The sequence below is a fragment of the Beta vulgaris genome, chromosome 7, assembly GCF_026745355.1.
Source record: "Beta vulgaris subsp. vulgaris cultivar EL10 chromosome 7, EL10.2, whole genome shotgun sequence".
In the NCBI taxonomy this organism is placed as follows: Eukaryota; Viridiplantae; Streptophyta; class Magnoliopsida; order Caryophyllales; family Amaranthaceae; genus Beta; species Beta vulgaris.
Window position 1 is genome coordinate 53702021 of NC_079208.1, and position 141871 is coordinate 53843891.

A 141871-nucleotide genomic window follows, 5' to 3' on the forward strand; every position below is an offset into this window, starting at 1 on the left:
TTAAATATGATAAGTTTTTATTTTATAAAAGCTAATGTAATAATAACTATTTAAGTAATAAGACGGTACTTATAAAGTTTAGTAAATAAACGAAAATACATAGTCCAACTATTAATTTGGTTAACGAGTCAACCTTATAACTATAATAATAACAAATGAGGAATGTTACAATATTAATCGTCTCGTTATTAATTATTGGTTAGATTAAAGAAAAAGGGATATTACAAGCCTCCCCCGACTATCAAAGTTACTAAGCAGGATTTGAGGTAACGTCTACTGCTAACACCCGCATTCCCTTTCTAAATATTTGTTTTATGTTGATATTTATAATGTTTATGTTAAATGTATGCTTTTATGGATTGCGGGATATGAAATACTTTTATAAACATGATCTTTCATGACGTTACGTAAATTTATGCTGATTTGATGAAAATTAAAGAATATGATTTCCATGATGATTGTGAAGTATAATGTATAAATAAAAAGAAATGGAACATGATAAACAAAAGTGAAAGATGGTTCTTGGCAGTACGATGTTATGTTGGTCGTGCACGTACCGTTCTATTCTATGGCGGAAACGCCACCTTCTGGTTAGGGGCAATTGTCCCTGGTGGCACCGCACTATGCATGGCTTTATGCCACCTTCTGGTTAGGGACATTGTCCCTGGTGGCTATTGCCCCATGATTATGATGATGATGATGATGATGATGGGAGACGTCCCTATATGTTATACTCGCCAAGTTACCAATAAGATAATTATGATGATGATTATGATATGAAGATAATAATGAATTTATGTTTACATAAAATGTTTATGAAATGTTTTTACTCTATTCTCTCTCCTCCCTGTTTGCAACTAAAATGAATTGAAATGAATTGAAATGAATTCACGATGTTAGAGTAGTATGTTACTGGGCCTCGGCTCATGACGTTTTGCTTTTCTGTTTTAGGTAATGACGGGGATGACGGAATGGCGTAGCAGTGAGGAATAATTACTACTTAAATTATGCAGACTCTTATTAATATGTATTCTAAGCTTGAGAACATTAGTTTATGAACCTTAATTATGTTTCACCTAGTTATTTACGCATTTCTAAGTTAGTTATGAAGTTTAATATTTATAAAGTTACGTTCTTTAACGAACTTATGTTGCCTTGTATTTTCCAAAAGGAAAGTACGGCAGTAACGCACCAACTAAGTTAAGTCTTCCGCTGCTAAGTAAGAGCTAATTAATGAATTAACGATGCTTAGGAGTTGGGGCGTTACAATTATTACACGTATACTTTTCACGCATGCCAATGCAAAATGTTTAGGACATATATCTTTAGTTTTGTATTTTTAAAAATTATAAAAAGTACATACTAATAGAATATATGTTAATATGAAACTAACAAGATCTCACATGACTATATTTTTATTCGCATATAAACCACAAATGATGGTCAAAGTAAAATTTGTGAATATTGTAAAATGTCAAAGTGTAATAATTAAAAAGAAACGAAGTTAGTAGTTATTTTGATAGTTTGTTCAGCACTCTATTTGGAAGCCAATCTAGCACTAATACATTCCCTATATAGCTACTAGTCTTTTGTGCACGCGATGCGTGCGATGATATTTATAGACTTAATACTAAGTAGTAACCAAACTGAAAATGCAAGTTAGTATTTAAGTTCACCTCCATTTTGTGAATAAGATTCTTTCATGTTCTTTTTATGTTGTTATTCATTTTTGTGATTTTGAATAGTTTTTTGTTTTTCAAGTCTTATATGCGCATGTTCTTTTATAATTAATATGATGTCTTTACTAAATATCGTCATGTTCTTTTTTTTGGTTTTATTTTTTTGTAATTTATAGTAGTTTTTGATATGGATTTCAGTGATTTTCTATGATCCCAAAATTGTAACCGAAAAGTATAAGACAATTTCAAATTTTTTTCCTTGTCTAACCTAAATTCTGATTTTACAAATTAACATTTAAAAATTTTCATCATTTTATTTTTTCTCCTTTTCTAAATGTTCACACTTTGATTTTAATTATATTTGAAATGAAATTTTAAATTTTTCATACACAATTTGATTTTGCATGAAAGGGTCATTTTAATTTTTCTCCTTTTCTAAATTTTAATAACACTTTGTTTCAATTATATTTAAAATGAAATTTTAAGTTTTTCATACACAATTTGATATTGCATGAAATGGTCATTTTTTATTTTTCTCCTTTTCTAAATTTTAACACTTTGAGTTTCTATTATAGTGAAAAGAAATTTAAATTTTTTCATACACAATCTGATTTCGCAAATTAATGTAATTTTTTTTTTCTGAAAATGATTTTTGCAAAAGTTGTTCGCAAAAAGGTTTGATATTGTTTTGTTTTTTAAAATTTATTTCTGAACTTGGATATTTTGCAAAAGTTTCGAGCAAAAATTTACATTGGAATTTTTAAAAAAGAACTAAATTTTGTAACTTTTTCATTAGTGTCATAAATGAATCAAATTTATACACATCTTATTTTCAGATTTTATATGAAAATGAATTAAACTTTAAGTCTAATTATATAAAAGCCCTTTTCAACTAATTCCTATTATCTCCATTTTTTCAACTACATAACATTGACTAATGTGAAATAACTTTGAAGATTAAAAGATTATGTACCTGTTTGAAAGTTCGCAAATCGCCGATGGACGATGTGTTATATCACTGTAAAAATCTTATGTTTTTCTTAGATTGTGTTTATAGGTAGTTTTTGTGAATATGTAATTGTGAATGATTATTGAGAACAATGATTTGTAAGTGAATTTTGTGAATGTTTTTGTATGTATTGACGTCCTAATATATTAGTTTTAGTTTGTAAGTTAATTTTTTGTTTTTGTAAAGTTTCCTGATCATTTGAGTGATTTGCGTGATTTTTACAATGTGATTTTCTCAATTCTATGAGTGATTTGTAAAGTTTCCTCATATAAATGATTTTTGAGTGATTGTTGAAATTAATTTCCAGTGGCTTTATTCGACCTCCATTTTGGTATTGAGATTCCTTTTGTAATTGAGAAAGGGAAGGGGGGCAAAATAGTCAGTTCAAAAGAGGACACCGTTGCTCCCCCCTTCCCTTATGTAATAGAGATTTGTAAAGTTTCCTCATATAAATGATTTTTGAGTGATTGTTGAAATTAATTTCCAGTGGCTTTATTCGACCTCCATTTTGGTATTGAGATTCCTTTTGTAATTGAGAAAGGGAAGGGGGGCAAAATAGTCAGTTCAAAAGAGGACACCGTTGCTCCCCCCTTCCCTTATGTAATAGAGATATAACTAAATCAAGAGTAGTCACTCAATTTGATCATGTATATTTTGAAATTTGTCAGTATTATATGGAAAACATCATTTTGTACTTCAAAATATAAGTACACAAGATATACAAATGAGTGGGTCCGATGAAGAAGTTGGATGTTACAAGCATCTTGATAACATTATATACCATCTCACCATAAAATTATGAGAAGTCGAGTTTATGTTGTAATTGAACAATGAAGCTTTAATCAGTATGGATAGACAAGCTGATTTGAATATATATGAGATTTCGCATGTTTAGGGATGTAATTTTTTCTTAAAAAGATTCGTTAAAAAAATGTTTGGAATGCTTTGTTTTATATATAAAAATTGAGGCAAATATACATTATATTTCTCTTCGACAGTAGATACACAATTATATCATCAGCATCATTGGCATCAACATCTGTTTGTATTTACTTGACATCAACATCACACATCAAAGCTTCATTCGGAGTATAAACTAATTCCACATAAACTCACACTCTTTATTAAATTCTTACTAGTTGTTATATTCACTTAACGCCTCAAATTATTTTATAAGATTAAAAGATGTGTTGTTCAGAATTATATCGCCAAGTGAGTTAGCGGTTTTACATCTTTTTCTAAAACGATTTAGCGGTTTGTTTAGGAACACCTTTATTTTTTTTGAAAAAACATTTCAATAGTTATATGAACGAATATAATTTTATGAACAAAAATTGTAATATCAGGTAGCAGTTTTACTAAGATAAACCCCTATATTATTGAGTTAGCGGCTTTGTAAATTATGAATCGCTTAGTGGTTTAATTTACTAAAGCCGCTAAGTTTAGGGTCCGTTTGACATCGCAACCAGTTCCCTTTTTTTGGTTTTATGAATGTAAAATTCATGTGATATAAGGGGTATATAATAAACTTCAAAGTAGTCATGCTTATATCAAACATGTCAAACATTTTAAAGTTTCCAAATTTTGTTTTTGGTTATAAAAATATTTTGAAAACTGAAAACAAATTAAAAAAAGACAACGAACAAGCCCTAAAATAGAGGTTTTGATTGGTGTTGCATCACTAAATATATATAAATAAAATTGAGTTCAAATGAGAATGGTGTTTATATGAGAAATGAGAACAAATGCCCACCTTTACATAATAGTTTAGTTAATGGACCAGATTAAAAATAAAAGTTAAATGAAAGTACCCAAAACTTTCTTGTTTTTATTGCGCATTAGAGTTGCCCTAAACATTCTTTCTCCTCTCGTTTCTTAGTTTCTTTGAGTATTAGCACAATTTCAACTGGATTTAATTTGTTAAAATCATCACATCTTTGTGAAAGCCAGCTTTCGAATTATCATGATGTAAATTCAGGTACATCTCGTTTATTTAAGAGGTAAATCAGAGTTTTTTCAACAAAAATAGCGGGTTTTTGTCTAACGAAGTGTAAGTATAATTTGTTTCTCATTCTTCTATTTTCAATTGAACCTTTCGGTTTTAGTTTATCTATTTATAATTTGTTGTGTTCCAATTAAGTAGTGAATTGATCCCCACTGAGATCCGAAAGTGTGAAATCAATGAAGACTTTACCAAGAGAAGTAACAATTATTGTACCCAGTAGTATTCCAATTAACATCTTTCTCAAGTTCAAACTCAAGTCTCTCATTCACATGTTCATGTTATATAATTACTACAAAAAATTATCAAGTCCAACCATAAGCACAAAAAATTCGAACAAAATTATGAACAACCATACGAATTATCTACGTCACGGTAATTGATTCCATGAAATTCTTGGACAAGAAGTAGATGACAGTAGGTTGAGAACGTACAATCTACAAAAGGAGAAGAGAGGAGAGACACGACGTAGTGGGGAAGAAGGAGAAGAGAAGAGAGGGAAAAATAGGTGTTTGCACGGAATGAAGGAAAGAATTAGTTAAGATCTTGGCCGTTGAAAGGATCTAATCTAAAGGTTATGAATTATTCTCATTTCTAACCTAAGTATGCATATAGCCCCACTTTATCAACATTTTGCACATAAGAAGTCTCGAGCCCGTGACCTCTTAGGGCATGTTCTCTACGACATAAAACAATTGAACTGAACTGAACTGAACTTATTGGAGTGAACTAAACTGAACTCATTGGAGCTGAACTGAACTGAACTGAATTAAATTAGATTGAATTAAATTGAATGTAATAAATATATTAATAATATTTTAAACAATAATATTATGAATATTAAATAATAATCATAATGATAAGTAATAATAATGAATAATAATAATAGTATTTTGGATATTTTTAAATAATAGTTATAAATAAATAATATTAATAATCATAAATTAATAATAATAAAAATAATTAATGATAATAATGATAATTAATAATTATTTTATATTATTTTTATTAAAATATTAATACTTGATGATGATATATAATAACAATAATATCTAAGAAGTAAATTAATATTACATTTTAATAATTAGATTTAATAATATAAAAATATTTAGTAATAAAAATAATGATTGGGTTGGACCGCGAAAATTACATCATAAACCGTCTTTATGCGATTTGATTGGTTTATGGGCTAAAAAAGTGGGCTTATTTGTGCTTTGAACTAAACCATGTTCCTCCTAATAATAATAGTAATAATAATGAGTAAAGCTATAATAAACAAAATAATATATGTAAACAACAACAATGATAATAATAATACTTAATAGTAATAATAATAATAATGATAATAATAATAATAACAATAATAATTATATCATTACTATTAAGTATTATTATTATTGTTGTTGTTTCTATATATTATTTTGTATATTATAACTTTACTCATTATTATTACTATTATTATTAGGAGGAACATGGTTTAGGTCAAAGCACAAATAAACCCACTTTTTTTAGCTCATAAATCAATCAAATCGCGTCAACACGGTTTATGATGTAATTTTCGCGGTCCAACCCAATCATTATTTTTATTACTAAATATTTTTATATTATTAAATATAATTATTAAAATAATAATATTAATTTACTTCTTAGATATTATTGTTATTATATATCATCATCATGTATTAATATATTAATACAAATAACATAAAATAATTATCATTAATTATCATTAATTGTTATTATTATTAATTTATGATTATTAATATTATTTATTTATAACTATCATTTAAAAATATCCAAAATACTATTATTATTATTATTCATTATTATCACTTATCATTATAATTATTATTTAATATTCATATTATAATTGTTTAAAATATTATTTATATATTTATTACATTCAATTTAATTTAATTTAATTCAATTCAGTTCAGTTCCAACAAGTTCAGTTCAGCTCCAATAAGTTCAGTGCAAGCTATATTTTAACATTTTGTATGACATTAGTAGAGTGAGGGCCTATTCTCCCCAGCTTATTTTCAGTTCAGTTCAGTTCAGTTCAGCTCCATTATTTTATAACCATTTTGTTAAATATATATTATTATTATGTTGGTATAATTTATTTTACTAATTACTCTTATTATTATTATTATTATTTATTTAAATATATAATTACTATTAAGTATTATTATTATTATTATTATTGTTGTTTCTATATATTATTTTGTTTATTATAGCTTTACTCATTATTATCACTATTATTATTAAGAGGAACATGGTTTAGGTTAAAGCACAAATAAACCCACTTTTTTTAGCCCATAAACCAATCAAATCGCGTCAAGACGGTTTATGATTAATTTTCGCAGTCCAACCCAATCATTATTTTTATTACTAAATATTTTTATATTATTAAATATAATTATTAAAATAGTAATATTAATTTATTTATTAGATATTATTGTTATTATATATCATCATCAAGTATTAATATATTAATACAAATAACATAAAATAATTATTATTAATTATCATTAATTATTATTATTAATTAATTTATGATTATTAATATTATTTATTTATAACTATCATTTAAAAATATCCAAAATACTATTATTATTCATTATTATCACTTATCATTATAATTATCATTTAATATTCATATTATAATTGTTTAAAATATTATTTATATATTTATTACATTCAATTTAATTCAATTTAATTTATTTCAATTCAATTCAATTCAGTTCAGTTCCAACAAGTTCAGTTCAGCTCCAATAAGTTCAGTGCAAGCTAATTTTACTTTTGTTAATTGACATGACTTATGTATACATTGGACAATTCTAGTGGAGTGAGGGTCTGTTCTCCACAGCTTATTTTCAGTTCAGTTCAGCTCCAATCAGTCCAGTTCAGTTCAGCTCCATTTTTTGATAACCATTTTGTTAAATATATATTATTATTATGTTGGTATAATTTATTTTACTAATTACTCTTATTTTTATTATTATTATTACTCAAATATATATCATTACTATTAAGTACAGTATTATTATTATTATTATTATTATTATTATTATTATTATTGTTGTTTCTATATATTATTTTGTTTATTATAGCTTTACTCATTATTATTACTATTATTATTAGGAGGAAAATGGTTTAGGTCAAAGCACAAATAAACCCACTTTTTTTAGCCCATAAACCAATCAAATCTCGTCAAGACGATTTATGATGTAATTTTCGCAGTCCAACCCAATCATTATTTTTATTACTAAATATTTATATTATTAAATATATATTTTAAAATAGTAATATTAATTTACTTCTTAGATATTATTGTTATTATATATCATCATCAAGTATTAATATATTAATACAAATAACATAAAATAATTATTATTACTTATCATTAATTATTATTATTATTAATTTGATTATTAATATTATTTATTTATAACTATCATTTAAAAATATCCAAAATACTATTATTATTATTCATTATTATTACTTATCATTATAATTATTATTTAATAGCAAGTAAATGGTTGATTCCCTCTTTCTTTTTTCTCTCTAAAACCCTAGCCTCCCCTACTTCTTCTTCATCAGTTAGGGGCTGCCATGGATGATTTCATCCATGGTAAGCCCCCTTTTTCCTTTTATTTTCAATTTTTAGTTTATTTTCTTGTTTTGTTGAATAAATCAGTATCTCTTTATGAGATTTCTTCAAACCCTGTTATGGGTTTTTAGTCTTTGTTGTGGAGATCTCCTTCTCCTCTATGGGAGTTGTGATGTGGTTGTTTTGTTTTAGGTATGAGAAATTGTTCTTGTTGGTTGAATTCAAAACTCAACATGAAGGTATTGGAATCTCGGATGCGGTTAACATGGCTCGATCAAGAAGGCTCTTCCCAAACTATGTCAGAATGATAGACTTCCTCATCAATAGCTGTTTGATTCAGCAAATACAAGGGGCTGCGCTGTATTGCTCGATCTGGTTCATTATAGTTTCTCGAAGACGAATTTGATTTAACCTTGTTTAATTGTATCTTGTTTTTCTTTAATATCTATTGTAGATGCCGTTTGGCCTTCAATTAATGAAATTTCTCTTTCAAAAAAAAAAATAATTATTATTTAATATTCATATTATAATTGTTTAAAATATTATTTATATATTTATTACATTCAATTTAATTCAATTTAATTTAATTCAATTCAATTCAGTTCCAATAAGTTCAGTTCATCTCCAATAAGTTAAGTTCAGTTCAGTTGTTTTATGCCGAAGAGAACAGGCAGTTCAGCTCCAATAAGTTCAGTTCAGTTCAGTTCAGTTGTTTTATGCCGAAGAGAACAGACCCGGTTTTTGTTCATGTAATCCACGTACAATAAAAAAATTTAGAAATTGCATAGTATAAAGTTTGATACTACGACCTCAAATACATATACTAAAGTCTTAACCACTCGGCTAAGTTTTATTTAGTGTTATTACGTAAAGTATTATATTAATAATTTTTTTTTTCTTACTTCTTTTTTAAGGCTTTGTACTTTAATTTAGCTTGACGGATACTTAAGTATGGAACAAAGTACGTTAATTTTTCCAAATTACAACACATTTCACTTTTGCATATATCGCATGCATTCTTTTGGCAGTGTTGAAATCGAATTGAGTTGAGTTCTACAAAGATTGTTGATCATCTTCATTCTTCAATTCTCCCTTCCAACATCAAATTTGATTCGCCTTCAACGGCTAGGTAGTTTCATCTTATGCTCTCATCTTTAATTGGGTATTTCATAAACTAATCAATACACCCTAGCATTGTTGTGATTGGTAATATCATGAAATTCAGCATTTTTTTAATATAAATATCATGAAATTCAGCTAAATTAATACTATGAAGTCTTTGTGGATTTGTTAATTGCTATATTATAATGAATTAATCATATGAATGTTGCCTACCAGGTGTATGATAAAATTCATATGTGAATAATGCTGCTTTCTACTATAAACTACTATTGCTTTTCATATTGTTTGATAATTATAAGTCAAATACTCCGTTTATTGCGTTTGATCACCCTTTTTTTTTTCTTTTTTCGGGGGGGGGGGTGGATATTGTTGGACGGTGATGATGACATACTTGTAATATTATCTAATGAGCTTGTGTTGGTTATGGTGATGGGGTCTTAATTATAATATTATGTGGCGTTTTAAGGATTAGAAGATTAATTAATTTTGTTTTTCTCATTGTTTATACATATACTTCCTCCGTTTTTTTAATACTTGCAATGTTGAAATGTGCACAAGGATAAAGGAGAGGTGAGAGATAAAAAAGAACCCCATGTGCGAGGCGGGATCCTCTAGAGTTTTAAACAATGTAGAGTTGTGTCTGAATCATACATGTTAAAATCAAGGACTCATATTGGTGGGAAGAGGGAAATTAGAGGGTCGATTTTGATGAGAAAAAATAGGGGGGGGGGGTTGGGAAGATAATAAATGAGCCATTGATTTTTTATTCAATGGTTGATATTATTCAAACTCTATTTTATAGAGTTATTTTAGAACTTTAGAGGATCCAAACACCCCATGTGCTAGGAGAGAGAAAGAGAGAATATATCGCCAAAAATGTCAACGTTGCAAGTAATAGAGAACTTACTAAAATAAGAAATGTTGCAATTACTAAAAACAGTAGGGAGTATTATTTGATTGTGTGCGCATCTGTGTGCGTGTTCGTGTTAGTAGAATATAAATGCTATTTGATATCCCCTTTCTATGTAAAGAAGGTAGCATCTTCCTCAGCATTGGACTAATGTTGGACTGTTGACAGTAAAATTGTGAGAACTAAGAATGGATTATCCGTCCTGTTCCACTAATCCTTTACTTCCACATTATAGACCATCTGGAATTTCTTGATATGAAATGTTAATTATAGCTTTTTTATTGCATTTTTTCAATTATGCCGAAGTCTGCGTTTTCAGCAACTTATGTTTTGATCAGAAGTGATATCTAGCTGAAAGGCAGTTTATATTAGTTCTTTAACGTGTAAATCGAATCGTAGTAATTTTGAACTGGTAGAACCAAGTCAACCAACCATTGGACCCAAAGGAAAGAAAATGGACCCTAGCATTTCTAAAGCCCATAGTGAGATCTGTTGGAAGCCCAATTGGCAGTTGGTGGAGTGTGGACTAGCATATTAGGATTTGATTATGAAGTTACAAATACTTACAATGTAAAATAATTAACATGAAATGTAACATACATAACTAGACTAAGCGTGCTATTTCCCTGAATTTAACTTATATGAACGTATTAGCCTTGGACTTAGCTTATCTAAGATTAATGTACCTTAGTAGAACTTATTGAACCTTATTTTAACCCTATTAGCCTTTATATGCACCTGTTATCACTTTTCCGAACTTAGTAGCCCTATTAATCCTTATTATCCCTGAACTTAGTTCATTTGAACTTGTTATTCCGAAACGAGTGAAGATAAGGTGAGTAGAACAGAGCCTAATATTGGTAGGAAATGTAATGGTGAGTGGCTGAGTGCTGACAATATCAGCTTCAACCAGGGGCAGTTGTAGCTCAGTGCTGCCGTCTTGAAAATATGCCATATGCTAGTTTGAGAGTGAGTCATCTAAATTCTGGAATCATACAGTGACACTATATAACTATACACATGCTGCCATATATATGTCTTCTATAGAAAAAGAATTTGAACTTTGAAGTGTTCCTGGGTGGAATTAATTGACATCATGTTGTTAATATCCAGGTTTATCTGTCTGTAGATATTAGAGTTTGTTGTATAACATGTCACTGGTAAAAGAGATTTCTTTAGCTCTTCTCATGAGGCTTTTGACTCTTTTAGGAAAGTTTTGCATCGTATCAGTGCTCCGGTGCTCCGGGTCAGATTGATTAGGTTTTAAATGCAAGGAAAATGTAAAACCCTTTGTTAACTTAGAAGCTTGTTATAATTTCTGAAAAACAAGTATGGCTATTATCTTTTGGTGGTCAAGCTTTATTAAATTGCAGGCTGTATGAAAGATTGTTGATATTGTGAGTTGTGACAGCAGATTTTTTTATTCTGCTTTTGGTGCTAGTTTTGCAAAGTCTGGGGAGAAGTCTTGATGACCTTGCATAATGGAGCATTATGAAACAATTATAGATGATAAGATTTTTTGTTTTTCTTCCAGTTTCAGTGAGAAAATTAACTTGCATTTAAATTTTGGCTCCATTTTTGAGCAAATACATGTAATTTTCCCTCAAAATGCTATTATTGCTATGAAGTACAATGAGGAGGTCTAGTAATGGTACAAAATAGTGTTCATGCTCTGCTGAATATTACAGAAAGGCTGAGGTTGTTAAGTGAATTGTTGAATACTTTCTTATTGGCCTTTTGCCCTAGATTTATCAATTCTCCCTGGTTTTCCTAAAATATATTGTTGTTTTCCATCTTCTAGGTTTAATATAACTAACAGACTATGATTGAGTCTAAATCTACCTCAACTCTTTGGCTTCATGATTTTACCATTCATCGTCTCCCTACCTTGGTCTAGTTCGGGAGATTCTGGACCAAAATTCCTGTGAGGTAAAGCCTTTTGGTCTTGTACCCATCAAGTGACAGGAAGTCTGGAACTATTGCATTTGATCAAAGGTTCATTTACTCTTGGCTCAATCATCACAATGTTGAACTTGTACGTGTACGACCGTCTACGGTACATCATACATGAGGAAGGTGTCAGTTTATTTTGCTACTCTCTACTGCCTACAGGAGATGACTGTTTAAGGTTAGAAGCTGCTCATACATGAACTCTTCTTCCTTGCATTTTTACTAAAAGCATTTCTTCGTATGTTTTCTTCTATGGACAAGGTTTCCAAGTTGTCTGCTGTCTCTCAAAGGTAGATGCTTATGTAGTTCATGGGACTTAGCATATGCACTTCGGGTCTGGTAACTATTGGCTTATTTTGTTAGCGAGATTATTGCACTTGTAAATGGACATCAGGTCTCTGAAATTGATTATTATATAACAATATGATGCAGTTACTCTGAACCGGTTGAAACATTATATAATTACCACACACTTAGTGACTGGGTGGGTGGGGCCCAAATTCCCAACAGTCTTAGATTCCTTCCTAAGCTATTCATATCAAGTATGACCTAAATGCAGGGTGGAATTCCGGGTGGTGGAGAACATGTTACGCCTACTTAAAAGTGAAGTTTCGTTGTTTGTGTAAGAAAATATATTATGATCTGCAGAAATTGTGTCGTTGGAGGATGCGTGTGTTCATCGATTTACTTTAAAAGCTGAATTACAATGGGTCATCTAGACATAATATTATAGTGGCCTGCAACTTGGAACTTGCAAAACTTGATAATTGGTTCTCCATTAACATCGTTGCAGAGTTTCCACTCACTTCATTCTCAAGTGAAAGGTGACCACATTGGATTCAATTACTTAATTGCATGAACAGGAACATGTCTTTCTGTTATTTGCTCTAAATATATAAAGTGTTGGGCTTTTGGATATAAGAGAAGACCACTTCGGTATTGCATGAACAGGCTGATCAATTGCGGGGAATTGCTAGATTTGTATTGATATAAGCATCCAAGAGTCTGGTATGTTTGGAACTTCAAAGAAGACAGGAACTTCTGATTTTTTACTGAAAATATCTGTTGCTACTTGCAAAATTTGGATGTTCCTTATTTTCTTTTCTCATTTTTGTTGCTTTTGTGTGAGATCTTATTTTTCTGGAGGGGGATGGGGTTGGGTGTTGGGTCCTTTGCGAATACGTGGTGAACCTACAATTTTGATCATGAGAGTTTTTTCTTGACGCGGATGAGAAAATAAGGTTCTCGGATTGTCGGCTGCTAATAAAGGACTCTATTACATAATATGTGTAATTTACATGTATAGTGTCCATAGTAATGTATCTCCATTACCAATCATATCTTTCTTTCACTAATTTACATTAAATCTCATATATACTTCTTATACCCGTTGATAGTTTTTGGTGATAATGAACATAAGTGAAAAAAGATAGATGCTTGGAATCGGGATACCTCAAGGATAATTATGCAATCAGATTATCTTTCCTTAAATCATGACCATGCATTACACGAGCTTTGAAGGTTTTCTAAGGTACTAAATGAGGATGTAGATCTGAAGTCCAATGATGCAATACTGCCAGTTGGTTCCCCTAGCAGCCTTTCTGTATCTTGTTTTGTTAAATTTAACAAGGCCACTATATTCTTTATTTCTTTGTCTCTTTCAAATGATAGATTTCTCTAACTAGGATTCATCCAGCAATTATCATCATATGCAGCATTATGACAGACGATAAATTTCTGAAGTTGTTAACGTTGCAGTTTTCCCCTTTTTTCTGGGCATCGCTTATCCTAATGCAAACCTTTGCGGACCAGTTAGACTTGCCAAGGAATGTCCCTGTCCGACATGTAAACAAAGGATTCTGCTAATCTCTTGGTGGTATCCAATTGTTATGTCATGCTAAGTATGTGGGGAGTTAGAAATTGCCTTGAAAAAGTAAGAATGTTTGTTTGTTTAAGATGTGGAAGTACACTCTTTTGATTATTCAGTCCAAGAAGGCAGAGCGAAATTCAGGATTTACTGACTGGCTGCTCATTTTGCTTGGTCTGAGACTCTGAGCACTTGTACGTATAGTGGCTTCTAAATTCAGGATCTTTGTATGCGTTCTCATACTTATACAGCTATCTGTTGTTTTGGACTAGTGTAGTCTCTTGATCTATGTCTTCATTTAAAAAATTTGATGCAATTTTTGCTAGGTAATTTATCAGTTGGCAGATAAGTGGAGTGATTCTTCACAAAATAGGCAGAGTCTTCAAGTGCTGCAATTTTGAAGCAAATCATTGAGCATGTTGATATCTAAGCAAGTGACGTGAATATATCAAGAAAAAACCATCTGCTCAAAGGATGCCTATTTAGTAAAGGAAGACTCAAGGTACTACATTACATAGACTCCTAAAAAGAAATATTTTGGTGTTGGAAGTTTCATGCATGATGAATTGTTGTAGTAATATCCTTTTAGGTAAAATAAATGACTCACATGAACTTGGCCCCTCAAAGGTCAAGCACTTTTTGCAGGCCATTAGGGGGGGGGGGGGGGGGGGGAGAGGGGAGTAAGGATTAGGGGTTCCCACTCGCAAGCATTTGTTGTGACCTTAAAGTTCCAAAGTGGAATCCTTATCAGCTGCCCTAACTAAGCAAATTTGGTTGTTGGAACTTAGACAAATGAATTATGATAATGATTTTGTAATAAAAACTTTATTCATAAATAAGAGGTATTCTTGTAGCCAGTTGGCAATCTGGCATTACTTGGGGGTAGATATTATAGTTGATTCAATTATAAGCTTTATTTGTATTTTGTAGCTGCCATATGTCGTGGGATTTGAGTAATTAAAGGAATGCATGTCAAGGTTGGTTAGGTAATTTATCTTTTGACAATCGCCGGTCACTTATTAATTTAATTAATGACCAGATTATTGAATATAAGAATTGAAATCTCCATAGCCAGATAGATGTGGTGGGTAGATGATGAATTAGATTGAAGTACAAGTATATATGTATAAAGAATTTTTATTGCAAATTTGCCACATGCTATCTCTCACAATGAACTTATTCGTCTTTTGTTGGGGATGTATGCCATTAAAACAGAAAAGATACAAATAAAAATATCCTTATCTGATGCATAAACATAAAAAATAATGAAAATCCATATCCATTATTAGAGTAAAAGCAGATATTCTGGAAACAAAACAAAACTCATACCACTAGCTATGGGGGAAAATCAGGACAAAAAAAACCGTTCAATATCTATGTGTACATTCCACCTACAGGTATGCTGGGCATTATAGTATCGACAACATCTACACTTCTTGTATCACCCAATAAAAAAAAGAAACTCATTCTGAAGAATATATAAGGTATAATTTAAAGAAGAAAATAATAAAAAAATGAAAAAAGGCCTTTTTTTTTTTAATCTGGATACTCAGGATTTGGTTGAATCTGATCCCAGTGGTGAAGGACTAGTTCCCTGATTTCGCTTGATTGAATTCATCTTTTCAAGAGTTAGTTTGGCTCTGAATCTGGCAATAAAATCATCAGCTTTAGTATCTACATCTGGACTTGGACAAAACAAGGATGACGACTGCTTGCTAGTTTTCAGATTGCTTGGTGAATTGTCTTCATCTTCTGATGCTGAATAACCACTGCGCGGACTGTTATTGTTGCTCTCTATCTTTGCATAATCCCCTTGAATGACAAACTTCCATGGTGACATCTTAAATGATGGTGGAGGTGGTGGTGGCGGTATTGGGATCAGTGGCGACTCACTGCCATTACCAATGTTTTCATCTATGCTGCTAAAGCTGTCAGCTTTAGAAGGTGGGACCGCTCTTCTGGTAGCTCTTGGAGGGATGTTACTCTTAGGGGGTGGTGGTCTAGCAGGGGGTGGTGGAGGTGGAGGGGCTGAAGTGGAAAAGGAATGGATTTTCTTTTTACTCTTTCCTTTTTTGGAGAACATGTTATGGAACATGGAAGAAGGTGGTGGTGGCGGAGGAGGAGGTGGTGGTGGTGGTGGTGGAGGAGAGGATGGTGGAAATTCTGGTGTGGACTTTGAACGGTGAATTGATGTGTTTGGAGGTTGGATGATTTCTGTTAAGTTCTCATAGCTTCTCCTTGATTGCTTCCTTTTCCTTCTTGGAAGACGGCTAAGAGTTCTAATCATTATTCCTCTCTTTTTATCTGATCTTGTGTCTCCTGAATTGCGTCCCACTATTGGTTGTGAATGAGGCGGTGTCCGTGGAGGTGGCGGCGGCGGCGGCGGCGGTGGTGGAATTTGAAACGGAACCTTTGATCTAGTTTCCCTTTGTGCTGGGCTGTGTCTCATATTTTCATGCTTCTTTTTATTCGAGGTTGATGGATATGTTCGATGGGTTGGTGGAGGTGGGGGTGGCGGTGGGGGTGGTGATGGTGGTGGCCAGAAGTAATTGGTTGGTGACAATGGTGATGGTGGTGACACCGGTTGCGGCTGAATTTCAACATTTGATCTGTATTCCTTTGTTGTTGGGTGATCCCACTTATTTTCATGCTTCTTTCCAGCTGACATTGATTGATGGGCTCGCGGCGGTGGTGGAGGCGGCGGTGGTGGCGGTGGTGATGGTGGTGGCCAGAAATACGTGGTTGGTGATAATGGTGATGGTGGTGACAACGGTTGCTTCAAGTATGCTGGTTGTAATGGTGGATTTGGTTGATGGACATAGGATGGTGGTTTTGGTTCAGACTTGAAAACTTTTGGTTGTTTTCTGGCAGAAGTATCCATCTCAACTGTTTTGGTGACATACTGGTCCTCACGAACCACTTCTCTGGCTCTGACATGATCACCCTTTCGAACAGCTGCTGGTGGTGGCAATGGCGGTGGTGATGGTGTAGTTGATGGAGGTGTAACAACTTTTGCTCCATTTACAAAAGTATCAACCTCAATGTTTTTAACATCAAACTCATAATCTTCATTCACCATTCCGAAAGATCTAGTTCGACTAATACCACTCTCTGATCTCGAAACCTGACGATTATATCTATATACATGGGTATCATCATAAGACCGCCATCGATTTTCACTCATCACCCACTGCCCCTCTTGCCGGAGATCTGGGTATGAGCTGCTATTTCTTCTTAACCTCCTCATACTATCTTGATGATCATACCAATGTCGCGGACTTGACTCTGCAGATTTACCAGCAGCTTCTCTTCTCATAGGACTGCTTACTGGTGTTTGATCATCATCCTTCTTTCCTATGAACCCGCAAACAATTGCAAAAATGACAAGTACTAGATTAACTGAGTTCCAACTGCTCTTCACTAAGCTTGGATTGAAGACTGAACGAGCAAGAGACAGGACAGAAGGAATAACTATGGCTAGAAACACAACAGCTGCTACCAGCAATACTACTACCAATACTCCGGTATTGAGAAATAGGCTCGACGCCTGATGGCGTCTCCGTCGATGGCGGTCAGCCTGGCGGAGTGCGGTGTTGCTCTGTAGCCAAAAAGGAGGAGGGTCCTCTTCCCTCAGCTCCATGTATGTAGTATGGAAAAGAAAAGTGAGTTTGCTTTGCTTTGCTTTGCTTTTCAAGATCAAGCAAGTGGCGCCTTTTAGGTTGGTGCAACTTTTCTTTTTTGAGCTGCCTTTAGCTTTTGGTTTGTGCAACTTTTATGTTGGGTGAGATTTTAGTTTTCTGAAGAAAGACTTAAATAGATTGTGCTTGCTTGTGAACAATATAGAGTAACCTGGAAATGATGAAAAAGACTAATGTTGGCTTTATATAATAGTAGTAATAGTATGATGAATGATGATAAGTGGTAACGGCTGCTGTGTTGTGAAATGTGGGGTCTCATGTTACGTGCTTGTGCGCGAGATGAAAGAGAAACTTGTTATGGAATTGTTAGGGACCGCGTATTTCTTGCGAAAACAACGCGTTTAGTGGATAGATCATAGATAGATAGATAGATAGTAGTATTATAATTATCCAGGTTGTTTTAACTTTTATGATGTTCATTTTTGCTGTCATTCACTGCATTTTTTTGGGGGGCATATTGTACAGTTCTAGTACACAATTGTGCTCTAACTTCAACGGTTCTATGTATCAACTTTGAAGTGTGCTATGTAGGGATGATAACTCAATCCGGATTCGATCTTAATATGCTCTGATCTGTATGAAAAATTCCGAGCCGACTCCGTTTAAAAAGTCCGAGTCCAAGTCGGATGAGGTTGGAGTGGGATTTCATAAAATAATCCGACATTGAGTCAAACTTCGACTTTTGAGTCAATCAATTATTTTTTCTTATTTATGTTAATGTATTATTTATGTATAAAATGACTTCGCCATTTGAGCTTGTATTATATAGGATTATTTTTCCATGGAAGAACTGATTGTTAAAAATAATAGTAATATTTAGATTATTTGTACTATATAAGATTTCCATATGATTATTCGAATAAATTGTAATGATTAGATTACTGTATTATAGAAGACTATTCTATTATAAAAAATAGGCAGAAAAATAAGTCGGGTTGAGTTCGGAGTCGGGTGTTCGGATTTTGAGTTGGATGTTCGGATTTTAAGTCGGATTGGATTCAGAGTTGGATGTTCGAATTTTAAGCCGGGTTCGAATTCGGATTTCCGGAGTTGGATGTCGGACTCGGATTTAAAATCTGAATTGTTGTAGGATCGGAGTCGGATTAACCATAATCCGATCCAAGCCCGACCGGTTGTCATCCCTAGTGCAGGACCTGGATAGGTGTTGCAAGAAAGTCTTAGGGCATGTTCTCTTCGGCATAAAACAGCTGAACTGATCTGAACTGAATTGAACCGAACCGAACAGAAATGAATAGTGATATGTGAGAGTAAAAGTATTGTCAAGAGCTGAACTGAACTGAAAAAAAGTTGGGGAGAACAGACCCTTAACCGACCCGATAGATGGCTCGACATCCAAATGATATAGCAACTCTCGTTGTCATACGACTTACCTCAACATCTTGGGGGGACCAATTGATATCAAGATGATCAGCAATGTCGTTCATATAATCATATGTGACGTACACTTTCCCTATTATTTTTTAAATAAATTCCACTTTGACTTTTACATCTGTTAATGCACAACTTTGATCATTATTAACATTTCAAAACATGCATTCAAGCAATTTAATTACATTTTTACGTGTTTAAAATAATAACATTTGTATTGACATATTAGCAAGTTATGATCAAAATGAGATATTATAAACAGCGTAAAAGTCAAAGTGAAACGATTCGTATTATAAGCTGGTACATGGTTCATTTCAATTCTACAGTTAGGATATAGATCAGTTTTGCTTTACATTTGAACACATTGCTTTGTCTGAGAATAGTCCAAAATAGCAAGGGCCAAATCATTTTCAATTTACCTGGTGAATGGTGATGGTTGTGTTGTGGAAAATTATCGAGCTAGTAGAATTCTAATCCATGTGCATCGTCAGTCGAATATTATTTCATTATCAGTCTTGTAACTTGTGAGAGCTATCATGATCCAACCCACCCAAACAGTAGGAGAGAAAAGTCACAATTTCCTAGTATAAAAACTAGTTCTTTTTCTACTTTACATTACATAATTTGTCCAAGTACTATAAATATTAATTTTCAGACCATCTATCTTTTTATTAAACATTTCAATAAGAACTATAGATACAATGAACTAGGAATAATAAAAAAGAGTGGAAGGAGGAATTAATTGACAATAAACTCTTAAAATAATTACAATGAAAAGTATAAGAGTATTTTGTTTTTTTGATACGGAAAATAGACTTAGACTTGACCCCTAATTTGGTGGCAAGCCTAAAACATCCTTACGGATGAAAAGAGAGAAATCAATACGATAGGAAGGGAACCAATACAAAAGGGAAGGATAGTCGTGCGCCTTCCCGCTGCACGATTAGCTTCGCGAAAACAATAAATTAACCTGCACTCAAGAAAATGAGACACATCAGCACCAGCATCTGAAACAATGTTAGAAATTTCCCACAAAATTTGCCAAGACTTTTCATAGAAATAATGACTCCTAGATTATCTCCTTCAATGATGAGATGAGAGATATCCAGGGAGAGGGCAGCCTTAACCCCTTCCCTAAGGGCCCAAGCCTCGGCCTGATGAGATGAGAGTATAAGAGCATTGTTGATCCTATTACGTTAAAATCTATACAAATATATTAAAAGGCGTGCGAAAACAAGAAACTGTGCCACGTGGAGCTCTCCCTAGGAAGTTTTAGTTCATGTAATCCATGTACAATAAAAAAAATTAAGAAATTGCATAATATAGGATTTGATCCCAAGACCTCTGGTACATATACTAAAGTTTTAACCACTAGACTAAGTTGTATTTAGTGTTATTATCATAAAGTATTATATTAATAAATGAAATTGTTTCTTACCCGGGGCATAGTCCGGGCCTAATAACTAGTTTTAAGAGAAAAGGGATGTGTTTTTATTTTGTACTACCTCCGTCCTTTATTAGTTTACCCACTTTGACTTATAACACTATTCATCTTTATTACTTTGACCATCATTTGTACTTTATATGTAAGGAAAATATAATCATGTGTAATATTGTTTGATTCATCTCAATGTTTAATTTTGAAATATTAAATTTTTATAATTTTTACAAATACATAATTAGAGATATTATTACTCAAAGTTTTACATCGATAAATGTGAAAAATCAAAAGGGGTAAACTAATATAGTCTATGTCATTCTTGCTGAAATGTATGTCATTAGCATAATAAGTTATAGTAGAACAAGTTACACCTAAGACGCACTTCACTCTTTTATGAAGTTTTCTTTTTCTAACTTAATCATGTGAGATTTTGTCAGATATGTTTTAAAAGTGTATTTACCAAATTCAATTATTTTATAAAAACATGAATACGGATATTATTTCTTTAACACCGGAAAATAAAAATAAAATCAACAAACATAAAAAAAAGCAAGTTAAAAAGCAAATGTAGTTAGTGCAAAAGGAAGAACAAATGTAGTTAGTCCAAAAGCAATTGATTTTAAGAGGATTAAGAATATAGCAACGAAGTTATTGATCATTCGAAGTAGTGATTTGTAGGTTGTTACATTATAAATTATGTAAATTAATAAGTGCACACGTCAGTATGGTGAGGAAGGTGTGCACGACGAACATCAAGCACTAAATTTGAAAATAAAGACCAATACCAATGAACATATCCTAATAGAGATGCACATATGTTCATTTGGCTTGTTAGCCATGGTACATGTGTTCATTTGACTTGTTAACTATGTACATTTGACTTGTTAGCCATATACATATGCACCATCTACGAATTACATAAATTATGGTGTAACAGTTACACTTAAAAAATTGTAAAAGGAGTGAAATAACTACTGGAAAATGGTGGAAGCATTTTGTAACAAGTAGTGACAAATAAGTAGGACAAAGACCATAACATAAGCGAAAGATGGGGCGTAGATTTTGCAGCAAATGTTTGAAGTCATAGTCAAAGAATTTCATAACTTCTAGGCTCTAGCAATTAGCATACATAATTACATAATATGCCAAGGAAATATATTTGATAATATATAGAAAAACCTATGCTCAAGGCAACTTCTATTCATATTCAATACATTCCTTAAAAAATGGTTTTACATATTTTTCCACGGTTTTCTGTTGTACGCATCAATTACATCATGTATTTGCTTTCACCCTAAGGACTTACATAAAAGAATAATATGTGAGGCAATTGTCATTGACCATTTCCGGAATGATTGTAAGATCTACAGATTACAAGCATCATAAACTCATAATTTACAAGTCATGAAGTCTTCATTTCTAGTATATTATTATTATTATTATATGGTTTCATGTCATATGTGTGTTAGGTTGGAAAACAGGATTCATGTAATAGCCTCTTCTTTTTGCTCCATCTTATCAGCCAAAGATTAACACTATAACGTGGGAGGATGACAATCAAATATCTTTTGATCAATTTTATATATCATATCTTCTTGTATAATGATTAAAGGCTAATATATATACATGTTCCTTAACCTCCACATTTATATGTGATTCTCTAAAGCAATTTCTTTGAGAAAATTCATAGTAAACCTCTTGTTTGATATACTCCAAACGAGCAAAATTCTACACATTTTTAACCACTTCTGCTCATTCGCCCAATGAACATATTTCTCCTAATGGGCAAAAATTTCTACTCATTTGGGAAAATCGAGAAAACGAAGAAACACTTTCGCCCATTTTCTCAAATTAATACAAGTATTTGCTCATTTTTCGATTGTCATATTGATTTCAAATATGAAACTAAGTCCACCATTAATGAACTTTGAATCTTCAATTTTTGTTTTTGTCATTGATGAAATCAACCTTTCTCAAATCATGTTTTATAATCCATCAATTTAATTGACCACGATAAGAGAGAAATCATGAAGGAGAGAGAAATTTGGAGGTGAGAAAGAGTAGGGGTGTTCGCAGTTCGGGTTGGTGCGGTTTATGATACGGTTTGACATTTTTTCAAACCAAACCGCACCGCACTTTAACCATTTTTCCTGCACGACTAAAATTTTGTAATATAAGAGTAAAAATAATTGTTAATAAATATAAATAATACAAATAAATATGAAGTTGACTTCATAATTAAACATAAATAATAATTTATCAAAAGTGTCCAAGTTCTTTACCTCAAACTTCTTTTTTCAGTTGTATATTTGTATGCTACCTTGTCAGGTGTATTTTAAAAAAAATATATAAAATTGCGATTTACGGTGCAGTTTTGGTTTACAAAAATTAAAACCCAACCCAAACGCTAATCGCGATCTTTGAAATCAAAACCCAAACCACAATTTTAAAGCCGCAAAACAACCCAAATCGCGAAAAAAACGGTTTAGGTTTCGGTTTGATGCGGTCCAAAATGCACTCTGAACAACCCTAGAGGAGAGAGAAAATTTGGGGTAAGAGAAGTAATAGAGGTAAGAGAAACCTAAACTAGTGTTGATTCTCAAATAATATTTGCATTATCAATCACTAATTCCACCATTAAAGAATCTCGGTCACTCTAGTTTTAATTTTCAAATCCAAAATTAATTTTGCCATTAATGAAATTAGGAGCCCAAATATTTATTTTTGTCATTCATTGATTTCAATTAAGGTTGTATATTTGAAGGAGATAGATGATTAATGTAGGAGGAAATTTTGAAGGTGAGAAACGATTGAAGAGAGAGAAATTTGAAGGTGAGAATCAATGAAGGAGATAAAAATTTAGAGGTAAGAAAAACAATGGAGGAGAGAGAAAATGGACATAAGATAGACAATATAGAAGAAGAGTAAGGAAAGAAGAGAAATTAGTAATTAGAGCTTGTTTGGTTAACATTCAAATATATGGGAAATTAGAATTCCTAGGAAGTAGGTATATGTGTTGTTGTTTGGTTGACAAAAATATGGGAAGTAGAACTTCCTAGGAAGTTCTATTTCCTACAAAATGGAGGAAATAACTTACCTATGCCCCTCTAGGTAAGTGGAAATTCCATGGGAAATAGAATTTTCCATGTCCAACCAAACAAAAAAACGTACTTCATAGGAAATGAAATTTCATGGGCAATGCAAATTCAAAGGAAGCTATACTTCCCAACTTCAACCAAACGGCCCCTTAGAATGAGTAAAGTTCTACTCATTTGGACAAAATTTATTACAAAATTGCCCTTAAATATACCATGAGCATGATATACCCAGATATACCATGATTGGAGTTAATATCTTTTGTTCAAAAATGTCGTGGTTAGAACAATTGAATTCAGATTTATATTTCTCACCACGAGATTTTTAAAACATTATAAAAAATGAACTCAATATCTTATGTGATAAATTCGATGTTTAAAACAATTGGATAAGAAAAAAAAAATCAAGGTACAAAAAGTTTGTGAAAAATAATTTGCATGTAGAGTCCAACAATATTTGAAGCGGAGAAAAAAAAAAGTTAATAGAAAGTGAGGCATAGAAAAGAAAAAACAAGATTAAAAAACAAAGAAAAGGACAAAGAAAACACGAGCTAGCCTAAGGTGAGCATGGGTCGGACGAGCACGCGGGCCAACCCGGCACGGTTTGGACCCAACCCTGCACAATCCCGCTCGAGGCCCGACCCGACCCGTTGTCCCTACGTGGGCCTGTCACAGTAAAAAAAAAAATTATTTCAAGTCTGCACCGACACGAGCCCGCCTAGATGGTATGTGGGCCGAACGCCCCTTTCTTTTGTTTCTTAGCCTAAAACTGACAAAAAAACAACATAAAACACGAGCCAGGCCCGCAAGAGGCACGAGGCCGGCCCCCGAACAAAATTTGAAAATTTCAAGCCCGCCACTCATGAGCTCGGTCCTGGCCTTGCTCGTCATTTCCTCAAGCATGCGAGTCAAGCCTGTGAACAGGCCCGACTCGGCCCATACCCAGATTTGAGTTAGCCCACCATTGCTAAAACTTTTAGGGCACATCATTCTAATAATCAATTAGCTTACACATAGATTGGTTTATCAATCTATTATCTATGTATTGTAACCCTTTAGTCCTCAACAACCTTTTAGGCAAAATAGAGGGGTCGACAACATTTCAAGGACCAAACCAAATTAAGTTGACTATGACTATATAGAGTACGCATGCTGGATAACCTTTCTCATGCAAATTCATCACGTGTGTATATTAGTAGGTCTCAATTACAATTAATGATTATACATGTAATTTGGTGACTTGTGAAAGTGGAAAATGAAAAATGCACAATTATGATTGTATTTTATCCTTCTTATTGACAATTATCAAATCAAAGCACAGACCAAACCAAGATGAACAATCAGATTCTTAGATAGCAAAAATAGTAAAATAATAGCAAATTTATGAAAGAGACGTTATGAATTTCACACGTCACACTTCACATATAGAGAAAACCAAAAAAAAACTCCACCATATCAGTTGTCAAATACTCCCTCCATTTCAAAATAATTGCACCATTTGCTTTTTCACGTTTGTCAAAATACTTTTTTGACCGTTAATATCTCTAATTGCGTATAAATAAAAATTATAAAAAATTCATATTTGAAATCCTCGTATTAAGACAGATTTAACAAGACTACACTTGACTATGTTTTTTTTCTTATATAATGGTGAGAAAAAAACTTGTCAAAGTTGATTGTTGAGTAGTCACCAAATGCCAAATGGTGCAACTATTTTGAAACGGAAGAAGAATATATTTCCTTTGTTTTTTGTCCTGCTTTAACTTTCACATTTCGTAAAAGCAAACTTTAATATATTTTAAATCAAAAAATTGATATCTCCAAAATGTAATGTAAAAAAATATAATAACTTTTCGCATAATAGCATTTCTATATTAATAAGAAATAGGTAAAATGACATATGTGAAGTTGTGAACACTGCCAAAGTCAAAGTAAAATTACAAATAAGCCAGAGTTCAGACCATACATAATAATAAAAAAATATAACGAGATTTTACTAGAAAAACAAAGAGATTATATAATAGTTCAAAAATTGATATCTTCTCATATATTGGAAACTCTAATCATAAAACATTACTTCTTATAAAACTGACTTCAACTATACATTACTAGGGAATACATACGTATATCAATGCATTTTCCATGATTAACACATAATCTAAATTTCTAAAAGCAAGATAAAGCATGTTTATCCAAATTTACACCAGTAAAACAAAATATGACAAGAAAGACCAATTACTTTTTTGATACGTTTGATAAACCATGATGAAGCCATTGCTTTTCAGTTGATTACCATGATCTTAGGCATTATGAGTACATCATGTTCTGTCAAACAAGCTCATGCAAAAAAGCTTGAAGGAATCAAGGTTTTCATCAATAGCCAAGTAATAGGAGGAGCCGTCATATTTACCGCCCACCTGCTCTTCTACTCTTTCTCTTAGCCTTAGGGAAGCTGAGAGGAACAGATAGAGTAGCTAGAGTCACATTATTTGGTCTCTCAACCTTACAACCCAAATTCTCGAAATAAGGTTTCAAGCTGCTGGCATGCATCTTCAAATCCTTAGCAATATCTCTGAAATCAGTCTCGAATTCGTCAATGAATAGGGTGAGAACTAGCACATAGCTGATGAGGGAACCTATTTTCTCATCAGATAGCCTTTTCTTTTCTGAATCGGCAAATAAAGTTTTGAACTTCTGTTGAAGAATGGTCGGGATGAATTTCTGATTCTTAGATGAGCCGCCATCTATGGTATTTCGATCTTTATAGGTTACGAGATGACTGATGTACGAAAGGATGCCAGCAAGTCTTCCTTTCTCTGCTTCATCCTACAGAATCAAGAATATAAAGATAATATTTTAACAAATTGCCAAGAGAAAATCATTATTTAGGTAAAAGAGTGCTATTGAGATCAACAATAATAGTACCCCAGCTAAGAGTGATCGGCTAGGCATAAATCATGATCAAACCCCCCTCTTCGCCCTGGTCCAGTGTTCCATGAGTAGCCTCTAGGCCCTCCATAAGGCCCGATAATGACACGATAAGTGCCATTCAATTGTATAATAAGACACACCCAAAGATCCAGTAGCTTAGTTAGTTTGCTCTTTTTTCAGTTGGATCTCAAAAAGCAGTGAGAGTAAAATTATCTTAAAAGAGCAAAAAAAAAAAAACCTTTTTGATTCCAGTTCTAAATAAACAAGATACATAAAACCAATTGCAACTCAGTTTACATGCTCAATTTGTTCATGCCAAACTGTAACCGTTGGCTTGTCTATGGTTGCTGTAGTTTTACTGGTTGAAGCAGCAAGTGACGACTGATGAGCATTTTGCAAATGTATAATATCAGTATTCATACATCAGGTTCATACTTTCCTAGAGTTCAGGAAACTTCAAAAAGACTACCTAAAGCAAAAACAAATTTCCGTCTACTCCCAATCTTCAAACTCTCTCCCATCAGAGTTGCCATCATAAACATGGCAAATTCTTTGTTTAAAATGAAACAAGGTAAAATGTGTAATTGGATTGAATTTTTGAATGCGGTTAACTGTGTAACTGGACTGATTGGCGGTCTTTCTCTTCCTCGCTTCTTTTCACTATGGTTGCTTTGATGCTTGAGTGCCCACAAATTGTGAAATTGGGTAAATCACTAAAATTTGTCGATAAACAAGCATGGTTCAGTACTATCATTAGGATGTTGTGGGATGGAAGCCTCATTTATTTTCTTTTAGATGGTTTGTTTGCTTTTGAAGATATTCTCGATTGTTATTAGAGTGAGGGATGGGCAGGCAATGAGTTGTCATGTTAAATTCCAGCATATACTACTTCCTTTTTCAAATTAATATACACTTGCCTTTTATCATAACCAAGGAAAAAGTTAAAAGTTTAAGAGACAGAGAAAAGTATGAAGGAGAAGAAAAACCGAAACCATAGAATACATCATCTTATCGGGGTTCAATTGGACAAAAGGTGGGGTTCATCTCCAATAATGAAGAATGATAAAAACAACTATATGTGATTTTAAACGAATTTGTCTAGATTATAAGAAACCGGGGGGATAATACTTTTGTCGAGTTCCGATATTTTTTTTTTTGGGGGGGGGGGGGGGGGGTAGGAGAGGATTGACTCATCCTTTCATATTCAATCAAAGCTTATTTCATTTTAAACTCTCCCTTAAAAAATAAAATACATAATTCGTTTTGTGTTTTAGCCAATTTCTAGTAGGAACGCTATTAACTTCAACAGCTAACAGTTGTACCACAGCTAGCCGAACATGACCTATAAGAATAAAATTGTTTCTAATGACAATGCGATGTTTTCATGCCATCTTAGAAAAAAAGGAATACCAGATTTCCCTACTTAGCAAATAACAATCAATGTGCCAAGACTCAAGAAACAGCTTTTACCACACTAATTACGTCTTTAGAAACTCACCTTGTTTAATTCCACTCTGTATAATCGGTTGCACACAAAGCTTGGGTAAACATCAGATTTAATCTCCTTCCCAGCTTGCAACAGCTCCAGAATGTCCTTCACATATTCCCATTCTCCTTTGGAAATTATTTTATCAAGCAGATAAGCCTTTTCTGGTGTTGTAGCAGAAAGATCATATGGGGGAATACTGCGGGATGTGTCCAAAGTGAAGCTTATTAGTGCTGACTTGTCTACAGGAGTTTCCTCTAGGATCTGGTTCAACTCCTCCTGGGCACTAGGATCTTCCTTTTGACGCCGCTGCATTGCTTTCTTCTCCTGCAAGAGAGACAATCACTTTTTATGTATCAAACTTCTCAAAAATTTCTTCATTGCTTTTGTGTTATCTATCCCCTCTGTCCCTAAAAATTTGCTCCATTTTCTTGATATGAACATCCTACGAGATTGCCCCATGTGGCCATCTCTTTGATGGCCATATGGTCCTAACACTTTACTCCCGTCATTTATTAACTACATATGGTTCCACCAGTTTACTCCCTCATCAACTCCACCCAAGCAACCTTTAAAAAAGTAATACATGGCGGATGAGGCAATCTTTTAGGAACAAAGGGTACATATACTCAGTCCAATACAAATAAACTTTGATTTCCAAGATTTCTCACTCAGTTGAATTCAAATAGCTCGAAGTTATAGAATATCTACTTCATTTGTTTACATAAAAATTACTGGGTCAGTACAAATGTTAATCTTCATCTTATATGTAACAAAAAAGTCATTGATATTACATCACACGGTAGATTCAACATTATATTATCCAAATGGTACATCAAGATGCTTCGAAAATTCATTTGACAAGATAGCAAGTTTCATATGCATAGCAATTAGCAAATATAAACAAATGGCTATGGTCCTCGATGCATCAGATTCAAATAAGAAGAAACATAAAATTCCAGGGATAAATGATGCTTAAGATGAATGTCACTGCATTTTTTAAAAACAAGAGAAAGAATATAAACCTTCCCAATTGCGCCCTTGGTACCATATCGATCAGTAAGCAAACGCTGTTTCATTCTTCTCTCTTCTTCAGTATCGATCTTGGCAGGAGTGTCTGGCTCCTTGTCAGCTATTTGTGCTCCTTTAACCCATGGTTGTAGCCTGAATACCTGAATATTTTCAGCACGGAAGTTCATGTGAGCTCCCAAGCAGCAGCAATCCAGGCCAATATATGCAAAATGAATATTGAATATTTTTGAAAAGAATATACAATGAATTATTCACCAGCCAATGCATACATGTTCACTTTGAATCTCTACTCAAATAAAGTTAACAAACACATAAAAAACTCCTACATTTTCATTTCCCTCCTCAGCCAAATAAGTGAATAAGCTAGCAATTGATTATTTCAATCAATTTTATCAAAGCTTCATAAAACCCAACCTAAGCTCAGAAGTCTATGAATAAAATACACAAAACCCAACAAAAACACATTGCCATACACCCTTTTCATCATTAAATTACAAGGAGTTCATCTTCCCAATTCACTTAAATTGTATAGGAGGGAGGGATAATCTTGTATGAGCACACAATTAATAAAAAAATTATCACAGACAACACTATTCCAGTTACTCCACTACTAATACTAATGGATGTATTGAGCACGCATGCTCGATGCTACTAGATTACTGTTATTAGTGCTCTCTCATGACTCAATGATCAACGAATTTCATAACTAGAATACAGCATACCAGTGCGATACTGATAGACTGGCAAGGTGAAAGTGCTTAGATTACGGCTAATAAACTAATCACTACAGCTAAGCCATTCTTTTCTAGAATATTTAAGCACCGGTAGAACCAAATCAACATCAGAAAAATTGAAGAGAATCACCCCAAGAGGCGCCCCTGTAATCTGCATCTATCACTCCTGCTCCAAATTCTTCATCTCTACTTTAACCTCCAAATTCTTCCTTGCTTAATCACACAACCACAAAACGTTTCTAGGCTCTGTTCGTTTGAGAGGCGAATGTATGCTAAAAACAATTTTGCTCCTCCTGAGTTAGGTTACAATCATGGTGGAAAAAGCTAATTCGGGCTCAAAACATAATTCTAACCCAAATAGGATAATCGAAGAACGGGCGATTTCCTCCTTGTTCCCACACTTACAGGAGTCTTTTACTCACACCTTGCTCCAACTTCTCTTTACTGGTAGTCTGGTACACTCCTCTTCCCACACAACATTACAACTAAACAAAGTTCATTCCCTTACCAATAATCGCATAATCTAATCAAATAAGCATTCCACACAACACTACTTCCATCAGAAAATTTCTCAAAGTCTATCCAAAAAAATCCCAATTTTACTCCAATCAATCAGACAAGAAACACAAAAAATTTCATATTTTTCATCAAAATCAATTCACAACAAATAAGATTATAAGAACATAATTCAGAAATCACAATTAATCTCCAACATGTAAAAATACAAGAAACACAACAAAAAATAAAAAAAATAAATAACTGCAACCATGTATAAAAAAACACTACCTTGTTAGCAGTAATAGGAACAATTGTTAAAGACTGACGATTTTTTTGAACAACACAAAGAGCAAAACTGTTCATTCTACCAGAAGCTGCTTCACCAGAATAATTATTACCAACATTAATTAACACCAAACCCAGTTGGTTTAACAGCAAGTTCAACTCTTTTAATCTTTTTTCTGATTTCTTATAAAACTTATGTGTTTGATTCTTACGGTTTCAGGGGTTAGTGGGTCTAACCCAGATGGGTAGTATCCTAAATATGGTGCATTTTATTTCTGGTTCTTCCTTCAAACATCTTGATTTCAGCAAACAATGGTGGATGTTTTTCTCTTTTTCTTCTTTGATTTGTGGGATTGTGGGTCTGTTTCTGCTTCCATTGTTGATGATTTCATTGATTGAGGTTTGAGAAAACAGAGGAAAATAGAGGGGTTTTGGAGATAAAAATGGAGTCTTTTTTTTTTTTTTGTTTCGAAAAACCCTACGAGAGAAAGAGAGAGGAGGAGAAATATATTGGGCTGGCTGAGGAAGTATCGTTGCATAACCGGTATGGGGCATCAGTTGCCCATAATCGGGGTAAACTCGTTATTACAGCTTAAAGTAAGCGGGGTAAACTCGTTATTACAGCTTAAAGTAAGGGTAAAAATGTAATTTAAACAAAATATATACCTTTTTAATTTTTGCGAAGAGGGAGGGAAGGAAAGTCGACGGAGGTGCGAAGGGATGCTGCGACAGGCTGCAGGTTGTCGCTGTGGTTGTTTGCGGTTTTTGGGTGGTCGGTTGGTTTTCGAGTGGTGGTGAAGGCGGTTCTGGGTTGGTGTTAAAGGTGGTTTCCGGCGAGATAAGAAAAACAGAGAAATTTTGTATTGAAATTTTATTTTAATTTTCATCTTCATTCTTTTTCTTTTTCTTTTTCTCTTTTTTATTTGTTTTGTTTTAGCTTCTCTTTTTGGTAAAAGACACATGGACTTGGGCTAATATTTGGGTTTGGGTTACTAATGGATGGACAACATGGACAAAAGTATCCATAAACCAATTTATGAAATTTGATAAATTATAAATAATAAAATGAATAATAAAATGATTTAATTGAAACTTGTTAAATAAATCAAAATAAATGAAATCATTATTTTAATAAACATAATTATCAAATAAAATCGCATTATTATAAAATAAATTATAAGTGAAAATAATATTAAACTTTAATAAATAATAAAATAATCGTTTGAAAATTCGGGGTATTACACACAGTTAGGGTATTCTGCATGAAATGCACTACTAAACTACAAAGACTTGCTATGTTGTGGGCTTCTATGAAGAGAATAGATCCCGCTATTGTTACATTGTACCATGAACAGGCACGTGTTGACCTTGAATGTACCTTTGATAGTCAAGGTGTTTTTGATGGGGGCGTCAAGTACGTAGTTATTAAGTATTTGGAAGGTTAAGATAAGGTCCATTTACTAAATGTAAGGTGCAAGATTTTTATATGGATTATGGATTATGTTTTATTTCCGGAATCAGCATAATTGGTTATGTGAAGGTCCAATTAGTATATGTAACTCATAAGTAATGTAGTACCCTTTATTTGAAAGTATTAATGATTTTCTATATGCTTTTAAAAGTGTTAATGTATTTACAGTCCGTTATGTTCCCGTGCTTATCAATTTTATAGTGAATCATATAAGTTGTATACTGAATCATATCGAGTAGAACATAAGTCTGATTAAGGAGACTATAAATCATATCATGTCAATAACCATAATTATGATATCTAACATGATTTAGGAAATAAAAACAACCTTATAACTACTAACTTATACTTATGGACTGGAAATAATAGAAATATAGTCCTCCTTACGACTTACTTATACAAAGGTAGTCCTTCTTATGATTTACTTATACTTACCTTAAATTATGTACTCGTTACATAGCAGTCATAGTTCTAACAACTTTCTATTCGTAGTTTTCCTTATATTACACTTATGTACTCGTTATATAACATAACAGTCATAGTCCACTTGACGACTGAATTATAAAAAAAGTTCAAGTATTTGCCTTTCATTACATTATTTATGTTAATAGCGTATAAAGGGGAATAGGAATATACAAAGTTTTTTAAATCAAGATTCTAGTTTAAATCAGAAACCACCTTTAGAATCGAATCGTAGAATCGTAAGATTCTACAAACACGTATAATCAAGATATTGCACTCAATCTTCATTGAATATGCTAAAATTATAAGTTATAAGACCTAAAAATTGGAAAAAATAGTTGTTTACCCACTATATTGGCAATAACTAACAATATATATATTTATTATTTGCTTTAGCATGATTTAAATTTGTGAGGTTTTCGCTAGTCAATAGAAATGTATAGAATCATCTAGAATCGTGAATCGAATCGTCTACCATATTTTGAATCGTAAAATCGTAAGATTTGAAGATTTGAATCGCGATATTAATAACTTTGGGAATATATTTAAATTATATGATATAATTTGTCAATAACATATAGCATTTAATTAATATGATATAATTCATGCAAGATATTATTGTTTAAATATTATTTATATATTTATTACATTAAATTTAATTCAATTTAATTCAATTCAATTCAGTTCAGTTCAGCTGTTTTATGCCGAAGAGAACATGTCCTAAATTAAATTGAAATAAAATGAATGTAATGAATATATAAATAATATTTTAAACAATAATAATATGAATATTAAATAATAAATATAATGATAAGTAATAATAATGAATAATAATAATAATAGTATTTTGGATATTTTTAAATGATAGTTATAAATAAATAATATTAATAATCATAAATTAATAATAATAATAATTATTATTAATGATAATAATGATAATTGATAATAATTATTTTATATTATTTGTATTAATATATTAATACTTGATGATGATATATAATAACAATAATATCTAATAAGTAAATTAATATTACTATTTTACTAATTAAATTTAATAATATAAAAATATTTAGTAATAAAAATAATGATTGGGTTGGACCGCAAAAATTACATCATAAACCGTCTTGACGCGATTTGATTGGTTTATGGACTAAAAAAAGTGGGTTTATTTGTGCTTTGACTTAACCATGTTCTTCCTAATAATAATAGTAATAATAATGAGTAAAGCTATAATAAACAAAATAATATATAGAAACAATAATAATAATAATAATACTTAATAGTAATGATATATATTTAAATAATAATAATGAGAGTAATTAGTAAAATAAATTATACCAACATAATAATAATATTTAACAAAATGGTTATAAAAGAATGGAGCTGAACTGATCTGAACTGATCTGAACTGAACTGAAAATAAGCTGGGGAGAACAGGCCCTTAGTTATACTTGTGTACTGATATATAACAATAATAGTGTCATAGTTACATTATATCTTACTTACGACATACTTGTGTTATACTTACACTATAAAGTTATAGTTCTTTATACGACTTATATTGAATAACTTGTTTGTTATACCACAAATAACTTGTGTTACACAAATAACTTATATTCGGCATAAAACAAATGAATTTAACTGAAATGAACCTCTTGCAACTGAACTCAACTAAATTACACTTAAACCAATATTTATGATAGTAATGATAATATGATTAGTGTCATAGTTGCATTATATCTTAGTACAATATTTATGTCAATTATATCCCATGTGTAGGTAAGCACCACTACTACAAAAAAGGCCAAAGAGACCATTTATGAGAGACCGGTTGGAGTTACTAACCCATTTCCTAGACATATGAAACCATTGATTATCCAGAACTAGTCTCTTAAGTTTAACTATTGGACTTAATGATAAAGTTGTTGTGAAATAGGAGACTACTTACAAGTAAAACCGGTTTCCTTGAAATATATAAATTTTTAATTCAATTTATTTTCGAAAAATATATTTCCTTCTTGAAACAACAATACTGAACAATACTGAAACAACGAATCCACGATGCAATACTCTTCCCTAAAACCTCAAACCAGTAAACCACCCCTCCCATAATCCAAATTCTCCCAAATCCATTAACTGCATCTCCTTGCTCATCACAATTCCACTTAATTACCCTCATAATTCAATTGAAAAACATGCTTACAATCGTGTAAAACCAGACAAATTTCTTCTTCCAAAAGATCATACAAACAAATTGCACAAACGGACCCTTTGAATCTTGACTTTGGGAGGGTTTTGAGTAATTATGAGAACCCAGATGATGAATTTCCAAATCCTGGAATAAGTCGATGTTGGTTTCACCGATGCCGGAGAGCTCATCAATGGCGAGGTGTGGAGTGTCGATGATCAGTTATAAGCTCCTCGCTTCGTCGATGGCGGTTGTTCTTACTCTTTTCTTCTCACTCTCTGGTCTTTATGTTAATTACTCTGCCATTGCCGCATCTGTAAGCATTTCTGCTTATTTTATTTTATATTTAATTATTGATTTTCTCATGATCTAGATCTATTTGATATTTTTTCAGTGTTCATTTGGGACAGTCAAAGTGTTTGCAAGGCCAAAATTACCTAAATGCCCTGGTTATGGGCAACTGCTGGCCCATAACGGTTATGTGTATATCAGCTCTCGGCTGACTAGGTGTCTTTTTTTTGTTTGTGGGTTGAGTTTGTGAGTTAATTTCTTGGGATCGTTTTAATTGCCTAGACAGAAGTAGAGTTAATCCCTGTCTTTTCTTCGTGTCAAATTAGTTTTTAGACTCGTATTATGCCTCGGGCTATTATATTACTCCCTCCGTCCCATAATATAGGTCCTGATTCCGTTTTTACGCGGGTATTAAGGCAAATGGAATCTTCATTGGATAAATGTACCATGCTTCACTTGTATTGGGAAGCACATAATTTTTGTTTTTTTTATAAAAAAAAGAAGCTGATGTATTGGATTAGGCGTGCAGCTTTTAATCATATTGGAAACTCAAAGGTTTTTGCTTCTACTGCAGTATATAATGACAAATCCATCCATAACAACTTTGGCCAATGAAATCACTTTATTAATTTCTCTCACCCAATAAAATCACAAGAATTACCATTACACAGATTCAACATTTCTTAAGCCAAATCTAACGGCTGTAAGTAAATCTCATCAATTAACTTAAGGATGTTACCAAATTAAAGCTCTTGGCGCCATGGATACAGTATAAATATAGGGCATTTCAGTTTCTTTTTTCTCACTTCCTCATTACAAACACAGAGTACCATACTTAACCAAAAACCAAAAAAAAAAAACAAAATATTCAGCATCATCGACTGCTCCTTCATGGCTTCAGAGTGGAATTTGAATGATGCTTGGTCACCAAGTGACTATGATGACAGTGACAATGATATTGCGCCAGAGGGTGGGGACTTGGAACACTTGGGCTTCCAACTGGACATGAATGAGGCACAACCAGCATCAACAGGAGACAATGAAGAAGCTGCCACAGCTCATCATAAGTTGGGACACCTTATAAGGAAAGGGGACTTATATTATGGGACGGAGGGAGTATATATTTATTAATATTTTATCTTTAAATGATAATATCAAGTATTATTTGATAGTAGTATTTTAATAAGACTTTAGTATATATTGTTTGTGATCATTATCAAATCTTATATAATACTCCATCCGTTTCTTAAAGATCTTCCCACTTACTGTTCCTATAGATACCAAGGAAAATCAAGTTGTGTGGGGTATGGTATGAGTAAAGTAGGAGAGAAAAATGGGTTAAGGTAAATAAACAAATAAAAAGGGGTTAAAGTAGGAGAGAGAAAGAGAGTAAAATTGAATTAATAATGTAATGGTAGACCATATGATAGTGACATGAGAGGGTAAATAGGGAAATTTGTTTTGCCAAATAAGGAATGAAGCAAAAGAGGGAAGATCTTTTGGAAACACCCTTAAACGGAAAGAGGGGAGATCTTTAGGAAACCGAGGGAGTACATCATTTATTTTTTTATTGTATTTGAATTTTATGTAAATCACTTAATTTAGTAATTTAGTAAACCTTATTTGTTATCAACACATTTATTATCATTCTTATTATTATTCTTAATTTATTAGTATCATTATAATTATTTTATTATTATTATTTTAAATTCAAATTTAAATTTTAAAAATTTGTAAATATTTAATTAAGTTCTTAATACTATTATTATCTATCTTTTACTATTATCATTTTACATATTATACATATTATTATAATCATTGCTATTATTATTATTATTATTATTATTATTACTATGACTATTATAATTATCTTATAATATTATTATTGATGTTTATGCTTTATCGTTTTACTTAAGATACATATCATACTCATTATTATTACTATTATTTTACCAATTTAAGTTTGTTTGTGAATTTACTCGAAAAATTTGATTTTTTAAAAAAATAAAAAAGTAATCCAGATTCCCTTGCTATGGTGAAATATTTGTCCTCCGACCTCATTTATGTCACTCTACGCATCAGAAGCCATATAGTTCATTATACCTCATACACCTGATCAAGGTCGTGCTGAGTCTTGTACCTTGGCCATAGTTCGTGGCTTCGGAGTTCACTCATGGTACACTCAGGGGTATTTTTGTAATAAATTAGAATTTCAGGTGCTCATTTGACAGCAAATTTGCTCATATGGGCATTTTGATCATTTACTCATTTGCTCATTTCGTTCATTTTGTAATAAAAGTGTTTGCTCATTTTCTTAAAGAAGTAGAAATGTTTGCTCATATCTTCATTTTGCTCATTTTGCTCATTTGGAGAAAATAGTCTTGGGAGTACCATGAGCATGGTACACCCAGGTGTACTATAAATATTCTCGTGGCTTCGTGCTATTAAAGCCAATTTTACTTATTTTATTTGTTATTAGTTTTACTTGATTATACCTTATTAGAATTTATTAGACGTACTTATATCTTATTGAATCTAATCATAACTTATTGAAATTCATTGAACCTAATTTTGGAAGTTATTGGACCTTATCTTATTGAAATCAAAGTGCAGACAAATATTTGATATAGGTTATGTTCTTTGGGACTTATTTTTAGTTCAATTCAGATCAATTCCTCTTATGAGTTCAGTTTCTCTCATCAGTTCAATTGTCCACGATGAGAGAGAAATCATGAAGGAGAGAGAGATTTGGAGGTGAGAAACAATAGAGGAGCGTAGGGGCGTTCGGGGTGTAACACCCCGATAATTCTCTCTTTCTAGAAAATACTTTTATAATAAACCTTAGAGAATTACCCAGGCATTATCGCCCGTGTGATAACGTTTCGGCTTACTCAGAATTTTGCAGCGGAAAACAACTTTATAAAACGACTTTATTAAAACTTATGAAACCAATAACAATGTCAGAACTAAAAACACACCAACTTAAAACTATTGTCTGAAAACATAAGTTCCTACGAAAACAACTTAAATGATACTAGTAATAAAGAGTCTCTCCATTCCAGATTCCCAATGAGAGCATCTGTGAACCTGTAATGTCAATGCTGTCTTGACTCTGCTCGCCCGAAGGATCACCACAAGACCAATAGGCAAAGCCATGATCACACACACAACAAGCACGTAATCAGCAAAGCTGAGTACTACATATCAGACATAAATAATCCTAAACATGATACTACAAAATAACATGCAGGAACAAATAATAACATAAGTATATAATAATCTGCAGACAACTTTTATTGAACTAAACTTAAACCAACTTTTTATCACTTAAATGGAATAGTTATTGGGACGAGTTTTCTTGCCTACTAAGATGAAATGCGGGCACGACTCCGCATTTCAGAGTGACCTGCGGTATCGAGGAACCTTTGAAATAAAGAGGGATGGTGATCAATCCATTCCCATAAAAGCTATGGCACGCTCACCATAACCCCATGTAATCCCCCACATTTTCAAAGGATTTTCATAAATATATTAAGTTATTTATGTAATTATATTTAAATCCAAATGAGTTTGGAAAATGATTTGACTTTTAAAAAGGGTTGACTATTTTAAAAGTCAACTAAAAATATTTTTCTTAGCTTAATAAAATTTGTAATATTTTAATTAAGCGTGTTTTAAATAAGAGTTTAATTATTAAAAGCATATTTGAAAAAAAACTTAATGGAATCGAAAGCCCAAAAGTAATAAAAAGGGAAAGGATGATTTGATGACTAAAGTCCTAATAAGCCCATCTTGTTAGTCATCAAAGTTTTAATTATTGAAATTCCTTTTCCTAAGCCCAATAGGATTAGCCTATTTAAATATCCAAAAACCCAAATATTTTGCCCTACACTTTATTTTCTCTCTCCTCCCTTGCACGTGATTTCCGAATTCCTCTCTCTCACTCGACATTTTCTCTCTCCTCTTCCTCTTGAGCGTGAGTTTCATATTTTCTCTCAAAAATCGTTTCTTCTTCGCTAAGTAACGTTTCTTGTTGAACAAGAAACGTCAAATAATTTCTTGAAGCCAAAACTGCTGCCGCCACCTCCTTGCTGCTGTCACAGCCGTCCGGCCTGCTCTTCCTCCTTTTTTTGGTTGTTTTCTTTACTTCTCCTTTAAGATTCCATTAAAGTTCTAATTTTTATTGTTATTTTATTATATTTACATGATTACGATTTGAGTTATTATTTATTATGAAGAATTTTTTCGGTTCATATGTATAAAAGAAAAAAATTTCAGATTTATTATTTTTAGTTTTAATCATGAAAGATGTGATTTTTAGGGTTTTAAATCACTAGAAATCGATATTTAAAGTATGAATATGAATTTTGATTGGAATACGATTTTTATATGCATTTAAAATATTTTCAGAAGGTTTAGAAAATTTTATAGATGCTGGAAATTCAGAAAGTTATATTTTAAGGTTTTTAATGGTTTTTAATCACTAGAATAGTTGATCTATACTAGGGATTAAAAATAACGAGAGTTTAAATTATAAAAACGATTTTTAAAGAGTTTAAAAGGGTTTGGGACGTTTTTAAAGTTGCTGTATTTTTTTTAGTTCAAGTATTTACTTGATTATTTATTGTTCTAGGCGGAGAATTCATGTAGGGGACTTTTAGAGCATAAAAGTGGCCTACCGTTGCGTTTATACAAGGTACGTACATAGTCTACGTGCTATATGGTTTAGAAACATGCCTTAGGGATGTTTTATTTATTAGTATCATGTATAGGACCTTGTTGTCATGTATATGATTTACTATAATTGCTTTACATGTTACTTGCCTGTGTGCTACATGTAAATTGAGAATATGTATGGTATGACTTGTTTGTATGGAAGTTTGATGAACAAATAATTTCAGTTTTGGTATTAATTCGTAAGTGGATTAATTAAGTAAGTTGAATCATGTGTTACATAGATTTCTTGGAGGTTATTAATTTATCTTATAAGAACCGTGGATCTTATTTGGTAAGTATGGATTATACCTATATAAAGGTACGGATTTATGTTGGCTAGGTTCAACAAAGGATAAAAGAAATAAAAGGAGTCTTGATTGATAAGTTGTGAACACTTGTTAATTCAAAGATAAAAAGAATGTTGTTATGATTATGTGATTATTGAATTAGTGTTATTTGGTTGTTGTGGTGTCAACACAAGTAAATAATATATTTAACGTAAAGTGAAACGAGAATAAGTTATAGACTTTAGACTGGTGCACGTCTAGAGTTGGACACTAAGGGTTGGGTACATAGTCCGCCGTGATATGTATCTTCGAGGTTGGATTGATCACCATTCCTCTTTAGTTCAAAGGTTCCTCGATATCGTAGGTCATTCTGGTTTACGGAGTCATGACCGTATTTCCTATTTTTGTTGGTCAACTCGTCCAATAACTATTCCATTAAAGTAATAAAAGTTGGTCAAGTTAGTTCAGTAAAAGTTGTCTGTAGAGTATTATTTATTATGTTATTATTTATTCCTATGAGTTATGTTGTAGTATCATGCTTAGGATTATTTGTGTCTGATATGTAGTACTCAGCTTTGCTGATTACGTGCTTGTCTGTGTTTGTGATCATGGCTTTGCCTATTGATCCTGTGGTGATCCTTCGGGGGAGCAGAGTCAAGAAAGCATTGACATTACAGGTTCGAAGATGCATACCATTGGGAATCTGGAATGGAGAGGCTTTTGTGACATTAGTCGTATTTAAGTTGTTTCTAGGAATTTATATTTCAACATTAGCTTTAAGTTGGTGTGTTTCAGTTCAAACATTGTTTGACTCTTATTTCATAAGTTTAATAAAGTTGGTTTTGTTTTAGTAAGTTTTCCGCTGCAAAATTCTGAGTAAGCCGAAACGTTATCACACGGGCGATAATGCCTGGGTAATTATCTAGATTTGTTATAAAAGTATTTTCTAGAAAGAGAGAATTATCGGGGTGTTACACCCCAACCCTTATGTCCAACTCTAGACGTGCACCAGTCTAAAGTCTATAACCTATTCTCGTTTCACTTTACGTTAAATATATTTTATTACTTGTGTTGACACCACAACCAAGCAAATAACACATAATTAATAATCACACAATCATAACAAAATTCCTTTTTATCTTTGGATTAACAAGTGATCACAACTTATCAACCAAGACTCCTTTACTTCCTTTTTAACCTTTACCAACTTACTTGTTGAACCTAGCCAACAATAATCTTTACCTTTATATAGGTATAACTTGTCACTTACCAAATAAGATCCACAGTTCTTATAAGATAATAATAATACTCAAGAATCCATGTAAAACATGATTCAATCTAACTTACATTAATTCACTCACGAATTAATAAATAAACTTGACTTATCCTGCTTGCATCAAACTTCCATACAAACATTTATAATCATAAATACTTTTAGTTTACATGTAGCACACAGGCAAATAACATGTAAAACAATTCCAGTAATCATATATAAAAACAAATAGAGTCCTATACATGATACTAATAAATAAAATACTCTTAGAGCATGCTTCTAAATCATATAGCACGTAGACAATGTACGTACCTTGTATAAACAAATCGGTAGGCCACTTTTACTCGCTAAAAGTCTCCTACTACGAAATCTCCGACTAGAAAATAAAATCATGAAATAAATATCTCGAACTAAAAATTTACAGCAACTTTAAAACGATTAAAACCCCCCTTAAACGTGTTTTAAAATCGTTTTTACGTACCAAACTTTCGTTATTTTTAATCCCTAGTGTAGTACAACTATTATAGTGATTAAAAATCATTTAAAACCCTTAAAATACCTATTTTCTGAAATTACAACATTTTTAAAATTTAATAAATCTTCTAAAAATATATTCAATACATATAAAATTATATACTAACCAAATCTCATGATTTATACTTTATATATATAGTTTCTAGTAATTAAAAACCCTAAAAACTATAAATTTCATGATAAAAACTAAAAATAACTTAATATAATAAATCTGAAATTTATTATAATTATATATATGATAGCCGAAATTCATATTGCATATAAAACAATAATTTAAATTGTAAACATGCTAATTAATAATAAAATAATATAAAAACTAGTACTTTAATGGAATCTTGAAGAGGAAGAAAGAAAAACAACCACAACAATGGAGGAAGGAAGGGCGCCGGCAGCAATAGCAGCAGCAGGGGACTGGCGGCAGCAAGTTCTTGGCTTCAAACAAAGATTTGTGACGTTTCAACAACTTTTGAGGGAAAAACGAAGAACGACGCACAAAGGAGAATAGAGAGAAAGTGCCGAGTGAGAGAGAGGAAAAAGAAAGTGACGTGAGTTTGAGAGAAAAATAATGTGTAGGGTGAAATAATTTGGGTTTTTAGGATATTTATATAAAGGCTTTTACTTGTGGGCTTAGGAAAAGAGATTTTAATTAATGAAATTTGATGACTAATAAGATGGGCTATTTAAGACTTTAGTCATCAAATGACTCTTTCCTTTTTTATCACTTTTGGGCTTTCGATTCCATTAAACTTCCTTTTCAATATACTTTATTTTGAATATTTAAAACTTTTATTAAAACATGCTTAATTAAAATATTTCACATTTTATTAAGCTATGAGAAATAATTTCAGTTGACTTTTAAAATAGTTAACCCTTTTTACATTTTCCAAACTCATTTGGATTTAAATATAACTACATAAATACTTTAATATATTTATGAAAATTATTTAAAATTGTGGGGGATTACACGCGGTTTGGGATGTAACCCAAGCCAAACCACAAATATACGGTTTGACATTTTTTCAATCCAAACCGCACCACACTTAAACCATATTTTCCAGCGCGACATTCATTTTGTAATCTAAGAGTAAAAAAAAAATGTTAATAAATACAAAGAGTACAAATAAATATGAAGTTGACTTCATAATTAAACATAAATAATAATTTATCAAAAGTGTCTAAGTTCTTTACCTCAAACTTCTTTTTTCAGTTGTATACTTGTAGCCACCTTGTCAAGCGTATCTTAAAAAAAATTATATAAAATTGAGTCTTATGGTGCGTTTTCGATTTACAAAAATTAAAACCCAACCCAAACCGCTAACCGCGATTTGATTGAAATCATAACCCAAACCGCAAACCAACCCAAACCGGAAAAAAGGATTTGAGTTGCGGTTTGGTGCGATCCAAACCGCACTCTGAACAACTCTAGAGGAGAGAGAAAATTTGGGGTAAGAGAAACCTAAACTAGTGTTGATTCTCAAATCATATTTTTCATTATCAATCAATAATTCCACCATTGAAGAATCTCAGTCACTCTAGTTTTAATTTTCAAATCCAAAATTAATTCTGCCATTAATGAAAGATAATGTATTGGGTCAGACGTGTCCGACCATAATATTTGGTCGGACGACTTTTAGTTGGTTTCAATCTTTTTTCAGTTGGTTTCAAAAAAATTTCAGTCGGTTTCAACTTTTCTTCAGAAGACCAAATGAAAAAAAACAACACAAGCTGAAAGAATTTACACACCAACTGAAAGAACACAGAAAACCAAATGAAAGAAAAACAACACAAGGTGAAAGAATTTAAACACCAAATGAGAGAACACAGAAGACCAAATGAAAGAAAAACAACACAAGCTGAAAGAATTTACACACCAACTGAAAGAACACACAAGACCAAATGAAAGAAAATCAACACAAGCTGAAAGAATTTACACACCAACTGAAAGAACACAGAAGACCAAATGAAAGAAAAACAATACAAGGTGAAAGAATTTAAACACCAAATGAAAGAACACAGAAGACCAAATGAAAGAATTATCTACTTCTTTCTACATCGTTTATTATGACCATTATCATATAAAAAAATCTCCTCCAAACTTGCGTAAAATTAATTATTAACGTAATTGCTTGGCTATATGAAGTATTAAGGCCCAAATTTAGTGCTTCTAAGTTTTACTTATTACTTACCACTTCACTCTTTCTTGAAAATCTGGCAATGGAGGGTGAGCACAGTGGGAAATCTGGCTTTACACTGCCGCCGGCGCCTGCGTTTGAGGAGTTAGAGGCCAACAACAATCAGTTGCCCTTATAGAAGGAAACACTTCGCATCTTCTTCGTCTTCTTCCTTGCGCTTGCTCAGTCCGTCCGACGGAAAGTATTGGGGTCAGATGGTCTGACCCAATACTTTCACTTAATGAAATTAGGAGTCCAAATATTTATTTTGTCATTCATTGATTCAATTAAGGTTGTATATTTGAAGGAGAGAGATGATTAATGTAGGAGGAAATTTTGAAGGTGAGAAACGATTGAAGAGAAAAAAATTTGGAGGTGAGAATTAGTGAAGAAGATAGAAATTTTGAGGTAAGAAAAACAATGGAGGAAAGAGAAAATGAACGTAAGATAGACAATGTAGAAGAAAAGTAAAGAAGGGAGATAAATAAGTAATTAGAATGAGTAAGATTCTACTTATTTGAAGAATTTATTACAAAATTGCCCTTAAATGTACCATGAGCATGGTACACCCAGATGTACCATGAATGTACTCAATATCTTTTGTTCAAAAATATCGTGGTTAGAACAATTGGATTTAGATTTAGATCTCTAACCACGACATTTTTAAAACAATATTATGAATGGACTCAATATCTTAGGTGATAAATTCGATTTTAAAAAAAATTGTATAAGAAAAAAAAATCAAGGTACAAAAAGTTTATGAAAAATAATTTGTATTTAGAGTCCAACAATATTTGAAGAGGAGAAAAAAAGAAAAGAAAATGAGGCACATAAAAGAAAAAAAAGAAGATGAAAAACGACAGAGAAAACACGAGCTAGCCCACCATTGTTAATTCTCTTATGGTACATTTAAGTTCTAACAGGGCCGTCTCATAAAATTAGGGGCCCTGTGCTAAAATAAATTATAAAGATTAAATTTTTTGGTGAATAGAAAGACGGAAGAATTATAAATGGGGCTTTTTGGAGGATAGGAGAAGAAGAAAAACACCAAATAGAAATTAATCTTTTTATATTTGCAATTAGATTTGGATTTTTTTTTGGACGGACAACTAATAGAATTGGGCCTTTTATATTTCGGGGTCCTGTGCAGTTGCTCATCCTGCACATGGCTTTAGCCGCCTCTGAGTTCTAACATTACATTTTTGACTATATATCTTATGAGGTTTCTCATGAGCAGCACATCATTCTAATAATCATCAATTAGCTTACACATAGATTGACTTATCAATCTTTTATCTATGTATTGTCACTAACCCTTTAGTCTTCAACAACCTTTTAGGTAAAATATAGGGCTCGACAACATTTCAAGGACCAAACCAAATTAAGTTGACTTTGACTATATAGAGTAGGGCTGGCAAAAGTCGACCCAACCCGATAACCCGACCCGAAATAAATGGGTTTGGGAAAAAAATTTCGACCCATTTAAGTAATTGGGTCGACCTGAACCCGACCTGAAATTAATTGGGTTAGGTTCGGGTTGAAAATTCCAACCCGAAAATAACCCGCATAACCCGTTTAAAATCTGAGTTAATAATATATCAGATTTGGGCCAAGCCCAAGTAAAAACATAAAAGTTAAAATTCAGTCATTTATGCCTGCAGTATAAAAACAAAGGTAAAAACTAAAACCCTAACATTTCACAAAAGTGACAAAACCCTAACGGCACAATACAAAGTCACAAAGACACAAACCCTAACATTTCATTTTCTAACTCTCTCTCTCTCAATCTTTCAGAAAAGTTGAAATTCCTACTGAAAACCCAAACGACACAATTACACAAACCCTAACATTTTCAAGTCTCTCTCTCACTCTTTCACTCTTGCGTCGACACAATCCAAATCTTGGTGAGTTCATTTGGTTTTTTTCCTTCAAATTTGTCGTTTGTTTGTTAAGGTCTCCAAATTTCAGTTTTTGTTTAATTATTTTTTGTTTAGTTTAATTATTTTTTGTTCAGTGAGTTTGAAGCATATATTTCATTTTGTTTAGTTCAAATCTTGGTGAGTTTACTTTGTTTTTGTCACTTTATCTTCCATCTTTCGAATTTGTTTCAGTTTGTTTAGTTATTTTCGCCTCTGTTTTGTAATTTTTTTTCGCCACTATTTTTTATCTTCAGTTTGTTTAGTTCTTCAATTGTGCCATTGCAATTGTACAACTTAGTTAAGTTCTTTTTTTCTTATTTTTTGCTGCATATCTGTTAATGCAGATGGCTGACCTACCTCCTAATCATGTTGATTTGGAGGCTTCATCTGAGGGAGAAGAGAACTCCCATCCACCCCCCAAGGTTGATGCAAAAAAGAAAGGCAAACCAATACTCATGAAGCCAAACCCTCACTTCAAGCGACAAAGGAAGCTTACTTCAGGTGTTTGGGTAAATTTTAACTTTTTGGATGAACCTGATGAACAAGGTAATCTGGTTTGTCAATGTAAGAAGTGTGGCAAAAAATATAATGCTGATAGTAGTCAAGGCACTGGTAAGTGAGTTGGCTAAGTTTAAGGAAAAGTTGAATTCTTTATATTATGCGTATATGGCGGAGTCTTCTATACCATCACCAACTTCAAGAGGCCGTGATAACACTGATTCTACTGCTGGACAGCAAGATGATAAGCAGTTTGCCATGTCTTCTGATTCATTTATGACGGTAATCTACTCTAATATGCTCAATTATATCTTTGATCATTTATTTTTTTGCATTTCTTATATATATATTAATGTTTGATATGTTTTTTTTTTGCTTAGGATTTTGATAGCTTTACTTCTAAGAAGTCTACCATTGATGTGAAGACTGATTTGGAAGTGTACTTAGCGGAACCACTAATCCCTCGCACGACCAACATTGACATCTTATATCATTGGAAGACTAATGAGGTGAGGTACCCGGTTCTTTCTTTGATGGCAAAGGATATTCTCGCCATCCCTATTTCTACAGTAGCTTCCGAATCAGCATTTAGTACTGGGGGCCGGATTCTTGACTGTTATAGAAGCTCTTTGAAGCCTTCTACTGCTGAATCTGTCATCTGCCTCAAGGATTGGGCTTTTGGTAAAGGTGAGTTAGTAATTATCTTGTTTGTATAGAGTTATTTAGTTCAATATATCATATTATAAGTTTATAACTATCTTATTTTATATTTTATTATAGCACAAATGGACCCTCAGTTGGAGGAACTATGTGGGAAGATAATGTCCATCAAAGTGAATGAAGAAAATGAGACCCCTAGCCCACCGGATAGCACTCCTCAAAGTCCAGTGGCTCCCATGTCTAGCCAAGCTTGATGCTGATTTTGATAATGATGTTTGATGGATTTTGAATTTTAATTGGCAGACTTTTATATTTTAATTCTCAAGTCTGTTGAGTGTTGGTTTTTTTTTTTTTGAAATTTGAATGTTGGTACTTGAATAGTTGGATTTGGAATTTTGGATACAATTGGATGCTTGATGGATTTAAGTTACCTTTTAATTTTCTGAGTTGAAAGTTGGATGCTGATTTTTTTTTGTTTTAAATTTGAATGTTGGATAATTGCAAATTTGGAATATTTATGTGTGTTAGAAAAAAATCTGTAAAAAAATCAGGATTTATTTGAGCAAATTTTAAGCTATCCAGCAATCGGGTCAGACAGGTCGGGTTCGGGTCAACCCGATTAACTCTGGGTCGGGTTCAGGTTTGATTTTATGACCTGTTTACCTAAACAGGTCGGGTTCAGGTTCATAGGTCATGACCTGTTTACCTAAATAGGTCGACCTGAACCTGACCCGACCCGACCTGATTGCCAGCCCTAATATAGAGTATGCATGCTTTTTTTTTTTTTTTTTTTTATAAGAAAAAATAATATTGGGAGACCCTCCGCTCGAGGGGTGGTCCTAATATGTCGTTTACAAGTATAGTCTGCAAAGCTGAATTAGTACAAGAATCGATGACAAAAGGGGAATCAAGCAGGTGGCCCACATTTGCCATCCAATCTGCAGCTTGATTTGCCTCACTATAAATATGCTGGATAGTCCATGAGGAGAAGGAGCAGAGGAGAGTTCGAATCTCTACGCTGCACATTGAAGGCGATAATTTGCAAATTACAAGTATAGAGTATGCATGCTGGATAACCTTTCTCATGCAATTTCATCACGTGTGTACATTAGTAGGTCTCAACAATAATGAATGATTATACATGTAATTTGGTGACTTTTGAAAGTGAAAAGTGAAAAATGAAAAATTATGATTGTATTTTATCCTTTTTATTGATAATTAGTAAATCAAAGCACTCACCAAACTAGAGGTGATCATGGCCAGGTCGGGTTCGGACAGGACAATGTCTAAAAAAAATTGCTCCTTGGTCGGATCGGCCAAAATTTTGTGTTCAAACCCGCTAATTCGAGCAAAAAAAATAGACTAAAAAGTCATTTTTGGCTTGCCGCCTTGCCCAAAGCCTGATACAAAATTAACAAATTTGGGCCGAGCCCAACCGCGAGCCAATAATTCTGCCCGAAATTCGCTCAAAAATCGGGCAGGGCTGAGTTGATCAGCTCTACACCATACCAAGATGAACAATCAGATTCTTAGATAGCAAAAAGTGAAATGACAGCAAACTTATGAAAGAGACGTGATGAATTTCACAGTTCACGCTTCACACAGAGAAAAGCAAAAAAAACCTCCACATATCAGTTGTCAAATATGTTATTCCTTTGTTGTTTTTTTCCTGCTTTGACTTTCACGTTGTTGGCGTAAAAGCAAACTTCAATATATTTTAAATTAAAAAATTGATATCTCCAAAATGTAATGTAAAAAAAATTAATAAGTTCTCACAATAATAGCATCTCTATATTAATAAGAAATAGGTAAAATAACATATGTGAGCACTGCAAAAGTCAAAGTAAAATAACAAATAGGTTAGTTCAGACACTACATAATAATAAAAAAATATAACGAGATTTTACTAGAAAAACAAAAAGATTATATAATAGTTCAATAATTGCTATCTTCTCATATACTGGAAACTCTAATCATAAAACATCACGTTCTTAACAAACTGACTTCAACAATACATTACTTGGGAATACATACGTATATCAATATATTTTCCATGATTAACACATAACCTAAAAGCAAGATAAAGCATGTTTATCCAAATTTAAACCAGTAAAACAAAATACGACAAGAAAGACCAATTACTTTTTTTGATAAACCATGAGGGGGTGGGGCAGGCAGGGTGGGGCGGGCCGGGTGGGGATGGGGCGGGGATGTGGCGGGTATAACATAAAATCCACACCCGCTCCACCGCCCATTGCGGGTACAATTTTAATCCCCATCCCCGCCCCATCCCTGCCAAACCTAGACCCATCCTCGCCCCAATTGGGCGGGGATGGGGCAGGTCTCCTACTTGACCCGCCCCACTGCCATCCCTAGAGCCGTCACATTTACCGCCCACCTGCTCTTCTTCTCTTTGTCACAGGCGAAGGGAAACTGAGAGGAACAGATAGGAAAGCCACATTTTTTGATCTCTTAAACTTACAACCCAAATTCTTGAAATAAGTTCTCAAGCGGAGGGCAGACATCTTCAAATCCTTAGCAATATCTCTGAAATCAGTCTCGAATTCGTCAATGAATAGGGTGAGAACTAGCACATAGCTGATGAGGGAACCTATTTTCTCATCAGATAGCCTGTTCTTTTCTGGATCGGCAAATAAAGTTTTGAACTTCTGTTGAAGAATGGTCGGGATGGATTTCTGATTCTTAGATGAGCCGCCATCTATGGAATTTCGATCTTTATAGTTTACGAGATGGCTGATGTATGAAAGGATGCCAGCAAGTCTTCCTTTCTCTGATTCATCCTACAGAATCAAGAATATAAAGATAATATTTTAACAAATTGGCAAGAGAAAATCATTATTTAGGTCAAAGAGTGCTATTGAGATCAACAATAATAGTACCCCAGCTAAGAGTGAGCAGCTAGGCATAAATCATGATCAAACCCCCCTCTTCGCCCTGGTCCAGTGTTCCATGAGTAGCCTCTAGGCCCTCCATAAGGCCCGATAATGACACGATAAATGTGCAATTGTATAATAAGACACACCCAAAGATCCAGTAGCTTAGTTAGTTTGCTCTTTTTTCAGTTGGATCTCAAAAAGCAGTGAGAGTAAAATTATCTTAAAAGAGCAAAAAAAAAAAAAACCTTTTTGATTCCAGTTCTAAATAAACAAGATACATAAAACCAATTGCAACTCATTTTACATGCTCAATTTGTTCATGCCAAACTGTAACCGTTGGCTTGTCCATGGTTGCTGTAGATTTACTGGTTGAAGCAGCAAGTGACGACTGATGAGCATTTTGCAAATGTATAATATCAGTATTCATACATCAGGTTCATACTTTCCTAGAGACTAGAGTTCAGGAAACTTCAAAAAGACTACCTAAAGCAAAAACAAATTTCCGTCTACTCCCAATCTTCAAACTCTCTCCCATCAGAGTTGCCATCATAAACATGGCAAATTCTTTGTTTAAAATGAAACAAGGTAAGACGTGTAATTGGATTGAATTTTTGAATGCGGTTAACTGTGTAACTGGAATGATTGGCGGTCTTTCTCTTCATCGCTTCTTTTCACTATGGTTGCTTTGATGCTTGAGTGCCCACAAATTGTGAAATTGGGTAAATCACTAAAATTTGTCGATAAACAAGCATGGTTCAGTACTATCATTAGGATGTTGTGGGATGGAAGCCTCATTTATTTTCTTTTAGATGGTTTGTTTGCTTTTGAAGATATTCTCGATTGTTATTAGAGTGAGGGATGGGCAGGCAATGAGTTGTCATGTTAAATTCCAGCATATACTACTTCCTTTTTCAAATTAATATACACTTGCCTTTTATCATAACCAAGGAAAAAGTTAAAAGTTTAAGAGACAGAAAAGTATGAAGGAGAAGAAAAACCGAAACCATAGAATACATCATCTTATCGGGGTTCAATTGGACAAAAGGTGGGGTTCATCTCCAATAATGAAGAATGATAAAAACAACTATATGTGATTTTAAACGAATTTGTCTAGATTATAAGAAACCGGGGGGATAATACTTTTGTCGAGTTCCGATATTTTTTTTTTTTTTTTGGGGGGGGGGGGAGGAGAGGATTGACTCATCCTTTCATATTCAATCAAAGCTTATTTCATTTTAAACTCTCCCTTAAAAAATAAAATACATAATTCGTTTTGTGTTTTAGCCAATTTCTAGTAGGAACGCTATTAACTTCAACAGCTAACAGTTAGTACCACAGCTAGCCGAACATGACCTATAAGAATAAAATTGTTTCTAATGACAATGCGATGTTTTCATGCCATCTTAGAAAAAAAGGAATACCAGATTTCCCTACTTAGCAAATAACAATTGTGCCAAGACTCAAGAAACAGCTTTTACCAGACTAATTACGTCTTTAGAAACTCACCTTGTTTAATTCCACTCTGTATAATCGGTTGCACACAAAGCTTGGGTAAACATCAGATTTAATCTCCTTCCCAGCTTGCAACAGCTCCAGAATGTCCTTCACATATTCCCATTCTCCTTTGGAAATTATTTTATCAAGCAGATAAGCCTTTTCTGGTGTTGTAGCAGAAAGATCATATGGGGGAATACTGCGGGATGTGTCCAAAGTGGAGCTTATTAGTGCTGACTTGTCTACAGGAGTTTCCTCTAGGATCTGGTTCAACTCCTCCTGGGCACTAGGATCTTCCTTTTGACGCCGCTGCATTGCTTTCTTCTCCTGCAAGAGAGACAATCACTTTTTATGTATCAAACTTCTCAAAAACTTTCTTCATTGCTTTTGTGTTATCTATCCCCTCTGTCCCTAAAAATTTGCTCCATTTTCTTGATATGAACATCCTAAGAGATTGCCCCATGTGGCCATCTCTTTGATGGCCATATGGTCCTAACACTTTACTCCCGTCATTTATTAACTACATATGGTTCCACCAGTTTACTCCCTCATCAACTCCACCCAAGCAACCTTTAAAAAAGTAATACATGGCGGATGAGACAATCTTTTAGGAACAAAGGGTACATATACTCAGTCCAATACAAATAAACTTTGATTTCCAAGATTTCTCACTCAGTTGAATTCAAATATCTCAAAATTATAGAATATCTACTTCATTTGTTTACATAAAAATTACTGGGTCAGTACAAATGTTAATCTTCATCTTATATGTAACAAAAAAGTCATTGATATTACATCACACGGTAGATTCAACATTATATTATCCAAATGGTACATCAAGATGCTTCGAAAATTCATTTGACAAGATAGCAAGTTTCATATGCATAGCAATTAGCAAATATAAACAAATGGCTATGGTCCTCGATGCATCAGATTCAAATAAGAAGAAACATAAAATTCCAGGGATAAATGATGCTTAAGATGAATGTCACTGCATTTTTTAAAAAACAAGAGAAAGAATATAAACCTTCCCAATTGCGCCCTTGGTACCATATCGATCAGTAAGCAAACGCTGTTTCATTCTTCTCTCTTCTTCAGTATCGATCTTGGCAGGAGTGTCTGGCTCCTTGTCAGCTATTTGTGCTCCTTTAACCCATGGTTGTAGCCTGAATACCTGAATATTTTCAGCACGGAAGTTCATGTGAGCTCCCAAGCAGCAGCAATCCAGGCCAATATATGCAAAATGAATATTGAATATTTTTGAAAAGAATATACAATGAATTATTCACCAGCCAATGCATACATGTTCACTTTGAATCTCTACTCAAATAAAGTTAACAAACACATAAAAAAACTCCTACATTTTCATTTCCCTCCTCAGCCAAATAAGTGAATAAGCTAGCAATTGATTATTTCAATCAATTTTATCAAAGCTTCATAAAACCCAACCTAAGCTCAGAAGTCTATGAATAAAATACACAAAACCCAACAAAAACACATTGCCATACACCCTTTTCATCATTAAATTACAAGGAGTTCATCTTCCCAATTCACTTAAATTGTATAGGAGGGAGGGATAATCTTGTATGAGCACACAATTAATAAAAAAATTATCACAGACAACACTATTCCAGTTACTCCACTACTAATACTAATGGATGTATTGAGCACGCATGCTCGATGCTACTAGATTACTGTTATTAGTGCTCTCTCATGACTCAATGATCAACGAATTTCATAACTAGAATACTGCATACCAGTGCGATACTGATAGACTGGCAAGGAGAAAGTGCTTAGATTACGGCTAATAAACTAATCACTACAGCTAAGCCATTCTTTTCTAGAATATTTAAGCACTGGTAGAACCAAATCAACATCAGAAAAATTGAAGAGAATCACCCCAAGAGGCGCCCCTGTAATCTGCATCTATCACTCCTGCTCCAAATTCTTCATCTCTACTTTAACCTCCAAATTCTTCCTTGCTTAATCACACAACCACAAAACGTTTCTAGGCTCTGTTCGTTTGAGAGGCGAATGTATGCTAAAAACAATTTTGCTCCTCCTGAGTTAGGTTACAATCATGGTGGAAAAAGCTAATTCGGGCTCAAAACATAATTCTAACCCAAATAGGATAATCGAAGAACGGGCGATTTCCTCCTTGTTCCCACACCTTACAGGAGTCTTTTCCTCACACCTTGCTCCAACTTCTCTTTACTGGTAGTCTGGTACACTCCTCTTCCCACACAACATTACAACTAAACAAAGTTCATTCCCTTACACTTAATCGCATAATCTAATCAAATAAGCTTTCCACACAACACTACTTCCATCAGAAAATTTCTCAAAGTCTATCCAAAAAAATCCCAATTTTACTCCAATCAATCAGACAAGAAACACAAAAATTTCATATTTTTCATCAAAATCAATTCACAACAAATAAGATTATAAGAACATAACCCAGAAATCACAATTAATCTCCAACATGTAAAAAAACACAACAAAAAATAAAAAAAAAAAATAACTGCAACCATGTATAAAAAACACTACCTTGTTAGCAGTAATAGGAACAACTGTTAAAGACTGACGATTTTTTTGAACAACACAAAGAGCAAAACTGTTCATTCTACCAGAAGCTGCTTCACCAGAATAATTATTACCAACATAGTTAACACCAAACCCAGTTGGTTTAACAACAAGTTCAACTCTTTTAATCTTTTTCTGATTTCTATAAAACTTATGGTTGTTTGATTCTACGATTTCAGGGCTTAGTGGGTCTAACCCAGATGGGTAGTATCCCAAATATGGTGCATTTTTATCTGGTTCTTCCTTCAACATCTTGATTTCAGCAACAATGGTGGATGTTTTTCGCTTTTTCTTCTTTGATTTGTGGGATTGTGGGTCTGTTTCTGCTTCCATTGTTGATGATTTCATTGATTGAGGTTTGAGAAAACAGAGGAAAATAGAGGGGTTTTGGAGATAAAAATGGAGTCTTTTTTTTTGGTTTCAATAAACCCTACGAGAGAAAGAGAGAGGAGGAAAAATATATTGGGCTGGCTGTGCTTTTTTTTTGTTTGTGGATCGAGTTTGTGAGTTCTGCCGTGTTAAGTGTAGTTTAATTCAGTTAACTTTATTATTATTATCAAACTTTTATTATCATCCTTAATATTATTCTTAATTGTTTTTGAAGCGATATTATTATTCTTAATTTATTATTAATTATAATAATTATTTTAAAATTCAATTTTAATTTTTGTAAATATTTAATTGAGTCTTTAATATTATTATTTGTATCTTACTATTATCATTTAAATATTAGACATTATTATAATCATTATTTATTATTACAATATTATATCACTATTATAATTATTTTATAATATTATTATTGATAATTTTGTTTTATCGTTTTACTTAACATACATTTTCATACTCATTATTATTACTTACCAATTCAAATTTGTTTGTGAATTTGCTCGAAAAATATTAAAAAAAACTTTAAAAAAAATAAAGAATCATTAGATTTTCTTGCTATTATGGAATTGTTGTCCCTTTATCTCATTTATGTCACTTTGCGTACCAAAAATCATAGTTCATGATGCATCATACACTTGATCAAGGTCGTGCTGAGTCTCACACCTTCATCGTAGTTCATGGCTTTGTGCCGTTAAAGCCAAATTTGCTTAATTTATTTTTTTATTATTTTTTTGGAATTTATAAATTTGATTGTACATAATTAAATTTACTAAACCTAATTTTAGAAATTATGAACCTTATTTCATTAGAGTTAATTGTATATTATTAGAACTTAAACTTATTAAATCTTATCTTATTAAACGTAAAACTTAATTTGCTTAAAGTGTTGAAAAATACTCCCTCCGTTTCCTAAAGATCATCCCTCTTTTCGTTTAAGGGTGTTTCCAAAAGATCTTCTCTCTTTTGCTTTATTCCTTATTTGGCAAAACAAATTTCCCTATTTACCCTCTCATGTCACTGTCATATGGTCCACCATTACATTATTAATTCAATTTTACTCCCGTTCTCTCTCCTACTTTAACCCCTTTATATTTGTTTATTTATCTTAACCCCTTTCTCTCTCCTACTTTACTCACACCATGCCCCACACAACTTGATTTTCCTTGGTATCTATAGGAACAGTAAGTGGGAAGATCTTTAGGAAACGGACGGAATATTTAATAATTATTTTTTGTTCAAATATCCATATTATTTATATTGGGTCCTACTCCTACTTATATTTAATCAAGGGATTGTCGCCGTTTCAATGCAAGAACTTGTACCTTAACTTGACTGAGTAGTGAGACTGAGTACCAGTTACTTTTTTTTCTCTACCTTAAAAGTTAAAACACAACTCTCTCTCTCTCCCTCAAAACACTTACCTTGTTTTCCAATTCTTTGTTACTGATGATTCTACTCCCTTCTCAGGTAAATTTCACTTTCTGGGTAAATACTACAATTTGTTGGGTATGTTTTACCACTATTGATTTGCATTCAACTCTATTTTTCTATTTATGGGTTTCATTTCTTTCTCATTTAATAGATGGTTTTTGCTATTTGTTTTGTTTCCCCAATTTTATATTGATTAAAGCCCCCCTTTTTTAGAATTTCATGAAATGGAGATATTTTCTTTTTATCTTGTGTTTTGATGGGAAAATAGAAACTTTAATGTGTTTGAGATTGATTTTGGTAATTGATGGTGTTCTTCATCAGTTCATTGACCTTTTTCGTATTGCTTTCTTTTTCCTGGTTTTTGCATGTATGTTTTTTTATTTCTTTTTTGGGCTACATCATGATTGTTGTTGTTCTTATTATCTTTATTTTGTATTTTTAATTTTAGGGATGAATTTTGAATCTTTGATAGGTTGTTTGCCATATTTTCCCATAAAATGCTTATGCTGGCAATTTGTTATATTTGATGAAATTCAGCAAATTTATTTATCTATTACTTCATTTATTTTGTGTTTTAATTGTTTCAGATATATTAGAGGAAAAGAGCTGGGACTTGGTAAGCAGGAAATCAAGTTTGATGTTAATTTCCTGATTTATCAACAACCAAACATGGAACAAAGTAATATAATTTTCTGAATTTGAATATAAGATCCTCTTGTTGATTTTTAATTGGGATTGGTAACAAAATTAAAATAAAGCTGTTGCTCCTTGAGTCTTGCTTGAGTCTACACCGAGAACTATTGTGTTTCTCATGCTTGCCTTTTTCGAGTTACATCTGTGATAAATTTTTTGTTATGTGCTTCATCTGTATCATAGTCTAAGACAACACATCTTATAAAGTTACTAGGGTTTTTAGTCAAATATGCCATGATACATGTTCATTTGGCGACCATGATTCAGGTATTCTAAGAATGTGATAGTTGTTCTTAGTGCCAATAAACGCAATATTGATAAGTTGTCGATGGAGAATCCTAATTATGATTTCTTATGTGGTCAAAGCAAGAAGTGAATGAAACAAGTCAGCTCAACCATTATTGAGCAGGGTATGATAACAAGACTATGATAAAAAGAGGGTATTAACATCTTTGATGCAAGATTGAATTGGACCGAACACATTACAAAACAAAATGGAAGGGGTATTGAGGCAGCCTTGTAACAATTTTCTGAAATGTTCTGATGCATAAGCATAGTAAGCTAATAAAAACTGCTTGAAGTTTTGAGGGGGAGGTAGCATGCTAGAAGGCCAAGGAAGTTGGAATCACTCTTAAACATAGTAGAAAGATGAGGGTATGCATGCATCTGCTGCACCCAGACCTTTTACAAAATTGTTGATGTTGTATCTCTGTCTGGAAGTACATGCCGTGTTTATCTCAATTATTTTACGTTTATCCACAGAAGGCTGCCCAACAGACCCCAAAAAACGCGAGGAGGGCGACTATACACTCATTGGAGATGGAGAGGACGACTTGTTGGGGTTGTATGATAAACCTCTCCCATGCTTTGGCTGTGGTATAGGCTGGTTTTCGTATGTCTCTTCAACTTTTTCTATATGCTTCATTTGCCCGTTCCTTCACCTTGTCTCTAATCTCAATGTGTATGTTTCTCGCAGATTTCTGCTTGGTTTCGTATTCCCGTTGATGTGGTACTATGCTACAATCCTTTACTTCAGAAATTACTATCTTAATGATCCTAGGGAGAGAACTGGACTGGCCACTTGCGCAATAGCTGTAAGTATCTTCTTGTGGCATAGCTTGTCCTGGCTTGTTACTGAAACCATCGTTGTCTTGGCTTACTTGGCTCTTTTACTGAACTGAAAGGAACCTAGAAGGATAGATACTCTTTTCATTGAAACTAGATTATGTTAAGCTTCTTACAGCTAGTGGGTGTAAGTTAGACTTTTTCATGCATGCTGGTGAGAGAATGCAGATGGTTTATGCATATTGTGTACTGATAGTCTTAGTAAATAGCTGTACTGTAATGGAATTAATGGATCCATAGGCTTTGCATGTCTTATATGTTGGGAGTTATTTTGGAATTCACAGCCACTAACTAGTTTGGATCTCTCCCCTAGATGGTGTTTGGAGAGGTCAAGATTTATCTTCGATTACCCTAACCTAAATAGACTAGCAAAAAGAGTCTGTCTCAGAAAGATATGTAGTGAGAAATTTTAGCAAAGAAGTCTCTTGGACATTCCTTGAATCTTGATTGATGAATTCCCAATTAGAAGCTAAATTATTGAGTTTTTGAGCACCCATCGCTGCAAATGTTGGTGCAGTGGTGCTGCAGTAGTGCAGTGTTCTTGACACGTCTAATTTTTCTTGAAGTTCACAGGTTCCTTAATCCATATTGCTTGGCTTTGTGGGAATTTCTGCAGTCTGCTACTTTTACATATGAATATTGTGTTCCAATAAATGTGGCTTTTACAACTCCTTGCTATATTGACTTTATAGGAAGATCATTATGATTAAATCATTCTGTCATGTGTAGTCTATCTCTTCAAATTCCTTGCTAATTGCATTTGTACTAAGCAAATGTTTGTAGATTACCATACCCTCATGTACCAGTAACAATGATCTCTTTCTGTGTGCAGGCATTGGTATTTACAATTGTGGCACTGATTGTTGCGGCTGTGATTCTATTTTAGTGCTTGTGGAAACACTAAAGCTCTACCATATCAGTTCCTTGTGTATATATGCGTTTCTCCAATTTTATACACAAGCCAAACAGGCAAAAGGGGGATCTTTGGGGAAGAGCTTGATGAAGCATTTAGCAGGTGATTGTAAGTTTTACTGTGTGTGCAAAAATACCTACATGTACATGATATAACTGTATTGGAGTGTAGAAAACAATAGCCACATTATAAAATGATGTCTTAGAGAAGTGTCTTGATGTGTTTGACGTTCAGCCTGGATTTGCTGTTGTGTTATGCATATAGTTGTTGTATCTTAGTGTTGCATCATGTTTTATGGTATGGTATCATTACAGGAAACACGGGTATCATTAATTACTCGGTACTGCCACGACATGGACAAGTACCAAATTTTTCTTTGATGGAGGATTTTGGGTATTACTATATTCTTTTTCTAGGTTGTAATTAATTAGTATATGAGCTTCTTTAGATAATCGGTGTTCATGGAAGAGTGGATATCAGAACTCCTGGTCACAACATTGACTCAGTAGCCTGTACTCTGCACTATGCTGCTGTGTTAAAGTAGGCAACTAGGCAAGTGATGTAACCTATGTGGGTTATGATATCCACTCTTTGGTGATGGCCAACAGGATTTACTGGTTCCAGGACTTTTGCTTGGTTGGTGGTCTGCTGCAGATCGCGACTGATTGGACCTCTGTTAAGGCAGGGCATGATGGGGGTAAAAAGTACCTTATGGCCAGTGAGACGATGGGGGATAAGCTTCATTGTATTGATCCGGCTCATGACTGGTTCGACCAAGATGTTGGTTAGCAACGCTAGACCTATTCTGCCTCATAACTGAACCACATTTTGTTGCTCCACCCTTCCTTGATCCAGCCCAATATCCTTGACAAGCGGAGTTTGGTTGAACCATATCCTTGGTTCTTGACTGCATAGGCCAGGCCGAATTTGTTAACTCGCCTCTCCGACCACCTTTAGATCTTTTAATGCCTTGACTTGACGGCCTTATTTGACAATTAACGGATAGCTGTTTGTAATGATTGATGGCTGGTAATCGTTAACATTAGCTGATTTCACTAAAGACTTGGTTCTTTTAAAAAATAAATAATTGTGATTTTTTCATAAATACTATACTTCTTGTTTTTTGGAGCAGCTATTTTTTGTAATGTTTTTTCTTCGAGTTCGTATTTTCTCAACAGCTAACCTTATCAAAATACAGGGGGCTGTAACATTGGTAGCAACCTGTTAATATTATGCTTAGGATCCTAACCTATGGTTGTGTATGATCAAATCATTCATTGTAATTGATATGATTTATTTGTTTATTTTGAAAAAGCATTTATTGTAAGAAGATCAAATTAATATTGGGTTTCTTTTCCAGTTTTCCCTACTCAGTATCTGGTTCTATTTTTGTCAACCTGAAAATAGGTTGGATCACAAAGAAACTTACCAGATATATTCTGACACTAATTTCTACAATTTGGTGATTAAATAATTTCGCTTGTTAATTATCTCTTCACAAGATCCAACTACTAATAAAAATAGCCCAAAATTTAGGTACCCTTTCTCCCTTTTTTTCTCCTTACCACTCACTAAAAGAACAGAAAAAAGAAGCAAAACCCTTCTATACAACTTTGCATGTCATGCCATGCCATGGACGTTTTACCCAGAAAATCTTTACCTTGATCATGTTTTAGGGTCATCAATTTCCCCACAGTTGAAGAAAATCTAACCATTAAATTCAAAACCCTGAAAGAAAAAAGAAAGAAAAAGAAAATCTAACAACCAAATGGCTGTAAGCACTGCTCTCCTAGGATGCCTAAATGCCTTAACTTTGTGCATTTCATTACCTGTCTTGTTGGCTGGATATTTCTTACAATTGACAGCGAATTCGCCTTGTGATCCCATAATGTACAAGCCTCTCATTGCACTTGGTTGTTGCTTGCTCATCGTCTCCTTGATCGGACTTCTCGGCTCGTGCTGTCGAATAACTCCCTTTCTATGGTTGTATTTGATCACTTTGTTCATCGTAATTATTGGATTGTTAGCGTGTTTATCGGTTGGAGGCGCGGTTGTTAGGGGAGGTGGAGATGGGGAGGATGTTCTTGGAGGTGAAGCTAAGGAGTATGAGCTTCATTCATTCTCAGGCTGGTTGAAGAATAATTTGGTTGGTGGTGGTCATTGGGAGGATATCAAGAGATGTATGATTCGCCATGATGCTTGTGGCAAGATTGGTGCTTTTAGGTCCATTATGGATTTTGTCTCTTTGAGTCGCTCAAGGCTTACATCCATTGAGGTATAATCTTGTTTCTTATATAAATTTGATGTTTTTGTTGGTTTATAATGGATTATATTCAATTGCACTCTCCAACTTTGCATATTGTTAAACCATGGGAAACAATTAGCTTTTCTAGGATTTACGTAAATTTTACATATCGCAAATTATCAATCCGTTTAATTATAATATTTAGAAATGAAAAATGCTCGATGAGAAGTTGAAATGAGTATTAATATTTAAAAAAATGTTCATTTCGAAAAAATTAAGCTCTTCGAAGAATAAAAACAAGCCTGAAAAATTGTCTTTTCGGTATTGGATTGATTATTATGATATTAAGGATGTTAATTTGGAATCTAAATTAATATAAAAATATACTCCCTTTTTTCTCCAATTTTTTCTTACAATATGTTTCATCCTTTCCTTAAAATTATTCTTGTTTTAACTTTATATCTACTTTAATATATTTTTTTTAAATCCCACTTGTTGAACCATTTTTTTCCACAATCTTTCATAACCATGTCTTGGAAAACTAACAAAGACTCACTTTCACACTATTTAATCCAACTTACCTTGATATATGGAGTTACAATAACTTGACAAAACTTGAACGAACAAAGGGTTTGTAGATTGTAAATCATGCACCTCCCATACACTTTTATTTTAAGGTAAGAAGAAGGCGCTTTAACCGGATCGAAACCTTGTACAGGTCAACCTGGCCCGGGTTTGCAGGCAAGTCCCTTGGGAGTACGGCCGGGAGAATGTTAAGGGAAAATCCTCACCCCCAAAGTGCATTTAGTGAAGATTGATCCCACAACCTCAAGGTTGTGAGATACAAATCAAACAACTAGACCAATTACTATTTGGTATATGCACCCCCATATGCTTGGCTTACATGTAAATTGTAAATACGTGAAAAAGATACTTAATCTAGCAGTAGATTCCCACCTTGTGATTGAGAGGTCATTGAGCATACCCCATCATTAGATTTCTTGGGTATAGAATTTGCCTTTTCCTTCACTTGGGCTATAAAACTAAACTAAGTTTAGCTATTACATATTCTTCAAATTCTTAAGTGTTTCTTGAAACACAAAATTCGTAATTCCGAGCATACATAGAATTAGGTAATTTTTGATCAAATTTGAAATCTTTCGAATAAGCAATTTTTTTGTTGTTAAGGAACACATATCTTTAGGTGTTTCTAGGAGTTGGAGGAAAATAAAATTTGTTCAGTCCAATGAGTACTCCTTCCGTTTCCTAAAGATCTTCCCTAAGTGCGTTTCCAAAAGATCTTCCCTCTTTTACTTTATTCCTTATTTGGAATTTTTTTTCCCTTTTTTACCCTCTCATGTTCCTATCATATAGTCCACCATTACATTATTAATTCAATTTTACTCCCTTTCTCTCTCCTACTTTAACCCTTTTTTATTTGTTTATTTATCTTAACCCCTTTCTCTCTCCTACTTTACCCACCCTAGTCCCCACACTCCACACCCCACACCCCACACCCCACACAACTTGATTCTTATTGGTATCTGTAGTAACAGTAACAAGGAAGATCTTTAGAAAACGGAGGGAGTACACAAGAAAAATGTGCAAATTCAATTCCTTTCCCTATTGAGTACATACCTTTCCTTAGCTTGTTCAACTTTATATTAAGCCATCCTTTTTTATACAACATCTAATTAGTGGAATTTTATTTGATTTGAGACAGACAGGATGCTGCAAACCACCAGTACATTGTGGATATGAGTATGAAAGTGCAACAAATTGGAAAGTTCCAGCAAAAGGATTGAGTTCACAAGATCAAGATTGCAAAACTTGGAACAATGAGTTTGATAGATTGTGCTATAATTGTGGTTCATGCAAAGCTGGTTATTTAGCTTTATTCATGAAAGGATGGAGGAAAATTAGCATTGTTAATGCTGTCCTCCTTGTTGTCCTCTTTGTCGTCTTTCTTATTGCTTGTTTTGCTCTTAGAGAATAAATTTATTAGCTTATTTTCATTCTCTAATCTCTCTTTTTCTTTTTTTTATTTCCCTTTTCAAAATATAAATCTCTTTAAGGGTTTAAGATTTTTATTTTAATTTTCTTTACATGTGGGGTTAACTCTTTGAAATTTTATATTATTAACAAAAGGGAAAAATTTATATTCTTGACTTATTTGTGCAAAGTTTGAAGAATATTACAGTTAGACAATAGCTACTCTCAACATTTTATACAATATTAAGCATATATTCTTGAACAAATCCTAATTAATTCACTTGGTAAGACTTTAACTTGTTTTTTTTTTTTTTCACAAAGTCTTAAAAAAGACGGTCTCACGTTAGTCTTAACGTGAGACCTGACCAGCCCAAGAGATATATATTTTTAGAAAATGAATCGCGTCTCACAAATTCTCACAATAATATTTTGACGAATTAGTTAATATTTTTGGTGAATTAGTTAAGTATTTCAGCAAATAGTTTAGAGCTCGTAATCTTTATGTAGAATTCCATTATTTTTTAGTCAACTCAATACATTAGTTAGTGTTGTTCTATAATTAGTTAAGATTAATTGAGCATTATTTTGATTTCTAATATAAAAGAAGAAACAACTTTTTTACAAATCTAGAATGTCAAATACAAAAGAAAACCTGAAAAAATAACTTAAAACACCCTAGCATTTGGAGTAATTATTGTACCAATTTCAATTTGGTTCTTGGAATTTATTTTTTTAGTCTTCTCAAAGTGACTTTTCTTTTTTGCACTTCCTCTCTTTGTTTTTGAGCCATATGGGGATAAAATAACCGACGTAGTTGTACTTGATGAGCATCGTTCTTCTACGATTTGGTTTTGTAGTTAAGACTTTGTTTATAATTGCAGTAGTATTTTCGTAGACTTCTTGGAGCGCCTTTCTTGTATTTTCATTATCTTGACTTTTGAGAATGAGATTGTAGAACTAATTTTCTCGCGGTTTTATATCGCCATGGGGTTACATTTGTTTATCTATTAATTTCTCTTTTCCACACTTTTCTCTTTACATATCTAATCCAACTTTTGCATATATAATTATGTAGTAATTTTGTGAATGAACGCATGTGCATGATTATCAAGGCATGAAAATACAACAATCCTAGCAATATAACTATTACTTCATATTGTTTAACTATTACGAAAAAATTAATAAATTAATAACATTTAGGTATTAGTTATGCTTTTCAAATAAAAAGTTAAACTTTCAAATGCAAAAGTTACGTTTTCGGTACCAAAAAGTGATCTGATATGTTTCTTCAATTTTTTTGCAAGTGCAAGTTATCATCTAACAATGGGCAGTGTATATTACCCTTTGTGATGAATATGTGTCAAACTCTTCTTTCACTTCAAACATGATAAACATCTTATCAGGTGAAAAAACAAACTAAGTATTTGTGGACATTGTCATTGCAAACTCGTGCTCAAATATTTTACTTAATTACATCCAAATTAAACATCCAATGCAGGTTGTATGCAGAGATGGAGGAGGAAAACAATACAGGTTTTAGGGCGTCTCGATGGATTAGAGAAGAAAGAGAGAATGTTTATGTGTGATACTGAAGTTAGGGTCAATAAAATGCATTATAATCTGGAATATATGATATAACTAATATACTCCAGCGTTTAACTAAAATATTTCAATGCTTAACTAATTCACCTGGTACCCTCCATGTTTTCAAAATTCACCAGGTACCCCTAAATTTCAAACTAATAGACTCATACACCCTTAATAACTAACGATATTAATCGCCGTTAGTCTGAACCCAAATAACCTCTAAATAAATCCTAATTAACCTAATTAAACCATAAAACCTAACAACCCTAACCTAAATTCTAAACCTATCCCTAATCCCCTCCCACCACCCCTACAGCCCCCACCCCTGCTGCACCCATCGCGAGCCCGGAACCCCACCATCCCCCTACCCCTCGGCGCGACCCTAGAACCCCACCCTCCCCCTACCTCCCGTCGCGAGCAGCTTGTTCGGGTTACTCAGTGAGACCTTCTTCGTAAATTCACCAGGAGACCTCGAAAATGGAAGGGGGTGGTATGTGTTGTGGTGGGCGCAGGAGTGCGGAGAGGGGATTGTTCCAAAATCGAGGGGGGCGCGATAGTGGGGGAGGGGTGGGGGAACTAGGTTTCGGCTGCGGGGGTGGGGGAAGGGGGTTGCGAGGGGTGGGGGAGGGGGTGGGGTGGAGGAGGCTGTAAGGGTGGTAGGAGGGTGGGGGTCGGGATAGGTAGTTAGGGTTAGGGTTAGGTTTTAGGATTTATGGTTAGAATTAGGATTATGATTAAAGTTTAATTAGGGTTTAAAGTAGAAAATTAGGGTTAATGACTAACAACAATTTACATCGTTAGTCATTAAGGGTATTTGTGTGTATTTACATAAAACTGAGAGGTATCTGGTGAATTTTGAAAATATGAAGGGTGCCAGGTAAATTTTTTGAAAACTCGAGGGTACTTGGTGAAAAAACCCCGAAAAAAATCATCGTTTTCACAAGTTTGAATACGTGACCTCTATTCTAAAAAGTAAGAACTAATTCACCAATCTAATAATATATTATATCTCCCATTTTTACTACAAATTCTTAGGTGCTTTTGGCCTCCCGAGACTATGTATGACTAAAGGGTGCGTTCTCTTCAACTTATTGGCCCTGAACTTATTGGACCTTATCTGAACTGAACTTATTGAACCTGAACTGAACTTATTGGAACTTATTAAACCTGATTGGACATGATTCAACTTATTGGACCTGATTGAACCTTATTGGAACTTATTGACCTTATTGAAACTTATTAGACCTTATTGGCCCTGATTGAAACTTATTAGACCTTATTGGATTTGATTGAAACTTATTAGACCTTATTGGACCTGATTGAAACTTATTTGACCTTATTAGACAAAAAAATTGACCATTAATAACATAAATATTACCCCTAACGTAAATACTACCCCTCAAAATTTATTATGAAGTAATAATTATTAAAATTCGTCCTTTAAAAAATAATAATTATTAATTATCTCTTATGATAATTAATTTAAAAAAAAAATTTACTATTTATATATTTGCCTATACATAACTTTGACCACTAATATATCTAATACTCTTGTTTTGATTTTATAAAGCACTAGTGGAAAATCAAAAGTTGATTAACATTTATTGCTAACAAGTTAAAATTGGCACATATGAAAAATTCTCACCCCACTTTCATTTATGTGAAGGTAGTAGAATGCATTAACTCCTTATCTCTCACTCTACATTTATATCTTTCATTGTTATTAGTAACGAAAACATGTTATCTCTAGTTATTTAAAGACGAATTGCAAAATATTGTAATTATAATGATTATTATTGTTAACCTTAATTATTTGACCATGATTATAATATTATTTAATATAATAATAAATCACTAATAGTAATATGAATAATCAAATAATAGACAATAATACAAGTATAATACTATACATTGTGTACTTAATAAAAATTCTAATAATAACATAATCAGCTAATAGTAATATGAATAATAAAATAATAGACAATAATACAAATATTTAATAAAATAATAGACACTAATACAAGTATAATACTATATAATTTTGGTACTTTAATTAAAATTATAATAATAACATATGACAATAATACAAATTTTATTGAACATTGACTATTTGGACCTTATTAGACCTTATTGAAACTTATTGGACCTTATTAGACCTGATTGAAACTTATTGCACCTGATTGAAACTTATTGGACCTTATTAGACCTGATTGGAACCTATTGTCCTTATTAGACCTTATTGCAACTTATCTGAACTTATTGGACCTGAAACTTAATTTTTTAAGTTGAAGAGTATGACTCAGTTCAATATTAAACAAACTTATCAAAGAATGATAGGTGAACAAGCTGTTGTTCATTGGGATAAACTAATCTAGAATAGGTTATATATTCCTAAGCACGGGATGATTGGCTGGCTAGTGATGCATCAAAGACTAAGAACAACAGATATCTTGGTTAAGGTTGGAGTTACGGAGTCTAACCCCTGCCTGTTGTGTGATAATGGACTGGAAACTTATAGTCACGTATTGTTTCAATGTTCATATGCAGTCAAATGTTTAGATATGGTGAAAAACTCGCTGAAAATTTCCACAGTACATAATGTCTTTCAGAGGCAAATCCTTTATATATAGAAGAGCAAAAGATCTGGGATACAAAAGAGGATTCTAGTTGTTGTATTCAGTGGTCTTGTTTATCAGTTTTGGTGGGTGAGAAATGATATATGCAGCTTGGAATCAAGTGGTTTGGAGATCATAAGTAGTGTTTAAAAGATTGAAAAAACTAGTTCACCTGCCTCAGAAATCCTACAGAACAATTGTGGATAGAAAGAATGTTAGATAATGTCTAAATTTGTCTTGCGCTTCAGATTAGAGGGGGTAACCTAATTGGTTCTATTTCTGAAGTTAGCTCAGGTTGTAAATTATTTTTGGTGATTTATAGTACTCTCTCCGTCTTTTTTTATTTGCTACATTTTGCCATTTAGGGGTGTTTCAATTTATTTGCTACATTTGCAAACATTTCCATATATAGTACATAGGTCCCACACTTTATTTACAAATTTGCCATCACTCCCTTCTTGATTTTGTAAATGTTTCCATATATATACATAGGTCCCACAATTTACCTATTTGCTTTTTTGTTAATTCCATTTATGTCAATGGTCCCCACTCCCTCCTTGGTCTTTATGAAAAAGTGCTTGTAGCAAATAAAAAAAGACGGAGGGAGTATGTCTTACTTAGCAAAAAAATAATAATAAAACATTATAATTCAAATTATTTATAGAGGTATTTTGATGATGAGGAGCAAAAAGAAACAATAAAATTAGAGGACAACCTAGACACAGCTAGGTAAAAGAAAAAGCTAAGAAAACCATAACAGAAATTATCTCCCAAAAACTCCAAACCAAAAAAAAACACTTTTACCAAATTTAGCTTTAGAATACAGAACACTCCACGTAGGATGGGTGTGGTCGATGTTCCCCCTGGTAATTCTCATATTGGCAATTAAGAAATAATTGTAAAAGGTTCTCTTGTATATAACCTTCAAGTTTTATGTTTCTGAGTTTTTTTTTCTCCTGAGTTTCGGAGAAAATAATCAAAGTTGATTGAGAAATCTTGTATTGGTTGCTTCGCGTTTCTAATTAAGAGAACGCGAAGCAACCAAGAAGAGAGAACGAGTGAATATATATATAAGGAGGTGTTATATAAATGGCTATACCAGGTGATACCATAGAATTGGGTCACAATGCTGTCGCAGTTGCCATTGATAAGGGAAAGAACAGCCAACAGGCTGTTAAATGGACTATTGATCATTTCTTGAAGGGAAAAGAATTAACAGTTGTCCTGATCCATGTTAAAACTCACAATTTTAATGCACGTAAGTTTTTGTCTAACCACATTATTTTTACGTAACATAGTTGCCTGGAATTATATATTATGCACCTTGGAACACCATAATTGGCCCTTGTCGTGCCTTTTTCACGGTTCAATGTGTGGTTGAGGTCCCAGAAATAGATTTATACTCTATCACAATTTATTCTGTACACGGTGGCAATAGGACCATTTTGATGATCTTGAATTCATGAAATAATTTGTGATCTTTAATTCATGAAGTTTTTATAAGATAAGAAGGATCAAAATCCATTTATTATTTTATATAGGAGGAAAATTTAAGAATTGTTAATATTTTGGGTGTTGTGTTTAAACAGAGATGGAAGCTTCTACAACTGGTTCAGCCCCATCAGAATCGGAAGTACAACAATTATTTCTTCCTTATCGTGGATTTTGTAGTCGAAAAGGGGTATATGATTCTTAATTCTTATCCAATATAAAATTAATGGGTTCAAATTCTTATAAAGTGGCCTAATATAGTGGTGTTAGTTTATAACTTTGTCTAAACTTTTTCTCCTTTAGATCGAAGCAATTGAGATTGTACTCCATGATATTGATGTTTCAAGTGCACTTATTAGCTACATTGAGAACAACTCCATTGGCAATATTGTTGTTGGGGCTTCCAATCGTAACGCTATCACAAGGTCTCCCTCTTTCTTAATACCAATTTATTTGTTTTATATGGCATGACAAAGGAATTATTCCTAGTATACCCATACATGAGGTTCTATGGGTCTCTTCAATCAACTAAACGTGGATATAAATTCTTAACGGCCCGTTGAAAGTTGGTTATAGATGGTGGTAGCTGGAATGAACTTGTGCGTAAATTTGTGAAAAATATCATTGTCCATTACCATGGTAATGCTAATTTATGTTAAAGTGTCCACTTTTCCTCAGTTTTCATTCCCATCCAATACCACCTTGTAGGTGGTAATGAATGGTAATGAAAATTGTTTTTCTTCGGAGACAAAAACACAACTTTAGGGGTGATATTGCTTGCCCATGGAAAAAAAAAAAAGCCTCATCATGGAAATTATAAAGGTGCTTCCATAATAAAATTATACTTAAAATTTATTCCCATTACCATAATTTATTAATGACTACCAAATGGGCCGTAAGTGTTTTAAGGAGCAAGTAGAGTTAGACGATGCTCCTAAGCACATTTTCTTTTGCTCATTTGACAATTTTTCAAATGAGCATAATAGAAAAGTGAGGGACCTCATCAAGTGAAGTTATAAAAGTACCTAATTTTTTAGTTAAACTAGCCTTTTTCATATGGAATTATGATTGCAAACAATGTGAATTTTTGCTATTTCCTTCTCTTGTATAGGAGGTTTAAGTCAGCAGATGTTCCTACAAGCCTAGAAAAATCAGCACCTGATTTCTGCGCAGTATATGTAATATACAAAGGTAAGGTGCAATCAATGCGTGCATCAAATGTGTGTCTTATGCCTTCTGCAGCAGGTGCTAGTGCAAGGTCATCAGGCATGAGCTCTGGTTCCTCTGTTTCATCTTACTGGACCGGCAATTCTAAGTCTAGTTTCGGTGGCAGTAGTGCCAGCTCGCATTCGAGCATAGCACCATCAGACCGGTATTACTCCCCTGGGAACAGTAACCCAAGGATTCCCATTGGTGGCGAATCGCCGAGTCATATGTCTGATGGTGGTCACTACAGTAACCCAAGGATGCCTGTTGGTGGAGAATCACCAAGTCACCAATATAATCATAGGAGCTCTGATAGTTATTCTAGCTCCCCGAATCATTCTTCGTCGAGATTGCAAGGTACAGGGCCACCACCTGCTCATCGATACAGCAATGCTAGCTCAGATTACAACTCCAGGTAAAATTGCAGTTCATCCTACTAGCATGAAGAATGAACACATCAATGATCTTAAGCAATTGTGTATATAATGGCAACAAGTTCTTTGTTATAAGATCTAGTCTGGTTTATTTTCTCTTCTTGTCTGATATGATCTAACTTGATAAATTAAGTAGTAAGTTTCTGAAATAAGGTGAACAATATTGAGACACAAAATTCATTTTGACCTATACAAAAATCAACCTGACTAGTATGACAGCTCTACTTGCTACACCTAGTGCGTGGACTTGGATATACTTCCTCCGTTTTAAATTTAATGAAATGTGTCTCTCAAAAAAATCTCACACGAATGAGATAAGCGTTTCATTTATTCTAAAATGGATGAAGTATTAGACCGCGAATTTGCTTTTTTTAGCCTTGGAGACTAGGATACAAGACCCAAATAATCAAAGTTGAGGCTTTGCTCATTGTATCAACATTTGGGTTATTATGCAGATCAAGCTATAGTCAGGACGGCTGGAGAACTGAGAATTCAAGTTCTTACACATCAAGCAATGAAGGAAGAAGCACACCTGAAAGATATTATCAAGGACAAAATCCTTCGTACTATGCTTCCAACCATAGTAGTTTCCAGTCAGCCAGTACTACATCTCTTGACTACAACGACCAACGTCCTCCAACATCTACAAGTTCAAGTTCCCAAGCCTCTTTTACGGTAAGTTATGTACTAAGCATTTTGATTAAGAGGTCACAATCTCACAAGTTCGAATCCTTCCACATGGGTCCTTGTAATTAGGAGCTTTTGTACCATTTTATGTCCCATCTTGTGTCTCGATCGATATCGATTATTCTCTCACATAAACTAATAAACTTGAGTAACCACCTTTAAATGGGTGGAGTGTCAAAACTTAGGGAAGATGACATGAAAATGAGATGATGATATTAGGTGCCTGATCATTGATCAAAGGAAGGAAGTATATATATACGTATGTATGTAGATCAAAGGACTGCTAAATACGGTTTTGTTTGAGGTTAAAGATGTATTGCTATATGCTTCTATCAAGGTTTTCCAGCCTAATATATGATCTATTTTCTTTGTTGAAGGATGATATGGAAGCCGAGATGGCGAGACTAAAGCTTGAAATAAAGAAAACCATGGAGCTTTATCAATCTATTTGTGAACAAGCAACTGTGGCAAAGCAACAGGTAAGATAAGCCTCGAAAGTTAGGTTGAGCTTAAAAGGGTATATTGGAAACCGTCTTAATATCTGTATAGTGTCTGTTCAAAACCGAAATAGTTCAAAGTAAAAGAATATATACTTTGGAATATAAGAACATATGGCTCATCTCTAATTACAAAAGAACATACAATTCATAATGAAGAACATGCATCAACCGCCTGTTTGGTTAATGATCATAAATGGGGGTAATGGTAATGTAAATTAGTGTAAATTGTTAAAAAATTTCTCATGTCAATAATAATGGTAATGACGATCATGACAAAACATGGGTTTTCCTTTATAAATCTCTATTACCATCCAATACCAATTTCCCAGGTTGTAGATGGTAATGAGATTTGCTTATATATAGTGTACATTTGTAAAGGACTTAGTGGTATGATTACAAAAACAAAACAAAACAAAACGCAGGTTTATTAACCTTTGGTTGTTTTTGTTTATTAAGTCTGATTCTCTTCAAAGTGGAGACGAAGAAGATATTGAGGAAATCAAGTTAGCGAGAGAGGCAGCAATGGTTGTTGCAGATCTCGAACGTCTAAAATGTCAAGCTGCTATGGATGCAGCACAGTTGACAGAACGATTAGTAGACATGGAGGGTCGTAAGAGAAAAATTGTGGAACAGAGAGCTGCTAGACGCGAAGAGGAGGATAGGAAAGCAAATAACAAATCAACCACAGTTAGCTACCGTGTATACTCCTTGCAAGAGATTGAAATTGGAACTGATTACTTCTCTAGTTCATTAAAGATTGGTGAAGGAGGGTATGGACCTGTGTATCGCGCTGTTCTTCAGCATACCCCTGTTGCAGTCAAGGTTTTGCGGCCAAATGTATCTCAAGGGCTTAAGCAATTTCAACAAGAGGTAATCCATCCGTAAACTGATTCTAATAATCCAACCTTTAGCCAGTTCGCTGAATTTAGTTACATTTTTGAGGGATATATAGCCTTTGAAATCCTATGGAAGAGTTTCCTTAATATATTGTGATTGCAGATTGACGTGCTAGGACGCATGAGACATCCGAACATGGTACTCTTAGTAGGAGCGTGCCCAGAGTACGGGTGCTTAGTATACGAATACATGGAAAATGGGAGCTTAGAAGACAGGTTGTTTTGTAAGAATGATACCCCTACTATTCCATGGAAAACTCGATTCAAGATTGCAGCTGAGATAGCAACTTCCCTGCTCTTTCTACACGAGGCGAAGCCAGAGCCAATGGTGCATAGGGATTTAAAGCCAGCAAACATTCTTCTAGATTCGAATTACACAAGTAAGATTGCTGATGTTGGTTTGGCGCGTCTAGTACCACCAACAGTGGCTAACCAAATGACCCAATACCATATGACTGCTGCAGCCGGAACATTTTGTTACATAGACCCAGAGTATCAACAAACAGGGAAGCTTAGTACAAAATCTGATATCTATTCATTGGGTGTCATTTTGCTTCAGTTGCTCACAGGAAGGTCTCCTATGGCATTATCCTATCATGTGGAAGAAGCCATTGATGCTGGTACTTTCGACGAGATACTTGATCCTTCTATTTCTAGTTGGCCTTATGATGAAGCCTTGTCATTGGCTCAATTGGCTCTTAAGTGTTGTGAGCTCAGAAAGAAGGATAGACCAGATTTGGACTCTGTTGTTATGCCGGAGTTGATCCGGTTAAGAGATATGGCCATGAATTCTTGACTTCTCTCTTCGTTTCTTAATGTATATGTAAGTTCAATCACCATTCACCACTCTGAGGCTTAAGGCTTGTGCCTTTGTGGTTTCTTGTACCAAAAATGTAGCATAATTTTTTGGAAGTTATATAAAGAAAAATCAAGAGTTATTTTTTATGACTTGTGTATTTGGAGACAATGGCGGACCTAGAAGGGGACATGGGGGTACAGCTGTATCCCCAAATTCAAAAAAAAAAAATCAGTTTAAAAAAGAAATTAAAAAAATTGAAAAAAAATCGCGTAGTGAGCGTTTCTTTCTTTTTTTTCTCACGCAACAGACTCCTCTTTCTTCTCTCTCTTCTCTCTCCTCTCTCTCTCTCCTCTCTCTCTCACATAATAACGGCCGTCGGCCGACACACCGCCCGCCGTTGGCCTAATTCGCTGAACTCACGCCGGTCGCCGGTGCCGCGGTGGCCTATTTCGCAAAACTCAAGCCACTGACGCAAATCGCAGCTTTGTTCTTGTAAGTTTTTAGTTCTTAGACTCTTAGTTCTTACTTCTTAGTTCTTAGTTTATACTTTTGTGTTTTAATTTCAGATTTTTCAACTTTTCTAAGTTTATATATTGTTAGATTCTTAATTTAATTGAATATTTAGATGTAAATTGTTGAATTTGAACATTGGTGAATGGTGATTAATTAGTTAGGGTTTATACTTTTGTGTTCTAATTTCAGATTTTTCATCTTATCTAAGTTTATATATTGTTAGATTCTTAATTTAATTGAAATATTTAGATGTAAATTGCTGAATTTGAACACTGGTGATTAATTAGTTAGGGTTTATACTTTTGTTTTCTAATTTCAGATTTTTCATCTTTTCTACGTTTATATATTGTTAGATTCTTAATTTAATTGAATATTTAGATGTAAATTGTTGAATTTGAACATTGTTAGATTCTTAATTTAATTGAATATTGTTAGACTCTTAATTTAATTGAATAGTTTTAGTTTGAAGTTTAATCTTATCTATTTTTTTAACAAAATTGGTTGTATGACTATGGATATTTTGGTTGTAAGACTTATGTATTTAACTTTTTTCTACTATTTTTGTGTTTGTTGTACGTCCGTAACTCCGTATCCCCATATTCAAATTCCTGGGTTGCCACTGTTTGGAGATGATGGGAGCTGTGATGGAAACAATAAAGGGGAGTGGGTGTTGGGGTTTTGTAAAAAAAACTTATGCTAATAATTCTATGGCAAGTGAACTCCAAGCTATCCATGAGGGGGCTAAAGTTTGTGCAGGACCAAAATCTTATGCCTGCAGTGGTGTACACCGATTGCAAAAAGGCTATGCAGGTTATTATGCAAGAGGAAAATGTTGACAAGTATTGTAATCTGATCACTATGTGAACAAGAGCTATGAAATCAAGTTACAATTTTGTGATAGATTATGTAATCAAAGTGGCGAATATGCTAGCTAAAAAATGTAGAAATTCGGATATGGCTTGTAATGTACCTAGGGTTTTTGCCCAACCCCCTAGCTCCTGTACTACTCAATGTATTGAGGATTCTAACAAACTTTTTTAACTTATGAAGATGCTTTGTTAACCAAAAAAAAATTAATGGTAAAGAGGTGATTTCTAATTAAGAGCCCATTGATCTCAATTCTCAGCGCATAAATAACTATTAAATCAAGTATGGATGTCATCTAACATAATTGGTAAACCAAATGTACATAAGTACCCTCAACGACTGTCATTACAAGAAAAATAAGAAACTATTAATCTAAGTCCTGAATGCCTTTGTGAGAAACTCGTGAAGGCGAAATAGAACGTTTTACGTGCACCTCACAAGGCTCGCATACATTATGAGGAAAGCTTTTCAGCAAATGATGCTAATTTGAAACACAAATGCTTGTATAAGACAGTGAGACAACCTTAATTTGTTATATTCGACCAACAAATTTCGCTTAATATCCTTTAGCCATTAATTATCATCAAAGGACCCGTATTATAAAAATTATTGTTTCCTATGATTCAAGAAAGTCATAATTTCGTAATAATGGGGGAAAATGGGATATATGATGACATAAAGCTCGTTCTAGTCGGATGGAATACACATCAATATATTTTTCTATTTGAATTAAGTTTTTATGTAACTAATCGAATTATACTAGCAAAATGACACCAATTTGTATGTAAACAGAGGAGATCTAATATTGCCAAGAATCAACACTATGTAAAGAGGAAACAATTATTAAATTTCACATATGTAGCGTAAATGTGTACTATACTATTTAAAATAGTAAGGTAAAAACTCGAATAGAGTAATTTTTTTTAGATAAGACGAAGGAGACTCATTTGATAAGGGATAAGGTGAAATCATCAAATGAGTCCCATGAGGTTTGATTCCTATACATGGTAGCTGATTCTTTGGCAAAGCAAGGGTTAACTAGGAACGCTGAATTTTTGGCTTGGCTCTAATCCAAGCTCTTGGATGATAATAGGAGTCTCATTTCCTTTCATGAATGTTTGGGTCTGCGACCCATGTTTTTTTATCATGTTCACTCACATCTATTTGAACCCTTTTCGCAAGGCTTAATGCCATAATAAAATACGCGATCCAACTTATCAAAAAAAAAAAGGTTTGATTCCTATATCTCGTGGATATGAGGTAGGGCTGACAATGCGGTCGGGTCGGGTCAAATTCAGGTCGACCTGTTTACATAAACGGATCAGCACCCCCAAATCCGAACTCGACCCGTTGACCTAAACAGGTTAGAAATTCCAACCCGACTCAACCTGTTTATAATCGGGTTAACCTGAAGCCGACCCGTTTAACCTGACTTTTAAAAATTTCTTCCGATGTTCAAGAATAGTCAGGCAAGTTTTCTATGGTGAGAATTATGCAAGAAAAAAATATATAATTAATTGGGGATATAAAGCTCCAATAACTTTTATCAATAATTTATTGAGTCCTTTTGTATATTCTTTATGTCTCCTCTTCTATTTCCTTAGTTCTTGAAATTGCAAAAATGACTTCCATTTTCAATTATATGAATTAGCCTAATTTATGAGTTTCTTCTTCCCACTTTCTCTTTCTCATGCTCTCTCTTCGTGAGTCTAGCTTTACAAGTATTTAAACGGGTTAGGCAGGTCATTTTGATCGATTTAAGTTTTCAACATGAACCTAACCCGTTTAGTTTTCATGTTGGGTTCAGGTCGACCCATTTAACTAAATGGGTCGAAAACTTCAATCCAAACCTGCTTATTTCGGTTTAGGTTTGGGTCGAATTCTTGCATTTGGTCAATTTTTATCAACCCTAATATGAAATGGGAAACGATACCACTACTCCACCACCTCAACCTCGATTCAAATAGAGTAAATGTTAGGTTGTTGTTCTTAGTTAATACTAATGAAGATAGAATTTATCACAAACAAAAATATAATCAACCTATAAGTAGGAAACATTGAACATTCAAAATAAATATGTAGCATGTTATCAAAGTTAACTTTTCCTTTATGTTCGCGATCGCATGTGTACACATAAATTGTAATAAAGGAACACTACATCCAAAAAAAAGTTGCATTACGTACCCCAAAAAAAATTAGGAAAACTTGTTAAAAATAAGCCAACCTTGTTATCATTTTTGCCAATATTAGGTTGAGTGGTAATTTGACCTGGTAGTTACCTGTTACTTCAGGTTAATAATATTATTATCACTAATTTATAATTATTAATACTAATTATTAATTATTATTATTGTTATTAATGTGATTAATTAATCATAGCCTCTACAGGCAGCCACCACCAGACCACACCCAACACTGCCACAGTGCCACTAATCCAGCACCACCGATCAGGCGAACAACCCCATCAGACCATACCCAGCCACCAGTTCACTATCGATCAGCCCCACCAAACTATACCCAGCCACCATAGATCAACCCTACCATACCATAACCAGACACCCCCAAGCTAGCCATAACTGAACCACCTTACCAAACACAAGACCCCCACCACCCAAAACTAACCCAGCCAACAACCAAACCAGACCGCACCCACCTAGCCACCACCCAAAACCCTCACTAACCCAAACCCCAAACCGAACACCCCAACAACCCAAAACTCACTCGTAAACCTAGCGACCACCGAATCAGCACCACCTAGCCTCACCCAAAATCGAACTCAGCCACCATCCAAAAGCCCCAACACCAAAAAAAACCCTACCCACCACCACTAAAACCCCAATCAGCCAACAGCCACCATAAAACAAAACCCCACAACTCAGCCACCACTTATCGAAACCCCATAACTGAACCACCCTACCAATCGAACCTAACTCCCCCACAAACCAAACAACTCCATGATCAAACACCACGAAAAAAACCCCATATAATTGACATCACCACTCAACTAACCTCACCCACAACCAACAACCCACCACCCACAACCCACCCAAACCATTACAAAACCACAACGAACCTGTAACCCCCCTCAAAACCGAAAACCCCAAGCCCCACCCAAATTTGGAATGCCCAACCCACGACCCCACACCCCCACCTTAAAGGAGAAAAAAAAAGAAACAGAGAGGAGAGAGGAGAAAGGAGATGCAACTGTGGGATGGCGGTGGCAGTGACGGTGGCGATGGCGGTGAGGGAAAAGAGAGAGAGAGAACAAATGAGAGGGAGAGATCAGAAAACCAAATGAAAAAAGGGAAAAAAAAAGAAATATATATTTGTGACCTATAAAACAAGTTGTAGGTAAAATGACCTAAAATTGGCTGATATGATAAAAAGGTTGGCTTATTTATGGATTTTCTAAAGCTTATTGGCTTAATTGTGGAATTTTTGACAATTTTTCCAAAAAATTATTGTGTTAATTTATAATTTCCCAACCCCTGAATTATCTAACTCCATGAAACTAATAAAATTCTGATTCCGCTACTAAGAAACGATAACATTACACAGTTAAGGATATATGATACTTCCTTGGTTCCGTAATATACTCACATTTCTTTTTAAGTATTTTAAAATGTTGTGCTTGTTTTATTTTTTATCAATTTGCTTGGACTTAAATAATTCTCAATTTCTACATAAACTTTTCAAAATATCCCTACAATTCTTTAAAAATGTATGTTCCTCTTTATTGTTTTGCACGATTCCAAAAAACATTCGTTTTTTTATTTTTCAAGGAAAAAAGAAAATAAAAACCTAGTTCCAAGACAAAAGTACCAAATAAATACTTTCTTAATTATTTTTTTTTTTTGAGAAATCCTACTACTCCTTCCATTTCCTTAATTCTCGTGAAATATGAGAAATGAGCACTATATTATGACGCGGAGGAAGAACTTATACAACTTAAACTTATAACACCTCTAAAAAGAACTTATGTCTCATAACATTGGAACATTTACCAAATTTAGACGTAGAATTATTGAGGCCTTTTGGTATGCCATAGGTCTATAAAATTGGTGGTAGACATTTTATAACTAGCTTGACCCTCTAATGATTAGCAAATGAGCAATAAAAATAGAATTCTTAATTTAGGAATGAAATTTCACGTATGGAGATTATTCTTTGAGATTGAGAGAGAGAAGAAAAAAAAAGAGAGAAAAAAAATTGGCAAAGCAACTAACAGAAAAAAGGGGGGCAGTTCTTTGCAATTCAAAAGTAATTTTTTAAAAGGTGTTAGAATTTTATGCATGCAAATTTTGGTTTCTAGTTAAATGGCCGTACCAGAACCCATAGAATTGGGGCATAACAGCGTTGCTGTTGCCATTGATAAGGGGAAGAATAGCCAACAAGCTGTACAATGGACTGTCGATCATTTTCTGAAAGGATCAAAAGACACGACGGTTGTTCTTGTCCATGTTAAAACTCACAATTTTCAATCTCGTAAGTATTACTCCCTCCGTCTAGATATGCAGGTCAGACTTTTGGAGAGCAGATAAAGTTGTAGTCCTTTTGGTCCTTCGAAAAATTGCCCATTTGTTTTTTCATATTGTTTATCCAACATATAACTTTAAGTGGTAGTATATTTAATTACATATCTATTGCAATGAATTTGATAAGATTGTAATACATAATTCAAAGTTTGTGAAAATTTGGAAACCTATATATAAACAATCCTTGAGAGTTTCGCCGATGTGATCGAAAGTTAATTTTCGTCGTTGCATGATCTTTATAGAGATGGATTATAGTCCAGCTGGTTCCGCCCCATCAGAATCTGAAGTAAAGCAATTATTCCTTCCTTACCGTGGATATTGTGGCCGAAAAGGAGTAAGTTATTTGTAAATATAGTTGTATAATATAAAAAAAATCAACTTTTTTTGTCTTTGACAATAAAACAATATTTTTTTTCTAGATTGATGCATATGAGGTGGTACTTCACGATATCGATGTTGCAAGTGCACTAATTGGTTACATTGAGAAATTTAGCATTGGGAATATTGTTGTTGGTGCTTCAAATCACAATGCTTTTACAAGGTTTTTCCTTATCTTTCCCTTTTCTTGCAATGGCTCCTTTTAGTTTTTTTTTTTTTTTGAAAGAAAGAAAAAGGAATTTCATTAATATTTCGCCAAATGGCACTTACAAGTCATTTTTGAAAAACATAAATTCTAATAAAAATACATATCACCCTAGAAATGTAAACATCGCAGATTTGACTTAATTTTGCCTTAATAAAAATCTTCATCTGAAGCAATGCAATCTGTGAATTCGCTCTGGTTCGGCATACGATCTGCAGATGCGGAAATTTTGGGATGAACGTACTCCAATAGTCTTCCATAATTTTACAGAGGTTGTGAAACCCTAATTCTTCATGTTGAATCTCGAACTTCAACCAATGAGAATAATTTCTCATACCTAAAAACAAAAGAACCATACTCACAACTCCCATCGGGGAGAAGGAGATTTCCAAAACATAAACTAAAACCCATAAAAGGGTTTGAGAAAATCTCATAAAGAGATACTAATTTATTGAACAAAACAAGAAAATGAACTAAAAACTGAAAATAAAAGGGAAAAAGGAGCTTACCATGGATCAAAACATCCTTTTAGTTTCCTCCTTCAATGTTAAATCGCGAAAAAAACACAAGAAACAATGTCACGTATAACGTGTTTGGATTTAGATGCACGTATACCCAATCCAAACTGAGCAACAACATTGCTTATTATTACCCTACTTCTTAGCTCCACTTCCAACTACTAAACATCTTTTATTTTTCCCTTGTTTGGATTAGGAGGTTTAAACAGCAAGATGTACCAACAAGTTTAGAAAAATCAGCACCAGAATTTTGTACAGTGTATGTTATCTACAAAGGGAAAGTGCAGACAATGCGTTCTTCTAATATATGTCACATGCCTTCTCCATCTTCAAGGACAAATTTGAGCTCCAAGTCCTCAAGGTCTTATTCAAGCAGCAATACTAAGTCTAGTTACAGTAGCGGCGGCTCCGACACTAAGTCTACCACTTCCAGTCATTCATCTTCTAGATCGCGAGGTAGGGGACAACCAATTACTCCATACAAGAATCCCTCCAGGTAACATATATCTTTACATGCTTGAGTTTGTTTAGACTTTCTTTCTATTATAGCTAAAAATTTGTAGGCAAAATTGACCTCAACACCCTAAATTGGTGCATGCAACGCCACCAACTACGACTACTCGATTAGTAGTCTAAACACCACCAACTATGGGGCGGGGTGCATTTTGTACTATAAATGAAACTGCAAACCTAATGTTGGTGATGCAGACTACATCCCGCCCAATAGCTGGTGGTGTTTAGGCTACTAGCCATAGTTGGTGGTGTTGAGTGCATCCAAATTATAGTTTAAGATGTTGAGGCCAATTTTGCATAATTAATATCATTCTTTCGGAATTGCATCTGTTTGACTTTGGTACTATTCATATATATTACTTAGACCATCTTTTCACAAATATATAAAAATAATAATGTTATCATGTAAACTGCTATTGGATAAATTCATCTCTATCAATTTTTAGTACTTATGAATATTTTAAGTTATTTTCGTCAGTCATAAATCTTCATTAACAAGGAGTATAAACTATAAAGTCAAAGTGTTTCAATTTTTTTTAAAAAAAAAGCCAACGGAAATAATAATTAGGCCAAATTAGTAGATTACTATTTATAGAAAACTTTGATTTTTGGTACACTAGGCTAGAGCTATGTTCACCATAAGTCAAAATTTCCTCATGTAAAAAGTCATATGCTCATTTAAAAGTCAATTTTGTTGATTTGAAAGTTACTTTTGCTCATTTTAAATCTATTTTTGCTCACGTAAAAATTGCTTTTGCTCTTTTTAAAATTCAAATATAATAATGCTCAATCTCAAGTTATTATGTAGGTACTCTTGATTTTACCGTCCTCAATATACTTCTTATGTTTAAACTATCTTTTATTATGCACAAAGTATAATACTTACTTAAGGACTATATTTATCTTATATATGTTTACCTAATTACGTACGGCTAAACATTTCCAAGATTATATTCAAAAATCATAGTGTCGCAAATGTATAATCCTTCCGTTTCAAAATATAAGGCACGCATGATGTTCGAGGTCGAACTTTGACCGTTAATTGTGTTGGGTATATGGTAGTATATGAGGCTCAATGGGGTGTATGGGTGTGGAGAAAGGTTGCGTCGAAGAAAAAAAAACGGTGAAGGAGTTGAAGGTAGGTGGCTCGAGGGGTGGCTCGGAGTGGCTCGAAGGGTGGTCGAGGGATGCTCGAGGGGTGCCCAGCTCACCCGCGCTTGAAACCCTGCGACCGCACTGCGGGAGTATGAGGAACAGCAGCCTTGCTGTTTGCCCGCGCGCATTATCCCGCGCCCACCTGCGAGTGCTTGACGAGAGCTGCTGAATAGTCGAAGCGTACTGCCAGCCCGCGGGATGTCGAGCGCGGCCGCGGGATTTCGAGTGACAAAACCATGTTTTGTTTTTACTCGGTTTTCTTTACTACTTAGTGTGGATTATATAAACACCTAGTTATGTTTATTCATCATCTTTAAACACATAGTTTGAGAGAGAGAAAGCTTTAGAGAGAGCTCTTGAGTGCTTTTGTAATCTCTATCAAACATTCATCGATTCCTAGTGCAGATTCGTGGTTTTTCTCCCAGTTCTTGGGTTTCCACGTAAAATTTCTGGTGTGTTCTTTCCTGCTTTATTATTTGATATTCTATTATTGTTTGTTATTATTCTAGATTGATAGTCAATAGAACTTACAAGTGGTATCAAGAGCTAGGTTTGATTATTGTCTAGATTTAGAATAATTAACAATGGAGGATTCAAAGATTAGAATTGAGAAGTTTGATGGGACAGATTTTGGATATTGGAAGATGCAAATAGAAGACATCTTATATCAGAAAAATCTGTATCAACCTTTGTCTGAAAAGCCTGCTGAGATGGAGGAGGCTAAGTGGAAATACTGGACAGACAGGCACTAGCGGTGGTGCGTTTGACATTGGCTCGGACTGTGGCGTTCAATGTCAAGGATATCAAAACAACGGCTGGATTGATCAAAGCACTGTCAGATTTGTATGAAAAGCCCTCTGCAATGAATAAGGTATATCTGATGCCCCATTTGTTTGGTTTGAAGATGAATAATGGTAGTTCTGCTGCTGAACATATTAATGAATTTAATTCATTAATAAGTCAGTTATCATCGATTAATATTGCCTTTGAGGATGAAGTGAAAACCCTAATTTTGTTGTCCTCTTTACCTACTGCTTGGGAAACTGTTGTAACTGCTGTTAGTAATTCTCTGGTAAAGAGAAATTGGTTTATGATGTTGTCCGTGATCTGATTTTGAGTGAGAGCATTCGAAGGAAGGAGAGTGGAGAATCATCTGGAGCATACAGTGCAGAAGGTAGAGGGAGGGGAAAAAGGGAGAACTTTCAGGGAAAATCGGAGTCAAAGGGGGACCGAGTAAGTCAAAAGGCAGGGCTAGTGTTACTTGCTGGGGGTGTGGTAATGAAGGACATTTAAAGAGAGATTGTCCTAGGAAGAGAATGGGAAAGGGAAGAAGAAGGTTCAAGAAAGTGATGATGAAGAAGAAGCATCAACTAACTTGATTTCTGAGTACGATTCGATGCTTTGATGGTAAGCATGGATGATCAGGAAGAGTTGGTTGGGTGCTCGGGATCATGGGTCTTGGATTCGGGTTCTTCTCATCATTCTCACATGCAGGAGTTGTTTCGGAATTTCAAATCCGGAAAACTTGAAAAGGTCTACTTACGGATGGCAAGGCAATGGAAGTCATGGGGAAAGGTGATGTGAGTGTGAAACTCACACATGGTGGCTCGTTGGAGTTGAAGAATGTCAAGTTTATCCCAAGGTTGAAGAAAAGCTTGATATCAGTAGCCCAACTTGCCACATCGGGTTACAAGGTTGTGTTTGATGGTGGTTCTTGGAAAATGTCAAGGGAGCAATGATCATAGCTCGTGGGACAAGGATGGAACACTTTACACCATGGGAGCACAGTGAAGGGGCCCGGGATTGGGATGAGAACTTCATGTAAGGTTCGTTTGGTCGGAAAACTATCGATAGTGGGCCAAGGGATGAGAACCGTGGTGAAGCGGTATCCCGGTGGCAAATTGACCGGTAAGCGAACAAGGTGAAGAACGGCACACAAGTATGATGTGCCGGAAATCCTAAGTGGAACAAAGGGTGTATTGTTCGAGTGGGAGCAATGTGAGTTTGTTTTAGAACAATGAGAAGCTTCTTTGGCTTAGGTGGTAATTGGTTTTATTGAAGTTTGATGAGACTTCAATGTGCTTCTTTGGTTGGAGAGGAAGTGATTTCTTCTTTAGTTGTAGAGGAAGGGATCTTCATTTGGTTGTGCTTGTCTCTAAGGTGATCCGACCTCCGGGTAGGAGGGTGTGTAGGTTCATGGAGTGATGGTGCAATGATTTGGAGTTAGTGATTAAGAATCAAAATCGGTGTAGACTTTGATATCTTTTGTATTGGAGTTGGTGCAAACTTCAATGTTATTTTCCTTGGTGTAAAGGAGATGTTGTCATGGGATGCTTAAGGTATGACATGGTTTGGGCACAACTAGAGATTGCTTTTGCAGTGGGAGTTGTGTGTAGGAGTTGTGATGAATGAGAGGATGATGAAGGTATGAAGTTTTTCTTCACTTACACCTATCTCCAAGTGGGAGATTGTTGGGTATATGGTAGTATATGAGGCTCAATGGGGTGTATGGGTGTGGAGAAAGGTTGCGTCGAAGAAAAAAACGGTGAAGGTGTTGAAGGTAGGTGGCTCGAGGGGTGGCTCGGAGTGGCTCGAAGGGTGTCGAGGGATGCTCGAGGGGTGCCCAGCTCACCCGCGCTTGAAGACCTGCGACCGCACTGCGGGAGTATGAGGAACAACAGCCTTGCTGTTTGCCCGCGCGCATTATCCCGCGCCCACCTGCGAGTGCTCGACGAGAGCTGCTGAATAGTCGAAGCGTACTGCCAGCCCGCGGGATGTCGAGCGCGGCCGCGGGATTTCGAGTGACAAAACCGTGTTTTGTTTTTACTCGGTTTTCTTTACTACTTAGTGTGGGTATAAATATAAACCCTAGTTATGTTTATTCATCATCTTTAAACACATAGTTTGAGAGAGAGAAAGCTTTAGAGAGAGCTCTTGAGTGCTTTTGTAATCTCTATCAAACATTCATCGATTCCTAGTGCAGATTCGTGGTTTTTCTCCAAGTTCTTGGGTTTCCACGTAAAATTTCTGGTGTGTTCTTTCCTGCTTTATTATTTGATATTTCTATTATTGTTTGGTATTATTCTTAGATTGATAGTCAATAGAACTTACAAATTGCTCTCAATATATGTTGATAGAAAATTTTAAAAATAGTGTTATTATAGGATTTTTAATACGAATCTAATTGTATAATTTTTATTTATCATATTATGAGAGATATTTATAATCAAAGTAAATTTTTATAAAACGTGAACGTCTTATATTTTGAAACGGAGGGAGTAAAACAGAGAAAATATCACTATGGTACTTCGGCCATTAATTATCGACTTGACTTGACAAACTAAGCAAAGCTCCTTTGATCATTCATCTACCAGAATACAAGTTATGGGGCAACCCACTTCTCCTTACTCCAACAACGGCTATGACAATTCCTCTAGGTAAATCAATTACGCAATTTGTTTTGAACTTACTTCCTAGATTTTGGTAAAAACTGACTCGATTCGAATAACTTAATTTGGTCATTGATTTTCTAGATCATCACAAGGCATGGGGCAGCCAAATACTCATTCCTATGGCAGTAGTGGCACACCTCATGATAATTCTTCGAGGTAATTTTTAAATCTTAATGATGTCATTTATTTTTCCCTCCGTTTCAATTTATTTTTTCGATTTTTCATATTTCTATTGTTGAAATGCTATTTATTTCTAAAAATACCCTCATTAATTATTTTTTATTTATGTTTTAACCTTATTTTTACATGGAAAGTTGTAGCCACATGAACCACATCTAATTTTGTATCATTTGTTACCTGAAAGTTGTAGCCACATTTAAAAGCTTTTCATTTTAAGAACCGTCTGTTTCATTATTTCAGATGAAGGAAGTATTTGTACTTTCTAATGCAAGTACTATAAATATCAAAAGTAAATGAGAATCTCCTTATTTTCCATGCAAAATGAGAAATAAAGATCATAAATTGAAACGAAGGGAGTACTTCCTTATACCTATATACTTTACAAAAACTATTAAAAGAGACGGTCTAATTTTAATATAAAAGTAGACCTAGTTACTAAATGAATTAAACTAGTCACCTAAAGAAATTAAACTAGTGACTATTGGGCAAATTCTCTTTTTAATATTGGGTTTACCATTGTCTAATTTTAATTTTTAAAATAGACGGTCTCTTACAAGACAAACTCTATACTTTATAGGTGGATAAATAAACCTCTATCAATTAGCAATTCTACATTAATGAACCATAATTTAAAAAAATTATTGTTAATATGAGATGGCTTGATGTCAATGTCAGCTACTCTAATCTCATTCCTACGGCTGTTCATCATGTCTCATATATTTAATTTTTTAGTGGAAATTTGACTAGAGTTAGAAAAATGACCTACTCTAATCTCCTTGTAGATTTCAAGGTATGGGGCAGCCACCTACTCGTCCATTCAGCAATACTAGCTTCGATAATACTCCCAGGTAATTATATATGTTCATATTCCCTGTTGTGGTTAGCAAAATTGAATCTGACTTCAAAAAAAATTCCTAACAGATCAGAATATTAGAGACGACTTGAGTCATGCACCATAGATATTAACAAGTTAGTGGCAATTGATGATCGTAGTTACTAGTTTAGAATGGCCTTATAGTCCAAGAAAATACGGCTCAATTTGGCAATTAGCGAATAGTTGTTAGCTGATTGTATTAGCTGATAGTTGATAGCTTATTGTATTAGCTGATTGTATTAACTGTTTGTATAAAGATGTTTGGTACATAGTCGATAGCTGATTTTTAATTGATGGTGTAAAATGACTAATAAGGACATTGGCTTAATATGTTAGGTTTAGGCCTTAGGGATACCTAGGTAAGGGTAGTAATTTTAGAAAACTTTAGGATATAAATGTAATTTTTCTTTCATTCTCAAACCTCTAATATCAAAAACCTCCTCCCTAGTTTTCAACAAGAGATTTTTGAAAAACTATTTTAAACCCCTCTTTCCCAAACACCTAAATTAGAGGATTGACAAGTCATATCCTCTAATATGACCTCAAACCTCTCTTTCTCAAACAGGACCTACAAACATATGAAAACCAGATCATTAAATATGGATATTCAGCTCTATAGGCTATAATACACAGGCCCGTCTCGAACAATATAGAGGTCCTATGCGAACTCATATTTGAAGAATTCAATAATGTAATAGCTCATTCATTCATGATTCTTCACTCCGTATAATCATATTATGAAAAAAGAGTAGTCCAAATAAGTAGATAAACCTTTTCTTTTTACTATTTGGACTTTCTTTATTTTGGGGCCCTCACAATTAAGAGGCCATGTTCCGTCGAACATATTGTATATGGTAAAAGCCGGTCCTGATAATACTGTTAGTATTTGTTTGTACACTTGTTATACTTAATAACTGTTAAAGATTTTTGTAATGTATGTAGAAACTATAGTCGAGAGGGGAATGGCATGTCCAATGAATATCACGAGCAACGTCCTCGAACATCCACGAGTTCTCAGAGTTTTGGTTCAGTAAGTTATGCTCGTAATTCTGTTACATAAGACAGTTTGCATCATAGTGAATGAAGTTGGGTTATAGGACTGCGTTATGATTTATAAGTAGACTTGTAAAATTTGTATCCAATTACTTGACCTAAACTCGAACTAAAATTGCACCACTCAATTTTGATAGCTTTTTTTTTTTCATTTATACACTATTAGTAAATAAATATGATTAATTTTTTTTAAGGTTTGACTATTAAAAACGCGAGTATTACCCTTATTCATGAAAGAAAGAAGTATTCAGAGATTAATCATAAGAAGTTGATGCAAAATATATTAATAAACACAAATTCTTGGACATAATTGTTACACCATAAAATATGGTATAACAACATATAAATTTCCGGTTCTTTTGTAAAAAAAAAAAAACTCAATGACATTAAATAAATGACATTAGTTTCATGTTATTATTTGTATGGTCCATGTCATTCTTGTTAAAGTATATGTTATTATGCATGTTGCTCAATGTTACTAAATAAGTTATGGTGATGTTACACCCAAGAGACACTCGTGCATAAAATAAAATAGAAGTAGAACATAACCCAAACAAACCCGAAATTGAACCAAACGACTCTTCACTTGATATGTTTTGTATGGCCTAACATTGCGTTAAGAGTATAATACATCTCAATATATACATAACTGCTTAAATCAAAAGGCATACAAACACTTGCTTTTAGTATAAATGCATAGCATTGTAAGTTGTATCTAAGATTACAACTCAATGGATAATTCATTGTCTTTCATCAAAGGATGAGGTAGACGAGGATATGAAGCAATTAAAGCTCGAAATAAAGCAAACAATGGACCTCTATAAATCAGTATGCGATCAAGCTACAGCAGCAAAGCAACAGGTAAAATTATGAGATATTCTGTAAACACAACTCAACATTTGTCTACAATATAACTAACACAATACAAGAAATATGCAAAGTTAAAGATCTGAATTGTGTTGTATCATTGGTTCCTAAGGCTGATCGTTTTCAAGGTGGAGAAGAAGATAACATTGATAATATGAAGCGTGCAAGAGAGGCTATGATGACAGTGGCAGAATTAGAGCGACAAAAATGCCAAGCTGCAATGTATGCAGCACAGTTGACAGAACGATTAGTAGAGATGGAAAGTAAAAAGCGAAAACTGGCAGAGGATAGAGCTGCTAGTCGAGAAGAGGAAAGACATAGAGCAAGCCAAGCAACTCATCGAGTATATAACTTTAATGAAATTGAAGCTGCAACTAATAACTTCTCTGAATCATTGAAGATTGGTGAGGGAGGGTATGGACCTGTGTATCGAGCCATGCTTCAGCATACTCCTGTAGCAATTAAAGTTTTGAGGGCAGATGCATCCCAAGGGTTGAAGCAATTCCAACAAGAGGTAATTTACATTGTTTAATTGGCTTATATCATGAATTTATTGGCATGAACTTATAGTATGTAGTTAATGCAAAGTTCATAATCGTTCTTCACTTCTTTGTTTCAGTATTCAGTTTAGAAATAAAAGTGCGGAAACTAAAAAAGGTTATGTCTGTTTATTGTCGTTTTTTGTTATTCGGTATCTAATCTAGTTTCTTAATTGTTACTCTTCATGCCAAACATGTAAAATAAGGGCATGTTCTCCCCAGCTTATTTTCAGTTCAGTTCAGTTCAGTTCAGTTCAGATCAGTTCAGTTCAGTTCAGATCAGATCAGTTCAGACCAGTTCAGTTCAGTTCAGCTCTTGACAATACTTTTACTCTCACATATCACTATTCATTTCAGTTCAGTTCAATTCAGTTCAGTTCAGATCAGTTCAGTTCAGTTCAGCTGTTTTATGCCGAAGAGAACAGGCCCTAAGTATGAATAATATAAGTATACAAACCTACATCACATGACTTAGGAGCGCCTATAAAATCTAATAACAAATACTAAACTACTCGTGATGCTCAGTGGGTTTGTACTTGTCCGATTTTGTTGCCAATTTCATAATGTACATGATGAATATGAGCATGTCAAATTAAATTTTGTTCTATCACACAGTATAGATCATATGACTTTTTCAATCCTACAACTTAAAACTGGAAATTGACAGGAAAAATAACCAAACATACCCTAATGTTGGTTTTGTGTTGTCAATTTTTTGCTACAGATTGAGGTGTTAGGACGCATAAGACATCCAAACATGGTACTCCTCGTAGGAGCTTGCCCACAGTACGGGTGCCTTGTATACGAGTACATGGAGAATGGGAGTTTAGAAGACCGATTATTCCGTAAGGACAATACTCCTCCCATCCCTTGGAAAACTCGATTCAAGATAGCAGCGGAGATAGCAAGCGCCCTGCTATTCTTACACCAGGCAAAACCAGAGCCAATGGTGCACCGGGATTTAAAGCCAGCAAACATCCTCCTAGACGGAAACTACACGAGCAAGATTGCGGATGTTGGCCTAGCTCGACTGGTCCCACCAGCTGTAGCAAATCAAATAACTCAATACCACATGACTGCTGCAGCAGGAACATTTTGTTACATAGACCCAGAGTATCAACAAACAGGAAAGCTTGGGACGAAGTCGGATGTTTATTCTTTGGGGATCATGTTGCTACAAATTATCACAGCAAGACCCCCAATGGCATTGTCTTACCACGTAGAAGAAGCCATCGATGAAGGTACTTTCGATGAGATGCTCGATCCAACGATCACTGATTGGCCTGCTCAGGAGGCTTTGGCGCTGGCTAAGTTGGCTCTCAAGTGTAGTGAGCTTAGGAAAAAGGATAGGCCGGATTTGGATTCTGATGTTTTGCCTGAATTAATTCGGTTGCGAGACTTTGGTGTGAATTCTTAACTTGATTAATGTCTTCTTTCTCTTGTTCTTTTTATCTTCCTAGTTTGTATCTTTTTGGTTTTCTTCTTCCATGAGCTAGTAGAGGGAGGTGGTTGTGCCTTGTACATTGTAGTTGAAGTATTTGTTATAAGATAAGAAAGTTTTGTAATGGGACAGTTATGTTGGGTTCAAGTTTCCCCCTATTTACATAAACAGGTTTGGATTTACGGTCCAACCTAGTCTGCTAATAAATGAGTTAATGTAAGATTAATCTGGTTGACCTTTATAAGTTCCCCCTCTAGGATTTTTCCTTGGGAAGATTTTTATTCTCTTTAGGGTTTGTCTTTTGGGAGAGTTTCGAAGGACAATGCTATATCTAATCGGTGGGTAGTTAACCCACTAGAAATAGAGAATTAAAAAACTATTGAAACATGATTAGTTGGATTCCACAATTTATTTAATTCTATTTATAGCGGATTGTTGACCAACTGGATAGATAAAGTTTTTCCCAATTTTGAAGGTGTTTCTTCATTATTTACCCTTCTTTCTCTTTTTCTTTAATCTCTTCTTCTTGGTCTCAATTGTGAATTTTTTCAGGGGTTTCCACTTGTGTTCGTATCAGTGGTAAGCCCCAATTTCTTTTTTTGGGTGTTCAGTTTATTTTTTTTTTGTTCGTATGATGAAAAAGCAAGATCTAACAATCTATATTCTCGATAAGAATCTAGAATACCACAAAAGTATTTTCACCCAAACTAATAACATATCAAGTATCATTTTCATAAATATACCCAAACTAATAGTATATCAAGTGGCATTTTTTTTTTTTTATGATATTGGCCTCAATACCCTAAATTATACCGTGGGTGCACCAAACACTCTAAAATAAGACTTTTAGCCACAAAAAAGCACGGAGAAGATACGAGAGCAACACCGCCAATAACCACCACCAACACACGGACAACAACGACACAACCAGCAACGCACTTAGAGGAGTGAGAGAGAACAGAACATCGACATTGGTGGCTCATTGAACGCTGATAGCAACATTATCGAGAACACAACCGCTACCCACGCGGTGAGGAAACTTTCGGCGAGGACAACAACACCGATGAATGAAGAAACCTAGAAGAGAGGGAGAGAGGGGGAGGGAGGGAGATCAAAGAGAAAGAGAGAGTCGCACACAAGAGAGAATGGGGAGGGTTTGGGGTTTTGGAAATCCTATTTCCTATTCAATTTGGTGAGTGTGAAATACATAGTTCTTAACTCAATTGTTATAGATTGCTGATAACTGATAAGTCAAGAAAGGGAGATTGAGGTGAAGACATGAAGAGAGCAACTCTGGCTTAAGATGAAGGAGACACGAAAAGAAATATGGAAAAGGAAGTTGTGTCTTTCCTTAAAATCAAACATGAGGAGAGGAGAGAGAAAATGAGAATGGGTGCAAAAGAAGAAAATAAGGGGAGAGGGAATGGAGAGTAATAAGAAAATAAGAATCTCTCGTCGCCGGTAAGAATTTCGATCACCTAACTCATATCGGCGTGCACCCAAGTCCAACTTTAGGGTGTTCTGACTAAAAGTCTTAGTTGGGGGTGTTTGGTGCACCTGCACTACTTTATGGTGTTGAGGCAAATCTTGCCTTTTAAGACATTTGTTTGTTCATTTGGAGCTTTTACCGTACTGCAATTGTTGCTCGTTTATAGTTTTCAAGTGAGCATTAAAATAACATTAGGTGTATCATACTTATTGTATACCTGAGTCTATGATAAAAAGTTGTACATATTTATTTGTTTTACAATTATTCACATAAAGGGCAATGCTACATCTATTCGGTGGGTAATTAACCCATTAGAAATAGAGAATTAAAAAACTATTACAACTTATGAGTTAGATTTCACTATTTATCTATACAAATACATTAAAAGACAATCTCATCAAAGAAACAGTACCATATGACACTCTTCTCAAACTTCTAAGACATATGTTTATGATCTCATTTAAAAAGTATAACATTGTGCAGTTACTAGGAATCGAACACGAGACCTTTCAAATGAAATGAGAGAGTTTAACCACGGACCCACTAGAATTTCAATGTTTATTGTTTCAAAGTAAATCATAATAAAGTCTTATAAATTTTATGTAACTATAAAGACATAAACAAGTTTTTTGATCTCTAGCACATTTATTAAGATAATAACATTTTCTTAACCCAATTTCATTGACATTGTTATTTTTATCCTTAAATCATTTTGAACCTTTTTTTTTTTAAAAAAATTAACATCTTATCATGTCATAACGTCCATTTTTCTAATTTCGAACTAGAAAGAAAATTACAAAATGCTAATATAATCAATTATAAAAAATATATATATAACATATTTGGTAATTGTAATTGTCCGGGATATCGCACGGGTCAAAAATACTACTCCCTGATAAAGGCTTTACTAATTTGTAGTGGGTTGTTGACCCACTTGGGAGATAAAAGGTTTTCGCATATAATTACAATTCCCTGAAAAACTCTATTTCTCTAAATTTAGTGACTACCGCGTAATTTCCTAGAAAAGAATTTTGAAACCCTAACCCTCAAAATTGCGCTAACCCTCCCCTGCGATTACAAGGGAAATTCCATCTCTCTCTACGGATTGCAGATTCCTCTCTTCTTCTCTATCCGAAAACTTCAACTTCCTAGTATCAATTAAATTTACTTTTCGACGAAAGAAATTGAAGAATTGGATTTTTTCGACGATTCCAAATTCTTGAAGAAAGGTTTGTTCTGGACTAATTTTACTATATACTCTTAAGTTTTAAGTTATAAAATGTGTAGTTTATCATTAAATATTTGATTTTGTGGGTAAATTCTGAAGTAACTGGAAACGAAATTTCGTTTGTTATATACTAATACTATTGTTGAAGAAGTATATATTTCGTTAATTTAATCGCTGGAACCATGAAATGATGTTAGTTATTGTCTTTATGAATAGATTTAAAGAAAAAAATGGAAGTTGATTCTGATATGCATGATTCTGCCACAAATGCACCTGAAAAAGTAACCCCAACCGTGCAGATGGTTGGTGCGCAGTCGTCTTCGAAAGAAAAGGTAACATCTTGATTGTAATGTATGTGAGAATTGTTCAAGTTGTCATGTTTGATGAAGCATACCGTTTGATTTTTTAAAGGTGAAGGAGAAGGATGAAATTATGGACTCGATGGAGAAGTTGCAAATTCAGGAATCGTCATCGGACTTCAAGAGGAAACCTGTCATTATTATTGTTGTTGGAATGGCAGGTCAGTTTTGTGTATCCATTACTGTACTAATTAGTAGTTTACGAGTCCGCCCATCCTGAATGCTTGGATACACTTTGAAAATGGGAAAAAAGGAGACAACTATTTAAGGCATTTTTTTTCAATGATTAGTAGTGTATGCCACCTTCATTTGTTGTTGCTTGTGCCAATTTCCCATGTTACTTTCTCAATTGGAACTTGATTGTACTGCTAGCACTGAATATCTGTGATTGAGTTATAGTGTAAATTAAATGTGATCAGGAAGTGGAAAGACAACTTTTATGCAGCAGCTGGTTTGCCATACACATGCTTCAAAGCTTCGTGGTTATGTGATTAACCTGGATCCTGCTGTTATGACCCTTCCTTTTGGTGCAAATATTGATATAAGGGACACGGTTAAGTACAAGGAAGTTATGAAGCAGTTCAACCTTGGTCCTAATGGAGGCATTTTGACGTCACTAAATCTTTTTGCGACAAAGTTTGATGAGGTAAAGCTTTAACTTCATGGTTGGCTTATTGTGAAGGGTTACCAAAATTACTGTGGCTGAATGTTTTTGATAGATTTGTTTGTGATGAAGCTCCTGCATTCTTTTAGTGATGGCTAACTTTGAGGACGATAGTCATCAGATACATGAATACATTCTTATTACGCGTGAATCTTGTTCGATTGACAATTTGAAGGCAGTCTTACTATGGTGTTTTTGTATAGTAGAGGAACTATGGGCATGCAGTTCAGGAATCCTCTCCCACCAGTAGTTAAAGAACTTCCATAATTGCCGAGGGAGAGAGTTATATAGGGGACCTAAAGTTCAATGGAACTATGCATATTGAACATTATTAATTTCGTCTTCATGGAACTTTAAGTGGCTTTTCGACATACATGTTACAAAAAAAAGGCCAACTGTCTTGGGAACACTGTGTTTATTTCCTTTTGTTAAAATATCTCTTTCCAAGTTTCTTTAAGTTAACCTCTAAACTCTGTCTGTTTTCTAGTTAGGATAAGGTGGTGTACAATTAAATCTTTTTAGACTTAATGTGACAGGACCTATGTGTAGGTGTAAACTTCTCTCCATTGATGGCCAACTAGTGAGTGAAAGCTCACATACTTTGTGGTGCTTACTGTACATATCCTACATGTGATCATTTTCATGAGGCAATGTAAATTGGCTGGTGGTCAGCAGTGTTTGGCTTCTTGATACTGCAGGACCTGACCCTGTTTAAAATATCTGTAGACTTCATAGGATTATGAAGTTTATCAAAGGCCACAAAGTTCTGTAATTTAGTTAGAAGAAAGTTTGCAGAGAAGTGTTCCAACTTCCAACTGTAAGGCCCTTATTGTGAGCCGTTATTAATGATGGATATTGGATTTGTAATAGTAGTGGACAAAAAAGAAACAAGGAAATGAGGTAAAGCAGGGTGGACCTCTAAAGAAACCAAAAGCTCTGACGGAACAAGACTGTCTAACTAAGCCTCCTAAGTGTACCTGCCTTTCATTCCCTTTTTGCTGTTATTTTGTGGGGATGTTTATTTGTTAACAACGGTATATAACCAAACAATATCTTTTCACATTGCTATTTGTTTTTTTGGTTCGATTATGATTTGTTAAAAGAAGATTTTAGTTGTTTGCTACCTATGTTTAGTTATTGAATCTGTATTGAGTGTTTTGCCTTGAGGCTCAACCTATGATGTGGGTGCCTTTTGTTCAAACTTTCAGGTTGTTTCAGTTGTTGAGCGTAGAGCTGACCAGCTTGATTATGTGCTGGTGGACACACCTGGGCAGATTGAGATATTTACTTGGTCTGCCTCTGGAGCCATAATTACTGAAGCCTTTGCGTCTACTTTTCCGACCGTGGTTGCTTATGTAGTTGATACCCCACGCTCTTCGAACCCAACCACATTCATGAGCAATATGCTGTATGCTTGTAGCATCCTTTACAAGACACGGCTGCCTCTTATCTTGGCATTTAACAAGACTGATGTAGCTCAGCATCAGTTTGCTTTGGAGGTAGATTTTATTTCTCGGAGTATTATATTTACGTATATGTGAGACCCAATTCTACTTCTATGCATTCCCCTTTGTTTAGCATTTTGTATTGCATTGTCTATTGCTTTCTTAACATTCTAGAGAAACACAACTTGTGATCTATGTTGAACATTGCATGATGTGGATTCTTGCAGAAAAAGAAATATTGCAGAAATGTCAGTTTAATTGCAAAGTGGAAATGGGAACTGTTGGGCATTATATTGGCTATTTGATTATTTACGTAATTGCTTCAAATATTTCACTTTATTGCCTTATATCAAGGAACACTATAGTCATTTGAAGTGTGCTTCCTCCATAATTCATGTCTAACGAGACCTTGCTCTGTTTCCTACTCCTAATCTGCATATTTAATGAGACATTGGATGTGGGTGTTCCTTTGATTTTATTGCTTTTAAGTCTTTAACATGATATTCAAATCAAATTGAGTAGTCTCATTAGGGATCGAAGTCTAAAACCTGGTACCATATGATTTTATTTTTGCTCTGCATTAGCTGTTGTATTCTGCTGGAATGAGCAATGCACTGCACAATCAATTATGTAGGTTGCCTATGGTTAATTTACTTTGCAGAAGTCATGTTAGTGCAATTTGCCATCAAAGATGTTGGTTACGAGATAATTACTTGTTACATCTGATGGGCTACTTTTTACATATGTGATTTAAGCTTCGAGATCCGCTTCTTCTGGATTCCCAGTATATTTGGTCTGTGTGAGGGAACTTAGTGTTGTTTCTAAACTAGATTGTTCTCTTTTTGCTATTGGAATTCCCTAACTTGGTGCAGGTTTTGGATGATAAACATGTGTTTGACCATTTTCTGGTTATCTTGGAATTTTACCTAGTCCAGTTGGATCTTGCTCCTTCCGTTTTGAGATTATATGGGTTCCTCAGCCTGATTGGGGATTGGGTGGCAAGAGTATGATGTGGGGGGGTTGGCAGTTTTAAAGATTTATGAAGCTTTTGAAGTTTGTGAATGGGAAGATTATGGCTTAGAATAAGGTTTTTAGCAACATTAGATTTGAGAAGAGAGAGATGTTGAAGACTATATTTTGATTGATGATTTAGAAGAAGAGGGTGTTGTGGGAGGATCTGGAAAGACCTCTTATGAACTTGTTAGAGGAGATTCTTTGAAAGAGAGGCGAATGGAAAAAAGATGGTGTTGATATGGGCTATGAAGGAGGATTCAAATTCTAGTCTTGTCTTTGAGGAGGTATTATGTTGAGGAATGGGTTGTATTGTGGTGTGAGCTTAGGAAGCCATTTTGGAAGAGATTCCTCTCTGTGAGGGTTTTTACTGTGAGGGGATGGTAGCCTAGTAGGTAGACTGCAGGCCGACAGGAGAGGTTAGATCTGTCAATCCGTAATGTTGATAGGGAGTGGTCAGTGAGACTCTTTGAGGAGGATGAGGGTCGTTTTGCTTTTTGTATGGATGAGGATAATTACCCGGTTTACTCCATCCTGATGTTCTAAATTCACTGGTTTTTAAATTCTGGAAGATGGTCGTTGATTTGATGAGTATGTTTCGGGAGTATTTGAAGTAGGGCTGTGGGTAATAGTATAAATTTGACCTTTATTACAGCCAAGTGCCAATTCTTAAAAGGAACCTTCTAAGTTCTAAGAATGTGCTGACGAGTGTAAAATATTCTAAAAAAGGTTTTCTGCTCTTCCCTAATCAGTTAGTCAATGTTCTGTGCACTATGTTTTCTATAGCCCGGCATGCTTTTGTTGGAGAAAGGTAAAATTCGGATGTGACTCTTATGGCGAATGAAACAGCTAATAATGTCTGTTAGAGTGGTCACTGATTTGAAGGGATTATCTCTAAGCTTGATTGTGTGAAGTCCTATGATGGGGTGAATCCGTGAATTGGAGTTTCTTGGAGACTGTAAGAAGCTTAAAACTTAATAGAGAAAGTGGATTGGGAGTGTTTTTCATCTGCTTGCGTTTCAGTCTTTGTGAATTGGCTGCCTAGGAGGTGGTTTGGGACCACAAGGGGCAGCAGCAGGGTGCTTCTTTCTCTATTCTCATTTATTTGGTAGTGGTTGATCCTCCTACTCGTATTCTTGCCGAGGGAGAAGTTCTGGGAAGTTTTAAGGGATTGAAGGGTGGCAGAGGAAGTGTTCTCTTTTCTTCTTTTCATTTACACTTCTCCTTTCCTCTTTTGGATAATCTAGCTGGTTTAGAACTCCTCACTGTTCTTTTGGTGTTTGAGGTGATTTCAGGGCTTAAGATCAGTTCAGGGAAATTGTTATTGTGTGATCACTTTTGGACCCCTTTTCTCTTGCTACTTCTGTTGCTGGCTGGGTATAAGATCCGAATTTTACCTTTGATCTTAGTGTTGTAGGAGGGAACCCTGGAAGGATCTCCTTCAGGGACCATGCAATGAAAATAATGTCATACAGGCTTGACAGGTGGAAGAGGGTCGCATGTTCTCCTCGTGTATGATACTATTATTCAGTCTTGTCTTAGCATCTCTATGAAAACCTCTTTGATCTTGTTGTGGGGTGCTTGAGTGGGTTAGGTTTGTAGGCCTGGTGAGGAGGATGATTTTAATCTTGATCTGGTGTTTAAGAACATTTCCTTGGTGGGAATATGGCAGGCTTGTGTGGTTGTGCCTGTGTTTGTGTTAGTGTATGGCAGACATCTTTCATATTGCTTGATCTGTGCATTTCTATATATTTTCTTTCCGCTCCTTTCAAAAGACGAAATGTTTTCCCATCATTTGATGCTTGGATTTGAGAACATCTTTGGTACATGGCAATAAGACGCTCAATTCTTCTCTTATATGGGTCAGTTTTTGCTGGTTGCATAAATTGTAGTGATGCTATATAATTTTTATAGGTCATAATTCTCTACTGCCAAGGCAAATATTAAGGAGCAATTGTTCCTTAACTATAACTATTCCCTTGCACAACTTGAATATTGGCTTGGAAAAATCTGTACCCTATCTTTTATATATACCTAGTATTGTAAACTTTACATTTTGTCTATGCTCGTAGTTCACTAATTATATCTGTGCTGCAGTGGATGGAAGACTTTGAGGCATTTCATGCAGCACTTGAGTCTGATGAATCCTACACTTCAACTTTGAGTCGAAGTCTATCTCTTGTGCTTGATGAATTCTATAAAAATCTAAAATCAGTAGGTGTTTCTGCACTCACTGGTGCTGGAATGAATGAGTTCTTTAAAGTCATCGATGATAGTGCTGAAGAATACATGGAGACTTACAAGTAAATACTCTTTGAGCAGAAAATCTTCATTTTTTATGTGGGAATGTCTCCCAAAGAAAAGCTTCCTAAGAAAAGGGGGAAATTATTGTGTTTGATTCCCTTTATCTGAAGTTTGTATACTAATGATCTGATGTTTGCATAGAGCTGATCTTGATAAGAGACGGGCAGAGAAGCAACGGCTGGAAGAGGATCGCCAGCGTGAGAATATGGAGAGGCTGAGGAAGGAAATGCAGAAGTCGAATGGAGACACTGTGGTTCTGAGCACTGGCTCGAAGGGCAAAGAGGCTGGAAGCAAGAGCATGCTTGAGGACGACGAGGAAGATGAAGATGAGGAAGAAGATGAAGATGAGGGGCTTAGCGATGAAGACGATATGGTAGATGATGAAGATGAAGATGAAGATGAAGAGGTTGCTTCATTTTCTTTCTAACAGTAAGGGACGGACTTACTCCTAGTTATTAACACTCAAATGAAAAAAAGTCTCCATCTTTTGGAAAGTTCTGGAAAAGCCTGTAGAGTTGCAATCCCAAATCTAATCTACATGGTTGTCATATTCAAAAACAACTAAAAAAAGAAATCTAAAACTCTGATATAGTGAAATGTAATTATATTTTCAATAGGAAAAAATAATATTAAACTTAGTGTACCATTTTAACTTCAAATATTTAAACGCAAGTAAACAAATGCAAAAGGTGCGCCTGGCCCGGCTGGAGGTGGAGCTCTTATTAGGGACCATTGTGGGGGATTAATTTCAGCGCTTTCTATGAACTTTGGGCACTGTTCTTCTTTCAAAGCGGAAGTTATGGCTTTGTTAAAAGGTTTAGAATTAGCCAGAGAGCTGCAAATCAGTAAGTTAATGATTCAACTGGACAATCTAGCTTGTGTTCAAATGTTGCAACTTAAAGCAACAGGGCGTAATGAGTGCACCCATATGCTGAACCGATGCCTACAGTTGATGGATAATGACTCCTGGGAAGTGCGGATACTTCATGTCTATCGAGAGGGTAACCGAGCTGCAGATTGGCTTGCCAACCATGGAGTTGCTCAACTCCTCCCCACCATCCTTCATTCTTCGGCACCACCGGGGCTTCGCTCCATTCTTGAGGAAGACTTTAGAGGAGTCTCTTTCCCTCGTCTTCTTCCTCCGTAGTTTTCTTTTTTGTAGTATTTTTCTTTTTTAGTTTGGTTGTTTACTTTTTTTCTTAGCTAGCTTTTATTTCTTTGGTATGCTGGTACCTCCTCTGGAGCAAAAAAAAAAAAAAAAAAAAAAAAAAAACAAATGCAAAAAGCCAGTAGGAAACTGACCACTGAGTCTAGTATCATTGATAAATGATTAATAAAAATAAAGAAAAGGATTAATTAAATGTGTCGACTGACGAGTGACTAGCTTGTACGATGAACTTACAACGTTGTGTCCTGTCTGGCTGTCTTAGGATATTTAGGTCATTGGAGAACACAACAAATTTGTAGACTTCTTCCGTTGCATGCAAATTCCTAAGTCTGTCCCATCATGTGCTCCATTTTGCATTCATTCTTTATGTGTGAGGATTAAGGCTCAGTTTTTGTTGGCTGAGTTTATGGAAATTGTATTCAGTTTAGACAGAAATTTAATTCAGTCCAATTAAGTTTAGTTTTGCTGGTTTTCTTTTACAATTTCTGTTCAGACAAGTTTAGGTTAGCATAATTTAATTTAGTCCAAGAGAAAGTGGTTTAAGTTACTGTTACATGTAAGTATAAAGATATGTTTGGATTAAAAGGACATTATATATACTCCTTTAATGATATAAGAAAGAATGGAGGGAGGTGAGGATTGTATTTATATGCCACAATGACAATAAGAAATAAAGCTAGGGAGAGGACAAAAATTAGAGCCGATAAAAAAAACCCAGCTCTCGTGTCCGGCCTGGTCCGAATTTTGGACAGGTTTGGATAGAGTTTTTTTGGCCTGCGGTCGGACCCGGTCCGATTTTTTGCTTTTGGGATGGGTTTTGGGCAAGGTAAAATTGACTTTTTAGTCTATTTTTTTTGGCCCGATCCGATTTTGGTCCCAAGAACCTATTTTTTCGGCCCGAAATAGCGGACTTTGAGCACAAAATTTAGGCTCGATCCAATCAATTGACAATTCTATAAAGTCTTGGTCCAACCCGAATCCGACCAGGTCCATAATCACCACTAATAAAAATATAGGAATACATCTGCATTTGAGGGCACTTATTCTCTTTAACTCACTCACTCACTCTCCTCTTTTAGGGCAAGCTCACCAATACTCTTACCCTACTTAATACTAAGGCAGCTACTCCAAATTAGAAGTTGGCTACCTCCCAAGTCCCAACTTTAGCAAAGATAAGATGACATGTAGGAGAATGAAGTTGTTGGGAAATCTTAGTAATGTGGGTAGTAGACATGAAGTGGAGAGAGTATAGAGTAAAGTTAGTGGAAAATATTAAATAAGGTAGGAGGAAATGAGAGAAAAATTATGGGTTTGTCCACCAACGTATTTAGTTTTGAAGACATCCATTAATAAAATTAATAAAGATCTAGAAAAAAACGGAGAGGGCAAAAAAAAAATGCTCATAAAGTAAACAAAATAGCGGTGATGTAGAGAGAAAAATTAGTGAAACATTAATATCTTATTATGAATTTATTTAGCTCGTAATTTAAGGAATTTTTCCAAAAATGAAAATACACTATCAGTTCCCGTTTTTTTGAATTGAGATGAAATAAACTGAACAGAACGAAACAGATTTAAAGTGAGAGAAACTTAATTGCGGAGAGTAACTAAACGGAATTGAATTGAACTTAACTAAATTGAAGTAAACTAAAGTCCAAAAAAACAGCACCTTACATTTTTAATCTCTTATTCTTCCACTCTCCCAATTTCTTGCTCTATGCCTCTCACTCGTTTTGTGAAACCACCTAGAGTTTGTCTTGTAAGAGATCGCCTACTTTTAAATTTAAATTAGGCAATGGTAAGTCCAATATTAAAAAGAGAATTAGCCCGATAGCGATTAGGTTAATTTTTTTCAGTGACTAGTTTAATCCATTTAGTGACTAGGTCTACTTTTATATTATAATTAGACCGTCTCTTTTAATAATTTTTTAACCATCTAATACCAAAGTGACAAAACCTATAAAATGAAAATATTACCCCCATCCCTCGTATACCAAACAACATATTATGAGCATAGTTGCTTGTTTACATTTTTAGTATATAAAAAATTCTCATAATAAACATGAATATAGATTTATTTGAGTCTAATTCACTATCAAATTAGATCCCCATGAATCTCTTTTTATGTTCTATAAGTATATGAATATGATGAATCTCAGATTTATAGGTCAGAGTGTTAAATAAATTCATAAGAAATATGTAGGAAAACCATGCTTGCATAAGAAAAGTGACATGGAGAAGTAAGTCTAAAGATTCACTCCTCTCTAAAGGTAAAGGAAAAGAAACAAAGTAGTATAAGATAAATAAGGTAATAAAAGGAACGAAATAAAGAGACCAATAAAAGGCAGAAAAGAAAAAGAGAGCCTTGCATTGATGAGTCTCTCCCTGTGCTTGGAAGCATGAGGATAACCTACTTAACACAAAATTACAAGCATAATCATGGTAGACTAATAATATTGATTGAGAAACTTTTAATACTCTCTCCGTCTTAAAATATAGTTCCTATTTTCATATTTAGTTTCACGTTTTTCCGTAATTTGTCTAGAAAAACCGCGTCCCATCATTTATTTGCTTCTTGAATTTTGTTGTTTCCTTTATTTATTCAACGAAAATGTTACAATTAATGCTACTTCACCAATTATTCTCCATTCTCTTTCCTAGAACATCTTTTTCCTTTATTTGCATAAATTACCGTGGAAAAAGAGAAATTGGAACTATATTTTGGAACGGAGGGAGTAATATATAAAAAAAATTCAAAAACGATAAAGGATATAAATGTTTCATCCCATCCATCCACAAATCGAGCTTGTTGTGGGAGTGAGGGATGATTCAATTGGTTAGAGTATTCTTCTTGTTTTCAGGAGAGGTTGGGATCAATTCTCATCACTTGTCTCGTGACTTTCTAAACAACAAAAAAAAGTAGAGCTTGTTGTTTTCTTTATTAATATGTTAATGGAAAGTTTTAGCAAATAAACTACAACAGTTTTTTTTAGAAAAAAAATAACAGTTCGATAAAAGGCTTATTAGAATGATTGATATTCAAACCTCATATAATTGTATGTACTATTCATCTTACAGGAAATTAATAGCTGCGTTAGATCTGCGATTGGGAGATATTAATTTTAATAATTACAAGTTTGCCTAAAAATCATAATTAGAATTGATTTTGTACTCCAGTCCTTACATATATGTTTATGGGACCATGGCCAATGATGCATGCTAAAGTAATACACCACTTGACCATGTGGCTTCTTTATATCATATCACGCTTCACAACCATCAAGATCTAAGTGACATATGTGAATAAATATGAGCTAGTATTATTACTGATTTCATGCATCCAATATATCAACAAGATTCAAACTTTTCATAGTTCATGCATATAGCCTAAAACTAAATATATACCTTATTCTTCCTTACATTTTTACTTTTCAAAAAATTCAGCCACTTTATTATTTTAGCTTAACTATGTAATTGACCACTATTAATCTAGTACAATATCTCTTTTATATTACCCATTAATATTTACTTTCATTCACATTAATAAGTGGTTTTTTTTTTCTCACAACGAAAAATCGTACATCAATTAAAATAAGAAGTACAATTTAATAATACAATCCAAACTAAAATAAACAGACCTACATGAGCTTTAGGAGCTCGTACATTTAACCTAAAATAAAAGTAACTAAAAACGATACAAAGTCGCTTAGGAAGGGGGGCGTCGCAGCTCAGAGCCTGCGATATAGGCAAACCTCGGATGGCTAATGGAAGTGATAGAAGAAGCGGATGACGATCACGATCCGGACAACAAATAACCATCCGTGAGCGTCGCGTCTAGCCGCATGAGCAAGCCCAACGATATGTTATCGCTTGGGATTTTAAGCTCATGATCATGTGAGTCACGTTCAATTGTGACTCATTATTCTCGATCGAGGTATCTCAGGTAAGAAACGCCGATAAGTGGGCGTGTAGAAAACCCCCAGATGCAACTGGGATGCTGCCTACAAATTTGAAGTTGTTAAGGTAAAGACAATTGAGATCAATGCCAAACTAAAAAGAGAGCCGAACAAGTCAAACTCTCGAACGCACCTTCGATTTGCACAATCGGAAAACAAATATCCCAACCATGAAAATCTATCATCGCCTCGTCCATGCTTACGCACATTATCCCTCAACATATGGTTCCAAAAACCGATATATTCTACTGTTATAACCTTGAACCACCAATCTTAACTCAGCTGATAACTCCTTGTCTATGGCCACAAACAACCACCGATAATAGCTTTCGCAACTCTAAAAAAACAACGCACTTCTATTATTCGGAGATTGAACACACTTTTAAGAAACAATCATACTTACTGACAACAACCATAACTAGTTGGAGAACCCAACAACTAGGGGGAGGGGGAGGGGAATTAAGCCCGACACTAACAGAGAGGGTAGGGGAAAGGGAAGCTTGTGTAACACCCCCAAAATCCATACACGTCTAATGCTACGCCGCATCGACTTTGGGAGTGTTACCGCCGCGATGGAACGCAAGGCATAATTAGGAATACGGTAACTCAAATTCATTGTCTCAAAACCAAATTGCAGCGGAATAGAAAATGTAAATACAACTCGGGAATCACAGATGACCCCTCTTTATTTAAACTCAAACCATTTAACAATTTAAAAACTTCAGTAATACTTAAACCAGAAGTTTAACTTCAAACTACAGACTAGCCCCCTTATGCTTGATATCATGCAGCAGCACCAGCTCCCCTAGTCTGCTCCCCATTGAAGTGTCAATGGTTCATCACAGGTCAACAAACACATAATAACACACAGAGTCAGCAATGCTGAGTACGTAATAAACCATTGAAACTATATGAACATAAAGGATGCACACCTTACAGACTACTATATGAAATTACAATATCTCGCATTCTTTAATCTTTCATTATTTGGCATCGAACGGGCACCGTCATCTTACTAGAATCATACGGGCTACTGAATCCTTAATAGACAACTTGGTCTATTAGATGAAATGCAAATACGATTTTGTTCCGTCTCACGCCCATCACCTTAGTATGCATACCCCCAAGATCGAACGGAACCTTCCGCCTACTTGAGTTATCAAAATATAAGGACACTACTGTCGTCACAGTAGGCCTGCGTAGGAGTGTAGGACAAGTCCCGCACTCCCCCCATTGTTCTATACTTGTAGGGAATCCAACTACAAGTATTGCCATAATCTTCTTTTACTACCAACCATTCTTTTTATGACTTTAAGGAGTCATTCACATGCTCTCTTAATTACCAAACTCAATCTTATCTCTGGTAACACTCTCGTTACTCTATAGATCAGATTAATAATGCTGATGTTACACTACGATAGAACTTCGCATTTCCATGCAACATATTTCAATGCATCATATTGATTTCACGTCATAAACGTCTAACCAAACAATCACAATCAAATGTTCCCTATCATGGTACTAGGTTCCAATAACATGAACTGCAACCTAATCATGATACTAAGCTTGAAAGTAAACTGGTACGCGTACGTACCTTGTAGCGGAGAATTTTCGCTGACTTAATAGAACGAGCCGCTTATGAAATTGGGACCTAAATCGTTAAAACCAAGCTTTAGTGTTACGTCCTTGATAACACTAACAACTACTACGTACTAAGACCATAACGATCTAACGATTCGAATTAAACAATAGTTAAAACCTTATTCCAGAACTTTCGTTATAATTCTAATCTAGTGACTTTAACGTCTTTTAGAAGTCAGAGTTAGTGAGTAACTAAGTTAGTTAGTAACATTAGTCCACTATTTTACCAATCCAAAAAGGGTCATAAGTCCAACCTGTCTTATGTCCAGAAGTTAAGTCATATGTCCAAAAGTAAGTCATATGTCCAAGAGTAAGTCATATGTCCAAAAAGGTAAGTTCCATGTCCAAAAGATAAGTCATATGTCCCAAAGTCAGATTTCATGAAACAGGTTACTCCTGAAACGATAATAACTTTAACTAATAGCAGAACACACTTTTCCTACTTTCAACTTATTCCAATTACAAACCTAACCATAATGTAACTTAAAACAGAATAATAACTTAACTAGTTAAACAATCTAATAATTTACTAAACACTCTAATTACTAATTATTAATTACAAACCTTACGTAATTATGAAAACTGTAAATATCAACCTAACAAATAAACTGTCATACTAAGTTAAGTACAAAAATTATACCGCTAGAACTTGCCGGCGAACGAATTCCGGCGACCGAAACCACACCGCACACGCGCACACACCGAGAACGGTCTCCGTCGCCCAAACACCCTTGCGCGACCCAGATTTGTCGCGCCACCACACTCACACGACGCGGAACCACACTCGCACGACTCGAACACCACTCGAACCCCCTCGAACACGAGCCAACACCACCGCTCGCAACAAAACTCTCGACCCACTTTTCGCACAACCCTCGAACAAACTTTCGAACACCCTCGTGCTCGACGGAACTCGCACAAACCACGAACAACTTCGCACCAACACTCTCGAACCTCTTCGCACCCACACTCTCGAACAGCACAACCACTCGCAGCAATTCGCACCAACCCTCGCGCGAAACCCGTGCAGCCTTCGTCGGAACCTTTTGCACCAACACCACCCACGCACAGTACCGGCGACGTGAAGGAGCGGAGCGAAGTTAAAGAGGAAGAGCAGCGAGAGAAACTCCGAGAGAGAGAAAGGAAAATCTGAGAGAGAAAGGACGAGAGAGAGATCGGCTAAGGAGAGAGAGAGGGAGAAGAAAGTCGGCTGAGGAGAGGGAGAAGAAAGGGTTTAGGGTTTTCTGAAATTCCCTCTCCTTTTCTTTTTATACTCCCTTCAAAAGTAGTAACCCTAGGTCAAGTGAAGATTAGGTTACTCTTTTAAAACTCCGAAAATGCCTAACAATTTCCTATTAACAATAATTTATTCCTATTAATTTGTAAATAAACTAAAATACCTTCTTATTAATTTTTTTATATTTTCTTAATTAGTACGAAATTACTACTAGAAATACGGAGTATTACATGCTTCCCCCCTTAAAAGAAGTTTCGTCCCGAAACTTTGAGGTAGCCCGTCTTAACGACGATCTTTTGCACTTCTAAGTCCCAAATTTCACAACCGTTTTCTAACGTTCACACAATAGATAAGCAGTTTTCACACATAACTAGCATATAACTAACATAATTAACATAACTAACTAATTAACATACTTTAGGGTGAAAGCGCGAAATTCTATCGCATTCTTCCCCCCTTAAAAGAAAAGTTACGTCCCCGTAACTCACGTACCTCTTGGAAAAGCTCAGGGTACTTCAGACGCATTGCATCTTCGGCTTCCCATGTGGCTTCCTCGGTAGTTTGATTTCTCCACAACACTTTGACAATTCTGACGTCCTTATTCCTCGTACTCCGCACTTTGCGGTCTAGGATCTGGACAGGTTTCTCCTCATAGGACAAAGTTTCGTCTATCTCTACGTTTTCAGGTTCAAGGACATGTGACGCATCAGGTACGTATCTCCGGAGTTGGGATACGTGAAACACGTTATGGACCCTTTCTAAGTCGTTGGGTAAATCCAGGCGATAAGCAACTTTCCCTACCCTCGCCAGTATCTCATAGGGTCCTATGAACTTAGGGCTTAGCTTCCCCTTTTTCCCGAATCGCATCACTCCTTTCATTGGGACACCTTAAGCAACACTTTTTCCCCAACTTCGAAATTTTACCCTTCGCTTCTGGTCCGCATAGGATTTTTGCCTGTCCTGTGCAGCCTTAATCTTTTCTTGAATGACTCGCACTTGATCCATCCGTCTCTTGAATCATCTCAGGTCCTAACACTACAGTCTCACTGATGTCGTTCCAACACAAAGGGCTACGACACTTTCTCCCGTACAATGCTTCAAATGGTGCCATCTTAATACTAGCATGGTAGCTGTTGTTGTATGAGAATTCTATGAGGTCCAAATGGTCTTCCCATGACCCTTGGTATTCTAAAGCACATGCTCGCAACATGTCCTCTAAGGTCTGAATAGTTCGTTCGGTTTGACCATCGGTAGCTGGGTGAAAGGCTGTACTCATTAATAGCTCACTACCAAATGCTTCCTGGACCTTTTTCCAGAAATTCGACAGGAATCGAGAGTCTCGATCTGATACTATACTTGTGGGTACTCCATGCAATCGAATGACATTTTTCACATAAGCCTTGGCTAAGGCTTCCATACTCCACGTATCCTTCATAGGTATGAACCTTGCTGTCTTGGTTAGTCTATCCACTATCACCCAAATGGTATTATTGCCTCCCCGACTCCTAGGTAAGGCGACAACGAAGTCCATGGATATCGAGTCCCATTTCCATGTCGGAATGTCTAAGGGTTGAATCTTTCCTTGAGGTCTCTTGTGTTCACTTTTGACTTTCTGGCATGTTAAGCATTTGGAAACAAACTCAGCTACTGCTCTCTTCATACCAGGCCACCAAAACATCTTCTTGAGGTCCTTATACAACTTATCTCCCCCTGGGTGGACAGAATACGTCGTGTTATGACCCTCGCTCATTATCTTTTGTTTCAGCTCTTCACACTTTTGTGGCACGCACCACCTACCCTTATATCGTATGCTTCCATCCTCATGGATCGCAAACCCCTCTGCTTTGCCCTCCTTAAGCTTTGCCTTGACTCGCTCAAGTTTCACATCCCCAGGTTGACTCGCTCTTATCTCTCTAGGAAGTTAGGTTCGATGGTTAGGGCACTCAGCAATCTTTCTACCTCCCCTTCATGAACAACTTCTATCTGAAGTCTAGAGAATTCCTCACAAAGTTTGTCGGCAACGACTAATGTATTCAGGCTATGGCTAGACTTGCGACTTAACGCATCAGCAACAACGTTGGCTTTACCCTCATGGTATTGGATGTCTAAGTCATAGTCCTTGATGAGCTCTAACCATCTGCGCTGCCTCATGTTGAGGTCTTTCTGGGTGAAGATATATTTAAGGCTTTTGTGATCGGTGAAGATACGGCAGGTTACCCCATAGAGGTAGTGTCTCCAGATTTTGAGTGCAAATACTATGGCGGCCAATTCTAGGTCATGTGTTGGGTAATTGACTTCATATGGCTTCAACTGTCGGGACGCATAAGCTATAACTTTCCCGTTTTGCATCAGAACACAACCCAACCCATTTTTGGATGCATCACTATACACATCATATCCTTCGTTCCCGTTAGGCAAGGTTAGGACAGGGGCTGAGGTTAACCTCTCTTTGAGCGTTTGGAAGGCCTTCTCACTGTCCTCATTCCAGGTAAACCTACAATCCTTCTTCATCAGGTTTGTCATAGGTTTTGCTATTTTGGAGAAGTCTTTCACAAATCTCCTATAGTAACCGGCTAAACCCAAGAAACTTCTGATATCCGTGACATTCTTTGGGGTAGGCCATTCACTCACGACTTTGATCTTCGCAGGATCTACTGATACACCCTCCTTAGAGATAAAATGACCCAAAAATGACACTCTTCCAACCAAAATTCACATTTCGAAAACTTCGCATATAGTTGGTTGTCCCTAAGTGTCTGCAAAATGACTCTCAAATGACTCTTCCTTCCTTGTTCTTAGAATAGATCAGGATATCGTCTATGAATACCACGACGAATTTGTCTAGGTAGGGTCGGAAAATTCTATTCATAAGGTCCATGAAAACTGCAGGTGCATTGGTTAACCCAAAAGGCATAACCGTAAACTCGTAGTGGCCATATCTGGTTCGAAAGGCAGTCTTAGGTATATCATGATCAACAATCCTCAACTGATGGTAACCAGACCTTAAGTCGATTTTGGAGAACATCCCCGCACCCTGAAGTTGGTCGAACAAATCATCAATCCTAGGTAATGGATACTTGTTTTTCACAGTGACATTGTTCAACTCCCGGTAGTCTATACATAACCTCAAGCTACCATCCTTCTTTTTCACAAATAAGACGGGTGCTCCCCATGGCGACATGCTAGGTCTAATATACCCTTTGTCTAGTAGTTCCTCTAACTGGTTCTTTAACTCATTCATTTCTGCCGGAGCCATCCGATATGGGGCTTTCGAAATGGGTCCAGTCCCAGGTACTAGGTCAACGGTGAACTCTACATCTCTCCTTGGAGGCATACCAGGTATTTCCTCAGGAAAGACATCCTGGAATTCTCGGACTATGGGCACTCTTCAGGCCTTAACGGATCATCTCTCAACTCTTCTCACTGAACACATAAATAGGGGCCAACCCTTGTCTACGTAGTTCTTAAGTTGTAACGCATTGATAACTTTAATTCCTGGTTCTCGAGGTATTCTCCTATATGACACTCTTTTCCCCGAAGGGTCCTTTAGTTCCACTTTCTGCGCATCGCAATCTATCTTAGCCATGTACTTCCCAAGCCAATCCATCCCCAGAATGATATCTAGGTTCGATAAGTTAAACTCTATCAGATCAGAGGGAAAGTATCCCTCACCTATCTTTAATGGCATTTTAGGAATCTTTTAGAACAGTTAACAGTCTCCCCAGATGGAATGACTATAGGCATAGAAATCGACTCAGACTCGACCAATGTTAAATTTCTAACAGTTGCATGGGCAATAAATGACAAGGATGCTCCAGAATCAAATAAAACTTTAACAGGAGTGGAGTTGATAGAAAATGTACCCGTGACAACATCTCTACGAGCCTCTTCTTCTCTAGCCGTCATCATGTACAGCTTCCCTTTGCCCTTATCTTGGGAACTAGTTGCATTGTTCACATTAGAGACTTGGTTGCTGGTGTTGGTCGCGGGCTTGGAATAGTTAGAATTCCCATTGTAATTATTCCCCCGTTACCATTCCCGTTTCCATTCCCGTTTCGGGGCTTGTCCCCATAATTCCCCTTCCTTTGGCCATTGGGGTTTAGCTTGTTCTTCGAATAGCATTCATAGGCTCTATGTCCCATCTTCCCACATTCCCGGCATTCAACCTTGTTACCCTCACAGTCCTTACCAGGATGGTTGTTAGGGCACTTTCTACACCGATATACACGCTCAGGTCTGCGGTTATTGGTGTTGTTGTTGCGGTTGTTGTTGTTGTTGGGATTAGGGTTATTATTGGGTCCCTTACCAAAATTCCTCTGAGGGTTTTGATTGTTCTGGTTCCCGTTGTGCTTTTTCTCAAACTTCTGGCCCTCAGGGTTTGGGTTATCCTTACGTTTCTCGCCAAGCTTACCCCCTTCCTCCCTCTTCCTGATAGCATAAAGGTGGGCAGCTTTGCCAAACACATGGTCCAGAGAGGTGAATGTATCTCCCCCCAGTCTACCCTGCAGGTCAAGGGTAAGTCCCAATTCAAAACGTGAGGCTTTAGCCTCCTCAGTAGGGGCAATCTCCGGGGCAAACCTCATTAGTTCAATGAATTTTCGGTAATACTCCTCCACAGACATGGTCCCTTGCTCCAGCATCATAAACTCCTGGGCTTTTTGTTTCTTAAGTATGGAGGGTAGTACTTGTCTCTTAGGGCCTTTTTGAAAGTCTTCCCACCCGAAACCCGGTTGACTTAGAAGGTTGTCCTTAGCCTGGGTCCACCAGAAATGGGCATCCCCCTGCAGATAGTAGCTAGCTAAGGGCACGTTTTCTCGTCAGGACAGGATAGGGTGAAGAAAAGTTTATCAAATTCCCCAACCCAGTTCTCCAACTCTTCAGGTCCCCCTTTTCCATTTAGTACAGGTGGGTTCCTACGGGCCACTTTTTCAGATAGGTCCCCATCCCGGTTGTGACCTTGGGCTAAGTTGGCAGTAATTCGTACTAGGTCACGTATCGATTGCTCGATATTGAGAGAGGTTTCAGGGGCGCCTCCCGATCGAACCATTCGGCGCTGAAATTAACATAGTAGCTATTTCAGTGACTTACACATAATTTTTTTAACTATTCAACGAATACACATTTACATATAAACATATATTGCGCACACTTTTAAGTCTGTACTGACTTGCATTACAATCATCCAAATAAGATGCCACAATTAACAATAAAAGATAACACTATGACTATTATTGAAAATGGGAATGTAATGTTTGTAAAGAAATACCATATATATATATATATAAATCAAGTAATGCTACTCCCTAATCGGCATGCAAGCCTTATTATCACTAACATAACAATGAATAAAAACGACCAAAATAAAACAAAAGTCCTAATCCTACATATATGTCAAAAGAACTATGGCTAAGGCGGCGAGCTTCATCCTCTGATCCAGAATCCTCTATCCCCCATCAAGGTCAATCTCTTCTGCATCAGGCTCGTCGTCCTCAAAGAGTATATCCTCTAGTATGGGTCCTTGGTCTTCCTCGGGGTCTTCTTCCTCGATGGGATCCTCCTCCTCAATGGGATCCTCCTCCTCAATGGGATCCTCTTCCTGAACAGGATTCTCTTCCTCAACAGGGTCTTCATTCTCAGCAGGGTCTTCTTCCTCAATGGTATATCCTCTATGGGGGTGGCTCGTTCATCATCCCCCATCTAACCCTGGTGCACTGAACCCCCCAACACTATAATGAAGGTCCTATTGTTTCTTCATCATCGGAGACGTAAGTGACTGTCCTAAGATTTTGAAAGTCATCGGCTATTAACTCATCCTCAAATGGTTGGTATCTTGGCCTCTTTGCCACAGGCGCTGATGGTGGTTCAGGTATGACCCCTGGGTTCTCAGAATTCCCATCTACGGTCCTATTGCCCGAACTTTCCTATTCAGATGAAGTAGAAGGATTTTGACCCCTCGTTTCACGAACCCTCCACTCATTCTCGCAGTATTTAAGGTCAGTGAGGAAGTGTTTTTCAGAAGGAAGGTTCTGGTATCCGTAGGTATGCTTATTCCTATTGAAATACCCCTCTGTAGTCCACATATCTCCATACCTACGATGAACGAATCTATATGGCTCTATGTCTGGAACATAACGAAGCATGAAGTGTATCCTAGAGCCCTCAGATCGTAACCACTGCTCCCCTTGCATAATTCTGTAATCCATAGCAGACTTCATCTTAAAGAACCAAACATCCCAGTCCTCCCCTACTTGTTTCATCAAATAGTCCTTACAACCTATGTCGTGAACCATCTGCGAAAGAAAAAAAAAATAGAATAGTCTAAGTTTTTGTAATAATAGGGTTCAAAACATATGTTATAGAATACATGTTTAAGAGGTAAATGCTCATTTTAACTTTGAAATCCACAAGTGAGATCAAGTCATTTCGATCAATAAAATAGTTTTATACTAAAATAAGTTTTGAGTCTAACATCAATTTAGACCTATCCTTGTACACTCTCTTAATCTAGTCACATTTGAAGATTTCAGAATCTTTCACATTTCAATTACACAAGAGCACATACAAGTTCAAGATACGAACAAATTGCAATGATAACATTCCTATGACTTAATGCACATGACATGATCTATATGCTCCTATCCCATACTACCCGTTTTGAAATCGTTTTGAAAACGTCTTTGAAAATAGGAGCTTCTGGCTCTGAACCAGTTTTGTAACACCCCCAAAATCCATACACGTCTAATGCTACGTCGCATCGACTTTGGGAGTGTTACCGCCGCGATGGAACGCAAGGCATAATTAGAAATACGGTAACTCAAATTCATTGTCTCAAAACCAAATTGCAGCGGAATAGAAAATGTAAATACAACTCGGGAATCATAGATGACCCCTCTTTATTCAAACTCAAACCATTTAACAATTTCTAAAAATTCAGTAATACTTAAACCAAAGTTTAACTTCAAACTACAGACTAGCCCCCTTATGCTTGATATCATGCAGCAGCACCAGCTCACCTAGTCTGCTCCCCATTGAAGTGTCAATGGTTCATCACAGGTCAACAAACACATAATAACACACAGAGTCAGCTATGCTGAGTACGTAATGAACCATTGAAACTATATGAACATAAATGATGCACACTTACAACTCTATATGAAATACATTATCTCACATCTTTAATCTTTCATTATTTGGCATCGAACGGGCACCGTCATCTTACTAGAATCATACGGGCTACTGAATCCTTAATAGACAACTTGGTCTATTAGATGAAATGCAAATACGGTTTTGTTCCGTCTCACACCCATCACCTTAGTATGCATACCCCCAAGATCGAACGGAACCTTCCGCCTACTTGAGTTATCAAAATATAAGGACACTACTGTCGTCACAGTAGGCCTGCGTAGGAGTGTAGGACAAGTCCCACACTCCCCCCATTGTTCTATACTTGTAGGGAATCCAACTACAAGTATTGCCATAATCTTCTTTTACTACTACATTCTTTTTATAACTTAAAGAGTCATTTACATGCTCTCTTAATTACCAAACTCAATCTTATCTCTGTAACACTCTCGTTACTCTATAGATCAGATTAATAATGCTGATGTTACACTACGATAGAACTTCGCATTTCAATGCAACATATTTCAATGCATCATATTGATTTCACGTTATAAACGTCTAACCAAACAATCACAATCAAATGTTCCCTATCATGGTACTAGGTTCCAATAAAATGAACTGCAACCTAATCATGATACTAAGCTTGAAAGTAAACTGGTACGCGTACGTACCTTGTAGCGGAGAATTTTCGCTGACTTAATTGAACGAGCCGCTTATGAAATTGGGACCTAAACCGTTAAAACAAAGCTTTAGTGTTACGTCCTTGATAACACTAACAACTACTACGTACTAAGACCATAACGATCTAACGATTCGAATTAAACGATAGTTAAAACCTTATTCCAGAACTTTCGTTAAATTCTAATCTAGTGATTTAACGTCTTTTAGAAGTCAGAGTTAGTGAGTAACTAAGTTAGTTAGTAACATTAGTCCACTATTTTACCAATCCAAAAGGGTCATAAGTCCAACCTGTCTTATGTCCAGAATTAAGTCATATGTCCAAAAGTAAGTCATATGTCCAAAGAGTAAGTATATGTCCAAAAGGTAAGTTCCATGTCCAAAAGTAAGTCATATGTCCCAAAGTCAGGTTCCATGAAACAGGTACTCATGAAACGATAATAACTTTAACTAATAAGAACACACTTTTCCTACTTTCAACTTATTCCAATTACAAACCTAACCAAATTAACTTAAAACAGAATAATAACTTAACTAGTTAAACAATCTAATAATTTACTAAACACTCTAATTACTAATTATTAATTACAAACCTTACGTAATTATGAAAACTGTAAATATAACTAACAAATAAACTGTCATACTAAGTTAAGTACAAAAATTATACCGCTAGAACTTGCCGGCGAACGAATTTCGGCGACCGAAACCACACCGCACACGCGCACACACCGAGAACGGTCTCCGTCGCCCAAACACCCTTGCGCGACCCAGATTTGTCGCGCCACCACACTCGCACGACGCGGAACCACACTCGCACGACTCGAACACCACTCGAACCCCCTCGAACACGAGCCAACACCACCGCTCGCAACAAAACTCTCGACCCACTTTTCGCACAACCCTCGAACAAACTTTCGAACACCCTCGTGCTCGACGGAACTCGCACAAACCACGAACAACTTCGCACCAACACTCTCGAACCTCTTCGCACCCACACTCTCGAACAGCACAACCACTCGCAGCAATTCGCACCAACCCTCGCGCGAAACCCGTGCAGCCTTCGTCGGAACCTTTTGCACCAACACCACCCACGCACAGTACCGGCGACGTGAAGGAGCGGAGCGAAGTTAAAGAGGAAGAGCAGCGAGAGAAACTCCGAGAGAGAGAAAGGAAAATCTGAGAGAGAAAGGACGAGAGAGAGATCGGCTAAGGAGAGAGAGAGGGAGAAGAAAGTCGGCTGAGGAGAGGGAGAAGAAAGGGTTTAGGGTTTTCTGAAATTCCCTCTCCTTTTCTTTTTATACTCCCTTCAAAAGGTAGTAACCCTAGGTCAAGTGAAGATTAGGTTACTCTTTTAAAACTCCGAAAATGCCTAACAATTTCCTATTAACAATAATTTATTCCTATTAATTTGTAAATAAACTAAAATACCTTTTTATTAATTTTTTTATATTTTTTTAATTAGTACGAAATTACTACTAGAAATACGGAGTATTACAGCTTGACACTAACATGGGGGAGAGGATAAGGAAGCCCGAAACAAAAACAAGAGAGGGGGAGGGGGAGCCCATAACATCTACAACACTAAACAAGGACGCTAAGGCGGGAACCATGGACAACGACGGGGAGGGGGATGACCAACGCGGAGATCCAAAGAACTCAACAAAACTAACTAGCGACGGGGTGGGGGTGGCCTGACCAAACTCGGCACCAAAAAACTGAAACACCGGGGAGGGGGAATGTAGAAATAACCGAATCGACGATGGGGGAAGGGGAAAATGGACGGGGAAACGGGAAAGGGGAGGAAAAAACAATCTAATCTACAGTGGGAAGGGGGCAGGGTGATGCGACGACGAGGGGAGAGGGCAGAGGGGACACGGCGGTGGGGATGAGGGAGGGTGAGGGATGAGGAGGGGAATGAAGGGGAAGCAACGAAACTAACAGAAATGACAGGGAGGACTCGACGTAGGCTCGCCGACAACCCTGCGGCCACCGGCGAGCCTGCGGTGGCGGCGGTAAAACTGGGTTTACCTAAGGTTTGGGAATTTTTTTGGGGAGGACGTCTGCTAGAGAGAGATAGGGTTTTTTTTGTCCCACATGAAATGGTCAGTATCCAATGCAAACCTTTCTAACCATCTAATTTGATGGGATGTATCCGTTTATCGCCTCATAACTAGTTATATATGTTATATTCTTATGCAATGATCATAAAATTAAGTATTAAAACAGTAACCATTATATTTCTTGACTCTTTTTTGTACTCACTCCATCTTTTTTTAATTTAGTTGTTACATTTGATCTTTTTTTAGTTGTTACATTAGACCATTTAGTCAAGTCTGTTTTTAGTTGCTGTATTTGCCAAATATTTCTACTTTTAATATGTGATAGCCACATATTATTTACCTTTAGACCCTTATTTTTGGTTTCATCACTCAAAAAGACAACTAGTTTAATACTTTATTGCTCTACTTTTCAATGGTCACCACATGTTTCCTTGGTCTGTGTGCTAAAGTATATGTAGCAATTGAAAGAACACGGATGGAGTAACTAACATATGATTGAAATAAAATGATCCTTTTGCCTCTATTGAAATGGAAGATTAAGTGTAATACGTACTCCTCAATTTCTAATTAAGATACTTATATTCTACAATATCAGTATAATATTAGATGTTTATCAGTTTTTTCAAATTATCAGTACAATATTTAATGTCAATTCTTATTTTTCCTACAAATTTAACTTTAATTAAATAAAAATTAAAAAATTATATATATATATATATATATATATATATATATATTATTATATAGAAGTGAGTTCATATGAGAATGCATACTTATATGAGAAATGAGAAGATTTTACACGCTATAACTCTTATGAATAAGTGATATACTCTAATGAAAAAGTGATGTAATTCCAAAAAAATATTTGAAAAAAAATTCAAAAAAAACAAATTTTTTTTTGAATTCAAAATTTTTTAGAGGATTAACTCTAATGAATAAGTGTTGTAACTCTAAACCAATCGTGTGGTTGAGATTTATTCTCATTTCTCATGTAAGGAGCATTCTCATGTGATCCTGCCTTTATATATATATAGCAAGAAATGAAAACATTTACCAATTCAATAACTAAGGGCCCGTTCGGTATTACTGTTGTTTTTTATTTTTTGGTTTTTTGATTTTCAAAGTCATATGATATATGTCCTATATATAATAAATAAATAAATTAGTCAAACTTATTAGGAACATGATAATTTTGAAAACTGACAACTAAAAAGTGAAAACCACTTTTTTTGGTTTCCTGTTTTTGGTTTTTAATTTTCAAAAAAACTGAAAACTGAAAACAAAAAGCGATAACGAACGGGTCCTAAATGTTTCTAATACTGAACAATGCATGATTTTATAGTAAGTTCCTAAATTTATATCATTGTAGGGAATGTATTTAATACTTATTACTAGGGATGGCAATGGGGCGAGTCTGGGTCGGGTCCACCTGGACCCAGACCCGTTTATTTTTCACAGACCCAGACCCGTTGGGTCAAGATTTTTCAGACCCAGACCCACTGGGTCTAGCAGGTCCATGGGTCCTTACTGGGTCCTAAATGGGTCCTTAGTTTTAAGTTTTCATCACATTTTCAAATATATGTAATTAAAAAATATCCTCCAAATATATATAGGTTCTTGTATCCATGGTTAAAGCATTCTCTAAATAAAATTTTAAGAATTAACTGATAAAATATTAAAATGTTACAACTTATAAACTTACATGTCTCTCATAAAATTTTAGAGTTTAGGTAAAAAAAAAAAAAAAATTCTAATATGTAAATGGGTCCGCGGGGCGGGTGTGGGTTTAGCATATGTGGACCCGGACCCAGACCCGACCCACGCTCTTCGAGACCCAGACCCGACCCGAACCCATTGGGTCTAAAATTTCTGGACCCAGACCCTTATAAATGGGTCGGGTCCTAGCGGGTCTGGGTCGGGTCCATGACTCATTGCCATCCCTACTTATTACTAGCCTTTAGTGCTACATTTATCAATATCAAATTTTTATTATATACTCCCTCTATTTTAAAATATAAGGTATTCATATTTTATGAAAATTTGCTTTGACCATAAATATCTCTCGCAATATGATAAATAAAATTATAAAGATTATAATGTTGGAATCGTCTTGAAAAATACTATAGTAAAGTTATTTTTTAAAAAAATTCTATCAATATAAATTTGGAGTAATTAACGGTCAAAATTCGACCTCGAATATCGTGCGTGCCTTATATTTTGAAACGGAGGTATAAAAATTTGTATAATCGTTATATTTAAAATGGAGAGACCAATGAAAATAATTTCCTTAACTCTATGCACAAAAAGATGTTAAAAAATCAATAAAGAATTAAAAAGGAGTTGCAACAAAAAAGACAAAATTGGAAGTGAAGTAGGTCTTGAAACACCAACTATTGAATCTCAGATTACACCTACATGAAGCAGAATTTATTGCAAAAAGTACTAACTCCAACAAAAATACAATTCCCATAAATAAACAAATAACGCCAGCACTTGAGCAACTGTTCCCAATTTATGATGATCCATAATTAATACTCACAAAAATCCCCACCAACATCAATACCAACACCAAAACAAATCCACATATCAAAATCCATAAACAAAACAAACCCATTTCTTCTATTACTAGTACTATCACTTCTCTTCAACTTTCCTTCAAATCCCATCACAAAAACTTCAAAAAAAATGGAGAATTTGAGATCTATGTCATGCAGAGAAGGAAGAATGCAAATGGAGAGTTACAAGAATAACAATGGAAACTCAGGGGTTCCACCATTACCAACAAGCATGCAAGATCTTAGGTCTTACAGCACATCTTATGCTTCAAATTATATGCAAGTTCATCCTCAACCTTCAACAAAAGATTTAAAAGGTAATAATAATAGTAATCAGAAGAAAAATAGAGGATTAGGATCAACTAATACTTCATCATCATCATCTTGTTCATATAATAATTCATCTTCATCAACAAAAAGTTGGAGTTTGAGTGATCCAGAGCTTCAAAGGAAGAAAAGGGTTGCTAGTTATAAAGTTTATGCTGTTGAAGGAAAAATGAAAGGTTCTTTTAGGAAGAGTTTTAGGTGGATTAAGAATACTTGCTCTCAAGCTGTCTATGGTTGGTGGTGAAGTTATGTTTTTTTTTTTTTTTTAATACTATGTTGAAATCTATGTGTTTTAATCTTTGTATGATGATGGTTTATTATCAATGGTGATGTTTATGTGTTCTTATTATCATTAATTTTGATGAAATGTATGTTATTGATAGAGAATATGTCAAATATGTGACAGTTTATTATATCATTTTTGATAAACAATCTCTCGTGCACGATATAAAAGTATGCACAAAATATGAACATCCATTTTAATAAATTGAACATAAAGTCCAAAAAGAAACTCTTTTTTAATTTTTGATAGGGGAACCCAAATACATAAGATTCTTGGAAAATTATATAGGGAGTCCTTAGAATTAAACGTATTGTCCAAAATTAAGATACTATGTATTTTTACACATACTCCCTCTGTTTTTTTTTTTTCTTTCTCACTTGGAATCTTGACACTATTCATGCATAAAGAGAATCTTCTCAAATGTTCTCAATTTATAAGAAAAAACATAGTCATGTGGGGTCTTGTTTGATTCGTCTCAATTAGTACTTTATTAATATTCAATCGTTATAATTTTTACTAATATATAATGAAAGATATTTAAGTTTTAAAACGTGCATTGGAAGACGCGCACAGGAAGGTGAGAATGATAAAAAAAACAGAGGGAGTAATAATCAACGGTACAACGTAAATTATATTTATCAATAAGAGTTGACTCAAGTGGTAAGCAGCTTAATGTCGAGTTCAGGCCTCACCGTATGCAGAAACTCTTATAGTGGGACTCACTCACCAAAATCAGGTGTGCGACCCGAGTCAGAATTGGATGTAGTCGGAGTAAAGCGGGTGGACAACCAAAAAAACATGAATTATATTTTTTATTATTTAATACTACATACAATGTCAAAACTACAATTAAATGTAGATTTTAATGAACTTGATGATGTTATTTTATATGTTGGCAATAATTGATTCTCTAGTACAACAGTTGGTAATGTCTATTCTAGCATCCTTAACAATGAACCCAAGAACTGTTCATGAAGAATGAACAGTTATTTTGGCCCTTAATCGTGAATCCAAAAGAGTTTCGTGCATGGATTGAGGCAAACTGATTCGGAAAATCAATCGTATGTGAAAATAGATTCATCTTCCACGCTGGCGCTAGGAAGGAAAAGAAAAAAAAAATCTAAAGCGCCACGTATCACTGGACAATTAGAGAAAGCAGTACAACAAAAACAAGTGAAAGTATTGGGTCAGACCGTCTGACCAATACTTACTGTCAGACGGGCTGAGCCCAATACTCAAATGGCCTTAGTAAGAAAACGCAGACAATTGCCGCCCTTCTTTCCCTTTACCCCTCCCTCCTTCCCACTCAACTACCACTAACTTTGTCGCATCCCACAAACACCATTTACGCACCCATATTGAGGACTGAGATTTGCACTGATATGATAACAAGTGGAAACAATAATGGTTTATAAAATTTTAATAGACAACTATTGATAAGTCTTAAAGAGAGAGAAGAAGAGTATACAACTCCAATGGCGGATGAGTCGAATTTGACATCGGATAGACGGTGAAACTCCACCGCTTTACGGATGACGGGTTTATTATCGGCGAGGCCGAGCTTCTTTGCTATTTCTGTGATGTCCATTGATGAGATTGAGATACTAAAGAGGGTTGATTTTCGAAGTCAGAGGAGAGAGAAAAGGGAGGAAAGAATGAGGATTGAGGTTGAAGAAGGTTCATTATGGCCCCAAATATGTATGTTTTCCTTTAGTACTAAGATCACAATATTCGACAAAAAGGATAAAAAGCAAGTAATAAAAGAATCGTTCAAAAGTTTGTGGTGAAATTTGGTTGAAGAGTTCATGGAACTGAAAGATATTGGTGAGGTTGAGGAGAGTGAAGGTAAGTTAGTTTTTGTATTGTTTCAGTTAGCTTTTGTATTCTTTCAGTTCGTTTTTTATTTCTTTCAGTTGGTCTTTTTATTTTTTCAGTTAGTTCTTTATTTCTTTCAGTTAGTTCTTTATTTCTTTCAGTTGGTGTTTTATATGTTTCAGTTGGTGTTTAAAAATATTTGAAACCAACTGAAAACAAAGAAGACTAACTGAAAAAAAATGAAGACTACCTGAAAAAAAATGGAGACTACCTGAAAAAAAATGGAGACAACCTGAAAAAAAATGGAGACAACCTGAAAAAAAATGGAGACAACTTGAAAAGTGAGAGAAAGCAGAGGTTAGTGTTTTGTTTTCTTTTTAATTGGTCTTTATTTTCTTTCAGTTGGACTTTCTTTTCTTTCAGTTAGACTTTCTTTTCTTTCAGTTAGACCTTTCTTTTCTTTCAGTTAGACTTTGTTTTCTTTCAGTTGGACTTTCTTTTCTTTCAGTTGGACTTTATTTTCTTTCAGTTAGACTTTCTTTTCTTTCAGTTGGACCAACTGAAAGAAATAATGGACTAACTGAAACAAAATGAAGACTACCTGAAAAAAAATGTAGACTGCCTGAAAAAGAATAAAGACCAACTGAAACCCAAGTAAGTCTAACTGAAGCACAAAAACCCACTGAAAAATAAAGAAGACTAAGTGAAAACAAAATGAAGACTACCTGAAAAAAATTGAAACCACCTGAAAAAAAATGAAGACTACCTGAAAAAAAATTGGAACCACCTGAAAGTCGTCCGACCAAGATTATGGCCGGACGAGTCCGACACAATACGTTCTCCAAAAACAAAAAGTTGGTCTTGAACTCTTGATTGACGTACGCCAGCAGCCCAGCACCCACTTGTACTCTGCCACTTGTGTCACTCCCATTGGTTCTTTTACTATTAACATTATAATTTTTGTACCGTTAATATACCAAAAAATATAATTCAAAAAAATAAAAAGAATACCAAAATTTATAATTTTTCATTCTCTCTAAGTAGTAGACACCCATTTTGCTACACGTTACTCACAATTTCATTTTTCTCTTCTTCTCCTTTTTTTAAAAAGAATTTAACATTAATTTATTGATTTAAAGTCATATGACACTCATACACTGCAATAGAAGTCAAAATTAAACAAATACATACCCAAATGAAACAGATATAATTCTAATATGACAAAACCATGATCGTTGAGTAGATCTAACACTTTTGAAAACCCTCGTCTTTCACATCATTGTCTGATGCAGCCTTCTGCAAGGGGGCTTGCGATCTTTCGTACTTCTAAAGTGGAACTGGATTCAATTCAAGTGATTGTAAACAAAATCTTGACATCTCTTGCAACTCCGCACAAATTTAGATCAACAAATCAATCTATTGAATTACACGAAAACCCAAAAACAAACTCTCCAAACTCTCATATGGGGAGAGATAAAATTCAATATATGGGTAGATATAACTAGGGGTGTGCACCGGTCCAGGACTGGACCGGAACCGGCTGGAGCTACCGATGGACCGGAATCCGGGAATTTCTTGGACCAGAACCAGGACCGAATTTTTTTTTTCCAAAAAAAAATCTTTTTTATTTTATTTAAAAATATTTATAAATTATATACATTAAAAATTAATAATTTTAATAATAACAATCCTAAAAAAAAGAAATAGTAGGATTTTAAGTTTCTAGCTTTCTACCTTTTAATTTTTTTAACATATAAACTTTTTTTTACAAAAATAATAGAAATTGTTGTCCAACCGATCAGGACAAGAATTTTTCGGGTTTGGACCGGACCGTACCGGTGGACTAGGGACCGGATTTGATCCGGTCCAAATTCCGGTCCGGATTGATTTGTGCACACTCCTAGATATAACCCAATATATGCGTAGAAAAACTCTCCATTAAAGAGAAACTGGAGTTTATTAGAATAATAAACATATAAAACTAGTAACAAAAGGAGAAAAGGGGTTTACCACCACCCTTTACCACCACCCAACAGGGTGGCGGTAGCCTTAGTTTGAAAATTAAGGTTTTATGAGACATGAGTTAGAAAAGAGAAAAAAAAGGAAAGGGAGGAGACAATTATTTTCTTTTTCTCTCTTCTCCTCCTAATATCATCACATAAATATTAATTAATTTTGAAATAAAAAAAATAATTAGTCATCGACAATTATTATAAGAAAAATTAGTAGTTACGAATTAATATTGTAAGCGTTAATTGCAATTAATTAGCATAAATTGGTTTTATATTAATCAATACAACTTCATAAAATTAACGGTTTTTCACCAGTAACTCCTTTGGTATTTCAAAATTTGTGGGGTACCCCTTTTGTTTCAAAAATGCACTAACCTTACTATTTCAATAAAATGCATGAAGTGCCCTTAATGACTAAAGGTGTCAAGTTTCCGTTAGCTTTATTTACCATTTTGCCATTATTAACCCCTAAAACCTAAACCCTAACCCCCCCCCCCCTCCCCCACCCCCGTCAAATTCCCCCACTCCCGCAGCCCTTCCCCTACCACCCCAGCAGCCCTCTTGATAAGCCTCTATTTTCTACATGATTTTATCCCTTATATTACATTTTAGTATAAGTTTCGATACTTATAATAGATTTTTTTTATATATATTTTAACGTTTTAAGAGTTAAGTTACATAGCTAATAAAGCTCCTTACTCTATTATTTTAAAGTTCCTTACTCTATTATTTTGTAGTTAACATTTAGAAAAAGAAAGAAAGGAAGAAAATCCCACAGCAATCTAAGACTAATTACAAAGAGAAAAGGTTAAGGAGCGCAGTATATAGAACAAAGGAAGCCCAATAGGCAATACTTACAATGCAGCCACGCACAAGATATAGAGAAAGAAAAGAGAAAAAGCTCTTGTTGGGCCAAACAAAACAAACAACACGACAGCATACAAAGAGGAGAAAGTATTCTTTTATAATTCGAATATTCGATATTGGACAACTTGTCTCATATCATGACATTTTTGTAATTTTACTAGTAACTTGATATAATATAATATAACATTTTCTTCATATAATTAGATGCAGCTAGTATATGATATAACAGTCAACTGATATGATAAGATGGATTTAAAATATGATATACTAGAAAATGAAATCCAAAAAAACCAGGAAGTTCTAGCCTTTTAATCCAAAGTGAATTTTTAGGCTCCTATTTCTATTGTCTTTTGTTAGTTCGATAACGTTTATCATAAAAATTATTGAAATGCCATGATATTGGAAAATTTGCCCAATATCAAATATGTGAATATCATTGCTCTACAAAGAGAGGGGTTTTTGAGACCCTAAGTCATACAACAACAATTTAAAAAGATACTGAGGTACGAACAAGAAGAGAAGACTGAGGGATTGGAGACAAACACAACAAAAGATGAAGAACGAGAGACAGAACGGAACCAATGACAAACAACAGAGCCATATTAGGTGCAATTTACCCATCTTGAGTTTTTTCAGTTTTCCTGTTCTATTTCAATTACTATGTTTAATTTCAGATTTTTGTTATACAATTAGATCAATAATTTATTAATTTATATGGCTTGCTAATTTTCTTTGTTCTAGGATAGGGATGTAGTCTTTTATATTTCTATCAATGAATTAATTTTGTTGTTTGGGGTTTGATTTATTATAATTGCAATTTGATGATCTTGATTTGTTTCATTCTATTAATCTGGTCAATTAATTGTATGTTTGAGGCATTGAATTATTAGCGAAAGTGAAAGTTCAATATTAGTTTGTGGGGTCATTAAACGTCAAGTAGTATAATTTTAGGAATAGTTATACACTTGGGGTGATCTTTTTATATGAATTTCTTGTTCGTAATGGGTTTATATTAATTGTTATGACCACAAAAGTAGGCGTAAGATTAGTATAGATACACGTTTTCTACCTTGGAAAAGGAGATAATATATCATAGGAAGTTCGATCATGGCAACCCAATATTATTTCAACCCAACAACTGGTTTAATCTCATTATAGAAAATAAAAGGTGAAACCTGAAACCTAGAACTATCTCTCATATTTGGTTTATACCTATTGTCCGATATTTTTAGTGTTAGAATTAGTATAGTTCATATGTTAGTAATTTAGTTATCACCACCATTCACTATTTTCGGATCGTCTAAATAATATTAGTGTCTCTTAATTTGGTAGTTGATTATATCTCCTTGTGGGAAATGATACCTTTCTCACCCTATACACACTAATTGACATGTACACTTGCGGTATTTTAAGGCACTTTTAGGACCGACCACCCCCTCCCTCCAATCTCCATCGAATTCCCTCTCCCCACCCTGTCGCATTCCCCACTCCTACACCCCTTACCCCCCAGCCCCGCAACCCCCCACCCTCCCCCACTCCTACAACCCTTCCCCCACCCCCACAACCCCCATTAGTGTCGAGAAATTCAGAGCTAACTTAAATCTGGGAAAAAATCGAAAAAAATAACAGTTGAGATGAGGAGAGAGAGTGCCGAAATCTGCCATTAGTGTCGAAGGAGAGAGTGTGAGATGAGGAGGCGCCATTGTTAAATGCAGAAGGGGGGGGGGGGGCTTCGATAGAAGGCAGAAGGGGGTGCGGGAGTGGGCTAGGGGGTGGGCTTCGATGGAGGGCAGAAGGGGATGCGTGGTTGGGGGGAGGGTGGTGGGATGTGCGGGTAGGGGGGTGGTGGTGGTTGGGTGGTTAAGGTTGGGGTTAGGTGTTAGGATTAGGGTTTAAAAGTTCGAGTTAAGGGGTTAATTAGTGAAAAGCGTGTCACGTACCTAACAAAAATAACTTAACTATTCCTCCTAACTAATGTAGTCGGGCAAGTAAGGATCGAATTCCAAGAGACTAACTGATTCAAAGTAGTTAAATTGATTTTAATTAATACTAAGCAAGTAATCAAAATAATAGATGATGAACTAATTAACTTTTTTAAAGGTAAGTTTAAGTTCTTTACGAATAGGAGAAAATTTATAAATCCTTCTTATAAGAGTTGAGACTCACTTTCATAGAGTTGTATTTAAAAAGTTTGTATTTTGTAAAGTAAGGTCACGTTTCACAACTATATAAAGGAAAGACTAAGGTAGATATGTGTCCTATTATGCTAAGGACAAGATAACAATAGAGATAAAAAGAGATGATAGAATAGTTAGTTAGTGTGTTTTTATTTCAAATGGGAGATTGCCTGTTCGAGTCTTTACACATACATTTATGAGGTTGAGGTGGTGGAGTAGCGGCATTGCTTCCCACCTCATTTCCTCGTATCCCTGAGGTCTAGGAATCAAACCTAAAAAAATAGAACTTGTCTGAAGATCTCCCCTAATCCCCCTCAAGTGAGTCTCCTTCATCTTACCTTAAAAAAAATAACTATAGAGATACCCTTAAACAAAACAGGAAAATACTAATCAGATATCCATAAAACATTAAAAAGCAGACGGGAGAATCCAAGACGTAAAATTTGTGCATTCCACCTCAAGTGAAGGGGACTTCCATTAAAATTTCTTTACAAGTGCTACGGTGCTACCGGAGTCCTTACCTCAAGCCTTCCAGTTTCATGCCTTCATTTTCTGGCTTTCGCCTGTCCTAAAAAAATTGTACAAAAATAATAAAGGGAAGAAAAAAGAACAACATGCAGAACCTAAATTTGAAGAAAGACAAGAACACATAAGATCCCATAGAAATAAACTGTTATTTGAGATTTACATGGGAGAAACTAGAGAGGTCTAAAACCTTTGAGAAGAAACCAATCACTACGGCCTCTCTTCATTGCTGACATTAAGGCCCTCAATTTTCTTGATGGTAGATTCAAGATTATGTTCATTTGATGCTACCCTGGCAGAAAATGAACGAGGATGCTCCGATGATACAAATGGCGAAATACGATGTCCACTCGAGACTTTCTGAAGACTCGGGTCACCAGTAGCAGGGCGGCTGGCATCTGCGTCACTCCCAGCAAACACTGCATCACGACTACTTGACCCAGCAGCACGCCTTGCTGATGTGCTTGTTCTCATAAGAGAGCTAGGTAGCTGCCAAGGAAACCAAAAAAGCAATACAATCAATGGATGCATAATCTGAAGATACTTGCATCATATCATCAATAATCAAGAGGTGCATGCGTAAAATTTGTGGAAATTTAACCAAACCACATTTCAACAATGGAGAAACATTGCCTCGGTACATTTGTGGCGCCTTGAATTTACAGTGCATGCATAACAAGTTGAGCGTAAAGGAATAGCAGTCAATTGGTGCACATTTTTATGCTTCCTCAGTTCCTTTTTAAGTATCTTTCTTTCTTTTTCTTTTTCTTTTTTAGGGGTGGGGAAGATATTTAAAATAGAAGTACTTCAAGGGTCCGTTTGGTTTCATAGAAATTGGTTTTCCATGGAAAATGCAAATAAATACTAAGTATTAGTTTTCCTTTGTCTGGCTTGATGGAAAACTATTAGGGTAAATGGAGATGTTGGGAATGAGAGTGGAGGAAAATAGTTTTCCATCAAATTGTGGAGGAAAATGTTTACAAAGAGATGAGAAACTCTTTTCCACCTTAGTTTTTATTTTTAAATTCCATGTCCAACCAAACAACGAAAATGGGGTTTTCCTCCAAAACAAACAGAGCCTAAGTCTCCCTGAATTTATATGGATTTCTGTACCAATGAACGATGATCTCAGACTTGGAAGCGAGTGCCAAACTTGGATATATACAAGTCTTACGTGCCAATTTCTGAACTTGAATATATGAAGACATGGTTATATGGACACGGCCACAAGGGGAAACTTGTTATGTGCAAGTAGAAAAGCACCTATTTTCCCCTTTTTGCCAAGAATTTGAATTTCGATTATTTGTGGAAACACATCAATTGGCCAAACCCTACAGGCTAAGCAGCTAAGAAGAAGTGTCAAGAACGAGAATTGTTAAAATTAGCATATTGGAAGATCAATCGACCAAAATAAACCGTCTTCACCTCCCAATCTGTAGTCCCGATACAGTATTTGCTCAATACCTACCACTAACTTGCTCAATAATTGAATCTCTTAGTAGCTCATCAGGTTAGTCATTTTGATATTAGATGGAGCGATCATCAGGTAAAAAATGAGGTAACCACTTGGACCTAATTGCTGCAATTGTGCTCACATTAGACATGGATTTGGATCGACTAATCACATACCAAGCATTTGGTTTGCAAATTTTGCCTTGCTGAATCCCACACTTTGGACAGCCAGAAATCCACTGTATCAGTTAATGGAATCCCAAAACAAGCCCCCCCCCCCCAAAAAAAAAAAAAGAAAACATAAAAATCAGGAAAAAGAAAAACAAATTTTCGAATCAAACGCACTCAGAATAAGTGAGATAGCAAATAGAAACATCGTGTCGTACGTTGGCTACACCCAAGACATGAGCCACATAAAGGGAGAAAATGAAGAAAATAAGATACGAAGTTCTAGAGATCTTGTATTCTATTGCTTTTCTTAATTATTACGGGAAACTGTGAATTCTTCTAATTGATGACCCGTGGGTAGACCTGGTTATTGAGCGGTCGGGTAAGAAAAACAAGGAACAAATAGAGCCAAAAGTGAGTTTAAATGAATGTGAATCCGAATATGTAATTGTTTTTACAAAACCTATTTTATTTTTCAAAATTATTGGGTTTCTTTATTGGCCCTATAATGGCCTTGTCCATTAATGACCCTATCCAATAAAGCCCTGTAAATTTGACCCTAACCCTTTAATGACTACCCTGTCCAATAACCAGGTCTACCCGTGGGGCATGGGTCATTTCTTTTTTCTTTTCGACTTTTGGTAGGTTCATAGATAAACAGAAGTTCCTAGCTTTTGGCCTGAACTCAAGGTTCTCTCAAAGAAGACAACTTAAGGTTGTCTCTTGACCTTTTCTTCTGCCTCCTTGATTTTTCCCAACTTTTTTCTTTTCCAAGGTATTATGTTTAGTTTCCTTTCTCTCAGATATTTCCTTACTGTTTCCTGTTGTACAAAATAAAAATTAAAAAATAAATTCTACCCATAAAATATGTATAGGCATTCCCCTACCAGTTCACAGCCAGGTCTAACTAACTCATCAGAGTCTGGACATCATTTACTATCAGCTGCTGAATAGCTGACTCATGTTCACAGCCAGCAATGATCAGATAGTCAGTAATGACAAGGTTCAGGAACCAAAAGCAAACAGCATGCCATATGTAAACCCATTTATAATGTAACTAACAGTAGTTAACTTGCATATGTGGCAAGCTCTGTAAAAGATCTTACCATGGGGTCTTTAGCTGCAGCTGGATCATTTCCAGCAGGACTTTTCTGCTTAGGCAAACTCGCCATTCTCCTACGAGATGAGTCTGCAGAAAGCCAATTAGACGGTCTTCCTTCTTCAGCACCTAAAAGAAAGGTCATCAGCTTTGTTTGATAATAGGTGTATGCATGCAACAGGAGTCAAAAAAATAATACTCCAGAGTCCAGACCAAGTGACCTCTAGACTCTAGAGTCTAGTGCCTGCAGCTAGTCCTACAAAGCAGATTAGATAGACAAAACTGGAGAATAAAAGGGTGACAATCCTGGACAAGTTTTGTCGGATAAGTTGTGGGGCAATTAGTAAATCATGTAGAAAGCATTCAAAGCCTAATCCAATTGGTTATTCAGCCAAGAAATTCTGGAAAAAGAAGAGGCAAATGGAGCTTCAGAAACGGGGCCTGCATCCCATTCTCTGGATTGGGTTTTAAGAGAGTTATTCGACTAAGCTTGCTCTTATAGCTATCCGCTTTATAACTGTTTTATTGTTGAGCAATTTTCACATGCTTTACATATCTCTCTTCCTCAAAACATGCTCTCATGAAAATTAACAGTTAAAATATAGTAATACAAGAATGCAGATAATTTATATAAAAAGTTTCAGGAAGACATGTATAGCACAGTGAGGTTATTTAAACAATTACGAACAAAAGTAATACTTAATTGCAGAAGAGTACCAGGTTGTCTGTCGTTGGCGCCATGAGGCAGCCCAGAGCTTGGTCCAGCAGCACCCTGATGCAGTTATTAAACAAGTACATAAGTAGCTGAGTTTCATGCAATATAGTCAAACAAGGCAAAGACCAAGTTCACTTACAAGAGCACGTGGAGGGGGGGCAACAATCTGAGATTGCTGATACTTCAGTATAGTCCAGTCGAAGACATAATCAAACTGAAATCCTGAAGCAAGATACGAATACCACAATCAAAATCTGTTGGAACCTCCAGTAAAGCCAAATACCCATCGAACTAATACCATTATTTACCTTCACGAATAAATAAGTCACGAAAGATCCTTTTCAGATAAGCATAATCTGGTTTATCATCGAACCGCAGTGAACGGCAGAAATGGAAGTATGATGCAAATTCTGTTGGATAACCTCGACATAGAGCCTGAAGGAAAATTGTAATTAACACGCCAGAAAAATTGTAACTCGCCAATGTAAAACTACAAACCATAGAAGAGGCTTGAAAGAGATAAAATTACCTCAATAGAGGTCGAGACTTTTTTCTCACTAATCTTTTCGTACTTCTGTTTCTTGGTCCCAGCTTTCAGCCCCTGCCAGGGAAGACTACCAAAAAAAGAGGCAACATCAAAAAAATGAAGACAGGGGCAAAAGAATACAATTATAATGTGGACTAACCGGTTTTTAGTTTTTACCTTCCTCTTAAAAAATACATAAGAACATAACCCAGTGATTCTAAGTCATCCCTTCGGCTTTGTTCTGTATACAAAAAATTGAATATAGTGTCAAAACGAACCACTTAAATGCTTCGTTTAACGAGTACTTTAGACTACGGAAGCAGAAGACAGAGAAAATGATCAATGAACAACAGAATGGAAAACCATACCAATTCCTAAGTGAGTGTTCATGCTTGCATATCTAGCAGTCCCTGTCAAATTCTTGTTCTCCCTACAGCACAACCAAGTCACTTCAGATAAGTGGTTGAGTAAATTACTACATTATGTCTTCCTCCAACATTTTCCTTTGGGGGGAGGGGGGAGGAAGGTAAGACAACAAAACAATAGCAAAAAGCATGAAGAAAGCACGATAATAACAATAAAACAGAACTGAAGCAAAAGTCACTCATAGAAATGAAGCCTTGCATCACGAAGACTCGTACATGAATAAATAAATAAAGCATACAGATCAGTATGCCAAATAACTAAAATAGATATTTTTCTGTGGTTGCTAGATCATCAAGACAGCAATCCCGTGTATCTTGTGATAAGCGATCAACAAGAATTTGCAGGGAAACTCAACCTAATTCATTATAGGAAAATTTTCCACTTCAGGACAATGTGGTTTAGTTATTCGATATTGGTGCCCGTGGTTATCTTATTTACACTTTGATGCGCTGTGGTTTAGTAATTACATTCTGGTATTTGGTAATCTACGATTAACTCCGTCAATATTTCCAGTTAAGCAATTTCTCTGTTTTTCCCTTATTATTTGACATTAGAAAACAACTTGCAATCATCAGTTTCTACATTAAACAAACTCCCTAATTCAGGATGCTACTATATGTACGTACCTCCTCACAAAATATCTTCATTATTTCCTTCAAATCCTGTTGTTTTTCAATTTTTGTGTGTTTAATTTGCTCCTCACTTGTGCAAATATACTCTTAAATTCTAATTTCACGCATCAATTGGTCTTCTATAAATCTAGGGGCACCAAAGTGAAATTATTAAACCATAGGGCACCAAAATGGGGAGGGAGGAGGGGAAATCAAGAAAACTCGGCGCACCATTGTGTCATTACTTCAAATATGAGGGCCCCCAGGTGGAAGTTTTACTTCATTATGCGTTCACCTTGCACACGTACTACAAATATGCAATTTCATACACGCACTTCAGTACATCTGAATATTCCATGTTGATAGTTGGTCATTTGGGAACATTATATATGACCAAGTGAAATTTTTGGGTCATTGGGTACTAGCTATGATATATAGCATTAGTAACATCGATAGTGCACACACACACACAGACAAATATAGCGCGTGGTAATTTAACTAATGAGATAGCTAAAGACGAAACTTAGGTCCGTATACATCAATATGATATACTCTTTGGTATTTAACTATTATCAAGAAAGACAAGAGGCTTGAGAAAAATGAAGATAGAACTAGCCAAAGAGAAGGCCCAAGTCCACATCTAAGCATGGGAAAGTCTACATATATGTACCACATTACAAGAAGCTCTTGGATGAACATGCAGCCACTTTACTTTTTAGACAAGCTCATAAACCAGCCAAAACCTTCCTATCAAAGTGACACCGCAAAGTCAAAGAAAAGAAACATTGTACAAGTTGCCTCTTTCCGACAACCAAATAGGAGATGTAATTTGTGTTCAATTAAACTCGCATTGATGCTCATCCTAACCAATAACCATGCATGTTTTCTATTTCTTCAATCTGTCTCAACCCCTCTTCATTTCAATGAATGTTGGGACTTCTCTTATTCAAATTGTACAATCTGATTGATTGTCCTCATAGGCCCTCTATACTTCATCTCACTTAAAATGATATTGCTGATTAAAACTAATTTATGTTGATTAACATGTTGCGCCAATTGAAACGTATCTTCACTGAGTAAAGCTGAAGTTTACTGATCTTAATGGATTTTTGCTACTCGACTAGTTCCATTTTAAATGCAGATATATAAATGAATACTCACTTTTCTTATTATGGTGTCAAAACAAGGACGCATTTTATCGTAAAGGTTTCCAATCTACCGAACCGATACTATCCGCATCGTAAAGATGCAAAAGAAACTGCATTTTAGGTGGGTTCAAAATATTTCATGGTCTGAGCCGATATTTGACGGTACGACAACCGCATCATCCCTGTTCCCTCACTGTGGCCGAACTGCGATCGTGACCAAAACCACAAATTCGAACAATGTTTCTGATCAAAACCAATTGCTTATAGGATAAAGAGAACAGGTCACGAAGGCGCATTTCACCACTTTTTATGTGCTCTGGACTCATGAATTAGTAAAAGATGGAATGGTAATCAATAGAAAATGGGCATATTGGTAATTTTATCCAAAAAGAACAGATCTAATAACCACGACACCAGGTATGTGGAGCATGAATATTTTGACAATTTGAGGTCATGATAAAATCAAAAGTAAATTTCCACAAAAATCAACAAAGCAAGTTCTTTGCTCTTTTGGAAGTCATGTTATATTAAGTACTCTCTAACCTATACGACTTTGCTAGGAAGGAAATTCCAAACATATAACCATGTCACTAGCAAAGCAATGATAAAATTATGTCTCTATATGCTTTTTCCACCCCTCTTTACCACCTATGGAATTTCCATCAAAGAAAATTCACAGAGAATAACAAAATTCTTTCTAAGCAACTCCGTCCAGACGAAAACAATGACAATGACAACAAGAACAACCAGAACCTGGTATTATCAAGGTGAGGGTTTCGAAGAATGCAATTTTACCCAATTGAGAAAAAGTAGAAAGACAACTAAAGTGAGAAGGTGAACTTTATTTCTCAAAGTGCAAGATAGGTCATTTATTGATTCAAAGAGGCTAGGGAAACAACCACAACAATAAATATAATACCACATATGCTGATGACAACAAAGATGATACAGCAGCAGTAACAAATATTAGCAGGCTTGTAGCTTCCAACATGTCAGCTGCTACACTAACAATACATACTCATGACTCACCTATAAGGAATGTGTTGATGGGATGTACTGTCTCTATACTTCTTCGCTAGACCAAAATCAATCATGTAGACCTGCATGAAGTTAGTGAATGTACACAAGTGCATTAGAATATAAGAACAACTGTAACAAAACAAATTTAAAAATCTCTCCCCTCCTCTATGCAAACTGATTCACACCTGGTTTGCTCGTCTCCCTAACCCCATGAGGAAGTTATCTGGCTTGATATCTCGATGCAAGAATGATTTGGAATGAACAAATTCAACTCGATTGATCTGAAAATTATCATTTCAACTAATCACAAAAATGATTTTGACATCAAAGAGAAAGTAATGGAAGAAAAGTTTAGAGAAAGAAAGAAAATACCATCTGATCAGCAAGCATCAGGACAGTCTTCAACGAAAATTTCCTACTACAGAAGTTGAATAAATCTTCTAAGCTGGGGCCAAGTAGATCTATGACTAGAACGTTGTAGTCCCCTTCAACACCAAACCATCTTACGTTAGGAATTCCAGCTGCAAACATCAGACAACCAGAGTAAGAACAATATCAGAACACAGGATTAGCTTTAGAAACAATTTAGACTCAAGACTGATAGGATAAGCTCATTACTTCCTCCTTGCAGAATTTTATATAATTTGGACTCATACAACAGTTGAGGATGCTTTGTTTTCACATTTTCCTGAAAAACATTAAAAAAAATTAGAAATACGGTCACTGAGAGATACAATATGGCAAAGCTTGTTCCAATTTTCAAGCAGAAGCCAATTACATCAATTTCAACATATAATAACAACTGAACAAGATCACATATAATAATTCCTTTCAGTTCATGTTGAACTGACAGAAAGATTCAAGCAACTGCAACATATTAATTTTATCACACGTCCATAACTAAAGCAACAATAAAGAGACCTTAAACTTTATGACAAAAAATGATGCAATTGCATCACCACAAATCCACAACTACCTGGATAAGATGCACACATACAGCACAACGACTTGTTCTCCTTAGGCTGCGTCAGATCTGGGTAGATCTCAGGGGGGTTACAGACGGCATTTTATTTTAAATGAAGGTTCCTAATATACTTCTTAGTCTACTAATTTCAAGCTCATGTAAATAATGAAGGATGTTTGGATTTTTCATTCACATTCCACCAGAAAGTATAGAGTCAAACCCCATCTCTTCATCATTCCATGCGTCTGCAAGCTTGTAACAAAATCCTAAAAAAATTTTACATAGGTTTTGAGTTGCTAAAAAACCAGATTGATTTGCCTAAATTGCATTAAACTTCAATTTTTGCCAGCTCCACTTGTTTCCAAAAATGAGTTTCCAAGCCTCCAACTGTTGAATAATACAATCAATTGAAGCAAGACCCAAAGCAACAGTTGAAATCTTATCGCTTTGAAATGGGGTTCTAAAAGCTCTAATACTGCATCAACCCAAGAAAAGGCCTTCAGTGCAAATGCTAACACCACTTTTGCCGTCAAGCTACTCATCTCATGGTTGCTGAGGATATGGTGAACAGAGGGAAGTATAAGAATGTAAAGTAAGCCAGCAAAGATTTGTGAGAGTAGAGGTGACACGAATTCAGGTCCACTTACAAGGGATTTTTCATACTCCAATTAATATGTAAGTTACTGGGTTCTCCAAATCATCTTAAACTTTATCAAAAGCAATATGTAACTAAGTCCCGTCTCCAAAGTTATTGTTCAAAAGTATCTATGCAAAAAATGTCAAGTGGAAGAGAAATTGAATAAGAAAAAACCTAGTCTGTCAAAGTCACTCAATAGTCTCCTTACATATGCAATGAATATAAAGCTCAACAAAATGACAATGGTGCAAATAGAGACCCTGAGACCAATACAATGCTTCACAAAATTATCAGCTACGATTGACCACGATCCTCAAATGAACAGGAGATGCCACGTGACCAATACAGCTTCTAGAAGGTAAGAGCAAAAGAAGCACTTGAGGTACTTTCTTGCACAAAAGCATGTCCAATACTACAGAAACATCTCAAGGTGGACAAAAGATAATGTACAACTACTAAAGAGAGATCTGTTCCTAAAAATCAATTAATGAGCAGTAAACATGAAAAGGCTCATTTTCCTCCCAAATCACAGAGGAAGCTTCTCTTTCGCACCTTTCAATAAGCCAAGTGCACTTGTTGCTCTTTCCTTGCAACATTCACAAGGTCTAACAAGCAAAGCAGGTCCTAGGATTACATTCACTTTGTCTCTTTTGTGGACAAGACTTGTATTAAATAATGCTAAAAATACATTGATATTGAAGTGCAACAAAAAATGATTATATAATTTCTAAACAGACAACCTGAATGATCTCTCCTACTTATCTTTCAGCAGGTGGGCTCCTTCCCTTTGTATATGTTTTTTTTTCACAATTTTTCTCCTTGACTTTCTCAAATCTATTTTATATCTCATATTTTGGCTCCCACTTTACACCACTCTAGTTTTCTTGTTCTTTTTTGTTCCTTATACATTCTCTCGCCTTACTTCTCTCACTTTCAATTTCGAAGTTTTTTGGGTTTACCCTTTTTACTTATTCCTTCATTTTTCTTGTTTCGCTTTTGACGGACTGTTCCTCATGACAGTTAATGATAGCCGATCCGAAATCATTTTGGGACTAGGGCTTTGTTGTTGTTGATTAGTAGAAATGGTGAGAACAATATTAAAAGATGTTTAAAGTAGATGTTGCCACAACAGACAAGAGTGACAAGACTAAAGCCAACTTCAAAAGAAGAAATTACAGCAGACTGGTGATAACAAAGAATCCCAAGTCCCCAACCCACACTCTCACCCTCTCTGGTGTTGCTTGCCGATAATGCTGCTACAACCCTCCCCCCACCCCCCACCCCCCACCCACACACAACCCCCTGGAGGGTTGAGGGGGGAAAAAAGCAGGAAGTAGTAGAAGTCATGAGTCCATCAAGAAATAACAAACACTCTCACCAAATTTCAACACAGGAAAGGACTTTTCAAGTGATCTTCCTTGATGCCTGCTGTGCTGCATATAAATCATAGAGCAAAACTGTCTGTTTTTGAGATCATCTTCACCATATATTTTAATATTTAGGGATGACCAGACAAGGCCACTTCCTACAGCTGTTCTTGACCCTAGATTATCCCCATTATTTGAAGTTTGAAACAACAGTCTACCATCAGAAATGATGACGTCAAGCCAGCTAGAAACAAGAAACATCATAGGACCACAATGTATGAACTCGAAATAGCGTCAAAGTGTACCCTCTATGGTCGACCACACTCTCTCACTCTCAACAGGAAAAAGAACTCACTTTCGCTCTCCTCACATCCAAGATATTCATAAAAGTAATAACTTAAAGTCACTCAACAACATAAATCCTAAAACAATGTGCCATGAAGACTTTCCAAACTAACATGAGACGGAGGAAGTGATACCCAATACCAGCATAGTGGAACTTAAAGCCCTATAGTAAATGTAGGTACTGTACATAAAATTGCAATATCATCAAATTTAGCATAGTTTTGATACTGAATAATTGAAATAATACATAGCACAAAGTCTAACTTCATTCACCAGGGCTAGAAGCACAGGCAGACTGATCTCAAAGAATCCTACATGCTCGAATTTATAAAGGCCACTGCAGCATTTCTAACATATATAAACACGAAACCACTACATGCACCCTTCATATCTAAAATATATTCCAATTACATTACTACATTAAGTAACAAATATTATCCAAGTCCATCAATACTACTCTAGTTCGATAATTCTACATATAACACACCCTCAATGTCTTCCATTTTCTACCTAAAAGCCTAAAACGCTTCCTTTTACCCTTTCTATATCTGGATGAGTGTAAATATTCTTTAACTCCACTAACAGCAATCCATATCAAGTACATTTAACTGAAAACCCGAAGTGCAAACAACTAAAATCACTAAAAGTGTGAATTGCATTCTCAGCTAAATGACTAACAGACCTAGCTAAGCTCTATAAATATAGTGTTCATTGTCATAGAATAATCAATTAAAAAGGCTCAAACCAACTATACAAGAGAACGAACCAAAAAACCCAACTAATAAATGGCCGATGGAAAACCAAATAGTTACAAAGACTATGATGAACCACAACAAGAATATATGTAACAAGGCTATGATTACTTCCCTCCCATAGCAAATGCAAACTCGATAGAGCACACTCAAAATTTAGTTACCATAGCAAAAACGACATAATTACTCAGTAAAGTAATACAAAAACCGACATTCGATGATTCATGAACCCAAAATCTACACCATCACTAATAAGTATTATCTAGTAACATGAACACCATAAAGCTAATATTTTTACCAATTCAATCACAAGTTCCTATTAACAACTAAAAAACAATCAATAGGAGTATTAACTTCTCTATTAATAGATAAGTTCCCATCACAAAATTTATATAAACCCAAAAAAATTAGTGAAGCAATACTCACAAGCTTGATTGCCACCTCCTCATTAGTCTGTACATTAGTACCTAAACCCAAATCACAAAATCATATCAAAATCAGTAAAACATGATTATGTTCAATCAAAACTCACAAAAAAAAAAACTAAGAATTTTTTTTATAAAAAAAAAACAACAAGAAGAATTTCAACAAACCAAGGTAGATCTCTCCAAAAGAGCCACTTCCGATCTTCCGACCAAGTCGAAACTTGTTACCAACTCGAGGTTCCATGTAAAATTGAATCAATTTTTCAGGGTTTTTTTTTTTTTTGATATTCAAAAAATAAAGAGAAACAATCAATCAATAAACCAACCCTAGTTAAGAAATATGATTGTTGTCAATATGGAAGAGAAAAACGGCAATGAAGAGAAAATTGGAAGGTAACCCCCATCAAAAAAAACAAAAAAGGAAATACCCATATAATAAATTAAATAATTAAATGAAGGGAAAAATTAAAGCTTTGATTTTTATTTTTATTTTTATTTTCTCTCTCTCCCACCCGTATTTTTTTCTAAATTTTTCTTTTTAATCACATTATTAATTTTCCTTAAACTGCAAAAAAAATAGGAATAAAAAAGTGGGTGTCGATTATTTATTTCAATTAATGATATAAAAGGGGGAAAATAAATTTGGAGAAAAATTGCAGAAAAAAGAAAGGAAAGAAGAAAAAAGAGGAGAGAGAAAGTGATGATATTGATATTGAGCAGGCGCTTCGATTTGATCCAACGAAGCCTTGCTGCTGTTGCGTTCATTAACAGCTCCTTTTTCTGTTTTTTTTCCTTTTCTATTGTTCTTCTGTCTTTATTTTATTTGATTGTTAGATTTTATGTTATTTTATTTTATTTAACTTTATTGGCCAAGATATCAAATTATGTATCTATTTTGCTTTTGATATCCAATCGGATTGAAATACTCTCTTTGTATTTTTTTATCTTTTCTACTTTGACTTTGCACGTTTGTCAATGCACTTTTTAAATATCTTTTAATACATATTAGTAAAATTTATAATAATTAAATATTAATAAAGTAACGAAACAAACAAGACCGCACTGTCAAAATTATAAGTGAGAAAGATAAAAAAAAAATACAGAAGGAGTATTTAGTATCATAATAATGGTCAATATTGACAAATTTTAAAAGGGAATCATATACTTTAGATTTTTATTTATTTTAGACTTCATGAAATTGGATGTGGATAATTTCAAATAATTTTTGGTGTTATTTGCAACTTTTTCATGATTTAAAATTGTAAAGTGGTTGTAAATTGGTAACTGAGGTTAAAAGTTAGTGTGATTAGAGATAGGTAAAATGTGTTTAATAAAATGAATTGAAAATAATAAGGTAGCTAAAAAGAAGAACTCTTTTACAGTTAAAAAGAAGTCGTTAATGATTGAAAAGTTGAATCAAATTTGAGAAGATATATCCACCAGTTGAGGATGTAGTTGAATTTATAAGATAAAAATGTGAAAGATTGATAAATATTATCACATTTCTTGTAAATTGTGAGCTTTGTTAGGGCATTTCTAAAGCTAGTTAAAGTGTCATGCTAGTTTTACAATGAAGCAAACCAACCCTTAATTGTTGTATTGCTGTTGGAGTAAAGATTATCAGTAAATTTGTAATATGTGAACCATCCTAAATAATATTTTCATGTTGAGAGAAAGTATTAATATCTTTAAGGTTTCTTGTCGAAATAAAGGTAAAGTCACAAGTAATTAGACTCCCTATATAAGGAACTATAGAGATACACTCAAAACAAAAGATAGAGCGAACGAAAACAACCAAATCTCATGTTTACGGTTTCAAAAAGTAAAAAAAGAAAAAGAAACCAAGTTTCTCATCTACAAAGGAAGATAAGCTTTCACAAGAACCTTAACGGACAACATCTCATGAAAACAAAGATTTATCTATAATCGTTTGTGACCAATATTAAGCAATCCAGTAACCATAATGAATTGTTGTGATGAACACATAACTTAATGAATGGTATGTTAGATGTTAATACTTTTAAGGGTAACAAAATCTAACACGAAAAGTGTATTTATAAATTAAATTATATAAAATGGTTGAAAAATACTTGATATGGTTCGCATTAGTTGTTGTTTTTTAAGGACACTATGTTATTACTTATAAGGGTAACTTGATGCACGAAAAATCCATATCTTAATGATAAGTCATATTTATATATAGTTTTTAGATGCATCTAGGTTGCATTCTAGAGCATTTAGATTCATATTTAGGTTCATGTTGCATTATATTCAAAAGTTATGCAATTCTACTCCTATTTGGTATATTTTCGTATTTTTGATGAATTTCAGGTAATGAATACATATTTGGAGTATAATTAGCTAAGATTGAGGATTAAGAGCACTTCCAACTTCCAAGGAAGCTACAATGCATAGGACCGTGTGGGGTATAATCAGTACGAGTTTGAGTGAAAACAAAGAGGAAAATCATTACAAGAAATGTGGAAAAGGAGTCACGTCTACTTTTCTGATCATTACTTTTGATGTGTTTCTTGAAAATGAATAATTCCAGCATATTTGAAAACTAGTCTTAAAGAGCTTTTCGATGATAGGTGCCACATCCCAAGGATACTTCTATTCAAGGATGTATGTCTTTCGAAAGTTGGCATTGTTTCATCTAGAATCTGTTATCGTACACGCGGATCACTCATTTCATTTATTTAATGAATATTTTGATTTTCCTTATTTTGTAACTTACTTTCCTAGTCATATTAGGTTACTTACTATTAATTAGATCCACTAAAAAAAACTTACTATTAATTAGATGAGGATTCACTCCTTGCTTCTCCCCTCTCTCATTACGTTATTTTTTATTATTAGGTTCAGTTTGGTTTTCTTCTTCCTTTTCCTCTCTAGTTCTTTTTTTTTTAGTAAACCCTAGTTTTTATTCATCTTCTTTATTTCATAAATTCAATTAGTTTCTTTCATTAAATTCTTTTAATTATGTTCTCCTTCCTAGGTGTAGTTTTTATTCT

At 34.9% G+C, this 141871-nt stretch overlaps 9 protein-coding genes, 3 long non-coding RNA genes and 1 pseudogene across 20 annotated transcripts; 8 read left to right on the forward strand and 5 right to left on the reverse strand.

Annotated features, from left to right (window-relative positions):
- Positions 1–209: 209 nt before the first annotated feature.
- Positions 210–1140, forward strand: LOC130592050 (uncharacterized). Its single transcript, XR_008970107.1, has 2 exons — positions 210–266; positions 952–1140. It is a non-coding gene; the product is annotated as an uncharacterized LOC130592050 (long non-coding RNA).
- An 8034-nt stretch (positions 1141–9174) lies between these two features.
- LOC104899778 (uncharacterized) lies at positions 9175–14814 on the forward strand. 3 transcript variants are annotated; one of them, XR_008970101.1, is made up of 3 exons: positions 9175–9432; positions 12137–13293; positions 14479–14814. It is a non-coding gene; the product is annotated as an uncharacterized LOC104899778 (long non-coding RNA). The 3 variants fall into 3 exon arrangements; XR_008970099.1 differs by having other exon boundaries at positions 9187–9432; positions 12137–12463; positions 14044–14814; XR_008970100.1 differs by having other exon boundaries at positions 9188–9432; positions 12137–12463.
- A 559-nt stretch (positions 14815–15373) lies between these two features.
- LOC104899779 (formin-like protein 20) lies at positions 15374–18101 on the reverse strand. Its single transcript, XM_010687043.4, has one exon. The coding sequence runs from the start codon at positions 17790–17792 to the stop codon at positions 15702–15704; it is 2091 nt and encodes a 696-aa protein (XP_010685345.1). The 5' UTR covers positions 17793–18101; the 3' UTR covers positions 15374–15701.
- Positions 18102–25796: 7695 nt separating this feature from the next.
- Positions 25797–31257, reverse strand: LOC125499351 (DNA-directed RNA polymerase I subunit rpa49-like; annotated as a pseudogene).
- Positions 31258–38069: 6812 nt separating this feature from the next.
- LOC130592235 (uncharacterized) lies at positions 38070–45244 on the reverse strand. Its single transcript, XR_008970497.1, has 2 exons — positions 44150–45244; positions 38070–38265 (listed from the first exon to the last, which is right to left on the reverse strand). It is a non-coding gene; the product is annotated as an uncharacterized LOC130592235 (long non-coding RNA).
- A 3890-nt stretch (positions 45245–49134) lies between these two features.
- On the reverse strand, positions 49135–54681 carry LOC104899780 (uncharacterized). The gene is made up of 4 exons (XM_048648106.2): positions 54150–54681; positions 52630–52776; positions 51615–51929; positions 49135–50012 (listed from the first exon to the last, which is right to left on the reverse strand). Exons 1-4 carry the CDS (start codon positions 54531–54533, stop codon positions 49599–49601), a joined length of 1260 nt encoding a protein of 419 aa, XP_048504063.1. The 5' UTR covers positions 54534–54681; the 3' UTR covers positions 49135–49598.
- Positions 54682–55888: 1207 nt separating this feature from the next.
- Positions 55889–59014, forward strand: LOC104899781 (60S ribosomal protein L18a-like protein). Of its 6 annotated transcripts, none has more exons than XM_010687047.4 (5): positions 55889–56042; positions 56594–56685; positions 57465–57591; positions 57676–57793; positions 58657–59014. In XM_010687047.4, the coding sequence occupies exons 2-5, from the start codon at positions 56676–56678 to the stop codon at positions 58708–58710; spliced, it is 309 nt and encodes a 102-aa protein (XP_010685349.1). In that variant the 5' UTR covers positions 55889–56042; positions 56594–56675; the 3' UTR covers positions 58711–59014. The 6 variants fall into 6 exon arrangements, with proteins under 6 accessions (XP_010685349.1, XP_010685347.1, XP_048504231.2 ...); XM_010687045.4 differs by having other exon boundaries at positions 55890–56042; positions 57462–57591; XM_048648274.2 differs by lacking the exon at positions 55889–56042 and adding an exon at positions 56063–56373 and having other exon boundaries at positions 56594–56622; positions 57462–57575; positions 58657–58679.
- Positions 59015–59691: 677 nt separating this feature from the next.
- On the forward strand, positions 59692–63150 carry LOC104899782 (tetraspanin-8). The gene is made up of 2 exons (XM_010687048.4): positions 59692–61012; positions 62706–63150. The coding sequence occupies exons 1-2, from the start codon at positions 60506–60508 to the stop codon at positions 62976–62978; spliced, it is 780 nt and encodes a 259-aa protein (XP_010685350.1). The 5' UTR covers positions 59692–60505; the 3' UTR covers positions 62979–63150.
- Positions 63151–67679: 4529 nt separating this feature from the next.
- Positions 67680–73829, forward strand: LOC104899783 (U-box domain-containing protein 35). The gene is made up of 8 exons (XM_057390678.1): positions 67680–68434; positions 68766–68857; positions 68971–69092; positions 69779–70288; positions 70763–70982; positions 71372–71473; positions 71951–72364; positions 72494–73829. The coding sequence occupies exons 1-8, from the start codon at positions 68266–68268 to the stop codon at positions 73184–73186; spliced, it is 2322 nt and encodes a 773-aa protein (XP_057246661.1). The 5' UTR covers positions 67680–68265; the 3' UTR covers positions 73187–73829.
- A 4815-nt stretch (positions 73830–78644) lies between these two features.
- Positions 78645–90319, forward strand: LOC104899785 (U-box domain-containing protein 35). The gene is made up of 9 exons (XM_057390873.1): positions 78645–79054; positions 79347–79438; positions 79524–79645; positions 80402–80701; positions 86288–86354; positions 87296–87409; positions 88192–88293; positions 88412–88813; positions 89563–90319. Exons 1-9 carry the CDS (start codon positions 78886–78888, stop codon positions 90253–90255), a joined length of 2061 nt encoding a protein of 686 aa, XP_057246856.1. The 5' UTR covers positions 78645–78885; the 3' UTR covers positions 90256–90319.
- Positions 90320–92756: 2437 nt separating this feature from the next.
- On the forward strand, positions 92757–99438 carry LOC104899786 (GPN-loop GTPase QQT2). Its single transcript, XM_010687051.4, has 7 exons — positions 92757–92997; positions 93213–93328; positions 93408–93516; positions 93775–94001; positions 95228–95518; positions 98573–98778; positions 98921–99438. Exons 2-7 carry the CDS (start codon positions 93227–93229, stop codon positions 99204–99206), a joined length of 1221 nt encoding a protein of 406 aa, XP_010685353.1. The 5' UTR covers positions 92757–92997; positions 93213–93226; the 3' UTR covers positions 99207–99438.
- Positions 99439–118943: 19505 nt separating this feature from the next.
- On the forward strand, positions 118944–119875 carry LOC104899787 (uncharacterized). Its single transcript, XM_010687052.3, has one exon. The coding sequence runs from the start codon at positions 119327–119329 to the stop codon at positions 119765–119767; it is 441 nt and encodes a 146-aa protein (XP_010685354.1). The 5' UTR covers positions 118944–119326; the 3' UTR covers positions 119768–119875.
- A 7227-nt stretch (positions 119876–127102) lies between these two features.
- Positions 127103–139648, reverse strand: LOC104899788 (casein kinase 1-like protein 2). Of its 2 annotated transcripts, XM_048647835.2 has the most exons (15): positions 139026–139648; positions 138859–138899; positions 134986–135055; positions 134740–134888; positions 134553–134648; positions 134377–134447; positions 131531–131592; positions 131340–131403; positions 131166–131250; positions 130945–131071; positions 130776–130858; positions 130639–130693; positions 129929–130050; positions 127393–127691; positions 127103–127245 (listed from the first exon to the last, which is right to left on the reverse strand). In XM_048647835.2, exons 1-14 carry the CDS (start codon positions 139099–139101, stop codon positions 127413–127415), a joined length of 1380 nt encoding a protein of 459 aa, XP_048503792.1. In that variant the 5' UTR covers positions 139102–139648; the 3' UTR covers positions 127103–127245; positions 127393–127412. The 2 variants fall into 2 exon arrangements, with proteins under 2 accessions (XP_048503792.1, XP_010685356.1); XM_010687054.4 differs by having other exon boundaries at positions 127103–127691; positions 139026–139647.
- Positions 139649–141871: the final 2223 nt, after the last annotated feature.

Excerpts from the sequence above, each read along its gene's own strand:
- LOC104899779 (XM_010687043.4), bottom strand. The coding sequence starts at position 17,792 with ATGGAGCTGAGGGAAGAGGACCCTCCTCCTTTTTGGCTACAGAGCAAC.
- LOC104899780 (XM_048648106.2), bottom strand. The coding sequence starts at position 54,533 with ATGAAATCATCAACAATGGAAGCAGAAACAGACCCACAATCCCACAAA. Across the intron at positions 52,777-54,149 it reads TTCCTATTACTGCTAACAAG|GTATTCAGGCTACAACCATG; the intron begins GTAGTGTTTTTT and ends GAAAATATTCAG. Across the intron at positions 51,930-52,629 it reads CCAAGGGCGCAATTGGGAAG|GAGAAGAAAGCAATGCAGCG; the intron begins GTTTATATTCTT and ends TCTCTCTTGCAG.
- LOC104899781 (XM_048648274.2), top strand. The coding sequence starts at position 56,226 with ATGAAATGGAGATATTTTCTTTTTATCTTGTGTTTTGATGGGAAAATA. Across the intron at positions 56,623-57,461 it reads AGGAAAAGAGCTGGGACTTG|AAGGCTGCCCAACAGACCCC; the intron begins GTAAGCAGGAAA and ends GTTTATCCACAG. Across the intron at positions 57,576-57,675 it reads TCTCCCATGCTTTGGCTGTG|ATTTCTGCTTGGTTTCGTAT; the intron begins GTATAGGCTGGT and ends TGTTTCTCGCAG.
- LOC104899782 (XM_010687048.4), top strand. The coding sequence starts at position 60,506 with ATGGCTGTAAGCACTGCTCTCCTAGGATGCCTAAATGCCTTAACTTTG. Across the intron at positions 61,013-62,705 it reads CAAGGCTTACATCCATTGAG|ACAGGATGCTGCAAACCACC; the intron begins GTATAATCTTGT and ends GATTTGAGACAG.
- LOC104899783 (XM_057390678.1), top strand. The coding sequence starts at position 68,266 with ATGGCTATACCAGGTGATACCATAGAATTGGGTCACAATGCTGTCGCA. Across the intron at positions 68,435-68,765 it reads AACTCACAATTTTAATGCAC|AGATGGAAGCTTCTACAACT; the intron begins GTAAGTTTTTGT and ends GTGTTTAAACAG. Across the intron at positions 69,093-69,778 it reads AATCGTAACGCTATCACAAG|GAGGTTTAAGTCAGCAGATG; the intron begins GTCTCCCTCTTT and ends TCTCTTGTATAG.
- LOC104899785 (XM_057390873.1), top strand. The coding sequence starts at position 78,886 with ATGGCCGTACCAGAACCCATAGAATTGGGGCATAACAGCGTTGCTGTT. Across the intron at positions 79,439-79,523 it reads GATATTGTGGCCGAAAAGGA|ATTGATGCATATGAGGTGGT; the intron begins GTAAGTTATTTG and ends TTTTTTTTCTAG. Across the intron at positions 88,814-89,562 it reads TGAAGCAATTCCAACAAGAG|ATTGAGGTGTTAGGACGCAT; the intron begins GTAATTTACATT and ends TTTTTGCTACAG.
- LOC104899786 (XM_010687051.4), top strand. The coding sequence starts at position 93,227 with ATGGAAGTTGATTCTGATATGCATGATTCTGCCACAAATGCACCTGAA. Across the intron at positions 95,519-98,572 it reads AGCATCAGTTTGCTTTGGAG|TGGATGGAAGACTTTGAGGC; the intron begins GTAGATTTTATT and ends TCTGTGCTGCAG. Across the intron at positions 98,779-98,920 it reads GAATACATGGAGACTTACAA|AGCTGATCTTGATAAGAGAC; the intron begins GTAAATACTCTT and ends ATGTTTGCATAG.
- LOC104899787 (XM_010687052.3), top strand. The coding sequence starts at position 119,327 with ATGGAGAATTTGAGATCTATGTCATGCAGAGAAGGAAGAATGCAAATG.
- LOC104899788 (XM_048647835.2), bottom strand. The coding sequence starts at position 139,101 with ATGGAACCTCGAGTTGGTAACAAGTTTCGACTTGGTCGGAAGATCGGA. Across the intron at positions 138,900-139,025 it reads TTTTGGAGAGATCTACCTTG|GTACTAATGTACAGACTAAT; the intron begins GTTTGTTGAAAT and ends ATTTGGGTTTAG. Across the intron at positions 135,056-138,858 it reads AGGAGGTGGCAATCAAGCTT|GAAAATGTGAAAACAAAGCA; the intron begins GTGAGTATTGCT and ends AATGTTTTTCAG.